The sequence below is a fragment of the Crinia signifera genome, chromosome 5 (assembly GCF_055691185.1).
Source record: "Crinia signifera chromosome 5, ASM5569118v1, whole genome shotgun sequence".
Lineage (NCBI taxonomy): Eukaryota > Metazoa > Chordata > Amphibia > Anura > Myobatrachidae > Crinia > Crinia signifera.
The window spans coordinates 88,893,272-88,996,391 of record NC_139221.1 but is presented as its reverse complement, the minus strand read 5'-3'; the positions used below and the strand labels follow the sequence as shown (position 1 = coordinate 88,996,391).

The 103,120-nt window shown below is 45.4% G+C and overlaps 1 protein-coding gene across 4 annotated transcripts; it reads right to left on the bottom strand.

Moving 5' to 3' along the window:
• Nucleotides 1-16,491: 16,491 nt before the first annotated feature.
• RAB31 (RAB31, member RAS oncogene family) lies at nucleotides 16,492-82,448 on the bottom strand. 4 transcript variants are annotated; one of them, XM_083187653.1, is made up of 8 exons: nucleotides 82,431-82,448; nucleotides 82,001-82,151; nucleotides 58,958-59,037; nucleotides 56,810-56,891; nucleotides 56,483-56,554; nucleotides 46,434-46,540; nucleotides 22,273-22,382; nucleotides 16,492-19,292 (listed from the first exon to the last, which is right to left on the bottom strand). In XM_083187653.1, the coding sequence occupies exons 2-8, from the start codon at nucleotides 82,034-82,036 to the stop codon at nucleotides 19,195-19,197; spliced, it is 585 nt and encodes a 194-aa protein (XP_083043779.1). In that variant the 5' UTR covers nucleotides 82,037-82,151; nucleotides 82,431-82,448; the 3' UTR covers nucleotides 16,492-19,194. The 4 variants fall into 4 exon arrangements, with proteins under 4 accessions (XP_083043779.1, XP_083043778.1, XP_083043777.1 ...); XM_083187652.1 differs by lacking the exon at nucleotides 82,431-82,448 and adding an exon at nucleotides 82,368-82,385; XM_083187651.1 differs by lacking the exon at nucleotides 82,431-82,448 and adding an exon at nucleotides 82,368-82,382 and having other exon boundaries at nucleotides 82,001-82,155.
• Nucleotides 82,449-103,120: the final 20,672 nt, after the last annotated feature.

Below are 103,120 nucleotides of genomic sequence, written 5' to 3'. Positions count from 1 at the left end.
TGGCCCTTATTCTGGTTCGTGCGGTACGGCCCGCGTGCGGCCGTACCGCCGATGTTTTCCGTCTGCACATGCGCAGAGGTCAATCTGCGCATGTGCAGGCGAATTCGCCGCACATAGCGTTAGTACGCCGCAAAGGGGGCGTATAGGGGCGTGAGGGGCTTCATGCCCTCATTTCCCTATGTATACGCCCCGCGTTTCATGGGCGTTCCCATGCAAACGCGGGGCGTACGCATGGTAATGAGGCCATGACGCAACTCATGGGGGCGGAAAGCTGACGTCGCCGGATGTCAGCTTTCAGCCCCCATACAAGCTACCACACGGACGATTGTCCGTGTGGTCTCAGCTTGCGGGAGCTGCCGCGGCGTGCGGACCTGCCTTCGATGGTCGACGACCATCGAATGCAGGGGGCAGCTCCCACCATGGTGGAGGCGTACGCCTCCACCATTTTCATGCGGATCGGCAGCCGTCCGTGTACGGACGGCCGTGCCGATCCGTCTTGTAGGCGGGGATTCGTCTGGTGCGGTCGGAGCCGCATATGCGGCTCGACCGCACCAACCAGAATAAGGGCCACTGTGAGGATGGCTGCGCAGGGAGGCTCTCTCCCTGCTGTACATCCCCGGCCGCTTCTGTCCTCAGACTCTGTAGCTGCCGGCTGCCAGTACACTGTCACACTACATTAGAGGCAGCAGCGCCGGCAGCACAGAGCTCTCTCCCTGGCTTCCAACCCACTTTCATGTGTCATCAGTCATGACAGCAGGGACTGGAAAGGGGGCGGAGCAACAAGGAGTTGAGGGGCGGGGCTACACGAGTGGAAGGGGGCGGAGCTACACGGGAGCACACATCTAATGAAAGGAAGAAGTAGATGAAGTGCCAGCCAGCTTGATTTTAAGGTAACTAAAGTGTGAGAGAGAGGTTCATACTGTGAGGCATATGTATAATGGACATCACGGTGTGGGGCATATGTATAATGGACATCATGGTGTGGGCATATGTATAATGGGCATCAGGGTGTGCGGCATATGTATAATGGGCATCACGGCATGTGGCATATGTATAATGGAGCATCACGGTGTGCGGCATATGTATAATGGGCATCACAGTGTGCGGCATATGTATAATGGGCATCACGGCGTGTGGCATATGTTTAATGGAGTATCACGGTGTGTGGCATATGTATAATGGACATCTCTGTGTGGGGCATATGTATAATGGACATCACGGTGTGGGGCATATGTATAATGGACATCACGGTGTGGGCATATGTATAATGGGCATCAGGGTGTGCGGCATATGTATAATGGGCATCACGGCGTGTGGCATATGTATAATGGAGCATCACGGTGTGGCATATGTATAATGGGCATCACAGTGTGCGGCATATGTATAATGGGCATCACGGCGTGTGGCATATGTATAATGGAGTATCACGGTGTGTGGCATATGTATAATGGACATCACGGTGTGGGGCATATGTATAATGGACATCACGGTGTGGGCATATGTATAATGGGCATCAGGGTGTGCGGCATATGTATAATGGGCATCACGGCGTGTGGCATATGTATAATGGAGCATCACGGTGTGGCATATGTATAATGGGCATCACAGTGTGCGGCATATGTATAATGGGCATCACGGCGTGTGGCATATGTATAATGGAGTATCACGGTGTGCGGCACAAGTATAATGGGCATCACGGTGTGCAGCATATGTATAATGGCATCAGGGTGTGCGGCATATGTATAATGGGCATCACGGTGTGAGACATATGTGTAATGGGCATCACGGTGTGTGGCATATGTATAATGGGCATCACGGTGTGTGGCATATGTATAATGGGCATCACGGTGTGAGGCATATGTATAATGGCATCACGGTGTGTGGCATATGTATAATGGGCATCACGGTGTGCGGCATATGTATAATGGCATCAGGGTGTGCGGCATATGTATAATGGGCATCACGGTGTGAGGCATATGTATAATGGGCATCACGGTGTGCGGCATATGTATAATGGGCATCACGGTGTGCGGCATATGTATAATGGGCATCACGGTGTGCGGCATATGTATAATGGGCATCACGGTGTGCGGCATATGTATAATGGGCATCACGGTGTGCGGCATATGTATAATGGGCATCACGGTGTGCGGCATATGTATAATGGCATCAGGGTGTGCGGCATATGTATAATGGCATCAGGGTGTGCGGCATATCTATAATGGGCATCAGGGTGTGCGGCATATGTATAATGGGCATCACGGTGTGCGGCATATGTATAATGGCATCAGGATGTGTGGCATATGTATAATGGGCATCACGGTGTATGGCATATCTATAATGGGCATCACTGTCTCCTCCACCACTTTGTGACTCCCCTCCCTGCATCCCCTGCCACTCTGCATCCCCCCTCCTACCCTGCATCCTGTGCCACCATGCCCCCTCACACTCTGCGTCCTGTGCCACCCTGTGTAAGTCCTCACTCCCTTCGTTCTCAGCCACTCTGCATCTCCCCTCCCAGCATTCTACGGCACCCTCCATCCCCCCCTCCCTCCCTGCATCCTCTTCCACCCTGCCACTCTACTGTGTTGGGAGACCCCCTGTCACCCCCCCCCCCCCCCCCCCATCTCTATCTCCCCAGCCCCACAGGCTGTAGAATAAACGCTGTACGCATGCGCCTATTCTGCAGCCTGAGGGGCTGGGGACATAGCCAGCAGCTAAGAGAGCCACTAGCCATGCCCTCACAGCGGCAAAAATTGGGCGTGGCCTTGTTGGAATAGGCCACACCCCCATATTGATAGGCCACACCCCCTAAAAATTCGGGCGCGCCTCCGGCGCGCAACAACACTCCCCCCCCCCCCCTCTTAGGGCTGCTTCAAGATTTTTCCCGGGCTGGTTTTAATTCCCAATCCGCCCCTGGACTGTGACTGGGCAGCTGACCTCTTTTAGTTGAAGCATAGAGAAATGCTACAATGAGGGTTGTGCAGCTATCAGTCGCACATCTCTTACCATGTACTGCTACAGCCATTAGCAGCTTGGAATTAATTATGTATTTGTGTAAGTGATACTAATGTAATGAGAAACCATTACATTGTAACATACACTCACTGTACATTATACAAACCATAACTACAATGCACGTCTCAAATGCATTTAATTATGTAATTACCCAGTTTGTAATATTTTTTTGTTAATTATTTCAGAATCTCTCCCCGTTTAGTGTTTTTTACATAATTCGTAGTAGACAAGGTATTGTGAGACAAGGTGATGCTCAACCTCCTGCAAGTTTAATGAAACTTGAATTCCTTAAAAGACATTTCAACTTCATTTCAACAAACAGAATAATAATTGGGACCAGTGGTATCACTAGGGTGGTGCACAGGGTACATACCGAATCAGCTAACACAATCCGAGGGTGTGACACCAAGGGCCTTATTCGAGTTCACACTTTCAGACAAAATCCTTCTTAGATGGACAAAACCATGTGCACTGCAGGGGGGCAGATGTAACTTGTGCAGATCTAATTAGATATGGGTGGGGTTTTACTTCAACGTGAGATCTATATTGCAGTGTTAAAATAAAGCAGCCAGTATTTACCCTGCAAAGAATCACCAAAAAAATCACCAAATCTATTTCTATCTGCACATGTTACATCTGCCCCCCTGCAGTGCACATGGTTTTGTCCACCTAAGAAGGATTTTGTCAGAAAGAGTGAACTCGAATAAGGCCCCAAGTGTAGAGAGCTACTGAGGGTAGCTGAATAGGTCCCCTCAATGAGAAAAAACTGGGGCACGCCTTCAGCACATGGGTTCCCAATTATCACTAGGTGACAACAACCATAGTGTCACTTTTTCCATTCGTATTTTCTGCTGAATTCGTAGCCAAATTCAGCAGTACGAATGATAGTAAATGAGCCGACAACCATAGAACTCATGGCCATATACGACTGAGTCGTATTGATGGTGTACTCATTCGTACACCCAAATTTGGCTGAAGTCATTCGTAAAAACATAAAATCAGCTGAAATTAGCTGTTAGTATATCAGCCGGGCACCGGGTTTCGGACGCATTTTAGATTGAATCGGTACGAATTGGATTGAGAATCGCTGCTGCTTCCTTGGATATAGTAATGCATCATGGCCTAAGTATACGCCACGGCCTCCTTTATGCATTAGTGATCCTTGCAGCATTCTAGGTTGCAGTATCAGATCATCTGTGGCTCTATCAGCTCTAACGAATAGGACAGGGAATTTCCATCTTATGAAGAGAGATATTGGCCACTTCACTCCCCCATAGAGGCAGAACTACCATTGTTGCAACAGATGGTATGCACTGGGGCTTCCAAGGACCAAAAGGCCCACTGCTGCCCCTGTCACCCACTCTTTCTCACTGTCCTACTTTGCCTTCTTTTACCTTTTACTGTCACCTTCTGCCTCTCCCTGTCACCCAGTGCAGTGTTGCGTATTTCTAACTTGGGTTGGGGTGGAAGAGGGGGGCAAAATTACATTTTTGCACCTGGACCAACAACCCTCAAGCTCTGCCACTGCTGGGTCTTAAAAAGATATTGTATGCCTTTCTCAAAGTGACTTTGAGATACTACTTGTAATGTAGCAATCTGAGTCTAGTTGTCACAGACATCGTTAGACAGATTATCTGATGATACTTAATACCATAAATTATGTGTGCATGTAATTTACATATATACATACTGCATACCTCACAACATTTCAGTCCTGGGAGTTGGGACTTCTGCGCTGCCCCGGAAGGGGCATGGTTTAGCAGGTATGACAGTCCAATAAGCCACACCTCCTGTTTTCCTCAATTTGGGGGTATGTCCAGCAGTTCACAGAGCACCACCAGTCCCTATGTCTGCTGTAAATAGACACCCTACTGCTTTGCTAAAATGGGAAATCCCAACTTCCCCCCACCGTGGGACAATGCCAGCTATGTGTTTGATGTGGGACTGTTTCAAAAAATGGGGTGGTCTTGCAAAAATCAGGACAGTTGCGAGGTATGATACTGTACAGAAATGATTCATTACCTGCAAGTAAGCACAAACATATTGGGCCTTATTCTGATTGCATCGCTGCCCTGCGTGTTCGCATGGGGGAGCAATGTTTAGCGTCTGCGCATGGACATATATGCGCGTGCGCAGATGCTTGGTGCCAGTCCAGAGGGCATGGCAAACTGCTAGTTCGCCATCCCGTTCGCACCTAGCAGTGGAGACGGGGAACGTGTGGCGGTGGCGACGTGCTGCGCCCATTGGAATGCCCAGCATTTCATGGGGTTCCCATGAAAATGCTGGGTGTTCCCATGTAAATGCGTCCTTGACTGGATGTCAGCTGCCTGCCTGCTTCCATACAGGGAGCTCGCAGATGTAAGACACCAGAGAGGTGTCTTACATCTGCGTGCACCTTCCAAATCCTTAGATGGTCACTGACTCACCAAGCGAGGGGAAGTGTGCGGATGGCGGGCGGCGTTTCATCCGCACGCAATGCTGCAAATTCCAGAGCATTGCATGTGGACCAGAATAAGGTCCATTGGCCCAGAATCTTCACAAGGGCATTGATGTTGTATATGTGCATGCGCAGGGTTATTCCTGTGCATACGACGGCGTGCGGCCACAGCGAACAGGGTGTTTGCCGGGTGCATGCACCCAAGTTTGCGGGTGGGGGGGCGGAGAGGGGCGTGGGATGGTGGTACGGCCTATTTGCATATGGGAACGCCCAGCATTTCATGAGTGTTCCCATGAGACCATTGGGCGTTCTTATGCTAATGGAGCGATGATGCGGGTCGGGCAACTGACATCTCCAGATGTCAGCTGCCCGACCACTTACTCCTGAGCGTCCACGCATAGAAGTGACGAGAGTGCGCCTTTGCCATTATTCAACGGTCGCCGACCATCAAATGAGGTGGGAGGATTCCCCAAGGCTGGGAATGGATGTTACTGTGTAACATCCATCAGCAGGCCCTGCGAGTGAATCGCCCTTGCGAATGGGTGGCTGCTGGGACACCATTCACAAGGCAGGGTTTGGTAGACTTGCAAGGATGTGAATCAACCAGAATAACCCCCCCCCCATTGTCCATTGCATGCAGCCCTAATATACAGATAGAATAAGGTGTAAGATGTAGGTTGCCATGATTTGTTAGTTGTGTCACCTGTACTATCTACTTTGTTATGACCAGATAACCTTTACTGAGACTTTGCAGTAAAACCTGCTTTATGACTTTTTGCATTAACCCATGACAGCCAGATACCTGACATACCCACAAAGCTATGCACTCTTACATGCACTGCTAAATTCACTTTGTACAGTACAGTTATACCCATAGTTTCCAGAATGTAACTTTTTTTTCTGCTAAAAGCACTACGGGCGCATCTGTAACTGGCACTACTGAGGACATGATGTGTGACTGGCACCAGGGCCGGCGACGGGGGGGGTCAAAGGGGACACCTGTACTGGGCCTTAACCTTGTTAGGGGCCCCAAGGTTCTGAGGGGCTATGGGGCAGTAAGCATGTCTGCAGCAGTGCAGCGTCTAGCAATGGTTTATAAAGACATCGGACAGTCACTCGTCCGCCTGGATTCCTGTAAAGGAATTTTTTCGGGCCTCTTGTAACCTCCCTTGGGTCTAGTCACCTGTCCAACTATCGTTACCAGGCCCGCCGCTAGAAATGTTGGGGCCCGGGACTGACCTTCAGTCCAGGCTCCCAGCAGCACATCGCCACCCCCCGCCTGCACCCACGTGCACACCGCCCCCATTACTTACCAACATCCAGCAGCAGTGGCAGCGGCGGCATCGCTGTCTCCCTCCTTCACAGTCCGGTGCGCACACTGCACAGTGCAGCCTGCAGAGCGCCGAGCCTCTCTGTGTCCTAGGCTCGGTGCTCTGCAGGCTGCTATTGTGCGTGCCTTGCTGGGGTCTGCCAGGTGGGGGAGGCCCGGAGGAAGGGTGCGGAGGGGGGGGGGTGTGAGCCGTGCCAATATGGGCAGAGGCCGGGGCCCAGGACAGCTGTACCCACGACACCCCCCTGTCGGCGGCCATGATCGCGTTACTAATGAGTCTAGTGACATCATTCTGATCCACACAACGCACACTGCAGCACTCTCCTATCTTCCCTTCACCAATTACATTGCATAGTGAATATTTTTTATCTGTTGTTTTTTCTCGTAATAATAAAAAAGCACATTCAATATGCAATGCCATAAAATTCTACAAGAGGATGGAGTGGTCGTGGTGGTAGGGGGGGCAAAGATACCAGTGTACCGGTCCCCAACATTTCTGTTGCCAGCCCTGACTGGCACTAAATATGTGCAAGAAAATGATTGATTGGCATTCACATTCAGTGCCTGAGATAGGACACAAACTTCATTTCATGTGTTTGATGTGTTTATACAACATAAATGCAAGATACCTCATTGAAATATAACAATATTCCGAAATACGGTATAATGTAGTATCCAAAATTCTTCTGGTCCCGAGCATTTTGGAAAAGGGATACTCAACCTGTATTGGATAATACCTCTTCAGTATCTATGCAACTGCTTATCTGTAAAAAAAAAGAAAACAAAAAAAAAAAGAATTTAACTTCTCTCTTTGCTAGCCATCTAATGAATCTAAGTAAACCAATTCATATTTGGTATGCCTGCGAACAATACACATTTCAGAACAACGTTCAGGGTTAGCTGCATATCTAAAATTGCTTTACTAGCACAAAAATAACATTTTTGTTTGTTTGTCTAACAGTAAGATAGAAGTAAAAAACAGCAATGGAATAGTTACAAACATGCTGTTAGCTTCTAGCTCAACAGGTTCAGAAACTGCGTACGTTTACTAAATGCTGTACCTTTATCACTTATGTCAGGGGTTCTTTAAAAAAAAAAATACTAACCTTTCATATTGACATTTACACTTTGATTTACTCAGTGGTTAAAGTGGGGATGCGGGGGATGGGGTGGATCTGAGTTCCACCAGCTGTAATCGTAGGGGAAACTTAGTTCCACCTCCACCACATTCATGAACAGTAATTCCAACAGAAAAGCATATTCGAGCAGCTTCCATTTCTGGACCGGCATATGATACACTATATGGAAGAAAGTCATTGGACACCACATGTCAACGAAAACTATGCGTTTATTTACAAACAATAGGGGGTAGGTCCACCTTTTGCAGAAATCACAGCAGCTACTCGTCGTGGTAAACTTTGCACAAGTTCATGTAGCTCACATAGTGGGATATTGTGCCATTCCTCCTGCAGTACAGAGTCACCAACTGTGGTAGTGTAGAAGGGTGAGGCGATCGCGACCGCAACCTGCGCTCAAGTTCATCCCACAGATGTTCTATGGGGTTCAAATCAGGGCTTTGCACAGGCCACGCTAGTCAGGTGATGCGATTTTTGTCATACCACTCCATTGTAGCCCTTGAAACTTGACACGTCGCATTGTCGTCCTGGAACACACAATCGTCATTCCCATAGAAACGCCACAACGTACGTAACATGGAGTTATCCAGAATATCTCGGTAGGTCGCCAATGTCATGTTCCCATGCACCTGTGCGAGTGGGCCCACACCATGCCAGCAGAAACAACCCCAGAACATGATGCCTCCACCTCCAAATGTTACTGTTGGCATTACACATTCGGGTAAAAGGCGTTCTCCAGGCAATCACCATACCCACACTCTCCCATCTAATCGAAACAATGTGAAGCATGATTCATTGCTCCATAGGACTTGTTTCCATTGCTCCACTGTCCAGTTTTTCCTCTCCTTACACAAACATAGTCTCTGTCGTGTATTGGTTTTTGTGATCAGAGGCTTGTGAGCTGCAGCTCGATCATGATAACCGAGTGCGTTTCCTGTCCCTCATTTTATCAGCAAATGATCTGCTACGACGCTTGCTTCCATATTTATACATGTAGGAAGAGTCCATATCAGTGACGTGCGGTGAGGACATTGCCTGGGGAGGCACTCACCGCAGGCAGGCACAGGCAGCAGGGGGGTAGATGCGGCGGCCTACTCTCCCCCCCGCACCGCAGGCGCGCACAGGCAGGCAGCAGGGGGTATATGCTCCTTTAAAATTGTGTATGGCAAAAAGGAGGTGTGGCCTCGTGTAAGAGGTGTGACCTTTGGGATGGGTGGCCTTCCAGAAAATGACTTTACACCCCAGTCTGCTCAGGCTCCATACAAACCATTGCCCACATATGTTAATGGCCTGTCAGTATAACCTTACCCCCAGTATCATGCTGGCACACACACATGAATGCAAACCCCACACACCCTGTGTGCCCTAATGCAGCATAATGTTGCTATACAAAGGCGCCAATGCTTACCTGGTTCTGGGTGGGGATTATGGTGAGCAGCCAGGAGGGTTGCCATCACTGTCGCATCAGGAGGAGGCAGAAGCAGGCAGAAACACAAAATGGGTTGCTGAGTCCGACTGCAGTGCCTGTGTACTTGTGTAGGACAGGTTGCCGAGTCCAAGACGAGTGACAGAGACGCTGATGCCTGATTCCCGCGTATTGAAGGCACCACACAGCTCAGGATGCACTGCACAGGCAGACAGTGAAGAGCGGGAGCTGGGGGACGTGCAGTGGCAGAGACACTGATAGTTCCTCTCTAGAAGCAGCATTGCCCTCCGTCCCCACCATTAAGTCTGGGAAGGGAGCTCCTCCGTCGGACACCGCCACTTCCTCCTGCTCTCCTCTCCTTCAATCTACCCCATCCTGACCCTTAAGCCCGGTGATGAGGTGGCGGAAGTGCGGCGCTGGCTTGCCACACAATGACAGGGCTCCTGCCTCAAGCTCCTTTAGAGCAGCGGCGTGACCATGCGCCCCGGCGGGCAGGCACAGCCAGTACATGCGGCAACCTACTCCCCCACCCCCGGGCGGACTCACCTGTCTCTCCTCGGCGGCGGTCAGTCCTCTGGTCGGCGGTGGCTTTCTCCCAGCAGCGCCGGACTCCCCGCTGGCCGCGCTGCTACATCCTCACCAGGTGGGCCCTGCATGTGTGTGATTGGACAGCGGATCCAACACTGGATCCGCAGGCCCAATCACATCTGGGGGCGTGCATTTATACTGGTGCCCCTGTCATTGCGGCATCAGTATGAGTGCCGCTTCCCCATTCATTTTCAATGGGCTTTTCCAGCCCATTGCTGAACCCTGCCCCCTGCCCTCCCCTACCCACCCCCCGCTGCCCGGAGTTTTAATGTTAACAGCGGGAGGCACCTCTCCCGCTGCCTCCCACCCTCACATGCAGCAGTGTAAGAAGGTGGGAGGCAGCCGGAGAGGTAGAAATGATGATGATGATAATAATAAAAGAAGATATATAAATATCTTCTTTTTATTATTTTCATCATTATGACAGGGGAGGCTCTGCCTCCCCTGCCTCCCCTGACTGCACGTCCCTGGTCCATATTCACTTTGTCAGGAAGATTCCATTATTTCAGAGTTAAACCAGGGTGTCCAATTACTTTCTTCCACATAGTGTATGTCGTCATGGCACCAATACCGCTGATGTGAAGAAGAGAGGAGAGAGTCTGCTGGCAGGACAGGGGGCAGATGTATGAAGCAGTGATAAGGGAATAGAAGTGAGTCATAGGAGAATTGTATCATCTATAATTTGCATACTATAAAATTATACAGAGCATCTAATTGGCTGCCATGCGCAACTTCTCCAATGGCTCACTTCATCTACCTTATCACTGCTTCATACATCTGCCCCAGAGAGAGATATGTGTATAAAGGGCACTTACTGTGGACATTTTGTGTAAGGGGTACTACTGCTGTGGGCATTATGTATAAGTGACACTAATGTGTAGCATACATGTATAATAAGTACTACTGTGTAGAATAACTTGAATAAATGTGTGGTGTAATATGAATCAGGGTCACAACATACGGTGTAATGGGAATGTTATCGTGCTACTGTGTTGCATATCTTGAATTGGGGGTACTATTGTGAGACCACTGTCCCTTTATAAGGTATGGGAGGTAGGGCACAAATTTTGTTGTTTGAAGGTGGTGCCAAAAACCCTGGCACTGGCCCCGGCTCCAACTAATCGGAGGAGGGTTGAGGGGTCGGTGGGAAAATGAGTTCCACTACCTCTCCAGGACCACTTTAAGCTCTGGATATAGTAATGAAAAGCTTTATCTATGCTATATGTATTTTCATGTGGATATGTGTGTATAAGGGGGAGAAAAGTGGCTGTAACAGCATATTTACCACTAGACACCAAGGCAGCAGCTTAGAGCCTAGTGAGTCCCAGGGGACCAGTCAACGGGGCAGAATCATGGTGGACTTGTCACATGTACCATGTGAGGGGTCATGTGCATGGTTACATGTACAGCACTGAGAAACAGCAGGTGAGCCCTGGACATCCTGCCGATAGTACTCAGCCAGGCTATTGCTCAGACATTTTGGCGGAGATTGCAGTCCACCATGACTCTTCCCTGTTGGCGAGAGAAGCGACCTGCTGCTGCCTGCAATGTGTTTCTTTCAATGACAAGGAAGGGATGTTTTTTTCGGGGAGGGGGAGTCATAGCTCCATAAACTGAATATGAGGGGAGGGGTTTTGTGCAACTGCATACACATATACGCTGGCCGAGGGAGGCGGGTGCGCGGCTGCATACACTAACTATGGCCCTCATTCAGATCTGATCACAGTACAAATTTGTTCTCAAAATGGGCAAAACCATGTGCACTGCAGGCGGGGCAAATGTAACATGTATAGAAAGAAGTAGATTTGTGTGAGTTATTTTGTTTCTGTGCAGGGTAAATACTGGCTGCATTATTTTGACACTGCAATTTCGATTTCAGTTTCAACACACCCCACCCAAATCTAACTCTCTCTGCACATGTTACATCTGCCCCACCTGCCGTGCACATGGTTTTGCACATTTTGAGAACAAATTTATACTGAGATCAGATCTGAGTAAGGGCCTATATGGCTGCATACACATACACTAAATGGGGGATATATGCAGTGTCATACACTGACTGGGGGCAGTGCCTTATTAACAAATACTAGAGAAAAGATGGACAGACACCTGGGTGTCTGCTTGGGGCGCCTGTGTGAGCGGTTGGGCCTGCAGCAATCAAAAACAGGGATTGTCAGTCCCTATAGAACAATAAACAATTGGGGGGGGGGGAGATTGCGCAGAATTGATGACAGAATAAGGATTAGTATAAAAGTAACAATACCAATTTATTTATACATACAATACTTTAAAATGTGGTGCAATTGCATGGGGGAGTTAAAATGCAAAAAATGGGAAATGGGGAGTTGAAAAAGCTGCGTCCAGTACTGGGTGTTAGCACCTTATTCTCTGGCCTGTAGAGAGGGAGAATGTGGACAGTGGAATAGTCCTCATAGACACTGGGACTGGAATCCCTTTGCAGAGTGTCCTCCAAATCTGAACTGGGATGGTGTATGTCCTTGATTTGGATTCTCTGTGATATAGGGTTCCGCTTTAGACCATAGGTAAGTACCTTAGATAGGTGGCGTTCCTTCACAGGTGGGTACTCCAATTGAAATGGTTGGTGGGTGAATGTCCCGGTCTGGTTCTCCTCTAATGGTAGAGTTGATGTAGTTTTCTTTTGCCAAGGTGATGTCTGGATAGGCAGCAAAAATGATGGGGGGGGGTGGCTGGGTAGCCTGGCCAACGCGTTTCACTGCTTAGGAGCAGTCCCAGTGTCTATGAGGACTATTCCACTGTCCACATTCTCCCTCTCTACAGGCCAGAGAATAAGGTGCTAACACCCAGTACTGGACGCAGCTTTTTCAACTCCCCATTTCCCATTTTTTGCATTTTAACTCCCCCATGCAATTGCACCACATTTTAAAGTATTGTATGTATAAATAAATTGGTATTGTTACTTTTATACTAATCCTTATTCTGTCATCAATTCTGCGCAATCTCCCCCCCCCCCCCCCCCAATTCCTTATTAACAAATAGGCTGATTAGGCTGCAGCCTAGGGCACCAGGACTGGGGGGGGGGGGCACCTTGACAGCTGAGGAATAAAATGAAGGCCTAATCTATTCCATGCTTGTTAGCTATAGCCCTTCTCGATGTACTATGGTGGGTAAAGTTCTTAAGGTGACTGTCAGATGGCTGTGTAGTGAATCAGGGTGTTAGAAACGCTTTCCTACCTCTAGATTGTCACTTTAGGTAACCACCATCGACTGTCACCATCGATACTCAACATCGATTGTATCATTGATAGTTATCTTCGACTGTTATCATGAATTGTCAATATTGATTGCTATCATCGATTGTCACCATCTTCATCGATTGTCATCTTTTAATCATACAAACCAGTGACCGAAAATATCAGTCCTTATCATCGACCGGTAGCTTCATAAGCAACGCTCTCTAGTGCCGCACTCTAACATCGTGCCCTTCCATCGTTTTCATGATAACCTGATACTGTTTGCATCTGCTGTTTATTGCTGTTCTCCTACACTTTTATCTCCTCAAGTTCCACCTCTTCCCAGTCACCTTCAGAGAGACCACACTGATATTCACCACCATCGGTATCCAGTATTGGTACCCATCATCAGCAGGTGTACCCCCTCTGTATCTGTGGTGTTCTACTGAGTCACCATTGTGTGCTGTGCTTCAGTGTTCTACTGAGTCACCATTGTGTGCTGTGCTCCAGTGTTCTACTGAGTCACCATTGTGTGCTATGCTCCAGTGTTCTACCGAGTCACCATTGTGTGCTGTGCTCCAGTGTTCTACTGAGTCACCATTGTGTGATCCAGTATTCAACTGATTCACTATTGTGTGGCGTATTCTAGTAATTCATCATTGTGTGCCGAGTTTTATCATTCAGAATAACATAACTGCATGTGGTGCATAAGGTTTGTTTCTGTGTAGTCTGTTTATATACACTGTACATCAAGGATCCATTTCCTACATGGCTACTTCTCAGTAGCTCTCTGCTGCCTTCTCAGTCCATTCAGACATTCACTAATACTGTTAGGTGCCAGGTGTCTGCTGGTTGCCGGTTGGCTGGGCAGCTGAGGACTGCAGGGAAGGGAGCTGCGCCAGAGCCGCTGCTGGGAGAGGGATCTCTGGTCGGAAGTTGCAGGCCGGTTGCCTGGCATTGGTCCTCAGCAGCCGGGGATGCTAAGATGCTCCCAGCGTTGCAGGCAAGGGGCGTCTGACGTCACACACTGGGACGCCTCCTGATTGGGCACCCCAGGTTTAAACTTACAGGTGGCCTTCTGCTTGGTGCCGGTGATTCTCTATGCGGTCTGCCTGTGTCCGGTCTTATCTGCAGCTCCACTGATCCTGCCAGTGTTCGGTGTCCCTTGTAACCTGCAGCATGTTACAGCCTGACATGGGATTAAGCTAAGTGCTGGTTCTATCTTTATCAGTAGTCCTATGCTAGTGTTCCATCTGTGTGTGGAAGTTCTCCCTTACTTACACCTCCGGGGTGTTCTATGGGTTATTTTCTATTGTATTAACATCTTCATGCATTGTTGCATTTATTTAGTCAACAAGGATATACTGTGTTTATCATCTGTCTGTTTTTCTGCAGTCATAAAGGGGTGATGTGAGGAATTATTTATATGCATAACCTCTTCTTGTTGCATTCTCAGTAGTTCAGTGGAGTATTGCTCCCAAGTTCCTACACTCAACTATCTGGAGTTACTGACCCATGTAGGGCTCACTTTTGGTAAAATTGTACATTGGTCTGCTGGAGGATCCCTTCCCGTGAAGGACAGTTGCACCACATTTTTTTGTTTCCCATTTTTACGGGTTTTAGTTAGCGTTCCCCTTGTCTGTTCTGGAGGTGTTGGGCACCTTGTCTCCCCAAAAGGCATGGTGGCACCGGAGTTGGTGCAGACCTAATTTGCCCATTCAAACTTGGCTATTATAGGTTAAGTCTAGCTTTGCAGGTGCTCATTTATCTCTGGAGGGAGTAATGGAGTTAGGGGTGGTACAGTGGCCTGTTCTATCCCAAAGTATCCCTGCCTTGGAGTTCCTGAGAATCCTGACAAATACCTCATATCTCTCACAGTCTACACTGCTGGCTGGAGCCCCTGGAGAAGACTAGTGAGTGCCCTATTACACTGTACAGCTCTGAGAAAACAGTGTGAAGCGGTGGCGGCTCCAGTGATGGGGGCTGCAGCACAGTCCAAAGTTCAAACCAATTGTCACTCTAAACATTGCCAATCATCTCAGGCCAGGACTGACTGGCATTGGGTTTTGGACTGTGCTCCATCCCCACATCTGGAGCCGCCACTAGTGTCAAACTATACCTGGTAGAACGTATCCCCACATTTCAGTTCCAGTCTAACAGTTGAAAGCAGTGAAGTATAGGAGATGCAAGTAGAAATGGAGACCATGGGGGTAATTCTGGTTTGATCTGATTTCGATTTGCGAGCATAATGAAATAATTTGATGGTCAGCGACCATCAAATGATTTGGGGCCCAAACGCAAGCCTGCAAATTGATGTTTATGCAAAACATCCATTCTCATTGCTGCAGGAAAATTCCCAGAGTAGCGGGGGGTGGGAGCCGTACGGGCATCAGACGGCAATACATGGCACGCAAAGCAGCGAACTAATGCTGCTTTGAAAGCCAACCAGAATCAGGGCCCATATCTACTGAGGTATACCCAATTCTAACCAACATTTCTCTGCTGAGCATCTATGGAGGAAATCATGAAGACTTCCTCCAAATGAATTCTCTCCTTCTACACGTTCACTAGTGAAATAATCCTACTTTAAGTTTTTTATCTCATCTCAGTCCTTCAACCCTCACCACCTCTTCACCACATTCATGGGCAGATTCATGTTTGTCTAAAATGGCACAGCCTCAAGCTTTTGTTCCTATGGTAGCAGCAAGGATGCTAACATATGGTAATGCAGCAGGAGGCATCGTAGATGCATGTGTGATCCAATGCTGAGGACGCAGCATTAGATGACTCTGCGAAACCACCGGCCATCTAAGTAACCCTCGGGATATGCAGACCAGACATCGCAGCTCTGTTGCTGAGGCTAGGAAATCTTGATAGATAGAGACCCTGGCCTTGGCACTCCAACTCCTCCCTTTTGTGAATCAAAGTCCATGCAGCCTTAAGCCCCGTACACACAGGGCGACGGAGCCTCTGTGCTGAGATATGTACTTTAGCACAGATCGCTGACCCACATGCTATGCACCAGTGATGTGTGCTGAGCGGTCTGTGCGAACAACTGTTTTTCCTATGCTTGCTAGGCAATCTTACTTAAGACAGTGCATGTATTATCTATCTGAGTGGCGATGGCAACTCTTGGAACCACGTATCCCCATCAGGATTTAGGACATACTGCACTTGTGCATACAGGTCATGGACATGCGCCGTTTTCCAATAAACTGTGTTACACTCGCAACAGCAACCTCTATGGTCTGAATGCACAATCGGACACATTTGTACAAACCACCCAGATTGCGGCGCTTACAGCTGTCTGACATCACTACTCACGCCTCTAATCACAACCCATATTAAAACAAAAAAAAAACACATTTATTCTCTGTTGATGCTATTGAATAAAGTTATAAACACATAATGTAGAATATAATGATTATAATAATGAACATATTTTCTGGGTGTTATACATTAAGGCAAAAATTGGGAACCAGCCCAGTCGTAAATTTACAGAGTAAAACATACAAAGAATAAACATCACACATAATAATAGTAAAGTTTCATAAAGTGAAAACAATTTAAACAAGTGAGGTTAAAGGATTATATTGTAATCAATACATATGAAAGATTAAATCAGATTATTGTGTATTCACTATACTAGTAAACACAAACATGACAATTTTGGTCCGTCACACAGTATACTCAGCAACCATGGCAACTGTTATAATTCAGATTATACCAATGCATTTTACATGCAACATTTTATTTTCCATTGGCAACAAAATATATAACTATCATACTGTAGGTTATTTCATGATGGTGCCTATTTATCAAATAATATTTGTGTGATATTACCTAAATACACTAGTTTTGGGGGATACCCGCAAATATTAAGTATCTCCTGAATGTACCATTGAATGACCGCTGTAGATATCTCCAATATCTGCTGTGCTCCCTCCATTTCCGACAGTAGCCTCAGTCCCTATAGGTTTCTATGGGGATGCAACGCTGTCAGATTTACCACTCTGGAAATAGCCGCCCTGCAGCTAATGCCATCTGAAGATGGCATTAGCCCATTGGAACCTATAGGCTTCACTTCACACAAATTACCAGGAAATTCCCAGGCAGTGGTCAGTAGAGCGCACATGCAAATGGGACTTGGTAGAGGAGTGATAAAACCAATTATGTGATCATTTCACTCCAAACATATCACAGGGAAGAGGATCCATGTGGAGCCCCTGTCCTTGAGGGTGGTATATGCTCTTTATCTGCTGCCACTACTAATATAAAGAGGGACGGGCCCTCCCCAATTAGAGCACATGCACCTGGGAAATCTGCACTGGGCAGAGCAATTTCTATGCCAGAACTGACAACTGTGGAGGACACAATCTATTGAATGGAAAACAATGGGCAGAGTCACCCTACTTTATAAATTGTAGCATCTGATTGTAGATAAATATGGATCAGCATGTGTTCTAGCGTCATGGTGCCAAAATAAATAATTATTTCCCCTTTCCACACCTAAATTGAACTGTAGCATGTGGCATTCTGGGTTATATGGTCTGTAAATCATTTAATATGCAGTAATGTAAGCTCCTGCTGTAAACCATTCAGTCTTACGACATGGCATGGCTTCAAGAGTATGTCCACCTTCTATGGGGATTATCCTAGTATATTAAAATGAATATGAATGTTAACTTTCCCTTTGTTTTTTAAAGTGCAAATATAGTCTTAAGCTTTCTAGGAATTAAAAGTGTGCGGTGTAAAATGGGCGCCATTAGTCAGTTCATCTTGTGTCAGCATTTCCAGGTGATCTAATGAAGACTCAAAACACTGTACAGTTATTAATGATGAGTGAGCTTGGGCTGGGCAGTAAACATTCTGCATATTTATTAATTACGTTATAGAAACTGTAATGTATAGTGAAATTACTATATTACATTTGTGTGCCCTTTTATGAAGAGACTATCAGCAAGCAAGCACTGCAGCACAAAACGCTCATTTTGGATGAGAAGATCACTATTAAGGATGTGATTCAGCAAACATTAGGGGACTATGTAAAAACCGGACCCGGACCAAACTCCGGACCGCCGGACAGGACATAAAAATCTGCAGTCCGGAGCTTGAAGGGTCCGGTCCGGGGGGTGTCCTGTTCGGGGGGTATCTTGTCCGGGGGGGTCCCTTTGATAGCTATCACCAGGGTCATGGGGGAGCGGAGATTAACAGCCTCCCGGTGTGGTCCGGACCGTCCGGTTTTTGCTACATGCCCGGACCATACAGGGAGGCTTTATTCTACCCTATCTCCTCTACCTGGTGAGAGGTGTCACAGGCAGCCCCCCGAACAGGACACCCCCGGACAGGACACCCCCCGGACCGGACGCTACAAGCTCCAAAATTCAGAGTTTGATGTCTGGTCCGGCAGTCCAGAGCTCAGGGTCTATCACATAAAGGTTTCTTTACTACAAAAAATATAATTATGTGATTACTGTGCTGATTGGGCTAGATACAGCTAAACTATATTATAGCCATTTTCAAACAGCATTATTCAGAACTCTAATTTGCCAGGAGCAGGATTTAATGTTAGTAATGATCTGCACAGAAATGTCTTTTATTTCTACTGAGTGAGTGACATTTATTAAGATGCTGCTTCAAAATATACATGTCTAATATGAAAACCATTGCATGAGAAATGTGGACAGCGTTTAATATATCATAAAAACTGCTGCACTCCATAAAGTGAACTAGCAATCTGAATGTTTGTCACGCTAAAACTAAAAGCAAATGATTTTTTTCAAAGAAAAAAAAGTTTTGTTTTTTTTCTAAATGTGATACAGTTACAATAATTGTGTCACAATACTGGAGGTAAACAAAACTGAGCTAAGAAACTAGCTGTAAACAAAAAAGGCTTCTTTAATTACATATTAATGGTGTTTTATACACTTGTCTTGTATATGTTACATCTAGTTCTCAATTGATTCCAATGGACTGTTCTTGGTAGCCATTCCCTTGAGTGAACTGAGCCATTACGTGTTTACTTGAACAAATGGTAATTGGTTAGATCAGCAGCATCTGTTTGTATATTGTATGGATTGTCTTCCAAGTTTCATTGCATCATTAGAACCATTCGGATGAGGATCCAAGGGAGGGATTCTACGACCTGAAACAAAAAGATATAAAGTCACTTAGGGCTCTCTGGGGGAGATTCTCTAAACTAAATATGCGGTAAAAACTCGTTATCAGGGTTTGTACCGCATTTTTGGATGCTCTAAGCATCCCCCGTCGGTCGACCGCGACGGGGGTCATCGCTAGAAAAATCTGACGCAACCCCGCACCGACCCCCCCCCCCACCCCTCATCTGTGTCCGGGCAGCACAGAGCTGTGCTGTCCAGACCTGTGACCTCCTCCTCCCTGCACTGTACATCCTTTTCCGGGTGCAGGGAGGAGGAGGAGAGCCAGCCCCCCCTGCAGCAACAGCATCCAGGCTGGGTAAGAGAGGGAGGGGGGAGCCGCCGCTCATCGCCGGGTCACCGCAAAAGACAGCTCTTAACACAAGAGCTGTCTTTTGTCATAATTATCACATATGTTAGATCATATGCGATAATTATGTTTGCGGTAGCCATCGATGGGCGGCGGTAAGGGGGCGTGGATGTTAGAGCATCCCCCCTTCTGTACTGTACTTATGCTGGCCATACATTAGAATGACTTCATTCCAACCGGCCAACTGAGAGTATGTAGGAGCAAACTATAAACCGCTGTGTGTGCTCCCACATGGTAAAAAATAACCAAAAACAGTTAATCCAGCTAGTTGGGAAAACTCAAACATGTTTGCTTTTTCCCAACTAATCATGTGTGAATGATAAGTAGGCAGACACTGATCAACTTCTGCCTAATTTTGTCACCATCCACATGTACATTAGTGATGGCTGCAATGATGTTGCAGGAGGCAGGAGGTGGAGCAGGGGAGGAGCAGGAGCACCTGTGGCATTCCAACACTTCTGTTGGGCTGCCCCTGTAACCCTTGAGATCAGAGATTGTGGCTGTGATGTTGCGGCTGCTGGGAGGAGGAGCAGGGTCAACTGCAGCAGTCCATCACTGCTGCTGAAAGATTTATAATCCTCATAATCAGAACTATATCAGCAATTATTAATATCCATAATATGGACAACTAATCTACTTTAAGGTGCAGTGCTGAGGGTCAGAGGTGGATTTAGACCTCATGGGGCAATAGGCGAGACACCGGTTTGGGGCTCTCCTCAAACAATCCATAACACTATATCAAAATTATGTATATACATTTCATACATATGGCACAACTGAGGAAGAATATAAAGACCTAAACTATATGATATAGGATATCTCTTGAATATATATTTAATTATATGTAGCCAAAAGAATAATAATACTGTAGTGGGAAATACATGCAGTGTATAGATTTAGAGGAATTGTATTGATCATCAATGACAGATACAGTATGGACTTTTTCTGGGACAATATTTGGATATCGGGAAATTATGAACAACTAGCAGCTATGATTAATGTTCTTTATCTAAAGCTGAAAAGTAACACAATTTCTGTAATTACATTTACATTTAATAGGAGCCGGAGACTGCCAGACTCCTTGGATGGACAAGGAGAACCAGAATTGTACTAATTCACTAAATTTAAATAAAGAATTTACAGTCTATGTTTAATTGAACTCAAGTAAGTGGAAATAAGACGGGCGTAAGAAAAACAAGCAGATAAAAGGACTATACTATTGTTCATTGATTATTACATAAATGTTTGAAACTCCAATAGGAAAATGATCTGCTCCAGTGCCATACTCGCTAATGATGATCAATTGCTTTTACATTCAATGTATAAATTGTGGTCTCCTAGCAGCACTGTCCTACTTCCTCACATTTTATAAGAGAAGGAAAGGTTACATGGCTATAGATCAGAGAAATATAGGATGAAACCTGTGGTCCCACAGACCCCGCGGCGGCTTTGGGAGCGGCAGGATGCTGTGCCTATAGGTGGGAGGGCGCTGCCTGCTTGCTTAAACAGCAGATACGTCACAGGGGCCACTGGCATACCAAGTTGTTCACACCAGGGCTGACGGACATTCCATATGTGGTGATTAATCAGTGCTCATGACTTGGCAGCTGCAGTTAGCGACTGGCTTCGATGGGCTAACAAGCTGGCGACAGATTTGAAATATCTGCCGGACTCACTTAGAGAGGAGCAGGAGCACAATCTGTACCCTGCTCTCCTCCCTTCCCATTGTGGAGAATAGAGTAACATACTGTACCTCCCAACATGAACCCTTCCAGGAGGGACAAAATGCTCCGTTACTAGACTTCCTTGCCAGTGGCAATTGCAGAGGAGGGACTGCACCACTGTCCAAAATTCAAATAGGGGAGCCACACCTGCCAGTGATTCCCTGACTGTGGAGTTTGGGGTGGCAGTTGGTTCAGCTCCTCTAACTGAATTTTGGACTGTGCTACAGCCGTGCAACTCTGGAACAGAGCATCTTGTCCCTCCTGGAATGGGTCATGTTTAGAGGTATGAAGTGCCATTTTTGGAAGCATTATGTGTTATTGACACTAATGGGGGTATTGTGTAAAGGGCAATGTGTAATGGGCACTACTGGGGGCATTGTGTAATTGGCACTACTGGGGGCATTGTGTAATGGGCACTATTTGGGGTATTATGTGTATAAGCAGGAGTACTGTGGGGCATTACGTATGTGGCATATTGTGTAGTGGGCATAGTGGTATGTGGCATAATGTATAAGGGGGATTAAAATAAGGAGGAAAAATGATAAATAATGTAGGGGCATGAATCAGGATTTATGTTGCCTGTGGAGGCCAATGTCTGAGTGTACAGGTTGCAGAACTGGGGAATAAGGTCTTTCCCCACGAGACCATGAACTTAGCTGTGAGACTGAACCTCCTAAGGCACGCACACATTCTTTGCTTTTAAAAGGTCTATGGGAGGTGGGGCCAATTTTTTAACTGTTGGCACTGGGAGCCAAATTGCTTAAACACATTCCTGTTTATTTAATCAAAATGTCATATGGGGGGGGGGGGGGGGGGGGTGCCAGAAAGTTTTTGGTAAACTAAATTTATAGTTATACAACTGGGTGAAACATTTACTTATGCCTTGGAAGAGTTCTTCAACATTGATGGCATTCTTTGCACTGGTTTCAACAACAATTGCTCCAATAGATTCTGCATATTCCTTGGCATCTTTCATTGTTACCTCCCTGAAAGGAATAAAAATACAGAATATTACAGTTGTTATGCCTAGATTTGTAGTCACATAATTTGTATTTAATTTGAAGTGCATTACCAGATATAATAATAATAATAATAATTTTATTTATATAGCGCTCTTTCTCCAATAGGACTCAAGGCGCTTAACAGATAGAATGAGTGTAATACAGTACAGAAAAGCTTTTCATAAACAATACTTAAGGGACTGAAGGAAACGCTTGAGTAAATAGGAAGGTCTTGAGTCTGTTTTTGAAGCATTCTAGAGTGGGGGTCTCTCGAACTGTGCGGGGAAGTGAGTTCCATAAAGTCGGAGCTGAATGGCTAAAAGCTCGACCCCCAGATGAATTACGGGAGATCCTAGGTACTGCTAACAGTCCTTCATCTACAGACCGCAGTAATCGGGTGGGACAGTATGGAATCAGAAGCTGCTTCAGGTACCTTGGGCCTTGGTCATGTAGGGCTTTGAAACTCAGTAGATTGATCTTGAAAATGATTCGCCATTTTATTGGCAGCCAGTGAAGGGAGTAGAGAATGGGAGTAATGTGGCTAGAGCGGGGCTGTTTAGTTAACAGCCTGGCAGCTGTGTTTTGTACCAGCTGTAATCGGTGCAGTTCTTTTGCTGGTAGACCAAGGTAAAGGGCATTGCAGTAATCCAAACGAGATGATACAAATGCATGTAAGACTTTTGGCAGGTCTTCAGATGGGATTAAGTGTTTGATTCTGGCTATGTTCCTCAGATGAAAGAATGAGGATTTGATTGTGGCTGATATCTGATGTTTAAGTGTCAATCCACCATCTAGTACCACGCCAAGATTCCGCACATGATCAGAGTTTTGTAATTCTGTACCCCCAAGTGTCAGTCCTGTTGGGTTGCTGTGCTGCAGTCTTGTCCTTTGATGTTGAGGTCCAATCATAAGGACCTCTGTTTTATCAGGATTCAGTCTCAGCCAACTGGCACTCATCCATTCCTGAAGCTCAGCTAGACAGTCATTTAGGGTTGCTATTGGGTTTACAGTGCCTGGAGCAAAGGACAAGTACAGCTGTGTGTCATCTGCATAGCAGTGGTAGACAAGGCTATGGCGCCTAATTATTTCACCCAGTGGCAGCATGTACACTGCAAAAAGCATGGGGGATAATATAGAACCTTATAATATATAACATACTCCCAAAAACTATTTCAAAAGTACTTTTTTCCTAAGCTGGTTATTGAGTAAAATTAACAAATTCCAAAATATACAAACTGATAGGGTGAAATGTAATAGGATGAGAAATTCAGAAAGTGAGATATTTGGCAAGAAAACTCCAGTATTTTTAAAGCGGCAATCATTTACACCTCAAAATCATACTGGTTTTGCAGTGTAAATGATTGCTGTTTTAAAAAAAACCCTGGAGATTTCTTACCAAATCTCTCACTTTCTGAATCTCTCATCCTATTATATTTCTTCCATAATATTTCTGTAATTTCTTTATTGTATAGTAAATGATTGTGGTACTCTTTACCTAGAAGGGCGCCAGCGATTGAAATCGCGGTGATCGGGGGTAAAAATCGCGGTGATCGCGGTCATCGCGGGCATCGCGGGTAAATCGGGATGGCCGCGATGCCCGCGATGACCGCGATCACCGCGATTTTCCCATAGGGAACAATGTTAAAACGGCAGATTGACCGCGATTTCACTGTTAAATGCCTCAATGGACCCGATTTGGGGCCAAATAGGCCAAATTAACCCTTAAATGTCCCCCCACATTTTTAACGCCACCCCACGATCCACGCCAACCCGAAGCGTGGCGAGCGCAGCGAGCCTGCGAGGGGCGGCGGTACGCGTCCTCCGACCTTTTCATGCCCTACTATCCACTAGGGCGTGGTGTGAGAATAGAATAGTGTGGCGAGCGCAGCGAGCCACCGAGCCCGAAGCGTGGCGAGCGCAGCGAGCCCCGCGAGGGGACGCGGATACCTACACAGGTAGACGCGTCCCCTCGCGGGCTTCACAGGTGTCCGCGTCGCCACGGACACCTGTGAAGCCCGCGAGGGGACGCGCATAACTGTGAAGGTATCCGCGGCCGCTCGCCACGCTTCGGGCTCGGTGGCTCGCTGCGCTCGCCACACTATTATATTCTCACACCACGCCCTAGTGGATAGTAGGGCATGAAAAGGTCGGAGGACGCGTACCGCCGCCCCTCGCCGGGCTCGCTGCGCTCGCCACGCTTCGGGTTGGCGTGGATCGTGGGGTGGCGTTAAAAATTTGGGGGCACATTTAAGGGTTAATGGGCTCTGTGGCCCATTTAACATTGATTCCTATGGCCAAATCGGGTGGATTGAGCCATTTAACAGTAAAATCGGGTCCATCGCGCTTTTTAACATTGATTCCTATGGGAAATCGTGAGCATCGCGTCGCGGGCATCGCGGGTACATTTATGGGCGGCCGCGACGCGACCGACACGATTTCCATGTTTAACATTGGTTTCAATGGGAAATCGCGGGCATCGCGTCGGTCGCATCGCGGCCATACATAAATGTACCCGCGATGCCCGCGACGGGCGCCCTTCTAGGTAAAGAGTACCATGATTGTTTTGATTTACAAATGTCTATATCTATCTGATGCTGCTTTCCCACTGCAGACCCGTTTTTTAAGTTACAGGTAATCTTAAACGGTATTTAACATTCCCACTGCAGCAGATTACAGTTTTAAATGCCATTTAAGTACCATTCCCATTGCAGGTAAAACGTTTTAGCTCTTCAAAACGTTTTTACAGCACAAATGAGTGCCTGTGACTTTAATGGGCTTTTCAGGGTTAAAAAGGTGCACACCTACAGTTGTTTTCACATAATAAAAGGAGGGGGAGGGGCCAGTGGTGCGTACAAATCCCGCAGCCGTCAACATTTGTGCTATGTGTCGGCTCAATTTAACCCATGGTGGACAGTAAAATATTCATTGCTGGCCAGTGCCAGCTATGTATATATTACTGCCTAATAACTAAATCATTGGTGCCCAGTGGTGCCTGTAATAAATAGATTGCTGGCATGTGCCAGCAATCTATATATTACTGGCTTAGGATTCTCATTGGTGCCCAGTGGTTCCAGAAATATATAGATTGCTGGCATGTGCCAGCAATCTATATATTACTGGCTTACAAAATAAAACATTGGTGGCCAGTGCTGCTCCGTGTGGAGCAGGACGGAGGGAGGCGGGGCATGTGGCCGGACCCGGCCAGCGTCGCTAACGGCATCCAGCCGCAGCAGACACAGCGGGGCAGCGTGGACAAGTGAGTATGACAGGGGGGGGGGGGGCGGGGGGGGGCGGGGGTGGCAGCGGGGCGTACCGCCGGGCTGAAAGTGGTTAATCTTTCAGCCCGGCAGCGTACACACACGGAGATGATGGCTGAAAAAATCAGCCATCATCTCTACCGTTTAAGATGCATTCCCATTGCCTCTTAAACGTTTGATTACCGTGTAAAACCCTGCTCTGAAAACGGGTTGAAATACCGTTTAACTTTAAACGGTATTTCAACTCTGGCGCTTTCCCACTGCAGCCTTAAACGGTATTTTGCCCTCAAAAATCGGCAAAATACCGTTTTAAGGCTGCAGTGGGAAAGGGGCATCATATTGTGATTGTAATATATATTGATATTGTGATTACAATTGTAAAACTCAAATAAAAACATTTTGAAAAAAAAAAAAATCCAAAATTCAAATGGATTTTTGTCTCTCAAACCATTTCTATTTTTCCTTACATTCTAGAAGCTGAAAATATGACTCTTTAAAGGGCCTACTTATCAAAATGTAACTGCTCCTAAACCTTTTGTTACTTAGTGCCTCTAATCAGTACAATTTGCAACATTTTTCATGATAATTTACTATTGCTCTCATGATAAGACATCTGCTCTGTCTCGGAGAAGCCTTTCAGCGGCACTTTCATCACTAAAATTAGCAGCGAGGTTTATACAGCCAGGAAAAGTCCCAACAGGTTGGAATTGGCTAGCTCCATCTAAAAATGGAATTAGCCCCAAAAATGTTAGTTTTCGGATCTTCATAAACAGCACAGCCATGCCATCCCAATACACTTCTGCCATATCTATTGCATTAGACCATCACTCAAGTTCTAAAATAAATACACTATTTTTAAATTAAAATAACAAATAAATAACTAAACACATTTGCATATATATTAGCAAACCTAATTACACATAATACATGTCTATGAATATTAAAAAGAAAGTAAACATAACTATAAATAATAAATACAAATATCGATACTTGTTTCCTAGGACAGCGCCCATCGCATCGCATACCATAAGCCATACGATGGTATGCGATGCGATGTTATGTGATGGCAGCCGATGTTATACAATTTTAAAATTGTATACCATCGCATTGTATGCCATATACAATGGTATACGATTTAAAACTGTATAAGCACCCTAATGGGTGTTTTCAATGTTAAATGGGCCCCCTATAAGATTATTAATTGTATAAGCACCGTAATGGGTGCTTACAATGTTAAAAGCACCCCCACTATCAACGCCAACCCGAAGCGTGGCGAACGCAGCGAGCTCGCGAGGGGCGGTGGTACGCGTCCTCCGACCTTTTCATACCCCCACTATCCACGTCGGCGTGGAGTTGATTTTAGATAGTGTGGCGAACGTAGTGAGCCCCGCGGAATACATGTAAAGTAATATGCGTCCCCTCACCACGCTTCAGGCTCGGTGGCTCGCTGCGCTCGCCGCACTATATAACATCAACTCCATGCCGACGTGGATAGTGGGGGTATGAAAAGGTCGGACGCGTACCGCCGGCCCTCGCGGGCTCGCTGCACTCGCCATGCTTCGGGTTGGCGTTGATAGTGGGAGTGGCGTGGGGGTGCATTTAACATTGTAAGCACCCATTAGGGTGCTTATACAATTAAAAATTGTATAGGGGGGCCATTTATCATTGAAAAAACCCATTAGGGTGCTTATACAATTTAAAATCGCACCGCTGCAATACAATGCATAAGATGCCATACGACTGAATATCGTGGGCGCCGGGCTAGGAAACAAGTACCCAAATTAACCTAATAACTATAAATAATTAAAGGTGTTCATACGCCAAGCTGTCAGAAGAAGATGTTTTTTTCCCCAAATTGTAGCATGCTAGAATTTCCCATCTTAGCTAGGGTTCAGTCTCGGAACTTACGAGTGGTTGGCCCAGGTGCAAATCTACATTTTTGGGCCCTACTCTTCCACTCCAAACCAAGTTCACAATATGCCACATAGCAGTGGGTGGCAGAAGTGGGCCCCTTAGTCTTCAGGGGCCCCGGTGCAATGCACCTGCTGCACCAATGGTAGTTCCGCCTCTGCTAGGGTTATTAGTGATGGAGAGCAGGTAAATGGGGCATGGTGCCTTTGTGTTTATGAGGTTGGCTGAGTCAATGATGAGGACAGATGGGCTTAAACTCTTTGGTGCTTATTTACTGATAGATGGGAGTTCTATTAAAGATGGGATGTTGCTATGGGCAACCAATAATAATCTACTTCTTATTTATTTAGCACCTATGAGAAGATAAGTTAGAATCGGATTGGTTGCCCATAGCAACATCCCATATTTAATAGAACTGCCTAATTAGTTAATAAACCCCTTTCTGTCTGGGCACTAGGTCATCACATTCTCATCTTTCTCCACAATCCTGTTACCAGACTCAAGGGGGTCAATTTACAAAAATGGAAGTTCTATTGAAGATGGGATGTTGCCAAAGCAATCAATAAGATTCTATCTATTATCTTCTAGAAGGTGTTACATAAGAAGTAGAACCTGATTAGTTGCTATGGGCAATATCCCATCTTCAACAGAATTCTCATCTTAGTAAATTTAGCCCACGGATGAGTCACGAGCCCAGATTGATCAGCTCCCTCACATTGATGTGTACAATTGAGTTTGCGTACTACTGTAAAGAGGATATGTTTTTGATCAGCCATTGGTTAAAGTTAAAGGGTTTGTGGAGCGCTCAGGGTTTAATGATATAAAAAATTAGATAAATTAAATATGTTTAAATTAAAAATGAAATGATCAATTGGGTATCACATGAAAATACAATTCATTTAATTATTCATATAAAATAATGACACAATAGTTAAAAATATATAAAAATAAATGTTGCACTTAATATATTATACTCAATGGCATACAGTTAACCACTTATTAGGAGAATAGGAAGATATAGTAAAAGGACAATGGATACTTATATGAGTCCAGCTTGTTCCAAAGTTGTGCTCTCCTCCCGTTGGATATTGGTGTTCCCCAAAGTTGGAGGTGGGGTGGGGTGTTTGATCCGGATTAGACTGGTGTTGGGGTGTCCGTATGTCCTGCTGGAGACCTTGTTATTCGATCCACTGGTGGGCAAAGATGGAATACCTCACTTCTCGGATGGGCTCCAAAGATTGAGCAGGTGGTTACCCGATTTGTAATCCAGTTTGGGGGTTCCGGAAAAGTGCCACTTCCGGTTGTTGGAACGCACGCCGCGTCCAACATCCGGCCGGTGGAACGTATGCATCTAATAAGACTGTGCTTACTGTTCTAAAGCATGCTTATATGGCGCCTTCAGTTGCGCTTTAATTGGAAACCCTATTTCCAATTATATTCTCCTAATAAGTGGTTAACTGTATGCCATTGAGTATAATATATTAAGTGCAACATTTATTTTTATATATTTTTAACTATTGTGTCATTATTTTATATGAATAATTAAATGAATTGTATTTTCATGTGATACCCAATTGATCATTTCATTTTTAATTTAAACATATTTAATTTATCTAATTTTTTATATCATCAAACCCTGAGCGCTCCACAAACCCTTTTTCTTTTTCCACATATCCTGTTGTTAGGGGACTGAACCCCTCTCTGTGTGAGCAGCCCACTAAACAGCCCACCCCATTAGCGCCTTTATCACCTGGGGTGATTCCTTTTTCTCATTGGTTAAAGTTAAACCTACTGCATCTTGGAGAAAATGTATACGTATATTCTTGGGTCTATTTGGAATTTAATTAATTATTAAGCAAACTTAGGGGGTTATTCTTATTCCTTCGGTCCGCCGTGCATTCGCACGGAGGACTGATGTTGCGCGTTTCTGCACATGTGCAGACATAGAGGGCGTGCGTTCCCATGAGAACACTGGGCGTTCTCATGGTAATGAGGTGGTGACGCGAGTGCGGGGGGCTGGCAGCTGACATCACCGGATATCAGCTGCCCGCCCTTATCCAACCCAGCATGCACTTGAAAGTCACTTTTATATGTGTGTACCTTCCACAACTTTCGATGGTCGGCAACCATCGAAAGATGTGAGAGATTACCCGCGGCATACAAATGGATGTTTATGCTAAACATCCTTTCACAGCTTGTGCGAGTGAACCTGCGCTGCGAAGGGGGGGGGGGGGTGGCGTCCATTCGCCGGGTGGGGTTTGATGGATTTGCAAGGCTGCGAATTCGCAGCCTTGCGAATCAACCAGAATAACCCCCTTAGTCTGTAGTTAATCACTATTGCATATAAGTAAAACAGGTAATTAAGTAATTATTTGGCATATACTGAAACTAAAATACTATTGGTGCTGGATGATGCTCCTACAGTAGGGGTTCAGACGGTCATTAGTCCGACAGTCCCGACTGATGGGCTATTCTGCCTCTTGGGGGTCCACGACCCCCATAGTGGGAGAATAGAATATGTGGCGAGCGCATCGAGCTTGCAATTGGCTTCGTATCGTTTGCCCCCTGTCGGAGTCCCGGCAGTCAGGATTCTAATGTCGGACTAACGACCATTGGAATCCTGACTTTCTGAGCACCATACCACACCCCAGTGGTGTAGCGCCAAATTTTGCGCGCCCCGCCGACCACCCCCGCCGCAAAATGTTGGCACCCCCCTCATCCGTCTGTCTGCTGCTCCCTCCTTAGCATCCTAAATACTGTCTGCTGTAAAGGGGCAGACGTTTTTTGAGGGACATTTTGTCATAAGGAGCTAGGAGGAGGCTAGGAGCGCCGGGACGCAGACAAAGTAGGTCTCGGCTCCTGGCCACGAATGCGGCGGCAGTATAAGGCAGGTCAGGTCAACGTAACAATAGCTCCCGCAGACCCCGGCACCCACATTACTCAGCGCCTCCCCGCCACCAAGGGGTCTGCCGCACGGTGGCTACGCCACTGCCACACCCTTCACAAACAATATTGTTTAGCAGAAGCCATTGTGTATTTATGAAACCCTTGTTCTTCAGTTTTGTTTACAACAGCTGCTTCTAATAAAGATTTTGAGATTTTGAAGTATAGTGTGAGAAATCGTAAGATCTTTTAATTCTCATGATCATTTGTATTAAGCACCACTTTACATTGCAGTAAACTAGAGTACACAGTCACACAGTAAAACACATAAAGATTTACAGGTGTAGTGCTTGAGAAAATGATATTTATGGCAAGGCAGAACAATTCACTACTAAGTATTGCTTAAGCATAATTACTACAAAATTGAACCAAACACCTGCATACAGTATGTTTGAGCAAACAGAAATGTTATCAGCATTGCTTTGCCACAATGTGACTTTACTCCCAGAAATAAGTTACATACTGGTAAATATGTATTATAAAAGCTTTCCTGTTATACGAGATACATTGCAAATAATTCATGGTAAATATAACATAGGGATTGGCTCACCATTCTACACAGCTTCACTCTCTTAAAATGATTTTGCATTGCTCAGCACCCCTTAGTGCAATTTTTATTGACCAATTCTTACTAATGTTCTTTCAAATTCCTTATAATTTGTATTTTTTTAAATGAGGCTTCAGAGTGTAATTCAGACCCGATCCACTGCTGTGCGAATGTGCAGCAGCCAGGGAACAGATAGACGGCGCCCCCCTCTAGTGAGATCCCACCTTGCGAATGAATGTGAACGAAAATGTCCAAACCTGTTGCAAGACGCTCGTCACTGAATTACTTTGACACTGGTTACCACTCGCATAGCCTTGAACTTACTCGGCGGCGGCGATGAATCAGGCCTAGAGCTGACATCACACACCCTCCCCTAAAATGCTTGGGCACGTCTGCGTTTTCCTGACACTCCCAGCGTTTTTTGGGCATGCCTAGCATTTTTCTTAACGCTCCCATGAAACAGCCAGTTACCACCCCCAGACACCTGCTTCCTATCAATCTTTTGTAAAGGACTAGTGTCATGCCTTTCAGCACAGGTTTTTGTTGTGTTCATTTGTTTCTGTGATTTCAACTCCCAGGTATATGCACTTCATGCTAATATAGCAATGCCAGGTATATGCACTTCACGTCAATATAACAATTTCATGTCTATGCAATGTTCCACTTATTAGGAGAGTTATGCTGTAACGCAGGGGTCGGGAACCAATGGCTCGCGAGCCAGGTGTGGCTCTTTTGATGATATGGCTCGCAGATAAAACAAAATATTCTCGAGGGGCGTGACCTGACTGGGGAAGCAGCAGGACGTGTATTTGCTGAGCTCCTGCTGCTGATCCCCCTTAACGGCTATAACAACGAATTCTGGAGGCACCCCCACTCCAAACTACCCTGCCCTTACACCCCACTAACCTGAGCTGTGTGCTGCGGAGCCGGGAGGCCGCTCGGAGGCCTCTGCAGGTTGCGGCCTAGCTCATACCCTGAAGCCGCGGCCTAAATTTGTGACCCGGTCCGGAGGAGAGGAGGCGCCGAAAGAACAAGCGGGAAGGGGGGAGACGGCGGGCACCACACACCGGGCGCCGGACGCCCTCGTCTCCCCACACTAACCTAGAGGACGCTGTGCCGCTCCCGATCCCGGGGCTGAGCCGCGACACACCGCCGACCAAACGCTGGGCGCCATCTTGGAGGCTGCGGCCCCACTAACCCCGCCAGCCTTGCACCGGGACCTGACGCCGCAGAGGAGAACCGGGGGACACAGAATACTCCTACCCGCTCTTGCCTCCTCACACCAGACTGACAGACGCTGCGCTGCTCCCGGAGACGGAGCTGAAACGCAGCAAACCACAGACCGGACGCCATCTTGGGAGTTGCACCCCCACACACCCAGGCAGCCCCGCACAGTACCCTCAGCCCGACACCGCCGGGAAGGTAAGCGGGAAACCCACACCATACCCGCCCGACGCCACCCACCCCCACCCCATATGCCACCTTTAAACGCCGGATCCAGCAATAAAATAAAACGTTTGGAGGGAGACATCTTACTAGCTGCATTCCCACCTGCTCTGCTGGACCCTGCAGAGGAGAGAGCCCAGCACCTGAGATACACTGCTGTGTTCCTGGGACCTGCTGTCACAGCACAGACAGACCCCCCCATATACCTCCAATAACCCAGCAACAACCTGACCTAGCTGGCAGTGCACACAAAACTATATTTACTACAAATTTCAGTCTGAGACAAACACCCCAGGAAAAACAAAATATTCTCACTTGTTTTAATCCATCCATCGATTTTTCACTGCTCATGTCTTGTTCAGGGCTGCAGTTTGCTGCAGGAGCAATCGTCCATTATTTTAATTGGATGATACTGGCCTACGTTGGCCGTTGCTGGGTAAACGCCCCCTTTTGAATCAGTCTGCTCGGTCATTAGCTCATTACCCTTCGACAAAGAAGATGGCGAAAAGAAAAACAGATGACGAGTATCGTACATTTCGGGACGAATGGACCGAAGAATTTGCCTTTGTGGAGAGAGCAGGTTCTGCGGTGTGTCTAATTTGCAATGACAAAATTGCATCGATGAAACGGTCAAATGTAAAGCGGCACTTCGACACGCGCCATGCTACCTTTGCATCAAAATACCCTGCGGGAGACAGCAGAAAGAAAGCGTGCCAAGAGCTACTGAGCAGGGTGCAAGCTAGCCAGCAGCAACTCCGCGTATGGACCCGGCAAGGTGACTATAATTCCGCTAGCTTTGCTGGATCTTTAGCAATAGTGAGGAACGGAAAACCATTCACAGATGGCGAGTATGCTAAAACGTTCATGCTGGATGTAGCCAATGAACTTTTTGATGATCTTCCGAACAAAGACAAGATAATCAAACGGATACAAGACATGCCTCTGTCGGCAAGAACTGTTCATGATCGTACCATCATGATGGCAAACAAAGTGGAGGAAACGCAAGTGAAGGACATAAATGCAGCGCCGTTCTTTTCCCTGGCTTTGGATGAGTCAACAGACGTGAGCCATTTGTCGCAGTTCAGCGTGATTGCAAGATATGCTGTTGATGACACACTGCGCGAAGAAAGTCTTGCTGTTCTGGCAATAAAAGGGTCCACAAGAGGTGAGGATTTATTCAAGTCTTTCATGGAGTTTGCTCAAGAAAAAAATCTACCTATGGATAAACTTCTCTCAGTGTGTACTGATGGTGCTCCGTGTATGGTGGGGAAAAACAAAGGATTTGTGGCGCTTCTTCGTGAACATGAAAATAGACCCATCCTAAGTTTCCATTGCATTCTACACCAGGAGGCACTTTGTGCTCAGATGTGTGACGGGCAGTTTGGCGAAGTGATGTCGCTGGTCATTCGTGTGATCAACTTTATTGCTGCCCGAGCCTTAAATGATCGCCAGTGTAAAACACTGCTGGATGAAGTTGGAAATAACTATCATGGTCTGCTTTTGCACAGCAATGTGCGTTGGTTGTCAAGAGGGAAGGTGCTTAGCCGTTTTGCGGCTTGCCTGAACGAAATCAAGACTTTCCTTGAAATGAAAGGCATCGAGCATCCTGAGCTAGCCGAAACTGAGTGGCTCCTCAAGTTTTACTATCTCGTAGATATGACTGAACATCTGAACCAGCTCAACGTGAAAATGCAAGGCATTGGAAATACAGTGTTATCCCTTCAACAAGCTGTGTTTGCTTTTGAAAACAAGCTAGAGCTCTTCATTATGGATCTTGAAACAGGTCGTTTACTACATTTTGAAAAACTGAGCCAGTTTAAAGATGCATGCACAGCAAGTGAGCCCATTCAAAACTTTGATCTCCACCAGCTAGCTGGCTTCACATCCAGTCTCCTACAGTCCTTCAAAGCACGCTTTGGAGAATTTCGTGAGCACGCTCGTCTTTTAAAGTTCATCACCCATCCAACCGAGTGTTCACTGAACACAACCGACCTGAGTTACATTGCTGGTGTCTCCGTCAGAGATTTTGAAGCAGAAGTGGCTGACCTGAAGGCCTCAGACATGTGGGTGAACAAGTTCAAGTCACTGAATGAAGATTTGGAAAGAATCACACGACAGAAAGCGGAGTTGGCGAGCAAGCACATGTGGACAGAAATGAAAAAACTTCAACCCGAAGACCAGCTGATTCTCAAAACTTGGAACGCGCTTCCTGTCACATACCACACACTGCAGCGTGTGAGTATTGCTGTGTTGACCATGTTTGGATCTACGTATGCATGTGAGCAGTCATTCTCACATCTTAAAAACATCAAGTCCAATCTACGATCACGTTTAACGGATGAAAGTCTCAACGCTTGCATGAAGCTTAACCTCACCAAGTACCAACCAGACTACAAAGACATCAGCAAATCCATGCAGCACCAGAAGTCGCATTAATGGTGAGTATTATAACAACATTATTTAAAAGAATAAATTCAGAGGCGTTTTATACTGACATTTAGTTGAATTCACTTTTAAAATATATTATATGGCTCTCACTGAAATAAATTTCCAAATATTTTGCTTTCATGGCTCTCTTAGTCAAAAAGGTTCCTGACCCCTGCTGTAACGGCTCAGTGAGAGGCTGAACAACTAATGAAGGAAAAAAGTTGAAGGATTCCTTCGCTAGCAGGCATCGCACACACGCATTGTGGACCATACACATGTGCAGTTTGATAAATGGCCACTGCACGAATTCGCACAGCTGCAATCAGGTCTGAATTAGGCCCTTAGTCTTTAGTTTAGTTTTATGTTAACTTAATTTAGTATAATAAAAGTTGCTGTTAGCTTAAATAATTTTCTAGGGGGTGAATTACAGTTAATTCACATAGAGTACCTTGGGAAAGTGGCAGGCATATTAAGTCCTTAAAGTACAATTTAACATTAAACTCCCCACCCCCATGTGTTTCTATGGATGTGACCAGTCGTGGTTCATTCTGCATATACTGTAGCAGTTAGTAGTTCCAAGTTGCTTTCATATTGGACATACTTGCCTACTTTTGGAAAATAGAATCATAAAGATTACAGCATGATGTACCACACAAAGCACGGCGCACTGTTACCGGGGCGTGTCATACTCTTCTTAAAGGGCGTGTCTACCGCCATATATAGGTGTGTCTATGCTTAAATACTTGTTATTGCAAGATATTTCTATATAACATTAGCAACAATATATTTTGGGATGTTCATACATTACTGAATGCAATGTGGGGTTTCATATATTTTCTATGAAAAGAAAAGAGTCAGGGCTTCTTCCCCACTTCCCAGTAGGCATGGTTTGACAAATACGTACTTCAGAAGAGGCCTCTGCTTTCTCTTTTAGAGGTTGGTGGTGTGGAAGCCTCATAGTAGCCCTTGGTTACCCTTACGTGGGCAATGTGCAGGGGCGCCAACAGGTCGCCCGTGCCCCAGTAAAAAAAAATGGAGGGCCGTGGCCACCAAGTGGGGTGGGGCCTCTGGAAGGGGCGTGTCCATACCCCATGGGAAAAAAATAAACGAGAGGAAGAGAGATGACAGGCTGCCGCTGCACCTGTCTCTCTCCCCAGCTCAGCACACGGCACTAAGCAGCATGTACTAAGCAGGGAAGAGATGCTGTGCAGCAGCAGCCTGTCATCTCTCTCCCCACTGCCTGGCTCCCTACAACGGGGGGGGGGGGGGGGGAGCGGGACCCAGACCCCTCCAGCAGACCCTGGCCCAGGTAAAAAGTACACACCCCTCTCGACGCCACTGGCAATGTGGTGTCCTTACCTCCTGTTCCCAGGGCCGACAACAGAAATCTTGGGGACCGGTACTTGTCGACATAGATTTCTTTGAACGCTACTATTCTGTTTTTGTTCTTTATTTACGCTTTGGGATCTGACTAATCCCTTCAGCAGCTGCTCGTTATGAGGATTCAGCCATAACAAGCGCTCAGAACATTTTGCAGTTTGTCACTGCTTTTTTTCGTGATTATTTTAACCTAAATGTTATATGAAAATAACGCTAGCTTTCCTTTAGTTAAAAATGTGTATCCTATGTGCACATATACAGTAAATATGGAAGCATCAAAACTACTTTGCTCAATTGCACTGCTCCATTTGATAGGTGACATTTGTATATATGTGTGCAAATGAGTCTTACTCTGTATATGAAGTGCTACATTGCAGCAGATGTGGCTATTTCTCACACCAATTCCCAGTGTGCTTCATCTGCAAGTTGTAGCCTAGCATCTGTAATACACTTTGTCGTTTAGCTGCATCCAGGACTGCCATCAAAAATTGTGGGGCCTGGCAGGGGCGGATTGGGATTTTAAACCAGCCCGTGAAATTTCTCAAAGCAGCCCTAATGGGGGCGGGATCTCATGAGGGGGCGTGGTCATCCAAGTGAAAGGATATACTCCCGCCTCATATCTCTCTCCTCCCCAGCTGACCATGCCACCTTAAGAGATTTTCCCACCACTGTTATGGTGCAGACCAGGGTGTATGAAAGATTAGGGTTAGGCTGCGGGAGGGAGGGTGTATGGACCGAGTTAGGCTGTGTGTGTGTGTGTATGGACATGGTTAGGCTATGGGTGTGTGTGTGTATGGATAGGGTTAGGCTACGGGTGTATGTGGATAGGGTTAGGCTATAGGTGTGTGTGTGTGGATAGGGTTAGGCTACGTGTGTGTGTGTGTGTTTATGTGTAGCCAACCTGCGAGGGAAGTTTGTGAGCAGGAGTAAGAGAGAATGTCAGGGAAAGAGATGGAAGCAAGAGACAGTGAGAGTGTCAGGGAGAGAAAGGGGACAGAATGAGAGAGAGGGAGTCAGGGAAAGGGAGAGAGACAGCGCCAGGTAGAGAGAGCGAGAGAGAGACTGTCAGAGAGGGAGAAAAGAGAGAGAGTGCGAGGGGATGCATGGGGAAAGAAGAGGAGATTAGAGATAGAGGATAAAAAGGAACTGGGGGCGATAGAGAGATAAAGAGAGGGGAGATTGAGGCGGAGTGAGAGAGGGCTGAGATAAAGAGAGATGGGGGAAGAAAGCAGGTAAAGGGAGAGGAGCGAGGGTACAAGGTGAGAGAGGGTGGGGGGAAGACCATGGTAGAGAAAACTAGAGAGGGGAGAGCAAACAGGACGGGGAGAGATAGTGTAAGTGGTATCTAGCAATGTTGGGCAAGACAGCTGTCATAGGATTCGCAATACAGGAAACAGTGGTAGTGGTGAGGCCCTGGGCGGTTTTAGACTCAGGTGGACAGAGGGTGGTTGGTGGCAGCTGAAATGCTGTATTACTGTAAAAAAAACAAAACATATTACTTACCTCATTCCTATGCAGTGTTGCATGGTTTCATGGTGCGCTCATCATCATCATCATACAGGAGGAAAAGCTCTCTGGCAGAGGAACTCCATTACGTTTCTTCATTTAAAGGGAAAAATAACATGAATGCTAATTGTCAGTGGTCATGGGGGGAGCTAAAAATAGGAAAAATGGGTGGGGGTGAAGAGTGGGGTGACAGAGGGCCAAGGTGAGAGCAGGGTCATCTTAACAGCATTGTGGGCCCTGGGCAAAGCAGTGCAGTGGGGCCCCTACCTACAAAACCACTCACAGGAATGTAAAATGGGAAACATTGCCCAGTATATCTATGCCTCTGTGGATTTAATATTTCATGATGCCAGGAGTGCCGCATCTAAGGGGTATGTGTGTGTTATCTATGGGGGCACCCGACACATAAGAGTTATTAACAGGGAGAGCCTGACTTGATAGATAGAAAGATAGATAGATAGATAGATAGATAGATGGATAGTGATAAACCACCAGCCAATCAGCTCCTGTTTGTCATTTCACAGACTGAGTTTGAAAAATGACAGGCAGGAGCTGATTGGCTGGTGCATTATCACTCTCCATTTTATCACTTTTTAAGCTTAGTACATCTAGCCCTGAGCCAGTGAAGCTAGGCCCCAGGAGCCAGAAGACACGCTGCCACAGCCGCTGGCTGAACACAAGCCAGCGAGCATGGAACAGGAATCCTGATTCCCGCCTCCCACTGTAGGACAGGCTACTGATTGGTTAGTGGCAGACTGACAACGCTATATAGCAGCTGTCCCAGGAATCTCAGTAATGCAGTGCGGCCTGCCGACTATGTTTTGGGCTGGGTGGTACTACAGCAGATGCTGGTGGTTATAAGGGCATACAGTGCAGTGCAGCAGATCAGGTGAGGGAAGAAGGGCTTTACAACAGGGGTAGCATAAAAGGCTTTGGGCCCCTAGAATTGTGTGTGACGGAGTGAGGTGATGGGGTGAGGTGACAGGGGGTGAGGCAAGAGGGTGTGAGGTGACAGGGTGAGGAGAGAGGTGGTGGGGTGACCAGGTGAGCTGACAGGGGGTGAGGTGATGGGGGGGCCAGGGCAGTGGCGGGCTGGGCTGGGGGGCAGGGTGCCATGTGCCCCCCGGGCCACTCTATCAGGTACTGCTGGGGGCTGCCTGTTTTTTTTACCTCCTCACCCAGATCTCCAGTGCTCCTGTAGGTGGCACCGGCTTTGAAAACATGGCTGCGACTACCGGAAAATGGCCGCTGGCCTCCTAGATGAGGACATGTCCAGGGATCAATAGGTGATGGCTGGCTGTCTTAAATGAATTTCCTTTTGCAGTGATGGACGCAGCGTGTGATGTCATGACGCCGACATCTCCCACCGTGCGTCGACTCTAATGGTGGGGGGAAAGAGATGGAGGACGGGGAGGACGGAGGTTGAGCCTGTGGGCGCAACATGGGAAAGCAGCGCCTGGGCAGAAACTAAGAGGCAGGAGCCGCAGCATTTCAGCAAGGACCTAGATATGGGCAAAACTTGAAAGGCAGTAGTAGAGACTTACACAGGCAGGTGACATTATCTACTAAATAACAAAACACAAACATATTTCTGCTTTTCGCAGCCTGTGGTGTCATGGTGTTAATATAATACAGGGGGAGCAGCCTGTGGTGTACTGTTTTTATGCAGGGGGAGCAGCCTGTGGTGTCCTCCTGTTAATATGCAGTGGGGGGGGGGGGAGCAGCCTGTGGTGTCCTGGTATTATTACACAGGGGAAGCAGCCTGTGGTAGCAGCCAAGGGGAGCAGCCTGTGGTGTCCTGTTCTTTTTATGCAGGGGGTGCAGCCTGTGGTGTCCCATTATTTTTATGCAGGGGAGCAGCCTGTGGTGTCCCGTTATTTTTATACAAGGGGAGCAGCCTGTGGTGTCCCGTTCTTTTTTTACAGGGGGAGCTGCCTGCTGTGTCCCATTCTTTTTATACAGGGGGAGCTGCCTGTGGTGTCCCGTTTTTTTATACAGGGGGAGCTGCCTGCATTGTCCCGTTCTTTTTAAACAGGGGGAGCTGCCTGCGGTGTCCCAATCTTTTTATACAGGGGGAGCTGCCTGTGGTGTCCCGTTATTTTTATACAGGGGGAGCTGCCTGCGGTGTCCGGTACTTTTTATACAGGGGGAGCTGCCTGCGGTGTCCAGTACTTTTTATACAGGGGGAGCTGCCTGCTGTGTCCCGTTCTTTTTAAACAGGGGGAGCTGCCTGCGGTGTCCCATTCTTTTTAAACAGGGGGAGCTGCCTGCGGTGTCCCATTCTTTTTAAACAGGGGGAGCTGCCTGCGGTGTCCCATTCTTTTTATACAGGGGGAGCTGCCTGTGGTGTCCCGTTCTTTTTATACAGGGGGAGCTGCCTGCGGTGTCCAGTACTTTTTATACAGGGGGAGCTGCCTGCAGTGTCCCGTTCTTTTTAAACAGGGGGAGCTGCCTGCGGTGTCCCATTCTTTTTATACAGGGGGAGCTGCCTGTGGTGTCCCGTTCTTTTTATACAGGGGGAGCTGCCTGCGGTGTCCAGTACTTTTTATACAGGGGGAGCTGCCTGCGGTGTCCCGTTCTTTTTATACAGGGGGAGCTGCCTGCGGTGTCCCGTTCTTTTTATACAGGGAGAGCTGCCTGCTGTGTCCCATTCTTTTTATACAGGGGGAGCTGCCTGTGGTGTCCCGTTCTTTTTAAATAGGGGGAGCTGCCTGCGGTGTCCCATTCTTTTTATACAGGGGGAGCTGCCTGTGGTGTCCCGTTCTTTTTATACAGGGGGAGCTGCCTGCGGTGTCCCGTTCTTTTTAAACAGGGGGAGCTGCCGGCGGTGTCCCATTCTTTTTATAAAGGGGGAGCTGCCTGTGGTGTCCCGTTCTTTTTATACAGGGGGAGCTGCCTGCAGTGTCCAGTACTTTTTATACAGGGGGAGCTGCCTGCGGTGTCCAGTACTTTTTAAACAGGGGGAGCTGCCCGCGGTGTCCCATTCTTTTTATACAGGGGGAGCTGTCTGTGGTGTCCCGTTCTTTTTATACAGGGGGAGCTGCCTGCGGTGTCCAGTACTTTTTATACAGGGAGAGCTGCCTGCTGTGTCCCGTTCTTTTTATCTGCCTGCGGTGTCCCGTTCTTTTTATACAGGGGGAGCTGCCTGTGGTGTCCTGCTGTTATTAGTATTATATGGGGGAGCAAGGGGTTCCTGTCCCCCAATGGGCCAGTGCTCTGAACTTGCCCCCCAGGCTAAAAGTTGCCAGTGAGCCCCTGGGCCAGTAGGGAGTGAGGTGAGGTGGGGGGGGGGGGGTGGCGTCAGGGTGAGTGTGTTGACGGGGAAGCAAGCTGATGATGAGGGGGGACAATAGGGCTTGAGGTGATGGGGGCAAGCTGACAGGGGGTGAGGGGGACTGGAGTGACAGAGGGTGAGATGGCAGGGTTCAAGGTAATGCGGGGCAAGCTGTGAGGGGATGAGTTGAGTTGACAGGTGGGCAAGGTGACAGGTGGAAGAGTAGAGGGAGGGGAGAGTGAGGCAGGTCTCATCTTACCATGATCAATGAGCCACCCATTCCCCAGCGCCGGCCTCTTGACTTTCCTGCTCGCCGCTTGCCACTGCTCTCCGGCTCCTGGTTCACGGCCGCCGCTGCGCTCTCATAGCCGCTGCGCTCTCATAGCCGCTGCGCTCTCCTAGCCGCTGCCCTCTCCTTGCCGCTGCCCACTGTTCTCCTCTCTTGGTCCCGTCACCGTCAGTGACTGTCTATTGCTGCCAGCAGGTGCAGCCGCAGCGCGCAAACACTCAGTGCTGCGCTGAACTGCCGCCGGGCAGCCGGGGGTCAGAGGCAAGAGGGCGGAGCCGTGAGCCTTTACTCACGAGCTCCGCAAAGGACCATGGGAGGAGCTGTGCACGGCCGCTCATGCGCAGCAGCCCTCCCGTGGCCATTGTGGAATAGGGCAATTTACCCTGGCTGCCGACGCTCGCTCCGTGGCGCAGCCAGGGGAGAAACCGGCCCCTTCTACTGTGTTATTGGCCGGCCCACCGGGAAATGGCCCAGTTTCCCGGTGGGCCAATCCGCCCCTGGGGCCTGGGACTGACAAAATAGGCAGGGCCCCATTTCCCCTTCTTGAACCCCTGGCTTGCCTGGTGGGACCTGCTGTCAGCAGCATGGCCGCACTATTCAACCTCTATATTGCTTCAAGGGAATTGTGAACCTTGTGTATGACAAATTATATTTGATAGACTCCAGTCCTGGGCCTGCTTTCTGTCTGTGCCCAGGTGGAGTCTCCGCAGACCCCCCCTGATGGCGGCCCTGGCTGCATCTGCAATTCAGATATAATATATACAACATTTAAAGGAAATGACAGTAGACTACATGTGTCATGACAGACGTCTTGATTTACATATACATCCATTCGCATGCCAGTGGGAACCTCCCACATCTTTCGATGGTCGCCGACACGACTCTCAGGTCACTTTTATATGCATGTATGTTCTCTGTGAAATGGGCGGGCAGCTGACATCTGTGATGTCAGCTGCCAGCCCCCGGGACCCACGTCACCGGGCGATGACCATGGGATGAACGCCAATAAAAAGCTTCCCCCCCACCGGCCGCAAGGTTGGGTGCGTGCACCCAGCGAACAGTTTGTTTGCCATTGGAGCACACATGCGCAGAAATGCATCTTTTGGGTGTGCTGCACTGAGCAGCATGGCCCTCCTTTCAACTAGCAGGTTGAAGCAGAAAGACTGGCCTGCACAGATCTAATCTAGATTGAATGCGGCTGTACATGTGCGATTCAGGGTCATTTTGTATTTGTATCCAGATCGAATATCAAGTGACCCTGAAATGCACCAGGGGGATTATTCTAGTTCATTCGCAAATGCACAATCACTCTCTAATGGACAAAATCATGTGCACTGCAGGTGGGGATGATGTAACATGTGCAGAGAGTTAGATTTGGGTGTTTTATTGTTTCTGTCCAGGGTAAATACTGGCTGCTTTATTTTTACACTGCAATACAGATATCAGTTTGAAGTAAACACCCCACCCAAATCTAATACTCACTGCAAATGTTACATCTGCCCCACCTGCAGTGCACATGGTTTTGCCCATTAGAAAGGGATAGTGCCTTTGCGAGTGAACCAGAATAACCCAACCCCCCCCCCCCCCCCCCATGTGTACACAGCATAAGCAGGAACAACTTGCCAATGCCTTCCCTCAGGCTCCCCTGCTACCATGATCTAGCTATGTAAATTTATGGGATTTAGAGATCATATTCATGCTAATAAAATAATGATACAGAGTTAAAAGTACAGATAGCGTAGTGCCGGTGTCAGATTGCACCATGGGTTGGCTTAGGCTGGCTATGTGGGTGATAGTGAAGAGCTGCACTACTTGTTACAGGCTAAATATTCACTACATATGTAAGTAAGTAAGTAAGTTATATAGCGCACTTTCTCCAACCGGACTCAAGGCGCTTTACATTATAACAATGCACATAATACAGAGGATGTTGGTGGTACAGTCACAGAGTGTTGCAGCATTTTGGATAATAACTTCCATGGGTTGTGTACTCCACCCTAATAAGGTACCAGGTGCGGCTGCCATTTTAGGCGCTCTGCATAGTATTGCCCTGGGTGGAATAGATTAACCCTAAAATAAATTACCCAAAATGGATGATTTCAATGTATACTCAGGTCCATGTATTTTTCATCTTATCCACAAGTGCACCAGATGAGGCAGCCATGGTGGGCGCACTACGAAGGTTAAGGGCCCCATACATCAGCAATTAATTGTGACAATTTTCAGATATGGAGATGATTGCCACAATTAATTTTAGATGTGTGGGCTCCCCCTTTTGGCAATCCCAATCACAATCGCCAATCGATTGCTTAATCAGGTTTTTAAACATGTTTAATAATCTGGTATTATCTGCAGATCTTTTTTATATGTGTGGGCATTCCCAATTCGTTTTCTTCATCTATTTACATTATGAACAGCTGAAATGACAATCGATTGGGGCAATTTCCAGATATGAAGATGCAATCCTTAGATGGAAAAATCTGCCGATCACTGAAAAAAACTGTAATGTGTGGGCAAAGTCAGATAGATCTGAAAATCCATTTATCTGGCCAAAATATCCCAATATCTGAAAATCCATAAATTGTGATTGCTGATGTATGGGGCCCATTACACTGTAGGAGGCGAGCTATACAAGGACCCAATGCATATATTGGAAAGCAAATACTATGATAAACCCTGCACAGAAACATCCACATCCTGCCCACAGAGAAACCATCTGAGGCATCCAGCTTGGTGCACTGCATAGGTCAGCACTGGCAGGGTGTGCAATCTGCGGAGGTACATATGACAGGAATAGCACATGGTGGGGTACATGTATGCTGCAGGAGAGGAGGGGGGGGGGGGGGAGAAAAGACATGAACACACCTTTGCCGGGGACTGACAACAGGGAAATATTTTAATCGTCATGAGAGCAGTACAAGTGGTTATTAGAAGGAGGGGGGGTACATTCAAGTATGGGGGAAGTGTTGCTACGTAGGCTGGCCCTGGTACTTTCCCCTCACAGCTCCATGCTCACCATGAGGGGTAGGCCTGGTGTTCTCAGCCGTAGTGGTGGTGGGCCTGGTCCTGGTGTTCTCATGGCAAAGGTGAGTTGCGGTCACATGATGTTCCTGTGGTTTGTGGTTATAATGCAGTCCTTCAGAAGTAATGTTAGTTTGTTGTTTGCCTTCTGGTTTCCTTCGATTTAACGCCGGTATAACGCTGCTATTAATTGAAAGCTAACCCTTTATAACTAGACCCCTGACATCCCAAACTATGCTGAATATATCAGACTAAATTAACATATGTCCATCCTGATTTCACTGCCCCTCCCAGTACACCTACCCCACCAGCAATAGGTGCTAATCAGACCTAACAAATGACATAGCACAGATAAAAAATCACTAATGCTGAGTAAGCAGTGAGGGAACATAAACCGCTGATTCCTGAGGTTCCCCAGGTTACACTGGGAAGGTGTCTTGTGACATGCTAATGAGGATGGGCACAAGGCCTATCAGAGCAGGGGGAGGGAATTAGATAGGGAAAGGAAGTCACATGCTAGATGTGAGTCACTCTGTCCAGAGAAGCCCCACCCACCCTTCCCTATTTCTCTCTTCTTCGGCGGCGGTAAAGAACGGTCATCCTTTTAAGATCTTGTGTGTGTGTAGATAGTGGGGTGCGCTCTCCCTTGGCATCGCCTGTTATGGGCCATGCTTCTGTCCGGGGGATGGCCAAGCCACCTGCCGAGGTGGATGACATGGGAGAGTGATCACCAGCGATGGTGTGCATGTGGAGTCATCTATAACCCCACTTTCCTATAGTGACCGTTCTTTGGTGCCGCCACCAATCATAGTTATAGTTAATTGTCAAAAATAATTTGACATTCATTTTTGAAACGCCAGCACTTTGTGTCCGTATCTTATTTATTAGTTAAAGTTAAGTGATAAGTTAAGTTAAGGTTTGTTTGGTTGAACTGAAAAGTGGTCCTGGGGATACCAGATCATCCCTCCCAACATGACCCTCTCCAGGAGGGACACATTGCTCTGTTTCTGGACTTCTCCTTTAATTAATAATCACCATTACCTGTGTTGAAGCACCTTTCTTATCAATTAACCTGTGTGAAACAGGTGATGGCAGTCATACATTTTGAGGGAAGTCCAGAAATAGAGCACTGTGTCCCTCCTGGAGAGGGTAATGTTAGGAGGTATGCAGATGGCGAGTTTAATACCACAAGAACAGCTTTGTACAGATTTTAAGCGATATTCTGCAGTTGAATGCTGAAATATGATTACCTAGATGTTTAAATAAATTCAGCATAAGAGGTGGAATGCTCTGCAGACCAGGTCAGTATATTGAATGCTGGATAGTTGTATGCTGCTAATTCTCTGTATCTATGGCTGTCAGCCCTCACTGCAGCACATAACTGGACTAACATGCATAGCTTGTCTGACCTGTTTATCTAATAACCAAACAAGATCCAGACAAAGAGCATGCTGTCTGGGGTTAACCTATGAGAGGAATGTTCTCACAATAGTAAACATTTTAAGATCCATAGAAAATAAATAAGGAAATAAGTTTTGTAGGTCCTGTGGGGCAGCACGGATGGTGTAATGGTTAGCATTACTGCCTCACAGCACTGAGGTCATGGGTTTGACGCCCACCATAGCCCTATCTGTGTGGAGTTTGTATATTCTCCCCGCACTTGGGTGGGTTTCTTCCCACATTCCAAAAATAAACTAGTGGGTTAATTGGCTCCCAACAAAATAATTAACCCTCAAATTAATGTGTACACATGGTAGGGAATATAGATTGTAAGCTCCACTGGGGCATTTCTCTGTAAAGCGCAGTAGACATGTGTGTGCTATATAAATAACTGGTAATAAATAAATTGCCCTGCACGCCTCATATATATATATATATATTTGGTATTTATCGAGTTAAAATCAATCTAAAACCAATGTTGCTTTCAGGGGCTAAAACAAAGACAATTTTTTTAAATATTGGTGCTTAAATTTTAGCAAATGTGTGATTTAGCCATTGAGACTCCTAAAACTGACAATTATCACTAATTTGCTACCTGATGTCAGAGAGGTCACATTTGTTTCCAGCAATAGCCATAACAATGTTCTCTGGTCCGTGTTCCTTCAGTTCCTTCACCCATTTCTTCAGTGTATGGAATGAGTCCTGTATACAGTAAAGAGGGTCAGGCATTCAGTTCTCTGTGCTCTAATAAACACAAACACTACAGAGTATTTATTGAAAACTAAATGAATGCACTCATTAAAAAACTTACATTTAGTAATCTTTGCAGCGTAAACATACTGGCAGTAAGGTTGAAAAGGAAATAACATCAAACAACAATACATAAAAGTCCATAAATTATAGACTACTGTATATGATTATTGATAAAAATAACACATATTAATATAAAATTGGGGAATGTTCAAGATGAAAGTGCTAATATAACTAGTTATGTATATTCTGCAAGAGCACCATGTGCCATTTTCTCTGAAGCATCTACTTTAGACTAGAGATGAGCGGGTCGGATCTCCGGGATCCGACAGATCCGTATATGGTGATCCGAGTCAGGATCTGAGACGGCTCGGGAGTTCCGCCTGAATTCCAGACCGAAAAAGAGGCAAAACGTCATCATCGCGCTGTCGGATTCTCGCGGGATCTGGATTCTATATAAGACGCACGCGTGCCCCGCCATCTTTACTCCAGCATAGGAGAGGGAAGAGGGTGGTTGTGCTCTGTGCTGTGTGCTGTGCTATAATAATAATATATTATTTTGCTGCTGCTCACTCGATTAGGGTCTGCAGGGGCTGCTGTTCACAAGTCCAGTGTACAGGGGCTGCAGTGGTCAGTGTACAAGGGGCTGTACAGGGGCTTGTGTCCAGTGTGACAGGGCTTGTGTCCAGTGTGACAGGGCCTGTGTACAGTGTGACAGGGTTTGTGTCCAGTGTACAGGGGCTGTGTCCAGTGTACAGGGGCTGTGTCCAGGGGCAGTGTCCAGTGTACAGGGGTTGTGTCCAGTGTACAGGGGCTGTGTACAGGGGCTGTGTCCAGTGTACAGGGGCTGTGTCCAGTGTACAGGGGCTGTGTCCAGTGTACAGGGGCTGTGTACAGGGGTTGTGTCCAGTGTGACAGGGCCTGTGTCCAGTGTGACAGGGGCTGTGTCCAGTGTCCAGGGGCAGTGTCCAGTGTCCAGGGGCTGTGTCCAGGCATACCTCCCAACAGTCCCGATTTTATCGGGACAGTCCCGATTGTCAGGGCCTGTCCCGCTGTCCCACCCGCGGGCGGCAGTGTCCCGCAGTGTGGGGGGGCTGTTGGGAGTCCCCCTGTCAGCTGCTAAGCAGCGGGGAATAAACGCTGTGCGCATGCGCACAGCGTCTATTCCCGCAGCCAGGGGGCTGTGGCCATGGCTAGAGGCTCACAGAGCCTCTGGGTCATGCCCCCATAGCGGCAAAATGGGGGCGTGGCCTCGCGGGGGAGCCGCGAGTATAGGCCACGCCCCCCAAATTAGGCCACACACCCCCCGAAAATTTCAACGCGCCTTCGGCGCGCAGCGGCAGCGTCCCGCCTGCTGGGCTACTAAAGTTGGGAGGTATGGTCCAGGGGCAGTGTCTAGTGTCCAAGTGGCTGTGTCCAGTGTGACAGGCTGTGTCCAGTGTAAAGTAAGAAAAATAAATAAAAGTAATAAATAAAATAAAAACACATTTTTGGAAGATGATGGAGGAGGAAATAGTGGGAGATCAGCAACCTGATATTAGTGCTGAAGCTTCTACCACCAGTCATATACCGGACCGATACCTCTTTGTATTTTTTGCTCTTTCAAGCATTTCTCTTTTTTTGGGGTAGTTTATTAAACTGCCACCCTGTCTGCCCCTGAAGTGCCACTCTGCTTCCAAGATGTGCCAGGTTGGAAGTGTAAGGTCCACTTGTATGTGATGCCCACTGCTGTTGCTTAGCTCAGTCATCCAGCTACCTCGGTATAACCTTTTGGCCCAACTACAGTAAATGAAAACAATTTTGTGAGCTGTGAAGTGATCAAAATTGACTAGAAAGGAGTGGAAACTTTCTTGCGGCATGTGTTAAGCACTTTTGGCTTTGGACCTAGGTTCATTGAAAGAGTGTTTTTACTCTATCAATCACCTACCGCAAGGGTACTTATCAATGGATATGTATCAGAACCATTTAGCCTCTCTCGAGGTACTAGGCACCCCCATTGTCGCCGCAATTATTTGCGCTGGCAATTGAGCCCCTTGCCTGTAAATTGAGAGCCTTCTTGGAAGCTCGAGGGGGCTCAATGGTTCACAATATAATCTCCTTATATGCTGACGACCTACTGGTCGGACTTGCAGAATATAATAATGATCTTGACGGGGTGCTTGAAATAATACAGAGTTATGGGAAATACTCCGGCTTAACAACAAATTTAAATAAATCACATCTGCTTATTACTAAAGCCGAACCCAATATGCCAGCCTTACCTTCCCATTATCCGCCTAGGGTAGCACAGTTCAAATACCTGGGTATAAATGTCACCGAGGACCCAGGGAGGTATATTGGGAGTAATTTGGACCCTATAATTAGGGAAATTAAAATTAAATGTAAGAACTGGGTAAAATTACCCCTTACTGTTTTGGGGAGGGTAAATCTGGTCAAAATGGTCATCCTCCCAAAATTTTTATATGCATTGCAACATGCACCTAGTTATATCGAAGAATCGATATTTAAAAAAATCCATGGTATTATTACATCATTTGTTTGGAGAAATAAGAGACCTAGGGTAAGGATGGCCACTTTGACCAGATTAAGGAGAAAGGGGGGAATGGCGTTGCCAAATTTTAGGCTGTATTATTTTGCGGCACAAATGGCGCAATTGAAAGAATGGCTAAATACACAGGAATGCCCTCCAGAGTTGAAGACATTAGTGGAATCTGTAGCACCGGGACATACGCCACTACAGGCCCTACTGACCAAAACCAAACCCAAATACTATCCCCCAATTATTATACAGGCCAAAAAAAATATGGCAGTGGGCAAGTAAGATCATGGGTACAGTAACTATTGACCCAGAAACATATCTGTTCTCACTCGAATATTTTGATAATATAAAAAAACATCAGGGGGTGAGAATATGGATACACTATGGTATATCAAGGGTGGGACAAGTTTATGAAAATAATAGAGTAAAAACATTCAATCAGCTGCAAGAAGAATATGGAATCCCCAACCAAATGTTCTTTAGATACTTACAATTGAGGAGCGCTCTTTCCCACTTAGATAAACAGCAAGGATTTTGTATTGCAGATACCCCGATAAAAATAATCATAAATAAGTTAAGAAAGGAGAAAACTGTATCGAAGTGCTATAAACTTTTGTTGGCTAGTACGCAGGGGGATGATTTGGAAGATCTCAGGGATAAATGGGAGAAAGAAATTCCAGGAATTGACATAGAATCATGGCAAATAGCTCTTAAATTCCCTATAGTAGCAACCAACTCTATGAGAATACAACAAATACAGTTTAACATCTTACATAGAACATACATGACCCCGGAAAAAATTAATAAATTCTCACCAAACTCCCCTAATAAGTGTCCAAAATGTAAAAAGATGGGATGTGGATTTTATCATTTAATCTGGGAATGCGATCATATAAAGAGGTACTGGCAAGAAATAGAGGTAGTAATGGAGAAAAGTGGAATTCCGATACAGAATGCTACGCCATTAGACTATGTTCTAGGGGTCTGGCAAAATGATCAAATGACGCATGGACAAAGGCAATTGGCAATATATTTAAGCTCAATAGCCAAAGTTATGATTGCACGCTCCTGGATGGCAAACACCGGCCCAGAGGTTAGAGCATGGATAAATCAGGTGAACCTCATTTATGAACACGAAAAACACGTTAGTAATACACGTAAAAGTACAAAAAGGTGGTTAGAAATATGGGATGGGTGGCAACGGACAGAATATTATTGTAAAGGGAAAAATGTCTAAGGATCAATATATACAAAAATTGGTGATAATAAAGCAAACACTTTGGTGGAGAGGAGAAGGCTTTAAAGTACTGCATTAAAAAAAAAAAAAAAAAGGGGTAATCCACACGAAATAGAATTTAACACAAAAGACACAGAGTTCACGAGTCAATTACTAGGGAGGGAGGGGGGGAAGAGGGGAGGGAGGGTACAATTGAAATAAAGGAATAATAATAAGGGCACATAAGAAAGTATATATAATGAAAAGCACATTATTGGTACGAAAGTATCCCACAAAAAAAAAAAAAAAAAAAAAAAAATACCACTTCAAATAACATTACCACCTCTGATTGTTAAATCTATTTCCTAATATCAGTGAGATAAAATTTATAAAATTGTCAGTACTAATATGTTGATAAATATAACTAATATGTATAATAAGCATTAGCAATGGTTGGACGGTTGCGCAGTGAAGGGATCTCCAATGATAAGGAAAATAAACTGAAATGGAAGAGAGGGGAGAGGGGGAAGGGGAATGACTGTTTTCCTTTCCTCCCCCTTTATCTTTTTAATGCAGCTGAGCGGGGAATGCAGGATGAAAGTATAAATAATATAAGGAAAATTGACAATACTGGTATAACACACTGTAAATGTACAAATTGTTTGTGATGTCTTATTTTTTTATTATTATTATGTATGTGAGAAGAAAAACTGGAATAAAGATTAATTAAAAAAAAAGAAAGGAGTGGAAACTAATGTTATTAAGGTTAATAATACTACATACCCCTTTCACATCGCACTTTTAAAACGGTATATTGCCGTTTTTTTTCCATTTTAAAACGTTTAAGGCTGCAATGTGAAAGTGCCAGAGTTGATTTACCGGTTAAAGTTAACCGGTATTTCAACACGTTTAAAAAGCAGAGTCCTACACGTTTTAAAGCCGTTTTTTGGCAGTTTGAACAGCTCTATTTCAATGGCTTGAAACGTGTCCCTTGGGGGTTAAACGGGTTGAATGTTTGAATGGTATTAAATGATTTTTAAAACGGTTTTCACCTGCAATGTGAAAGGTCTCTTAGGGGCAAAAACAGGCCCAAATTCTGTTATTTTAGCAATTTTTGGCATTTTTCCCCCCAAAAAAAATCCAGATCCAAAACCAAAACCTAAACCCGCAAGGGTAGTTTTGCCAAAACCAATCCAGATCCAAAACACGAAGGGAGATCCAGATCCAAAACCAAAACCCGAAAAAGTGGCCGCCGCACATCTCTACTTTAGACAGTCTACCTAGGGATGCCAATCTACCAAGGGATGCAATTAGGGATGCCAATCCTGGGGCATTTTTTTCAATCCCAGCAATCAGGATTGAAAAATGCTCAATCCCGGGATTCCTGGGATTGGCATCCCTAAAAGAGAAACGCCCCCCTTCCCCCACATTAATTTACATGGGGGAGCAGGTTGAGGCAGTGGGTGGTTCAGGTGGAGGCAGTGGGTAGGTGTTGCGCCAGGCAGTGAGGTGCCGGGCGGCTGAACCACTGAAGTGGAGCCAGGAGCGGGATTCAGGAGTGTTCCGGCTGCTTCATGCAGCCTGCGCAGAGTGACCTATGGCCTAATCACGCTGCACAGGCACACTGTACGTGCAGTAAGGGTCGGGAACAGCCGGGCAGAATCTGAGCAAGTGCTCAGTCGCTGTACGTGCAGTAAGGGTTGGGAACAGCCGGGCAACATCTGAGCAAGTTCTCAGGCGCTGCCCGGCATTAGACTGTGCATGTGCAGTTTAATCGCGAAATCCCGGGATTGGATATTTCAATCCCTGGATTGAAATCCCGGACATTTTGGTGCCAAATCCCGGGATCCTGCACATCCCGGGATTGGCCACCTTAGATGCAAACTATGACATCAGTTTCTGGTATATGTGTTTAATAAACTCTGCCACCTGAATCCCCTTGCTGTATGCAAACACATCCCATTGCATGCGCCCAGCCGGGAGGAAAATCCTTTGATGGTCTCTGAATGATTTCTGCAGTACTCTGAAAAGTAAGCAGGTTGAGGCAGTGGGTGGTTCAGGTGGAGGCAGTGGGTGGGTGTTGCGCCAGGCAGTGAGGTGCCGGGCGGCTGAACCACTGAAGTGGAGCCAGGAGCGGGATGCAGGAGTGTTCCGGCTGCTTCATGCAGCCTGCGCAGAGTGACCTATGGCCTAATCACGCTCCACAGGCACACTGTACGTGCAGTAAGGGTCGGGAACAGCCGGGCAGCATCTGAGCAAGTGCTCAGACGCTGTACGTGCAGTAAGGGTCGGGAACAGCCGGGCAGCATCTGAGCAAGTTCTCAGACGCTGCCCGGCATTAGACTGTGCATGCGCAGTTTAATCGCGAAATCCCGGGATTGGATATTTTGGTGCCAAATCCCGGGATCCTGCACATCCCGGGATTGGCCACCTTAGATGCAAACTATGACATCAGTTTCTGGTATATGTGTTTAATAAACTCTGCCACCTGAATCCCCTTGCTGTATGCAAACACATCCCATTGCATGCGGCCAGCCGGGAGGAAAATCCTTTGATGGTCTCTGAATGATTTCTGCAGACTTCGGTCTGAAAAGTAAGTCAATAATTACTTTTCAGTATTAATTTGGAACGGGTGCTGATGTCATGTGATGTCAGCTGCCTGCCTCATGCCTGCATTCCCATGGGAACGGTGGGCATTTCCCTGCTGCCGCCCCCTGCCCTCCCCCAGCCCTTCCCTGCCTGTGTGAAGACCCCTGTGAGTGTGATACTCACCAAAGGCATTCACACAGGGGGTTTGCACATGCGCAAGTTCATGCATGTGCAGACCCCTGACCATCGAAAACAGGGCCGAATTCGACCCGTATGAACTGGTCTGAATCTCCCCATTTATTTACAGTCTGTTTTGCGATAAACTATTCTCCCAGCTATGTACTAATTATAACTCATAGGGAAAGCAGTAATAATAATGAGTTCCATAGGATTCCTCTCCTGAGAGAGTGCCTCCATGGACATTAAATCCATTTATGCCATCTGTGGATGGCATAAACCACCTGACCAAACTCTCCAAAGCGACACTTTTCGGTGGTTAGTACACATGGGTTAGTCCACAGTCTCCATTGATAATAATTTGCTGTCTGATGCATTTATCAGCCTTCTGCAAGAGGGGTGTGGGTCATTAGATCGAGAGTGTCTAGGTCCTCAATAGGTCAACCACTATTGGTTGACAGGCAAAATGTTGACAGGAGAAGGTTGAAATTAGTTTTTCCTGATTTTTTTCAAAACCGAACCCGCTGTTTCTACATACCTGTAGTTTCCTGAAAAATGGTCTTGATAAATAGACACAAAAGCAGAGGTGGATTTAGACGCATAGGACCCTACGCAAGATACCAGTTTGGGGCCCCCTTCCTTTGAACAATTCATAGCACTATAGTTTTGCAGCTCATTGCAGCTAACATCGATAGAGTACCTGGGCGCGTGCACAGTCTACCCATAAATGCTCAGCTATGTGAACAAATCATTGCGTACAAATCTGTACATTGCGTAAAAATCTGAATCAGGCTCTAGGTCTGTTGGAAGTCAGATTAATACTGGTCATGTCACATTTAAAGTAAATGGACTGCCCACATACAGTGCGTGAAACCGTTTTGTGTGTCCAAATATTTTTATCCTATCAACGAACATCAAAAGGACTTGTGGGAGTGTGGGCGGGTCCATGTGATCTCATGATGTCACATGGTAGTTGCACAATGCTCCTCTGGGAATGTTTGGGATGGCCAGGATAGCTTTCAGTGGTCTTGGCCATTACATTTGGAGAAAAGTGCTGAGAAGAGTTGATCAGTCCGATATATCCATCTCTAATTTTGAGCAGATTGGTTGGTATTATGTCAATAACAATTCTATTTCTGTGCAGGCTTTGATATACCGTATTTTTCGCACCATAAGACGCACTTTTTCTCCCCTAAAAAGTGGGGGAGAAAGTGTGTGCGTCTTATGGAGCGAATACTGAAAAAAAATCCTGCAAAAACTCCTGGATGCTGGTGCTGCTGCACCAGCATCTCGGGAGCTGCAGCAGAAGCCGCCCCCTCCCCTGGTACTTTTCAGCAGCTTACAGCAGTTCTGGCAGCGGGGGTCCGTTCAGCGAATGGGATATCATCGGCGGGGTCCCTGCGGCAGATGGGAACTAGTAGCCACAGGGACCCCGCCGAGACTATCCTAGTATTCCCGCTAAGACCCTCTGCTGCCTCCGTCTGCGCTGACATGCCAGCTTCCCCCACCGCTCTGACTCACCGCTGAGATCAGCGTGTCAGCGTGACAGAGGGCAGTTGGAAGAGCTGACATGCCGCTCTCGACCCTGACTTCCCAGTTCTCGCGCACATCCTCCTGATCGCTGCCCGGCTCCCGCGCACATCCTCCTGACCGCTGCCCGGCTCCCGCGCACATCCTCCTGACCGCTGCCCGGCTCCCGTGCACATCCTCCTGACAGCTGCCTGGCTCCCGCCCGCACACTGACAGCTGCCCGGCTCTAACTACCTAACCCAGCACCTGCGTTCAGAGCCAACCGCCCCTCCATCAAACCCCGTGGGAGAGAGGACTGAGGGAGCAGAGTACCGGCTGCACACTCATGATGCCAGGTAGTAACAATAAAAGTTTATTATATTCAATATATTTCAGTGTTGGGTCAATGGGGTTGGGATCATTTGGTCTATTGCATTATGGTCGAAAGTCATTAGGTCGAATCCATTAGGTCGACATGCTAAAAGGTCGACATGACTCTAGGTCGACATGGGAAAAGGTCGACATGATTCTAGGTCGAAAGGTCATTAGTTCGACAGGTCATTAGTTCGACAAGGTCATTAGTTCGACATTGTCTATGTCGACATTCACAAGGTCGACATGGGGGTTTTCACTGTTTTTTTACCTGAATGTCAACACAGTCGACATGGACACAGCTTAAAGTGCACTGCATCCCCTCGCATCGCTCGCTGCGCTCGCTATTCTCCCACCACGCCCTAGTGGATGGTAGGGCATGAAATACCGCCTGTCGGCACATGTTGGCTCAAAAAACAGTGAAAAACTCCATGTCGACCTTGTGAATGTCGACATAGACAATGTCGAACTAATGACCTTGTCGAACTAATGACCTTTCGAACTAGAATCATGTCGACCTTTTCCCATGTCGACCTAGAGTCATGTCGACCTTTTAGCATGTCGACCTAATGGATTCGACCTAATGACTGTCGACCATAATGCAGTAGACCAAATGACCGCATCCCGGTCAATGGGTGTGTGTGCATGGCTATGTGGGTGTGTATAAATATACTATATATAGCTGTGTGTGCAATTTGTCAGATCTGGAGCCTCATTCAGGGTTGTATGCTAAAAGTATTGTTGCTGCATCTTTGGACGCAGTAGTAATGCTTTAATATGCTTATACAACAAAAAGCATCTTTAGAGAGAAGAGACCCCCTGACAGCATTGCAAATCCATCTGAGAAAGCCAAGTACAAGGGGAGGGGGGGAGCAGGCATTACACTAGGTTCAGAATATTTTTTTCCGGTTTTCCTCCTCTAAAACTAGGTGCGTCTTATGATCAGGTGCGTCCTATAGAGCGAAAAATACGGTATATTCTCCAAATGTACAAATACAGGCTGTAAAGACAGAAGCCTACTGGCCGTTTCTTTATCTCACAATTTTATCTATCTCCAAACTTTACTAAATACCCCACTTAGTCCCCACTTTTTTTTACCTCAGAAAAGTAAAATCCAGTCTATTATTAATCATACATAGGGGGGTTATTCAGATGTGGAGAAGGAAGTAACTACCATAGCAGCAGGGGGTGCAGCTGCTATGGGGACCAGAGCTGAGTAGGGATCATCATCCCTGTATAAATTACATGTGTCATATACATTTCACACCATTGTTTGGTACATAGGGGCCCTTACCATCTTTTGTTATGGGGCCTACCAATATTTTGTTATGCCCTTGGATGTGGATGGAGTGGTTATCACTGCGGGGTCCTTGGAAACATGAGAAGCAGTAATGACATGAACTGAATTAGGTCCATTGTATGGTATACATCCATTTTTTTCTTTCAAAGTGTATGAATTACGAAACAGAACACACAATTTGTTACACCTTACCTGCTTTGTAATGTCATATACTATAACAGCAGCTGCTGATCCTCTGTAGTACATAGGTGCCAATGAATGGAACTGCAAAACAATAGAGATCTTTGTTTTGAATAGACTTCTTAATAGCCTTTAAGAGAGACCTCTGCTACAGTGTTTCTGAGCTGCAAGGACAGCCTTCCATCATTACTTATAGCAGTGTTTCCCTGTTACACCTGTAACTAAGGGATCTATTTCTGAGCCTTCACAAATTAACCCTGAAAAGTGTAGTTTATTACCACATATTGCAACGATAACGTATGTATTTTTGTGGCCACTTGTACTAACACAGATACTCACACGTTCCTGTCCAGCAGTGTCCCATATCAGAAATTTGTGTAGCTCATTCCCACAAGGCACTGTTTTTGTCATAAAGGAAGCTCTGCAGTAAAATAAAAACTAGCATTACTGGCAGCTACCACAAGAGGGCAGTCTAATCCTATAGAAAGCACATAGGGTCCACAGAATTTAGGTCGACAGTCATTAGGTTGAACACTAAATTTATTTATATATTATTATTTACATAGGGCACACATATTCCGCAGCGCTTTATATATATTTTAACATTCACATCTATAGGTCAACAGTTACTAGGTCGACACATTAAATAGGTAGTCACAGTCATTAGGTCGACATAAGTATTCGGTCGACGTGCAAAATATCGTCATGAAAAATTGGGGTTTTCATGTTTTTGGTGTCTGTGCCGACGTAAGCCAACATGGGCACCCTATAAGCATACCGCGTCCCCTGGCATGGCTCACTTCGCTCTCCATGCTTTGGGCGCATAATTATATTCCCATTTAGTAAAGTATGAAAAACCACCTTTTTCATGTTGACCCTTTCCATGTGAATCTGATGCTTGTGTTGACCTAATGACCATGTCGACCTACTGACGGCTTCCCCATACACAAGTAGACAACATTTATGTTGGACTTTTTTAAAGCACTTCTATTCGCTTACACTTTAACAATTACATCAGGGATGGGGAACCTTCGGTCCTCCAGCTGTTGTTGAACTACATATCCCAGAATGCCCTGCAACAGTTTTAGCATGAACTCTCAAAAGAAAACGATTGGTTGCTCCCAGTCTTTTAACACAGGGAGGCACACTTTTAAATAATGAATAATGATCAGTATTTAAAACTTAACTTTTAATTCCATTCTTATATCAAATATAGTGGCTATAAAGCTCAAAACGACATACAAAACATATATGCACACAAATATTTACAAAAATACTGTATAATAGTCAATTATATTTATAGAGTGGTGGTGGTGGTTGTGGTGGTGGTGGTGAACATTTGACTACACGGCGATTGTATTGAGTAAAGCTCCTGGTTATTGGAGCAAGTCCTTGCATGGGACTTAGGGGGTTATTCTGGTTGATTCGCAAGGCTGCGAATTCGCAGCCTTGCGAGTCCACCAAACCCCGCCCGGCGAACGACCGAACAGCTGCGAATGGATGTTTTGCATAAACATCCATTCGCATGGCTTGGGTAACCGCCCACATCTTTCGATGGTCACCGACCATCGAATGATGTTTAGCGTGCACGCATATATAAGTGACTTTTCAGTTGCGTACATTTGCGTGCACGCTGGCGTGGATATAGGCGGGCAGCTGACATCCGGTGATGTCAGCTACCCGCCCCCCACACCCGCGTCACTGCCTCATTACCTTGAGAACGCCCAGCGTTCTCATGGGAACGCCCATGGAACGCTGGGTGTTCCCATATGGTGATGGGGCAGCCCGGCGCCCCCCGCCCATCTCCGCCCCCCCCCCCCCCCACACACACACACACCGCCATGGGTGTGCACCCGGCGAACCGAAACACGCACGCAGTACCGATGAGATCTGAATGAGGCCCTTAATCTAGTCTAGCCATGCAAGGACTTGCTCCAATAACCAGGAGCTTTATTCAATACACTCACCGTGTATTCAAGTGTTCAACACCACCACCACTGTGTAAATATAGTTGACTATTATACCGTATTTTTGTAAATATTTGTGTGCATATATGTTTTGTATGTCTTTTTGAGCTTTATAGTCACTATATTTTTTATAAGAATGGAATTAAAGTTAAGTTTAAAATACTGATCGTTATTCATTTCTTAAAAATCCCTGTGTTAATGGACTGTTTGCCTCTTGCAAATAAACTTTTTCTTTTGAGAGTATTTGAGTATTCGATTTCTGGGGGGAACCTCCAACATAAATAATCTGTTACACAAAACAAAAAAAAATTGACTTCTTGTTGGTTCCAGATAAATAATTCAATACTTTTTTGTCCTGTGCGGGATATTCTCTTTCCATTTTTACAGTTTTAGCATAACCAAATAGTAAAACTGTAGCAGGGTATCCTGGGATGTGTAGTTCAACAACAGCTGGAGAGCCGGAGTTTCCCCATCCCTGATTTACATGCTGGGGAAATAAATTGTTCTGCAAGTTTCTTACCCAATAGTAGGGCTAATGTTGTGGTCAAAATGGTCTTGAACAAACCGGCAAACTATGCTTGATTTTCCAACCCCTGTATCCTGTAACAAAACATTGAAGCTTTTAAATAAAATGGTATCATTTATCTAGAAATATAGAATTTCAAGCTTTAAGACACAAGTGCTCCATCTACTGCGCTCTCTTTTGTGCTCTTTTCCTTTTGGGAAGGAGGTGATATATATTATTTTTATCATTCCTTAGATCTATGTTGACATTAACCATATGTCTGTCCCGTGCATTAGTAAGCTGTTTACTGTATTATTCCGCACCACAGCTGGTAGGTAGATGATGACTGTTCCACCAAACTTCCCACAAAAATGTTCTATATTTCCCTCAGGTCGTCTTTACTCCAATCACTAAAATGTGTCCCCATGTTTTAGACATCAGGGTAAATATGCAGATGCATCCTTATGCAGTATTGCTGAGGTGTACACTTTTAGGGGGTATTCAATCGCAGGCGACCGTCTCCCCACGGGTGGAGATGGCTTCTGGGCCATATTCAATGCTGTCTTCCCCGACAGCATTGAGCAGGGTTTCTCGGCAGAACGAACCCGACTTCACAAGCTGTCAGGCTCGTTCTGCCGAGAACAGCTGGGAAGTGACGAGCTACCGGCTGCAGCTCGCCTCTTCTCGGCCGCAACTCGCGGTCACGCCCCCTTCTCGGCCCACTGCAGTCGGGTCATTGAATCCCGCCTGCATGTTAGCAGTCGAGCTGACCGAGAATGGGACAGGGTCACAGCGGTCGAGCAAGCTCGACCGCCGTGACCTACACATTGAATACCCCCTTTAGTGGTATAGCGGGGCATACGATATGCATAAATTCGCACTAGGAATAGACCTTCAATAGGAGAGTTTGCATTGAGATCCTGCTACAGCAAGCAATGCAGAAGGAGGTGCAGGTGGGGAGGGGGTGCAGCATTTACTGTTGTGCCTAGGGGCACCCTCACCTCTAAATCAACCCGTGTGTTCAGGTGCACTCAGGCCATCCACTCGTGCATCTAGGTTAACCTGTCCTGTCTCACTGGTCCTGTGACTTCCAACCAATGAGTTCAGCTGAGTTTACCGCAGCCAAACACAGCTGAACATAAAGCATCACATGAATCAGTCTATTCAATGCTTATATGTGTAAAGTTAAAGAAAGAATGTAGTTTAGCTAAACCACAAAGGTTAATTAGGTCAGACCACACACTTGACCTAATTTATTTTGGCGGTTTAGCTAAACCGCCAAGTTCCCACAAAATATATTCCCCATAGTAAAGTGCAAACAGATCTTCTGTGACTGACAAGTCAGTGGAGCTAAACCCACTTGCCAAGCAGTACTGACATAGCATTTTCTGATTGGCTGCTGGGTCCTGCAAGTGAAAGAAGTCCCCAGGGCACACTGCATTTGGGGGAAAGGAGACCATGTAAATACATGGGTTCCCATTTGTTCATTTGGTTCAGTTTTTTTTTAACCCTTTGGATGCCTACAGGGAATGAAGAGGACCGATCTGTACTGGAGTTGGGTGAGTATTTATCCCACAGGTACACATATAGGATTTCTACTAGACATGGGGACTGATTTATGGGTCAACATAGGTAAGTATGTGTGTGTGTGTCATCATGTATGTGTGCTAATAAAATGTTACTTTCACTGTGTGCATTTTTATTTTAGTATTGGTTTGGCTGTGGAACTTTGGCCCTTATTCAGATCTGATCGCAGTACAATTTTGTTCTCAAAATGGGCAAAACCATGTGCACTGCAGGTGGGGCAGATGTAACATGTGCAGAGAGAGTTAGTGTGCATTGGTTGTAATCTTTCATAAATACACAAGTGATCTATGTATAATATATGTATAAACTCCTGTAAATAAAAGCTATACTATATTGACACCTCCCAATGTTTGGGATTGGAATTACATGTTGGGTACATCCAGGTCATAAAGTGGTCATGCAGAGGTGGAGGAACTTATTTCTCTATGCCAGCTAATTACAGGGCCAGTGGTAGGGTTTTTGACATCCCTCTGCAAACTAGAATGCTTTTCTGTGAGAATTACTGTGCAGGGCCAATGTGGAGGATAAAATGTTCCACCTCACCATTAGAGGTGGTGGAACTCAATTCCACCCCATTCCCCCTCACTTTAACCCCTTGGTACGTCTCATTTCTTGTCATGCTAGGGACCTGCCCAGTGCCACCCAGAATGCCCCCAGCCTCTCTACTGTTTGGGAAGTAACAGTGATGGTTTCCTCTCAACCTTTCCTTGTGCTGATGTCCCTCCATTGGAACAGCAAGATAAAAAGAGGGACTGTCCTGCCGAAATCAAGACGGTTGGTAGATATGTAAATATACACAAATGGGAATATTCAATTAAATAGCCCTTTCTCTGTGACTAAACTTGTGAATTACACCACAGAAAACTCACTAATTCTGCATAAACTGATTACGTTGAATCATTCGCTTTCTCTTGTGTAAGAACCCATAATAGTCTCTTTTTCTCCCTGACTTTTCCTTGTAGCTCCATACAGAAAATAAGGAAATTAACATAAAAAAGTCCCATCGCTCTTCATACTTAGCAGTTAGTCCACTGTAGTGACCTTTAGCTACAATTGCCTATACTGCCCAGGCCTTGGTCCTTGACACTTCTAGTCACTTTCCCTACTAACTGGTCTCTAGCAGGTGTCAGTGCACTGAGGATGAGGTGAATAAGAGTTTTAAACTCTTCCTCTACTGCTGACCTTCCCCTGGATTCCGGGTGACCTGGGAAACCCTGAATTCCACCTTTCAAGTTTGAGTTTTGCAGCACAGAAAACCTGGAGTTGTAAACTTCTACTACAGCTGCAGAATATGCCAGTCTTCTCCCTTGAAGGGAATTGATCCCACAAGAATGTGGACAATTCGAGTTAGAGATTAATATATTTAGGCCGGGATGCAATTAGCCACGAAGCCAGGTTTGAAAAACAGATGTTTTTCACAATTTTCACCTGAAAACACTGTGTAGAGATGTGCAGGCTCTGATTTACTCTCATTTCAACGCAGGATCTTTTTGGCTATCCCAAATCACATGACAGTTGTTGACAGTTGATAGCCAATAAGATCCTGAGTTGAAATCAGAGTAAATCGGAGCCTGCACATCTGTAGTTCAGTGAAATAGAAGGAACACCCCTCTCCCCCCGTGACTCCGGCTTACACTTGTGTTGACATCACAGAAAATTCCTAATGGTACATTTGGGAGTATGAAGACTCCTTATTGCAGCTAATAGTTGGGATATGGAATCTTTATATTCAGGTGCTGGCTGAAAATGGAGAGAGAGAGAGAGAGAGACCAATTAGCTTATAAATTACATTTTACAGGCTGTGTTTACAAAATGAAAGGAGTAGATTGGTTGGAATATCATCTTTACTTATTTAATTTCTCTCCCATCTTTGAAAAAGGCCCCCCTAAAAATGTTTAATTTTCATATTTCCTTTCTCTCCTTTCTTTTGTCATTAAAGACACAACAGCAGAGCTGTAGCTCACTATTTGGGACCCGTTCACTAGGCTGTGTATATTCACAGCCTAGCGAGCAGGTAAACTCCACCCGGTACCTCGATGGCCAAGCAGGCAGGGAGCCGCCTCTGAGGAAGCTAAACTAGTGAAACACGTGTCAGCCCCAAAAGCTGGCTACTTTGTTGCTAATCATATGAAATGTATAAATAATGATACAATGATACTGTGATGTGATTGAAGATAGATACAAGTCCTGCAAAGGAAAGTTAGCCATTATCTGAAGCTAGCCAGCACTTGGAAACTGCTGAAATTAGATAAAGAGCATACTACTACCATTAACACTATCCTAGCTGTGCCAATATAGGCAGGGTTATAAATACCTGATGGATAGTGAGAAATATAATATATTGGATATAGTGTCAGACAGTAAGGGAATAAGTGGAATTAAAACCACAGTTTGGTAAATAGAATTTGGATTGATCGAGTATTAATTTAAAAAACTCACCCATACCAACCACTCCCAAATAACTGTTAAAATCACTATCCAATAATAAAGGTGTGGTAAAAAACTAAAAAGTATTATCAGCAATAATGACAGCTCAGTGAGAGAGAGAGCTGAATTGTGATATATACACATACAAATACAGCAGAGGTCCAAGATATCTGGAAACAGGTACACCTACATGCATCATCTAAACACACCCACTAGATGGCAATAATCACCTAAACAGAGCAGTCAAAGGGGGCCAGAGAACCATTAGAAAATAACTGTCTGGCACAATTATCCCAAGTATCTGACAAACAAATAGAAGGTGATCTAAATCTGATACAAATGATATAGAAATATCAAAACCATCTATAAAAGTGTTAAATTGGGAAAAGCTGCAAAAACGGATTCCTAGCAGCACCAGTAGCTCTGTGAGAGAGAGCCGAAACCCCAATAAAACCCATTTTTGAAATAAAGGAAAACGCAGAAGAGTGATTATTGTAGATATATTCAGATATCAATATTTCACCCCTGTGTATCCAAATGAAAATATGCATGTAATCCTGAGACAATTATCTATCAGATATGAGCGATGACTTAAAATACTGACGTATTGAAACCTATGAAATAAATTCACCATAGGTGGAAATAAAAACCCAGAAAAAGGGACGCAATATAAAACCACCCTAATTGGTGACTGAAGGAATACTGAATTAACATATTTCTTCCCCATAAGGACTTAATAAAATCACAGTATCGTCTGTAACCAGCTTAAGGGAAACTTATTTTAATCCCTGTAAACACCACTTTCTTTCTTTTGTGCATTGTGTGTATGTATGTCAAAATGTTTTAACCCCTTGTAAATTTCACAAGTCATAGAAGGAGATCACCTCGTGAGATTCTATATGCTAAAAAATCTGCACATGATTGTTCTCTCTTCTTTTTAGTTTAAAATACCAATAAAAGTGTAAATTTTTAATATCTCAGGATAATTTTCTCTCTTTAAAATATCCTCTCTCTCTGGTGTGCATCCACCGTGCAACTCTTTTCTTCTCCTAAACCATGTGTACCGTACTAGCAGGATATATCTTCAATTTCTGGGGGTACAGTGTATATTACAATTATATGATTTCCTTCCTTACAAATCAAGGGGGTAACTTCAGCATATCTAAATATATTTTGGGGTAAAAGGTAAAAAAGTTCCCTGATCTAAGTAGACTAGAGCAATTGGCCAGATCATGGCAATTACAGTTTAATGCCCACAAAATTAAAATCATGCATTTTGGGGGCTAGATGTACTAAGCTTCAAAAGTGGTAACATGGAGAGTGATAAACCATCAGCCAATCAGCTTGTACTTGCCATGTCACAGGCTGTGTTTGAAAAATGACAGGTATGAGCTGATTGGTTGGTGGTTTATCACTCTCCATGTTATCACTTTTCAAGGCTTAGTACATCTCACCCTGGGTCTCAAAAATAAATGGTTTTAATAGTGCTTGGGGCAGTACGGATGGTGTAATGGTTAGCATTACTGCATCACAGCGTTGAGGTCATGGATTCGATTCCCACCATGGCTCTAACTGTGCAGAGTTTGTAAATTCTCCCAGTACTTGCATGGGTTTCCTCCGGGTACTCCGGTTTCCTCCCACATTCCAAAAATATACTGGTATGTTATTTGTCTCTTAACAAAATTAACCCTAGAATGTCTGTCTGTGTGTGTGTGTACATGTGGTAGGGAATATAGATTGTAAGCTCCACTGGGGCAGGGACTGATGTGAATGTTCAAATATTCTCTGTAAATCGCTGCGGAATATGTGTGCGCTATATAAGAAACTGTTAATAAATAATAATAATAAATCAATAATAAATAGTGCTATATTGGAAACTACTGAGGTGGAAAGGGATCTAGGGTTCACTGATTCAGGTGACTTAAAGACAGATGTAACAAAGCAATAAGGAAGGCAACTGAGTGGTTGCATAGGGAGAGTAATCAGCAGCAGAAAGAAAAAAGTAATAATGTCACTGTATACGTCAATGGTATGACCTCATCTAGAATACTGTGTCCAGTAATGGAGACTATGGGCAGGGGCTGGCTGGCAACTTTTAGCCTAGGGGGCAAGTCCAGAGCACTGGCCCATACCCCCCATCTCTCTGGAAGACTGAATGCTTGTGCGCGCTGGAGGCGCGCTGAAATATTAGGCATGTGGCCTATCATAAGGGGTGGCCTGTACCTTGATTGTATTGTGTACCTGCAGATTGCACATTGTGATGCTAATTACACATTATGCCGCACACCTTGATGCCCATTGCACCCCATACTGTGATGGCAATTACCCAATGCTCCCCACACCGTAATGCCCATTACGCCCCATACCATGATGCTCATTACACCGCACAATGTGATGTCCACAGTGCCAGATTTGCCCCCACAGTGCCAGAGATTCCCCCACAGTGTCAAATACACATATGCCCCCACAGTGCCAGATGTGCTCCCACAGTGCCAGAGACACATATGCCCCCACAGTGCCAGATATTCCCCCACAGTGCCAAATACACATATGCCCCCACAGTGCCAGAAATGCCCCCACAGTGCCAGAAACACATATGCCCCACAGTGCCAGAATTTCCCACCAGCAACTCACCATTGTTGCTGTCTCTCCATCTGCTTCTGCTGGGCGAGGGGGGGTCCGGTGGGGTCCGACAGCCCTCCTGCTCCTCCGGGCCGCTTAGCCAGTCACTGTCTGCGGGCCACGCTGGATCACCATCCACCTCCTCCAGGCAGCCCTCCTGCGCTGGCCGCGGCTTCCAGAACCGCGGCCGTGTTCTGGAAGCCGCGGCCAGTGCAGGAGTGCTGCCTGGATGAGGATGGTGATCCAGCATGGCCCGCAGACAGTGACTGGCTAAGCGGCCCAGGGGGCACATGGCACCCTGCCCCCCGGCCCAGCCCGCCCCAGACTATGGCCCTTAGTCTGGTTCACTCACAAAGGCAAATTCCTTCTCAAGTGGACAAAACCATGTGCACTGCAGGGGGGCAGATGTAACATGTGCAGGAAATTTAGATTTGGGTGGAGTTTTACTTCAAAGTGAGATCTATATTGCAGTGTAAAAATAAAGCAGTGCACATGGTTTTGTCCATTTGAGAAGGAATTTGCCTTTGCGAGTGAACCAGAATAAGGCTCTATATCTCCAGAAGGATATAAATACATTAGAAGCAATACAAAGAAGGACAAATAAAATGTTAAATGGCCTAGATTCCAAAAAGTACCCTGAAAGACTAAACAATATCAATATGTACAGTTTGGAGCAGAGAAGGGAAATGCATCAAGGGTTTTAACAAGGTCCAGGAGGAAAACATTCTTCAAATATCTATCTATCATTATTGTCATATGATACTTAACTTCAAAGAGGCATCACCAAGGTTGTTTATGTTGTGAGCAAGTCACATGGTCAGTATAATGAGGTGGAAGTGACATCCTGCTCATATTTTACCAAAGCTATTTATCTATTTATATTGTTTCTCTCTGACAAGGTTACAGGTACGTTCGTTTTTAGTAGGGAATATAATCTTCATTAGCCATTAGGGAGGCAATAATGACTGAATTATTTATGTGGCCATATTATTTATTTCATCAAAATAGTCATGGGCTGTCTGTGCATGCTGGCACATGTATCAAAAATTAACACATTGAACTTTCATTTACCCACCTCATTGTTGTTTATTGTGCCTTGTGCATGAACAGCTCATATAATAGGAAATCCATGATAAATGCTATTATGGTGTAGTATATTGAACATTCAGTAAACCACCCATAATGATTATGACAATAAGATATATAGGATATCTAGGAGAAAATATTCCCAATGCCCAAAGAGACTTTCTACCCTGTGAAGAACTCATGACATCCCTTTATGGCATGGCACTTACTAAACAAAAATGCATTTTCAAGATCACTTTATTCCTGGTCTTCATTTTATAGTAATATTGATTACAATTTAGCAAATATTCAGCGTTTTTTTGCACATAAATTCCTGAAAGTTTTGACATGAAAAAGTATTGTTTATAGAGAGAATCTTAAGCTGGGTACACACTGGAGCGTCGGGGAGTCGTTCCAACATCCAGGTCACCCATACACACTGAAGCGGTGTTAATAAAGAATGTAACAATTATTGTTCCGTCCTTCATTAACTTGCATGGTGTAACTAGCAATGAGACTCAGCCCTGGAAGAATAGGTGACTCTCCTATATCTTGGCCGCTTCCTTGTGAAGAGGGCAGGATTGCATATTACACACCGGTAATCGCCGGAACTGTGGGAAGGGGGAAGGTCTAAATGGCTGTATTGTTCCATTTACCTAGACTTTCTCACCGTGTACCGGCAAATTGCAGGTGTGGGACCTCATGATGAGACCATTTGGCACCACCCCCTGAAGTCCTATGCAGTGTCTCCTCTTCGGGGTTCTCCCAGACAGGAGATTGATAGCATCGCTGAGTATGCACCAATTATATATTTGATAGTGATGTTCACAAATGGTGGTTCATTGTGTGTTTCCTAGGCTTTTCTCTCTGTCATGTGGGATTGTTAAGGTATGAGGGACAAAGGTTTAAAGGTTATTTCAACTTGTATTTACAACGCCTTGTCACATGCCGCCGTGGCCGGACACAGTATTCAACTGGCCGGGTCCGCCGATGGCTGGAATGCATCCAGCGGGCTTCCCAGGTGGTCCAGCACTGGCGGGCCTTGTAGGCGGCATCTGGCCTCAGCTCTGGAGGCATGGAGCTGTGGGCAGTGATTGTGTTTGGCCAGGTTTGGAGTTTCCCTGTCTCCTGATCACAGGGCCAATGGCAGCAATTCCCTGGCTATAAAAGAGATCTGCCTTGGCCACTCTGAGTCAATGCAAAAAGGTCCTTCTGCTGTGCATTTCCTGGGACTCTCCTTGCCAAGTATAGTGCCTATGCTCGCAAGCCCTTCCGACGCACCTCCACGCTGACTCCTATTATCCTCAGAGCCTTCCCACAGTCTTCACTACCCCTCCGTCTGCCGCCTCCAACCCCAGGACCTCGTGGATCACCACAGTACTCTCCAGCGACCAGCCTCCATCTTCAATACAAATACCAATCCCCCGCTCCAGACTCCTATTTTTGAACCCTGCAGAGTATTGCTATTTTTTATTTCTCGCTAGCAAGGACTTGCCAACTTAAGTTTACCTTTTTCCCTTCCAGCGGTAGTGCTGCCTTTCAGTTTACTATTATTGTCAAAGAAGTTTTGACCTCAGTTGTATATGAGTAATTTTATTAAACCTGCACTTTTCAAACTTCCAAACTCTCGTCCATCGTCCGTCCCTGAGCATCACACGATTCCATCAGAACCCTCATCTCTGACACGCCTATATTTTTTGTTGTATGTCTTTACTAAGGCGATGTATCAAGCTTTGGAGAGAGATAAAGCGGAGTAGCTTCTGACATTCATCTAACTGAGGGGGTTATTCTAATCCATTCTTTCTGACAAAATCCTTCTTAGATGGACAAAACCATGTGCACTGCGGGTGGGGCAGATGTAACTTGTGCAGAGAGAATTAGATTTGGGTGGGGTTTTTCTTCAAAGTGAGATCTATATTGAAGTGTAAAATCATGCAGTCAGTATTTTCCCTGCACAGAAACAAAATAACTCACCCAAATCTAATTCTCTCTGCACATGTTACATCTGCCCCCCTGCAGTGCACATGGTTTTGTCCATCTAAGAAGGATTTTGTCAGAAAGAATGAACTAGAATAAACCCCTTAATCGTGGAAATTACAGTAGTTAATTGGCTGCTTTGAATAACTACTTCATTTTAACTTTCTCCAAGGCTTGATACATCTAAGAAAGTGTCATGGTGATTTCAAATCCTGTGATTTCAATACATGCCGTTTTATATTTGGGTTTGTTCTTTAATAAACCCAATGCGGTACTTGTGAGTTATCCGGACGCCCGATTTCTAAATCGGGTCGGATCGGGACATCGCATCGCATGCGACCATCGGATGCGATGCGATGCGATGCGATGACCCGATTTTTCCATAGGAATCAATGTTAAAATGGACTGAGTCCATTTTAACATGGAATTCAATGGGAAAAAGGGGTCCTTTTCATACCCCTACTATCCAAGTGGGCATGGAGTTGGATATAAACCTGTGGCGAGCTCGCCACGCTTCGGGCTCGCCACGCTTCGGGCTCGGTGGCTCGCTACGCTCGCCACAGGTTTATATCCAACTCCATGCCCACTTGGATAGTAGGGGTATGAAAAGGACCCCTTTTTCCAATTGAATTCCATGTTAAAATGGACTCAGTCCATTTTAACATTGATTCCTATGGAAAAATCGGGTCATCGCATCCGATGGTCGCATGCGATGCGATGCGATATCGCATCGCATCGCATCTGATTGTATGCCTTAACTTAAGGCATACAATCAAAAAATCGGGCGTCCAGATAACTCACAAGTACCCCTAATGCTTTCTCATCAATTCAGAGTTGCACGTAGGTCAGCCATAATTGCACCAGCTTTGAAATGGTGGAATATGCTCAATCTCATCCACATGTAGCGTTGTACACATCTGTGTGACTATGCCATCTCTATTCATTAACATGGCTTTGATGCTTCCTCAACAAACCCCTGCCCAGCAGTAAATAGAAGATTGCAGAGAAGGAGTGACTGAACAGCAGGTAAGACGGTTTCAGAGGATTGGACAGGCCAAAAGGAAGATAGGCTATGTCCCCTTGAGCTGCCCCCCCCCCCCCCTCCTCCCTACCCCAGCCACTATCAATTAGAATGACAGCACCATGGCCACATTTCATGGCCAATGATTGCTGCAGTGACAGGCTGGTAACCTGAGTGGGCTCAGTGTACTACACACACTGGTCACACAGACTGATTGAGAGAGCGATGGTTAAAAGGTGGACCACTATTTGTCGACATGCAAAAAAGGTCAACATGGTGAAAAAGATCAACATGCACTATGTCAACATTGACTAAAGATCAACACAAGCAATCGGTCAACATGGCAATGAAAAGGACAACATAAGTTTTTCATGATTTCTTCCACCCCGATAACTTGTTCATACTTTATGATCCACGTAAATCCAGATTGAAAACCATAGCATGATAATAAATTAGAACCAAAACACGGCGGTCTATGCGCATCTCTTGTTATTAGTAGTGGAGGCAAATGCACAGGGCATCCTGTGACAAAACTGATATTGAAAAGGAAACATATATTTGGATTAAATCAATAAATTAGCATTTTAAATAAAACATAACATTTAAGTGCAAGAGGAAACATCTTGTATGCAATAAGAGACGATGTCCCATAGACATGTTTACCTTGTAGCCCTTATGTGGAAACTACTGGCTAAATGCCCAAACTCGCCAAGAGCTTTGTCTGCTAAATTGTTTTGTTCTTCAATGAGTGAAGGCTGAAAAACAAACAGGAGCCAAGAATTCCTCATAAACAATAACTAAATAGCATGCAAGAGGGGAATGAAGGTTACAGAAGATGTAAACATGTCCATAGAACTGAATCCTACAGTAAATAAACGTTCATTTAAAAAATATATTAGTTTATATAGTAAACTAGCACAAGGAGTGGAACCAGGTCATACTTGCAGATTTTGGAACATTACATTCTGGGGAATCCTAGGGCTATATTTATATATTTAACGTGCACGGCTTTAGAAGTGGAAGTATTGCCCACAGCAAGCAATCAGATTCCACCTATTATCTTCTAGAATCTGGTAGATCATACCTCCCAACTTTTGAAGATCTGGAGGAGGGACTCTCTGCCCAAAATTTTGGTGGGCATGGCCTAGCAGAAAGGGGGCATGGCCTATAATCGCAACCCTCCTGCAAGGCCATGCTCCCATTTTCGCCACAGTGGGGGTATGGCTAGCAGCTTTGTGAGCTGCTGACCAAGCCCCCAGCGACAGGGGGGACTCCCAACTGCCCCCGCGACTGGACACTGCTGGCCCCGGACAGGACGTGGGAAAATCCCAGAAAACCGGGACGGTCCTGCACAAGCGGGACAGTTGGGAGTTATGGCTAGATAAATAAGTACATTCTGATAGATTGAGACGGGTAACATCTCTATACAGTATCTAGAAAACCTGCACTTTAGTAAAGATTTGCCCTGGAGGAGGAGGATTTAGGAAGTATCAAGTCACCCGCACCACCAACTTCCGGAGATTGATCTACTTTTTAGTGAGGTCCAGAAAATTTTTGAAGAGTATATTTTTATGGCCTAGGCAGAAAGTGGTCTTGCTGCCTCGTGCAATATATAAACTAGCAAGTGCAAACATTAGATACAGTAAGAATAGTGTAGTGCTGGGCATTGCAAATCTATCTTGCTAATATGTAATGACTCATACACACTTTTATGATTCAGGGTCACTTTTGATTCAATTTGGATTATAGTCCAAATCGAATCGAAAGTGACCCTGTATCGTACAGTTTTAGTCGCATGTGATGCGGATTCAATCCCGATTCGCGTCACCCCGCAGCATCTTGATCGAAATCAGAAATAACTGTGCACGACTATTTATGTTTCAATATGCTGGATTAAAAGGAGGGTCATGCTGCATTGAGCCGTCCAGGCCAATGCCGGCACCCCAAAAGGTGCTGGTGGCTGTCGATATCGAAACATCATTGATGGCTGCCAGGTCGGCCTGTGTGTACACACCATAAGTTATCCATTATGGGTGGCTTAGATTTTTCTAGTAAGATGGATAACACAGTGGGAAGACGTTAACAAAGAAGGGGGGGAGTAGAAATCTGAGTTGAAGGTACAGTTATACGCATCTCTTTCATAGCAGTCATCATTTATTAGGTGTACTTGCACCTAATGCAAAAGATCCATCTGTGAAACTAGGGGACCCCAAACTACAGGGAGACCATGTGCACTCTATAAAGCCTGCACTGAAAGTTCTAGTACTGTGTCAGAGTATTCTGTGCGTCACACTTCCACCATTTCCCTGGTGTGTTTTTTTAAAACAAATGATATCGTTGTCTGCAATAGTAAGTAAAATGAATGGGGGAAGGATGGTCGGTTTGGGCAAACCTTGACCCAGGAGCTGGATCACAAGGTCCCAAACATCTGTACATAATTGTTACAGAATCAGGGGCTGAATCAGGCCCAGTGTTATGATCTCTATGATGTTGCTTTCATTTAGATTAGGGAGCACTGCAGTGTTTTCATTGCTTCCAGTGTGTTCAGTGTTTACATGTGTATGGATTAACTCCTCTATTTACCTTTCACAACATTTTGGGTCATACACTGTACGAAAATGATGATGATGATCACCTGTTTGGTATGATTGGTTAATCCTATACCTGACCATGGGGGTTATTCAGACCTTTTTGCTGTACTGCTAATTTGTAGAGCCCTGCGATCAGATAATTGCCACCCAGCCAGAGTGAAATCCCACCTCGTACAAGGCTGTTAAAAGCTTGCAAAAATATTGCCACCCTGCAATTAGCTGCAAATCCATTCACAACTGCTCACTAATGATTTTTCTACTGTGTGCAGTCTGTGTGTAACCCAATACTTACTTGGCAGCTGCGGGTCTGGAGTTGACATCCCATGCCTTCCGTGAAACGCTGGGGCACGCCTCCACTTTTCTTGACACTCCCAGAAAATGGCGGGTTACCTCCCACAAATGCCAGGTTCCTGTCACTCAACTTGAGTATGGCTATCAATTTAAAAAGACGTTGGATTTTATCGCAGGGTGACTTTGCACATTCGTACTGCGAGCCGTACGCCTGCGCAGTTGTTCGATGATCTCCCGGCCTGAGAATTCACAGCCATGCGGTCAGGTCTGAATGACCTGCTATAATCCTACAAAATCCCTGACTGTGCACGTGTCCCTAAAATAATTGATGCTGTTTTGAAGGCAAAAGGCGGTCACACCTAATATTGATTTGATATATATTGTGACAAAGATTACAATCACAGGGTCTCAGATGATGACTTGCAGGTGACATTCATATGCTGTTGGTATCACAGGCAGTAGAATACAGGCATAACAGACTCCTAAAAGGCTCCAATGGTCCCTAGTCTAACCCACACCCTCAGCCTATCACTGGGGTAGATAGTCCACCATCAAGAGCAAGGAGACTCTGTCATGGGAAGCCTTAAATCAGGACATCCCATCTCGCACTTTTTGAAACTCTCACCCTATTACATTTGGCCTCAGGTCTGGATCCTCCACATTACTTTCATGTGGGGGAATTCTGACTCTGCCACAATACATGTATAAAATAGATATAGCATTCTTGGGTGTGCATTCACACTTTGATATAAACACATCTTGGTGTGTATTGTTTTCAAAGAATATCACAAGAATATATAAAGAGCGCAATTGTGACACTGGAATTACTGGTAAAAAATATGTTTTTTTATTTTTTGTTAATATAATATCTTGATCTTTATAATTAGCACACACCTAATCAATAGGCAGACAAGCTAGTATGCCATCTTAAAACACATGTAATACATTATACATATAATAATAGCAAGAAAAATATATATAAATAAAATACAGTTTAAATGAAGGACATGGACATCCAATAAATTGTTAGGCTGGCCAGCTCAACTTTAAAACACTTAAATGAGTGTATATATTTCTGAATTTGAACAATAGATTTCTCCAACCGGTATTTGTTAGTAAGCAATCAAATGTGCATTAGCCAAGAACTTGAGGCTTAATGTGCCACTTTCAACACAGTCTTTTTAGATGTTATTTATTTGCCCATATTTTTAAAGGCTTTTTATGCAAGGATGACGCTTAATTCAAACAGTCACGATAGAACCGTAGTGGGAAAAGCTTGTTCTGTGTGCTGTATCAGATGTTTTACAGCAGACCTTCAATGAGGTTAGATAGTAATGGCTTTGTACTCCGGGCTACAGGTGCTGACAGTGGGCTTTTTTTAGATCAGGGAGACATATAGATAAATTGTGGTTGCTGCTTACAGAATAATGAGTGCAATATAATATTTGATTTTTCCTGCACTCAAAGGCTGTCCGTACTCACTCAGCTGGGGACGGACGCCTGTGGGAGCAGACTTACGGCCACGATGTTTCTCCTCACTGCATGCAGAAGTGTGGTATTCAGCATCCACCCGTCAGAGGTAAGTAACCGGCACCGTCGTGATGTTTGTAGAACAGCACCGGGACCAGGATGTTGTAGAGACACAGCCACACACGGTAGTTGGAGTCCACGTCCTTTCACAGGAAACAATGCCTGTCAGGGGGGCTTTCTTGACTAGTTTCTCCGACTCCCAACAATGTCGGTTTCTTCAGAAGATGCCCTTCCCCTCTCTAGGGGTCATTTTTAAAAGGCTAGTAGCCAATCAGACAGGTGTGTTTGTTGCAATCACCTGCAATCAATTTGTAATTACTTAATACACCTGTATTTAGTGTGTGCTTTGTAACTAAGGAATGGTTACAATTAGAAATACAAACAAACAATGTATTCATCATTATGGAAATGTTGCAATGGCAAATCTTATTAAAACAAAGTAGCCCAATGAGTAGAATAAAAAGAGAGAGAGCAGTATATCACTAACGGACTTAGTTATTTTGGAAGAAGCCACTTTGTTAGCTAATTTTCCTCCTTCTCTTTACATAGGATTATATATGCTATTTTATCCCATTTTTTTCCATTAGCCGGGTGGCGCATCTCGCTAAGCAAGAGTAGCACACCTCATACCGTGTCGGGTTCAATTCCCGCAGTTATCAGCACAATTTATGTTTTTTTCTTTCTTTTAAAAATAGATTTTGCAAATAGAAAACATGTTTTCTAAGGAAGGAAAGGATCTATCAAATTTTAACTTATGTCCGTGTATAACCATCTGCTCACTCTCTCTAAAAGAGTGTGTTTAGCTCGACCATATTAAGCTGGCCCACAGTTTATATATTTTTAGAAAACCAGACTATACAAATATATATGTAGCCAAAACATTAGACAATTTATGTATTTATAGAAATCTATTAGACAAACTTGTAAATAGTTGAAATATAGAGCTAATTAGCTGAATAAAGCATAGTAGATATTAAAAATAAAATATAATTCAATTTAAGTACTATCAAGGAGAATAATCACTTCTTAGGATCATGAACCTAATACGACCCAATCACATATAAATTCTATAGTGTAGTAACTAGCACCCCATTCTTTTACATATATATATATATATATATATATATATACAGAAATTACATAAACATGTACAAATATCAAAAAGTGGTAAGGAAGCTAACCCGTTCTTATATAGCTCAGCCTATAAGGCTCCCACATCCAGGGCTCATAACACACTCAAACCCACAGGTTCACATATCACCGGCATGCAAAAATACCGATGTCGTTTATTATTCTTTAATTTTTTGTATATTGTTTATGAAGTATTATTCTTCTTAGGTTTCCCCATTTATTTTTTTATTTTTTATTTATTATTTCTTATATATATATATATATATATATATATATATATATATATATATATATATATAAAAAAAAAACAACAAGAGACAAAGACAGAAATAAATAAACCATTGACCTATATTTTCTATGCACATATATATACACACACAGATGTTTATATTTAGATTAAAATTCCAAAGAATATTTATCAAATTATCCTGGATGTTATAATTCATTCCGAATCTACGCGTGTATATATCGCACAGACATGAATCCACAGATATGGGGCAGATACATCCATGTGCAGAGGCACAATAGAATCGTATCTCCAGCTCCATTTGAAAAAATATTTTTTGTTATATCAGAGGCCAGTTGGAAATGTATTTAAATTCTTTAAGTTTAATCAAAACAAGAGACAGAGGGTAAATTTGAATCTCCCAAACTCAGTTACCTATGTTATTAAGTTCGATTGATTCATTCAGACCCATAGGGGTCAAGGAACCCATAGCAAAGATCCAGAAAGCTTCCCTTTTACATAAAGTAGAAAAACGATCCCCACCCCTTTTTGATACTGGAATCCCTTCAATGGCTTGCAATTTTAGAACTTCCACATTTCCTTGGTGCTTTTCTTTCACATGTCTTGAAATACTATGTGCTTTGTTTTGATTTAGAACATTCCTTCTATGTTCTAAAAATCTAGTATTCAGAGAGCGAATAGTGCGTCCAACGTACTGTAAACCACAATCGCAGGTTATTAGATAAATCACGTACGTGGAGTTACAATTTAAGAAGCTAGTTATTTTGTGGGTTGATTTATTGGTTGAAGAGGTGAATTGCACGCTTTTATCAATCAAGAATCCACAAGTAATGCACTTTCTCCTGCCACATTTATGACACCCCACAATATGAAAATTATTCTTAGATATTCCGGGGGGTTGTCTAAAGTGACTGGGAGCCAGTGCATTTTTAAGATTTAAATTTTTCTTGAATACTATTTTAGGTTTTTCTTCCAGTAAAGGGGCCAATTGTCTATCTGTCTTCAGGATTTTATAATTTTTGTTTAGGATCCTTCGAATCTCATTCGAATGGGAATTAAATTTTGAGATGAACAGTGGTTTGCAGTTGTACTCATCATCTCCTTCTTCATTAGTCTCAGTTTGGTTGGCAGTTTTTCTTTTTTTGTTGTTTCTACTTTTGGCTAATGCACATTTGATTGCTTACTAACAAATACCGGTTGGAGAAATCTATTGTTCAAATTCAGAAATATATACACTCATTTAAGTGTTTTAAAGTTGAGCTGGCCAGCCTAACAATTTATTGGATGTCCATGTCCTTCATTTAAACTGTATTTTATTTATATATATTTTTCTTGCTATTATTATATGTATAATGTATTACATGTGTTTTAAGATGGCATACTAGCTTGTCTGCCTATTGATTAGGTGTGTGCTAATTATAAAGATCAAGATATTATATTAACAAAAAATAAAAAAACATATTTTTTACCAGTAATTCCAGTGTCACAATTGCGCTCTTTATATATTCTTGTGATATTCTTTGAAAATTTTTATCTACTTTTGGGGTTTTGCAGATACTCCCCAGTTAAGAGCTGCAAGTGTAACACTTTATAATTATTTAAGGAAATTGTGTTGGTTAATGTGCGCCTGATTTTGAGTCTCTGTTCCATCCCGCACAGTGTCACGGGTGGATGTGTGTCTAAAGATATCACACATCATCATTCTGTGGCGCTCTGTGTGGAGGAAGCAGAGGACGCAATTTGGTGTGTATTGTGACTATGAATTATTGTTTCTTTGTTTTGCAACAATGTATAGTTAATTAGATTAATTTGCACTCAATAGCCTTTAAATGTGATGCATCATTTCCAAACTGAACATGTAGTAAATCACATTATTATGCACAGGATATACACATTTAAGTTTGGATCAGTGCAGAACATAGAACGTCAGGTAAAATTAGTATATACCATAGGTTCCCAAACTTTTTTGAATCACGGCACCTTAGAGTATCAGAGTATTTTTCAGGGCACCCCTAGGCCAAAAGTTTGTTACCAAGAATAAAAAATAATAATAATTAAATTAATTAAGTTGTGCTTAATTGTTATCCTTAGGTCCAGTTATGTGGTGAGGAACATGATTCACTTCTGTTTATCAACATATTTTATAATTGAAAGCCACAAGCACTGATTTTTCCCATTACATTGACCATAAACAATTTGAATTGTTCTGGACCACCAACCTGAGGCACCCCTGCAAGTGCTCCGAGGCACCCCAGGGAGCCTAGGTGCACAGTTTGGGAACCACTGGTATATATACTGTACACACTGACTTTCATATATTCTAGTTTTACATGCGTATATAATTCTGCTATATTAGCCTTTGTCTCACACAAGTACAGACGTCTGAGAAAATGTGCAGCGTTTAACAGACTATGTATCCCAGATGGAAATGTTATCTGGAAGAATTTCCAGGAAGCGCATCACTTGCCTGCCCCCTCTGATTGAAACAAGCAGGACAAGGTTAGAAAGTGGAGGGGGAGGTGAACCAGACAGGAAACTTGCCTAGCAGTTAAACGGCTCATCCCCTGACTGCACTGTGGGTTTACTTTTTTTTGTTTTTCCTTAAGCAGCAGGGAAATTATTTACGTCTGCTGTTGCAAAATGTCCTCTTCTGCCTCTGTGTCCATCTCTGTGCAGAATCACTGTGTCATGCAAGAATAACAGAACTGCCACTTACGGTACACACAAACCATACAAAAAAACAACTGATTCGCAGAAAAACTGTAACTATATTGTGGGCCAATAGCTATTTTGTCTTAAAACCATTTTTGTACATAGAACAACACACTGAAGTTGGTTATGTGAAGTGTATTATGTTGTGAGTATTAGAACAAGGGAGGATCAAGAGATGGGAATGGCCATGTGCAGCCTCTGTTTGCTCCCACCCCCCCCCCCCCCACCCCCCACCCATCCCTTAGTATGGGTAAAAACCGGACCAGAACAAAACCCCCGAACCGCCGGACCGGACATCAAACTCTGCATTTTGGAGCTTGTAGGGTCCGGTCCAGGGGGTGTCCTGTCCGGGGGTGTCCTGTCAGGGGGAGCTGACTGTGACACCTGTAACCAGGTAGAGGAGGAGGGGGAGAATAAAGTGTGCCTGTATGGTCCGGGCATGTAGCAAAAACCGGTCTGGACCACACAGGGAGGCTGTAATCTCCCCTTCGCCATGTCCCTGATGATAGCTATCACAGGGAACCCCACCGGACAGGACACCCCCCGGACCGAACCCTACAAGCTCCGGATTGCAGATTTTGATGTCCTGTCTGGCGGTCCGGAGTCTAGTCCGGGTCCGGTTTTTACATAGTCCCCCCATCCCTCACTGGTTTTCCAGTAGTCGACTCATGGCCAGTGTGCAAATGCCAGGATTGTAATCTCAGGGAAAATACATAAGTGCCATCTTTCCAGTGACTTCTATAGCATACCTCCCAACTGTCACGATTACAGCGGGACAGTCCCGATTTTCGGGTCCTGTCCCGCTGTCCCACCCGCGGCAGGCATTGTCCCGCTGCGGGGGGTGGCAGTTGGGAGACCCCCCAATCTAATAGAATAGACGCTGTGCGCACAGCGTCTATTCTCGTATGAAAATGAGGTTGTGGCTAATTAGCATAAGCTGCGCCCTCATTTGCATACGCCCCCTTTTCCCTGACACAGAGGTTGGGAGGTATGCTATAGTGCGCAGATCTCCAGAAATGTGATGTCTGTATAAGTTTTAGGGTAATATCTGTGGCATAGATCTCTGAAATCATGCTGCATTTGCTATGTTCCCGAGGACAGCTGGCGCGCCGACAGAGAGGTAAGTATTTTGAATGGCTGCATTCAAGGGCCCATGTGCATTGCACACATTGCACTCATTATATAATACACCCAGTTATTAGAAATACCATAGTTTATATTTGTTTAACTGGATGGTTAGGTGCAAGAGCATATAGTGGATCATGATGATAATATATGCACGAGAAACCTGTTTTTGATTGGCTGTCTGTGAAGACTCTGCTGGCAATAGTCGGTTGGAATCGTTCCTTCTGTAATATTCATATTTTGTGTCTTAACTGATGCATTTTAGTATCAAATAAATGGGTGCCAGAGGAATGTAACTGGCTGTGAGGTTTATTTGTCATATACCAGACACATATACTTCCCATGCTGACCTGAACAGTGGTGTAGCTTGGTTTGGGGTGTGGGGTGCCCCCCCACGCCGTTAATGGGGGGGGCGCCTCCCCACCCCTCCCCGCTGGCCTCCCCACCCCGGCCGCCGGTGCCCGGTGCCCCCCCCCATCGCCGCAAGCTTACCTGTCTGCGCCGTCCCGGCTCCCCTCCTGGCTTCAATTAATAATTCTATGCAGACGGACCACGATAAAATGGCCGCCCCCATACCGCAGACAGTTTCAGAGAACTGTCTTCTTTATGGGGCGGCCATTTTATCGTGGTCCGTCTCCATAGAATTGTTTGAAGCCAGGAGGGGAGCTGGGACGCGCACACAGGTAAGCCTGCAGGGGATGGGAGGCGGGGGCATTACTATAGCACTGCAGCCCTCGGCGCCCCCACATGCACAGCGCCCCCCCCCCCCCGTGACCGCGGGGGCTGCGGTGCTATAGTTACGCCACTGGACCTGAACACAACTTGAGATCCGAATATGGGTGGTAAATATGAAGGTGCCCATTTACTAGTATGATTTTAGTATTATTTGAGCAGTTTTCACCAGAACCCGATGAATTGGGCTGTGAAATTGGGCCAAACCGTATGTGCGCATTGGACCTGCTGCCTGTCCTACCTCCGTCTCGGCCCCCCCTCCTGGCGGCGGGGAAGAGCTGGTCGCATGCGATACATCGCATGAGAAAGGAGTGCATGCGATGTATCACGTGCTGTCCTACCGCCCGGGAAGGTCCCGGGCAGCTCAGGGAAGGTCGGGTGCCCATACACTGCTGCAATACATCACAGTTGTGTATGGACACCTTAAGATTTTTGCACACACTTTTTGTTTTCTTCTTTGAGCCCATTTTACAAACCAACTTGCTCATAAACGTACACAATAATACAGCCAGACACAGAGGGATGATAAATAATACAGACACGTGGGCCAGATGTATCAAGCTTCAAAAAGTGATCAAATGGAGAGTGATAAACAGTCAGCCAATCAGCTCCTTCCTGCCATGTTAAAAGCTGGGTTTGAAAAATGACAGGTGGGTGCTGATTGGCTGACTGTTTATCACTCTCCACTTTATCACTTGATACATCTGGCCCACAGAATGATGATAAATAGTACATACACAGAGAGAGATGATATAATAAACAGTGATGATAAATTAATATTACTGTTATCATGTTAGAGATCAGAATTTTCCCACCAATCACATTTTGCATAGGTTCTACTGCAACACAATGCTCTTTTGTTAAGGTGCGTACACACGGGGCAATATATTGCCGGGCGATATATCACAGAGTGATATATCGCTCAATGCCCCCTCTTCATCGGCGACCAGAGATGGTCGCTGATGAAAAGAAACATCTACTGGCGGTGCCGCAGAGGTAATCAGCTGGTCGCAGGAGCAAGCTCCTGCGACCAGCGATTAGAACGGGGCTGAAAACAGGAGCGCGCACCCAGCGACCATATTCCCAGCGATATCAGCCTCTATAGCAGCCGTGTGCACACACCCTTACATGTATCAAACTTTCTTTTTAAAAAAATTGAAATTCTGCCCAATTTATATTTAGCAATTTTTTTTTTTTTTATAAAATAGCAGAAGTTGACTTGTTGCTATGTAGAGCTTTTCCGGGTCTGCTACCTCTCCCCCTAGCCTGAGACCTGAAGTGTCCATTCTATATGTCATAAACTAAATTAAAATTCATCATCCATTCTCCATTCCCTCTGGCCTGATACTAACAAAAATCCATGACTAACCACAGCTAAATATGTGATAATGGCTTGGATGCTGACAGGAGGTACACACGTCAATGGGGAACTAAGCCATAAGGAAACAAAGCATCCAGAGACACAGGGGAGAGTGGAGGCTGCTTTAGCAAGTTCACTAAAAGAAACTGGTTTATCCTTGAAGTGGTAAATGACATAATATTCTAGAAACACCTAGAGGTAAATGGTTGTTTTCACCAATTGTTTAAAACTTGCTTATGTTCAAAGCACTTAAGGGAATCTAAGTCACAAACATGGAAAAGCAACTGTACCATTTAAATAATGATAGTAACAGGATGTATAAAATATGATTACTGGTAAAAGAGAACAAATAAGCAAAGAAAAATCACATAAGATCGAAATGGAATCTTCATCTGTAATATTTCTGTTTCCACAATGCTTTGTCAGTGGTTTCTTTTGTGTAATATGAAATGCCTCAAGCCCTGTGCAGTATATTCGGAGAATGCATACAAATGACTGGGTGAGTTTATCACCGGCAAATTGGAGTTAAGAGCACAGTGTGATGTAATAAGTGAGCATTTAAATGAACGGCCTTATTCCTTTGTCTAAAGAAGATTCTCATCCGCATCCTAATATCAAAAAGAGCTTAAACAGCACTCACCCCCAGAAGGCAAACTTTCAGCTCTCGGATAGCCATCCTTTAAAAGGACTTTTGTTTCTTATAACACATCATCAGGAGAAAAGAGATTCAGCACACGGGCATCTCGCAGGCTGTGCTTGCATGCTCATGTGGATCGCATACAAATAATTTCCTGACTTAACAAAAAAAGAGAGAGCGAGAGAGAGAAAGAGAGAGAAAGAGGAGGTTTTAATTCCTACAAAACAAACGGAAACCAGTCTGGGCTATTTATGGGCAGCCCTGTCACATGGCCTGCAGACAGTTACACATTTGCTGCTTTCGTAATCTCCCAAAAATGCTCACATTATGCAGAACAACTTTTGGGATATGCAGCGAGTAGGGAGGATACCTGCAGTGCTAAGAGATATGGGACAAAAGGCTCAAGGTACCAGTGAATCCCTTGTTCAGGCACCTTTCAAGTTTTTTCAAACTTCAAGTATGAGCCAGAGTGGAAAGTGAGTCAGTCCAGTCCAGGATAAGGGCGGAGAAGGAATTCACTGCTACAATATTATCTCTGGAAAACATTGCACCGGCAAGCCCTCCTTTATTTTATTGTAACTTATTAGAAACACTATGATATTGTCAGGGCCGGTGCAAGTTTTTTTTACGCTCCCTATGCAAAACTTCAGCTAACTGCTCCCACCGTTACTGACATACACCAATACCCACTTTCCAGAACATCAGTGAAAGTGTTCAGGCGGTCTTAAGGTGCCCATACACAGTACAATTATTGTATACAATTTGGACTAGATCGCATCCCATTGCATAGGTTTTGCAATGCAATGAGATGAGATCTCGTACAAAAAGTATGTGCAGCACATACTTTTTGAGCTGTGAAATGAGATGTGTGATGGGAGCGCGCATCTGATCGCACATAGCAATTGCACAGTGTTTGGGCCCCTTTAGATGTTTAGTACCTGCCTCTCTGAGTCATCCTTCATGTTGTGATATTCTCTGTGGTACCCCACAGATTCTAGATCCCCTAGCAGTGGCATAACTAGATATATTGTATAAAGTCTGTAAAGGCCCCTATGTGCCACACAATGGTGAAAAATGTATATAGCATATGTTATTTTGACAGGGAAGGTGGGCCCATAGCAGCTACACTCCTTGCACCTATGATAGGGTATGCCCTTGGCCCCGAGATGGCTGCCTAAAGCTGCCTAATGGTAAAGCCTACCCTGGATGTAGTGTTGTATTTTAAATATTTAATATACTGTGGCAGGGACAGCATACATCCATATGAAGGTAAGGTTGAGAATCCGGTCCAGGTTTTAGAACAGCAGCAGGAAAACTGATGTGATCAGGGTTTGGCTGATTAGCAGCACCTGTGCTTTCCTGATATAAGTGTTTCCTCGGTTGTTTTGATGGTGCATCAGATACCCAGGTGATAGGCTGGGGTGACAGCTATAGTGGGGCCACTGGAACATACTGAGGAGTTTTTAGAATGCTGGGACATCTGTATGCTGCAATGCTGTAACCATCCTTGCCTGTGTAAAATATACTTTCTTGTGCTGTTTACCTGCTACAAAATAAAGATCAAGACTTCATCTTATCCAGCGCATGTGCTTCCTTGTCACAATACCTATTCATTTGCGGCGCTCAAATACTATGTTAGTTGTACTGAAGGATATCCTTGTGGACAGTGACACTATGGGCAGATCTAATAAGCCTTAGAGAGTTATAAAGTGGAGAGAGAGAGAAACTATCAGTGACGGCGTCCACAATACCAACACCGGCATAGTAACTACTGCCCGGAGACCGTCAACGGAATAATCGACATCAATGAGGATGCCAGCGCCGGAATCCCAACAGCCAGGATGCCAAACGCAAGTACTGTATGAGGGGAAGGCTATGGTTAGGACGGTTAGGTGTGGGCACTAGTGTGGGACTTAGGTTTAGTGGGTGGAGTGGGGGGATTAGGGTTAGGCTGCAGGGAGGGAGGGTTAGGCAGCAGAATACAGAGTTAGGGTTAGGCACTAGAAGGGAGGGTTAGTGTGAGGCTGCAGGAGGGAGGGTTGGGATTAGGCTGTGGGGAGAAAAGGTTAGGGGGGGGCAGTGGGAAGGTAAGTATTCTTTCTTGACACATGTCAGTATACCCTTAATTGGGATGCTGGTGTCAGAATGCTGAACCCCAGCATGCCCACCATCTGTATGCATCCCAGTGGAAGAAGACACATGCTCCCAACTTGTGCAATACGGTTTATTTAGTTAGGATGACTGCAGACCAGTAACCATCATAACGTTAATGTCCATACAAGACACTGACAAGGGTCCTCAGCTCCTCACATAAGCTTCACAAATGGCACTATCTCTATCTAACAGAGAACTTCTGCCTAGTCACTGGCCAGATTTTCCAGAGTCGGGCATACAGACAAATGCCCAGACAGGCTGTTATACCTTAGACTCCCCCTCCCAGACTAACAGGCAAGTGACACGTCCACCATGCCTTCTTAAGGGAGTTGATCAGTCACATGCTTTCAGCTGCATCAGGCTATGGGGGAGAAATGCCTGGATGTCAGCAGGTAAGACACACATTTTCTATGCTCCAAATATGTGACTTCCCTGAATTTATCACCAAAGTTCTCCTGGTTTCACATTGCTCTTATTGCCACATATAATATGCAAACTCATTTCATCTGCAGTGCATACACAGTCATGTCTTTTAACAAAAATAATATGCCGATCAATATATACAGCCAGTCATACAAAGTGGTTCCAATGCACATCAATAGGTCGACCCTATGTGGTTTTGTCCATTTCTCAGCACTTGGGAGTGAATGGTTGATTTATATGACAGAAATGGGAATATATTGATGCGCTTCAGGGCAACCCAAATAGGTCAGTTATATGTCACCAAGCATACATGTAATACATACAAAGAACAAATTACTAACGATTTTGTTGTGTTCTTCTGTTCTCAATGTGACTCAGAACATGTCAGAAACAGAGAGAAACACAGGAACCGTACCCTATATTATGGTTCACTCCAATCAAGTTGGCATATATTGCTTAAATGGGCGGAGGTTTAGTGCTCCAGCTTTGGTCCAAGTTCTTTTCTTAACGGTTCCCCATCATGTGAAAAACAGAAAGTATGCCTCCAATAGTGTAAATAGTTTAATGAAGATTAATAAGACAAACAATAAAAGGTGGGTATAACAATGGACTCTCGCCGATGTAATATGTCCACAAGAAATGCAGACAATGACAGCATAAGATGTACAAACACCTCATGTGTCCCTGGAACCTGTCAAGATGGTCCACCGGATCCTGACCACTGTTACAGAGTCCCTCTCCCAGCGCGTTTCAAACCGAAGTCCTTTGTCAAAGCATAGAGACAAGTTCACCCCATAAGGGTATTCTTACCCTTTTGCAATACTAATTAGGTAACTTCTATTTCCAGACACAGATTCGCTGCTGTTATTCCCCCTACACTTCAAAGGAAAATAAACTGGACTTGTTGCTCCATATATTGTATGTTGCAAGCCGCTCCACTCGCTGTTTGTGATTGCAGCGCCGCCTCTGCTCCCAAAAGTCCAGTGCCGCGTCACTGGAAGTGGCGTGCGTTCCATTGCATGGAATCGGCGTGCAATGGAAGGCACTTCCTGATGTGTCCAGATTAATGGAGGTTCTGGACCATCAGGTGCCGGATACTCGGTGGCCAACCTGTATTTGATTTGCATGTTTACAACTTTTTGGGGTTTTCCAAACATTGGAAGGTCACAATATCTGCGCTAAACGTTATGAAATATTTTTTGTTTGTACTTTACTGTCACACCACACTGAATTTGCATAAATCTGACTACATGGAGGATAAGGTAATCAGCATAACCATAGGAAATATGGGAAGATTATTGAGAATGCACACACACTGCAAGATATCAGAACCTTTTGTCTGTTATTTTCTCTTAAAGCCGATCAATAGGATAATCAAAGGCAAACATCTGTAACCATTTTATTTAGCATTTTATCAGTGTTTGCTCAAAACACACTACACACAGTAAAACAGGCCAATTATCCAATTATTACCAAACTGGCCCAATTATTGTATAGTGTGTACCTAGCTTACGTGTGCCCCAAGGACTGGATTGGAGAAGCACTGCTCTAGACGTCCATTATTTCAACAGTTGCTTGCTAACTCGAGCGGAAGTGCCCATAATCAATAAAATGTCATCATTTTATTATATATTTCAGTCTAATGTATTGAGATTGTCTATTTATGTATAGCCTGTCTATTTAACTCTCATGTTACTTTAAAACTCACAATTTAACTTGATGACTGCCTTCACCACAGGCATTTGTCTGACCGAGACTGTTTATTTGTTCCATAAAACCATCACTGAGATGTTTCCACTGGATTGTTAACCAGCACTTTTAAGTCTCCATTTACTATTTTTCTTTCCCTTATTCAACTTTTTTTCCCAAATCAATTTTAAAGTATATTATCTGAAAACAGCGATTGCTGTGTAATCTGTGTTTATTAAGCACCAATACAGCAGTGCTGGGAAAGAATACTAAACAATCCAAGCAACCCACAACATTTACACAGATTGAAGCCATAGATTAAAGCAGCCCATACACGGTCCGTTTAACGGATCCGTTTGGGACTTAATTAGCACACATCGGATCAGATCCCTAGTGCATGCAGTGTGCATGCACTGCGATCCGATCCGATGTGTACCTAGTACAAAAAGTATGTGCAGCACATACTTTTTGTACCGTTCTATGTGATGTGCGGGAGCGCGCATCGCATAGTACAGAACGGAGCCATACACAACGGACCGTGTATGGGCTCCTTAAGTCAGTGGTTCCCAACCTTGCTCCTCAAGTACCCCCGACAGTTCATGTTTTCCAGGTCTCCACACAGGATCACATGTTAAAAAATTAGAAGTTCTCTATAGGAACTCATATAAAAAAAAGCACCAAGCACATGTGTTCATCATCAAGAGTAGGTGTACAAAATAAATTAATATTATGAAATTCTGAATTTATAAAATGAATTTATAACAAATGTATTTACAGTATAATATATATATATATATATTTATTATATATATATACACACACAGTATGCATGTACTCTCCTTTTAAAAAGGAGTTTATGTGAAAAAAGTTTTTTAAGAAAAATGTTGAGTTAGATAAATATTCCATTTCTTTTTAATGTTCTTAATTTGTATAACATTAGGTTTTCATTTTCTTTCATTTTGTCACAAAATCGCCAAGTCAGCAGTGGGTGATTGAATAGCACTGAATTGCAATCCAACTGAGATCCTTCCATATTTTTCTATAAAAAGTTGAGATATGCTATGTGTACTCAATCATCTTGTACACATGTTTTTGTGTGTGATATTTTGGGTACTTGTGTAGTTTCACGGAGGCAGGCTACGCTACGTTTTCAGCTTAGTGACTCTGTGGCAGCCCTGCGTCCCCATCAGGCAGCTAGTCACCGTACTGTCCCTGGGAGCTGCAGCTCTGTCCCCGGCATTCCTGGCAAGCCTAGGGAGTGCCTCTCACACAGCACCGGTAACCGCCAGATCCCCTACGCTGCCGGACTCTGTCAGAGAGGGGATCATGCGGGCGCAGGTGGAGAGGCGCTCCATCTGTCTGAGATGCAGGAGCGCAGGACACGGTACGCATCCTCCCGACCTGTCCATACCCCCACTATCCAGTGTGGCAAGCGGATTACTTGACGTGTATTCGGCGTCCCCTCGGGGGGCTCGCTGCGCTCGCCACGATTCAAGCTCAGAAATCAACTCCATGCCGATGTGTATATTGGGGGTATGAACCGGTCGGGAGGACGCATACGCTTGCCACGCTTCGGGCTGGCGTGGATAGTGGGGGTGTTTCAGGAACACATTCACACCTGTCATGTCAGGCTTAAGATGGTCAATGGTTCCCACACAATGTAATAAGTGCTGACTGACTATGCTAACTTTGTAACGATGACTGACTACGCTAACTACGTAAGCTCCGGCTGGCCGCAAACGGGCGGGAACACGACGCTGATACTGACAGGGATGCCTGACTGACTACACTAACTATGTAAGCTCCATCTAGCTGCGAATGGGCCAGAACACTACATTGATACTGACACGGACGCTGACTACGCTGCCTACACTAGCTGCGGGAACATTACGCTGATTCTGACAGGGACGCTATGCTAACTAAGTAACTGCCACCGTGAAACTACACAAGTACCATATTTTGTATGTATGTATTCTGTTTGGATAAAGCTGTGTGTTAGTTCCTGTCTCAATGTTTTAGCTCTTCTGTATATTACTTGTGGATTTGCAGGGACATTTTTTCAAAGGTCATCATCTAACATTAAAACATGCCAATGTTTTTTTTTTTTGATAATTGCTTTGCACTAATTGTGGTTGGAACTGTATTGTGTGATGGAAATTGTACATAGATTTTCATTGTTTCCTTATTTTTATGTGTGATTATATCAGTTCTGTTAAGGCTAGTCCTTTTTTTTATTTCTGAGTGAAATACAATATATTGTTCTTTATAATCTTTCTTTATGAATATGTTCTTTATTTCTAAACTTGGTTTATGGAATACTTCTTACTTAGTACAGTTTATTTAGATTTTTCTCAATTGATCACATGGAATATTGTATTACCACTGTTTGTAATGGTTGCTGTTGATGGGAAAAATATTGTGTTCTACTTACTTAATATGTGTTTGTTTCAGAACTTGTTCTTTTTCTATGAAAATTTCTAGGTCGGCGAAGATGTTTCTTTTATGTTCCCTGTGTAAATTCAAGGTCAACATTGTTTTTTTGTATTTATGTATCTTATGATGTCCTGTAATTCCTTGAGTCTCCTTCAAATGAAAGAAGACATCATCAATATATCTGTGCGAGCACGCTATTATTTCAATACATATGTTATTGTTCCAAATGATCTGATCTTCCCATCATAAAATGATAAAGATGGCTTATGCAGATGCAAATTATGTACCCTTTGCGGTTTCTTGTATTTAAAGTTAGAAGTCTCCCTCATTTCAGAAGAAGTTATTGTTGAGTATGTTTTCAATTTGTTCCACAATTAAATTCACTTTGTATGGTCACATCCCAGCTGATGGTTAATACAGTTATATGCAGGGATTTCACATCACTCGTGCAGAGGGTGTATAATTCTTCCCTGCCTTCTAAGATTTACAAGATAGGGTATCTTTTAAATAGCTTTGTTGATTCTGAACTAAGTATAAAATAACCAATACATTGGGATATTTTTGTGGATAAAAAAATTGGTACTTGTGTATTATCACGGCGCCCATCGCATCGCATCGCATACCACTAATTAAGGTATGCGATGGCATGCGATGGGACCCGATTTGAGCCTTTCCCCGGGTTGAGTGTACAATTTTAATATCGCGTCGCATCGCATGCCATTATAATGGTATGCGATGCGACGCGATTTGGGATAATTCCCATGTTAAATGCTCACCCAGACCCGATTGTTAATTGTATCCCCACCCTGATGGGTAATGACTATGTTAAATGCCCCCCCATTGTTAACGCCACCCCACTATCAACGCAACCCGAAGCGTGGCAAGCACAGCGAGCCCGTGAGGGGCGGCGGTACACGTCCTCCGACCTTTTCATACCCCCACTATCCACGTCGGCGTGGAGCTGATTTTATCTAGTGTGGCGAGGGGCCGCGCATTACTTCACAAGTATTACGCGTCCCCTCGTGGGGCTCGCTGCGCTCGCCACGCTTCAGGCTCGGTGGCTCGCTGCGCACGCCACACTATATTAAATCAACTCCACGCTGACGTGGATAGTGGGGGTATGAAAAGGTCGGAGGACGCGTAACGCTGCGCTCGCCACGCTTCGGGTTGGCGTTGATAGTGGGGTGACGTTAACAATGGGGGGGGGGCATTTAACATACTCATTACCCATCAGGGTGGGTGTACAATCTAAAATCGGGTCTGGGGGGGCATTTAACTTAGGAATCAGGCATCTGGGTGCCTGTACAATTAAAAATCGGGTACAATCGCATCGCATGCGATCATATCGCATGCGATGCGATGCGACACGATTTTTGGTTGTACAATGCACTGCGATGGAAATCAGGGACGCTGTGATAATACACAAGTACCAAAAAATTTGATACCAGAGATAATTGGACGACCTGGGGAATCCTTGATGTTCTTGTGGATTTTTAGTAAGTGGTAAAAAGTTGGAATGTTAGGATTTTTGTATGTAATGTTCTTTTTTAGAGATTATGCCCACTTTTAAGCCTTCCTCCAGTTGTCCATTGAGTTCTTCTTGAAATGTTTTGGTAGAGTCTAAATGTAGTATTTGTATCACAAAGAAGTTTTTTTGACTTCTGTGTCATATTTTGTCCTATCTAAGATGACTAATCCTCCCCCTTCAGTGGCAAACGCAGGATTTTCAGAAGGGGATTTCCAGAAGGGTGGAGCAAAGCACGGATATGGACACTTATGCTGCTTTCCCACTGCCTACACGGGTAATGACCCCTTTTTTTTTAAACGGATCTTTAAACGGGTAAGACCCATAAAGACCCTTTCCCACTGCAGCTTTTAAACGGTAAATTACCGTTTAAAAGCTGTTTTTGTCACATTCACACTTACCCGTTTAAAAACCCGTTTAAGCAGTGTAAAGATGGTGGGGGGATTTAAAAAAAAAACGGCGTGGGGTCCCCCCTACTGCCGTAACCAGCACCAGGCTGAAAGAGCCGGGGCTGGTAATAAAAAATCAGGAAACCCGGCAAATAGGGGTTCCCTGATTTTTAAAACCAGCCCCCCGGCTCCAGGTCTGGGGCTGGTTCCCAAAATACGGGGGACAAAATGACTAGGGGTCCCCCGTATTTTAAGAACCAGCCCCAGGCCAAACCAGCCAGCAGGGTAATGCCACAGCCGGGGGACACTTATTTTATAAGTTCCCGCGGCCAAAGCATTAACCTTACCGACCAGTCAGCCTGGCCAGGGGCCCTGGGGGAGTGGGGGAGTGTGGACCCCCCCAATGAAGGGGTCCCCCCCCCTCCAGGACTTACCTGACCAGGCTGAAGCCTGGTGCTGTCCCCGATGCCCCTGGGCGGTGGGCATCTAGGTATTGGGTAATCTAGGATCAGAGTTCAGGAGGCAGAGCAATCTGCCCACGAGTATATAAAACTACATACCAGGTGTGTGGAGCTGGAGCAGTAACCAGCTGCTGGAAGGCTAAAATCTCTGGTTCTGGGAATAGTAGAGAAAAGCTGCTAGTGTCCTTCAAAGGGGGAGAGTCACAGCTTTTGGAATATACCCTCAGAACCTGAAATATCTGACTAGGAATAACAATTAATAGGCTTGGATGGGGACCACTGCTTTGAAGTCAGATATCTCCGGTTCCCAAGGGCCGATTTTTACAATTCTTATATCCATGGAAAGAGGGGACCCTCAGCTTTCAGATTCCTGGGGGGGGGGGTGTTTCTGGGTACTCAGAACCCCCCCCCCCCCCTTTGCGCTACTGCCCTTGGTTAGCCATAACTTGTGATGTATCTTCTTTTAATTCCTTGTGGACTTGTTTTTGTTTGATTGCAAGATTGTAATGTTCTTTATTCTGATAAAGTAATGTTCTTCTTTGATTTTGTTCAAAGGTTTCCAAATATGGTCCTTTTACATGTGTCAGGCGAAAGGTTTATAGTCTGTATGTTGATATTCACAATTATTTGTGATAGATCTTGTTTGTGGATCTTTTATAAAAATAATTTCTATGCATAATTTTTGTATACATTTTTGTATGTTGATATATATATATATATATATTTATATATATATATGTATATCACATATATTTGCTGAAGAGTGTTGTGCAAATTTTAATACCTTTTTCAATTGGTTTAATCCTCAGTAAGAGGGCTATTCTACTTACATTGAAGATGGTTTCTTCATCTTCTTGTTGGTTCATCCCTATTTGTGTCTCTGATCTTTTGGTCTTTTTTCCTCCTCTTGATCCTCTTCTGCTGTACATTCTTTTTCATTTTTTTTTTATATTTTTTTTTTATTATTGATTGCAGCATTTTATCTTTTGTTACACACTTTTCTTGTTGGTACACTATACAATAAATTCACCAATATTTACATTATTAGTCCTCAACATTCCACAACTTTAGTTGTTACTTTTTAGGAATATGTTCTATTACAAATCTTGCATGCGTGTCCGCATCTGCGACCGTATCTGCGTCTATTACCTGCACTTAGTGCATCCTGCAACGCAAGTCCCTGTTCAGTGCTGTCCCCAGTCATTCTCTGTGGCGAGATGTGAATGACGATTCCCTGGGGTCGGTGTCCTGCGCTGATACCAAGCCATTCCCGCACTGCATGTGCGCTACCATGACACTTGCAGTCACGGGGGAAATTTACTAAAGGAAATTTGTAAAAAATAGGTGTATTTGTATCCAGAAATACACTTATTTTTGACATTTACTATCCCGAAAATACGGCAATTCGTATTCGTATTTATAGCACATCAATACAAATACGAATTGCCGTATTTTCGGGATAGTAAATGTCAAAATTAAGTGTATTTCTGGATACAAATACACCTATTTTTTTATGTCGCATGGAACCTTTAATTATCTTTTGGAACTCCTCTCCCCGGCACTTACCAGGCAAACAACACATTGGAGACAGCCTATTTCCCCCAGCAGGAGACTGGCAATTGTCTTGTGGTGGTATGCTACCCCTGGCGTGTACCGCACAATAGCCTGTTTGTTTGGTGTAGGCATCTCCACGGTGTGTGTGTGTTGGTGCGGGAAGTGACAAAGGCAATCCTGGATTCCTTATATCACCGTTTAATTTCCCTACCCCAGGGACAGAGACTGGATGAGACTGTGGCTGGGTTCCTGCGTCGCGGATATCCGCAGTGTGCAGGTGCCATTGATGGCACCCACATACCCATAATTGCTCCTACAGACAGCGCAGCGGACTACAACAAGCGCAAGGGGTGGCATTCCATCATTCTACAAGCAGTAGTGGACCATAAATATTGGTAAGTACCTTTGTAAGTTTGGCGGGGGACGATTGCTGTTGTGGAACTACACATCTCAGCATGCCCTTTCACAGGTTTTGCATTCTCTAGGAGCAAAACTGTTACAGGGCATCCTGTGACTTGTAGTGTCACAGCAGCTGCAGAGCCTAGAGGTTGATGTACACTTGTGTATTGTATTTCTAACAATTTATTTTTTTACAGTTTTACCGATGTGTTCATTGGCTGGCCAGGACGTTCTCATGATGCCCGTGTTCTGGCCAATTCGGACATCTACAAGATAGCGGAGGAGAGGAACAATGGCAGGTTATTCCCTGAAGAGGTAAATTTAGGCTTGTGTCCCCTATAATATATATGCCCATAGAAAGTCTGTATCATAATTCCCAAGTTTACACGTTACACTGCTGTATATTGATACTGTTTTTTCTTTGCAGAAGTCAAAGTTTGTGCAGGGGGTTGAGGTACCAATCCACATCATTGGTGATGCTGCTTATCCTCTAAGAAGGTGGCTAATGAAAGGTTATACCCAGCTTCTTAAGTTGACACCGGAGCAGATACACTACACCCATACCCTCAGTTCGGTACTCTTTACCTAGAAGGGCGCCAGCGATTGAAATCGCGGGCATCGGGGGTAAAAAATCGCGGCCATCGCGGGCATCGTGGGTAAATCGCGGGTACATTAAAATCGGGTACCCGCGATGACCGCGATTTTCCCATAGGGATCAATGTTAAAAACGGTGATTGACCGCGATTTTAATGTTAAATGCCTCAATGCCCGCGATTTGGCCATAGGAATCAATGTTAAATGGGCCACAGAGCCCTAATAGTCACCGTGAACTCTGAAATGGCCCCCATAATTGTTACCACCACCCCACGATCAACGTCAACCCGAAGCGTGGCGAGCGCCGCGAGCCCGCGAGGGGCGGCGGTACGCGTCCTCCGTCCTTTTCATGCCCTACTATCCACGTCGGCGTGGAGTTGAGAATAGAATAGTGTGGCGAGCGCAGCGAGCCACCGAGCCCGAAGCGTGGCGAGCGCAGCGAGCCCCGCGAGGGGACGCGGATACCTTCACAGGTAAACGCGTCCCCTCGCGGGCTTCACAGGTGTCCGCTTTTCGCCACGGACACCTGTGAACCCCTCGAGGGGACGCGTATAACTGTGAAGGTATCCGCGTCCCCTCGCGGGGCACGCTGCGCTCGCCACGCTTCGGGCTCGGTGGCTCGCTGCGCTCGCCACACTATTCTATTCTCAACTCCACGCCGACGTGGATAGTAGGGCATGAAAAGGTCGGAGGACGCGTACCGCCGCCCCTCGCGGGCTCGCTGCGCTCGCCACGCTTCGGGTTGACGTTGATCGTGGGGTGGCGTTAACAATTGTGGGGGCCATTTCAGAGTTCACGGTGACTATTAGGGCTCTGTGGCCCATTTAACATTGTTTCCTATGTAAAAATCGCGGGCATTGAGGCATTGAACACTAAAATTGGGTCCAATCTGATTTTTAACATTGGTCCCTATGGGAAATCGCAGCCATCGCGGCCATCACGTCGCACCCGATTTTTAGTGCATTCGATGGTCGCGATGGTCGCGATGGGCGCCCTTCTAGGTAAAGAGTACCCTCAGTTCTGCCAGGATGGTGGTGGAGAATGCCTTCGGCTGGCTCAAGGGACGTTGGCGCTGTTTGCTGAAGCGCAATGACATTCACATTACCCTTGTTCCTGACGTTGTTGCAGCATGCTGTATCTTGCATAACATATGTGAGATACAGAAAGAACACTATTTGCCAGAGTGGGATGTGCAAGATGATCTGGTTGGCAGTGAAATTGTACTTGAGAATTGGGTACAAATGAGGGTGGAGAGTGCACCTGTTGCACATACTGAGAAGCATGGGCAAATGATGGCGGTGACTGTGGTTGGTGACTATATACGTTTGGGGGTGGCAACGTTGCTGTGGGTGGTGACCAGGATTGGGACAGTAATTGTCGTAGAAAATCACGATTTTCTCGACAAAGGTTTGCCTGATCCTGACTCACCCTGTCATGCATTGCTGCCATTTGGGTTAGTAAATTTTTCTGCAGTTCGCGTTCACTATCCATGAAGCGCTGCAGTCTGACATCTTCTTGACGTTGCCACGCACAATCCAGGTCCCGCAGTTGCTCACCGAGGATGGTAGTCATGGCTCTTGTGGTAATCTCTATTTTGGTCCTCTTCTTTTTCCTCGATGGGACATTGTAGACTGTGTGCAAAAAAAGTTGTTATAACGGTGTGCCAGTAAACAGTCATAATACTTTATCTAGCTGACATGTCGGCAAAGGTGGACACTACTATATCTAGCTGTTATGTCGGCAAAGGTAGACACTACTATATCTAGCTGTTATGTCGGCAAAGGTGGACACTACTATATCTAGCTGTCATGTCGGCAAAGGTAGTCACTACCATATCTAGCTGTCATGTCGGCAAAGGTAGACACTACTATATCTAGCTGTAGTGTCGGCAAAGGTGGACACTACTATATCTAGCTGTCATGTCTATAATCAAGGGGTACTTACTGTTATCGCGCAGTGTCGGCATGCCTCCCTGGGTCTCCAATTGGGTCTCTCCACCCTGGCTCGGTTGTGCTGCTGTCACATCGGATGTGCTGTCTGACTTGTCCGATTCTACAACGATGGTATCGTCATCATCATCATAAAATAGAAGTTGCGATGGCGGCGGGCTCTGCGGACTGCACTCCGTTGTCGCTGCTGGCGTCTGTGCCGGAGACGAGGCATTACTTGATGACGACAACGCAACAGGGTTGCATAGTGCTGAATGGACAAAAACAACATTGCAAAGGTCGTACAAGGGCCACTCTGTGCGTCCAGCTCCACTGCGATTGCGATTCTGGTCATTGACCTTTAGGTACTGCTTTTTCAGGGACTTAAGCTTGTTCAATACCTGCTCCTGTGTCTTCCTCACACCTCTGCTAGCAAGGACCTTTGCAATATTTCCATAAACTATGGCATCCTTCACAGTGCCTGTGATTTAAGATTTGATCTCCTCTTCTCCACGGACATGTAACAGCTCCCTGACCTCCTCATCCTTCCAATGGTGTGCCATAGCACCTGTCTTCCCACAGGAGTCTGCACCCTGTTGCTGGAAAGGGAGCACAGGAGCAACATGCAGCCACTGCCTCTGCTTGCTCCGCCGCACATGTGCCTGAGGCGTCTTCCGCGGCTGCAGCTGATAACCTCATCAGAAGACGCCCGGGCAGCAAAAAAAAGCGTTGTCACATGTGTAAAACTGAAAAACCCGGGTAAACCCATTCAGACATAAGCCGGGTATTATACCCGGGAGTTAAATACCGGGAAAAACCCTGGTCAATTGCAGGTGCTCAGTATCCAGGAGTGAAGTCCCGGGTATACCCTTTCAGACATACGCTAGTCCCGGGTTTGGGCGCGTTCATGTGAAAAAACCTGGGATTTTCGCATATGTCTGAAAGGGGTATCATAGACAGGCAGGGGGATATAGGTCAGGACTCTGGCACTTCCTCCTTGCCTTGAACAACTTATCTGATCCCTGAGTACTCCCCAGAAGTCTGCGTTCCAGGCTCCAGCTTCTTTGTCCCAGAGTTACCTGTAAAATGCACCTGTGATCTGCTGCTGCTGATGATGATTATACAAGAGCTCCCTGGTTACCCTTCCAGTAAATAACATCCATAGCTTCCAGGAGAATAGGTCTGGGCTTATCCAGCTTCAACCAGCAGAGACCACCATAGGCTCCCAAGCCATATACCATCATCGACTCCCTAGTCAACACAGACATCGACTCTCAAAGTCTACACAGTTTGTCCACAGATCCAGGCTGTTACCCTAATGGCTCCCAGGCCGTCAATGTCCATCTCAGCTCCCCAGGTCATCGATACCCATCTCGGCTCCTAGGTGGTTAACATCTACGTTGGCTCCAAGTCTGTCGACATTCCTCTGGCTCCCAGGCCGTCGACATCCCTCCGGCACCTAAATCGATGCAGTCTACAACTCCCAAGCCGACACTGCCCCAAGACAACTCAGTCCACGGCTCCCAGGCCAACACAGTCTCAAGTTCCTCAGCACTACCCATCAATAGCCATTCCTCAGTGATTGAAAGAGAGTTTGATTGGTGCGCTACTATCTGCGGCTGGTACTGGGGTTGTCAATCCCAAATTAGCATACAAGAAACAAAACAAGAATGTACCAGAGCAGGCTGTAGAAAAAATACTGAATAGGAACGGTTTCTTTTAAAAAGAATTTAATAACAAAAATATACTAAATTACACTATGGAATTCCATAAATAAAAATAAATATAAAAATAAACATAACATAAATATAAAAAAGTAGTACAAATGGACATATGTACCAATAGCAATTTTAAAATTATTATATCAGGCATACTACCATATAGGCATGGTGGTTTGGACTGTGTTGTCTCCAATTAAGCAGCAGATGGACACCAGTGTCACAGTTTATACTTTGCCTCCCTGCCTATTCAGCTCGGGAATTGGCTTGACCTAACGCAGAGGTGCGGAGTCTTACCGTGCCGAGGGTTTTCTGCCAGTGACCCCTCCAATTGGGATTTGGGCTTTTGCGGCACTCGACACGTCGGTCGCGGTCCTCTGGTTAGGTTTCCCTTTATGAGCTGGCGGTCGGGAGTAGGTAATATGGAGAGGCGGTCGTCTAGCCGGGTCGGTATCTGTGCGGTCAGTTAGGAGCCCAGGGGAGAGGCAAAGAAGGTCCAATACAAGCCGGGTCATACACGGGAGACACTCGTTGCGGTACACTAGGATGAGACGGAAGAATAGTCGAGAGCAAGCTGGGGTCATACACGGGGAAGTCACAGGCGGAGTACAAGGGGTTAAGCGGAAGAGTAGTCAGTAACAAGCCGGATCAAAATAGTAGCAATAGAGACAAGCACTAAGGCACAGTAACGCTGGAGTAGGTGTGAGCCTATACTTTGGCAGTGATTTGCCTGCCAGAGACTTCCTTTATACTGGGGACTAGGCAGTTCAATTTCCTGCCTGTCCCTTTAAACATCAGAACGCGCGGCGCGCGCGCCCCTAGTGAGCGCGCGCCCGCGTACCTGGAAGCCGCAGACACGCTGACGGGAGCTGTGCAGGGAGAGACGCCAGCCGCCCGCTACTCTGCCGCCTGCCACCCGCCTCAGCCCGCCGTCGCCCAGACTGCCCCAGCCAGTGCCCGGAGCGCCCAGCCTGACCCCCGCAGAAGCCACGTCCCCGGACCCGGTAAGAGACTCCCGCGGTCCGGGAGACTGTGATATTACCCCCCACCCTAGGGGTGGGCACCGAACACCCTATGAAAGGCTTGTTGGGATATTTTCGATGGAATCTGTGGAGTAACTGTGGGGCGTGAATTTCAGATGCCTTAACCCAGCAACGCTCCTCAGGCCCGAACCCTTTCCAGTCAATGAGGAATTAGACATGACCCCTAGAAACTCTTGAATCCAGAATCTGACTTATTTCGTATTCTTCATGACCTCCTATCAGGAGGGGTGTACAAGATCGTCTGAAGGAAGAGAACCTATTGATGACCAGCGGTTTTAGAAGTGACACATGAAAGACGTTGGGGATTCTAAGGGATCTAGGAAGTTTGAGTCTCACTGCTACTGGATTAATTATTTGAAGAACGTGAAAGGGACCAATGAATCTTTGAGCTAATTTCATGGACGGAACTTTAAGCCTCAAATGTTTTGTAGAGAGCCATACTCTATCTCCAGGTTTAAATTGGGGAGCCTCTTTCCTTTTTTTATTAGCGAAGCGTCTATAACGATCAGAGGATTTACTAAGGTTTCTTCTCACCTCAGACCAGATGCTCAGAAACTTCTTGACCGTATGTTGGACGGCTGGCAGAGCAGTAGCAGATTTGGAAAAAATTTCAGGAAGATTAGGATGAAATCCGTTTTGAACGAAGAATGGGGAATGCCCCGTGGACTCGTGGTACAAATTGTTGTGGGCAAATTCTGCCCAGGGAAGCAGAGATGCCCAATCATCCTGATTGGCTGACACGTTAATCCTTAAAAACTTCTCCAGGTCCTGGTTAACCCTCTCGGTTTGTCCATTGCTCTGGGGGTGGTAAGCCGAGGAGAAGTTGAGCTTGATGTTAAAAGAAGAGCATAGGGCTCGCCAGAACTTGGACGTGAATTGGACTCCTCTGTCTGACACAATACTCTGAGGGAACCTGTGTAACCTAAAGACATTCTTGATGAAGCTCTCGGCCAGTTTAGAAGCGGATGGAAGACCCTTGAGAGGAATGAAATGGGCTGCTTTAGAAAAACGATCCACCACCACCCAGATAGTATTAAAACCCTGGCTAACCGGAAGCTCGGTGATGAAATCCATTGAAATGTCAGCCCAGGGGTGACTTGGAACTGGAAGAGGCTGAAGCAATCCTACTGGAGCTTGTGGTATGGACTTATGTTGAGCACATGTATCGCAAGCAGCTATGAAGTTCTTAACGTCTGTTTTTAATGATGGCCACCAGTAGCTGCGACAAATGATTTCTGAAGTCTTCTTAATACCAGCGTGTCCAGTGAAGTAAGAGAAGTGGAACCAACGTAGAATTTTTGTTCGAGACTTTAATGGCACAAACGTCTTCCCTACAGGAATTTTGATCTTTTTGGAGGATGCAATAAAACAAGACGACTTTAAAATGGGCTTCTGGTCATTTAACTCTTCTGAAGCAGCTGGCCCAAAGACTCGTGAAAGTGCATCTGCTTTGACGTTCTTGTCTCCTGGACGATAAGTTAATACTAGATTGAACCGGTCAAAAAATAAAGACCATCTAGCCTGTCTGTAGTTTAGACAGTGAGCCGTTTTGAGGTACGTCAGGTTTCTGTGGTCAGTATAGACTGTTACCGGAAAGCTTGCCTCCTCTAATATATGACGCCATTCTTGTAGGGCCAATTTGATGGCTAACAGCTCTTTGTCTCCCACTGCGTAATTTCTCTCTGCAGGTTGAAATTTTTTGGAGAAAAACCCACAAGCATACCACTTGTTAGCCTCATCCCTTTGGGATAGAACTGCCCCCACCCCTACCGAAGATGCGTCCACTTCAACAAAGAAGGGTTTGTCAGGATCGGGCCGTCTTAGAATGGGTGCAGACACAAAGAGTTGCTTGAGAAATGAGAAAGCTTGCTTGGCCTCCGGGGACCACTCCTTGATATTCTCTCCTTTGCGGGTAAGCTTGGTTATTGGGGCTACCACGGAAGAGTAATTCTTAATAAACTGTCTGTAGAAGTTGCAGAAACCTAAAAAGCGTTGAGTAGATTTCAACCCTACTGGTTGCGGCCAGTCAGAGATTGCAGACAATTTCTTTGGATCCATCCGTAATTCTGAACTGGTAACAATGAACCCCAAGAAGGGCATTTCCTGTTGTTCAAATGAGCATTTCTCTAATTTGCAGTACAACCGGTGCTTACGGAGGCGGCCTAGAACTTCTTGAACATGCTGCTGATGTGCATAAAGGTTCCCTGAAAAAATTAAAATATCATCCAGGTAGACGATTACGAATTTGTTCAACAAATCTTGAAAAATGTGGTTCATATATCTCTGAAAAACTGCCGGGGCGTTGCTCAAGCCGAACGGCATCACTAAGTACTCAAAGTGTCCATCCCGCGTGTTGAAGGCTGTCTTCCACTCGTCTCCTGATCTAATTCGGATCAAGTTATATGCCCGGCGGAGATCCAACTTCGTGAAGAACCGTGCTCTTTGATTTTGTCAAAGAGTTCAGAGATGAGGGGAAGAGGAAAACTATCTTTCACCGTGATGGCATTGAGCCCCCTATAGTCAATGCAAGGTCTAAGGCCCCCGTCTTTCTTTTTGACGAAAAAAAGGACCGCTCCTGCTGGAGACTTGGATTCCCTGATAAAACCTCGCTCCAAATTATCTTTAATATACTCTGATACTGCCTGAGACTCCGCCATGGACAACGGAAACACTCGGCCACGAGGAGGACATTTTCCAGGAACCAAATCGATGGCACAGTCCCAAATCCTATGGGCTGGCAGTCTCTCTGCTTCTTTCTTGCTGAAAACGTCTGCAAAGACTTGATAAGCAATTGGGAGTTTGCCCCCGGACTCCAGTTGGGAGGAAGATACAGTACAGGAATGTCGTTTGATTTGTTCAAGGCATCGCCCCTGACATTCTTGCCCCCATGCCAATATTTGAGGACGCTTCCAGTCCAGCACAGGTGAATGTAACTGTAGCCATGGCAATCCCAGTATGACGGGATTCTCCGCTGCGGGAAGCACGAAGAAGGAGATGGACTCTTGATGTAGGACTCCCACTCTCATCTGCACCATTGCAGAATTAGAACGAATACTTGAGAAAGGCAACCTATTGCCATCTATACCTATGATGTGTAAGGAGTTCGTCAGTTCATGACAAGGAAGTCCCAAGCGTCTTGCCGTTCCTGCGGTAATGAAATTACCATCCGCGCCGGAGTCTAGAAAGGCTTTGAGGGTAATTGAGGAATTCCCATAACTTAAGGTTACATCGATAGTGAATCCGATTGCGGAAACTCGAGAAGAGGTAACGGAGGTCCACCCGTGTACATAAGGAAATTAGGTCGTCCAAAGAAGTCGACGGCTCTCGACCTGCCAACTCATCCTTAATCTTCTCAGATAGCCCCTGTGTGAAGGTGGCCATCAGAGCCTCCTCGTTCCACCCTAACTCGGATGCGAGGGTCCTGAACTGAACCGTGTATTGTCCCACAGTCTGGGTTCCTTGCCTCAGCCGGAGGATGGCCGAAGCGGCGGACGTCACCCGACCTGGCTCGTCAAACACTTTACGGAACTCGGTGATGAATTCAGTGATGTTATTAATCACCGCATGATCCTTCTCCCAGAGTGGAGAGGCCCAGGACAGGGCTTGACCCGTGAGTAGCGAAATCATGTAGGCCACCTTCGCCCTATCTGACGGGAAGGATGCCGCTTGTATTTCAAATTGGATTAGGCACTGATTTAGAAATCCCCGACACTCCTTGGGATTTCCATCGAATTTCGCAGGATTCGGAATGCGAATCAAAGGAGCACTTGCTGCGACCACCGGAGGAAGTGGTGCCGGAGGCGGCGGAGCCGGGGGGGCTTCTATACGTTGCATCAAGGTCTGCAGACATTGCATGATTTGTGCCTGATCCTGTTCCTGCTTGTTCACCCTGGTAAGCAGATGCTCCAGAAGCTCCTTAGGAGACGGACCGGCCGCTGGATCCATATTTATGGGCCAGAGTATTCTGTCACAGTTTATACTTTGCCTCCCTGCCTATTCAGCTCGGGAATTGGCTTGACCTAACGCAGAGGTGCGGAGTCTAACCGTGCCGAGGGTTTTCTGCCAGTGACCCCTCCAATTGGGATTTGGGCTTTTGCGACACTCGACACGTCGGTCGCGGTCCTCTGGTTAGGTTTCCCTTTATGAGCTGGCGGTCGGGAGTAGGTAATATGGAGAGGCGGTCGTCTAGCCGGGTCGGTATCTGTGCGGTCAGTTAGGAGCCCAGGGGAGAGGCAAAGAAGGTCCAATACAAGCCGGGTCATACACGGGAGACACTGGTTGCGGTACACTGGGATGAGACGGAAGAATAGTCGAGAGCAAGCTGGGGTCATACACGGGGAAGTCACAGGCGGAGTACAAGGGGTTAAGCGGAAGAGTAGTCAGTAACAAGCCGGATCAAAATAGTAGCAATAGAGACAAGCACTAAGGCACAGTAACGCTGGAGTAGGTGTGAGCCTATACTCTGGCAGTGATTTGCCTGCCAGAGACTTCCTTTATACTGGGGACTAGGCAGTTCAATTTCCTGCCTGTCCCTTTAAACATCAGAACGCGCGGCGCGCGCGCCCCTAGTGAGCACGCGCCCGCGTACCCGGAAGCCGCAGACACGCTGACGGGAGCTGTGCAGGGAGAGACGCCAGCCACCCGCTACTCTGCCGCCTGCCACCCGCCTCAGCCCGCCGTCGCCCAGACTGCCCCAGCCAGTGCCCGGAGCGCCCAGCCTGACCCCCGCAGAAGCCACGTCCCCGGACCCAGTAAGAGACTCCCGCGGTCCGGGAGACTGTGACAACCAGTTGGCCAGTGAGTCCCAATGACA

Bases quoted from the DNA above. Each gene is read 5' to 3' on its own strand.
- RAB31 (XM_083187653.1), bottom strand. From the start codon at position 82,036: ATGGCTATCCGAGAGCTGAAAGTTTGCCTTCTGGGG. The intron at 56,892-58,957 runs GTAAGAAACTTG...ATTTTACTGCAG, and splicing joins AACATTAGCCCTACTATTGG to AGCTTCCTTTATGACAAAAA. The intron at 22,383-46,433 runs GTAGCAAATTAG...TATTCCTTTCAG, and splicing joins TGTGACCTCTCTGACATCAG to GGAGGTAACAATGAAAGATG.